The 144,179-nt window shown below is 38.9% G+C and overlaps 3 protein-coding genes across 4 annotated transcripts in view; 1 reads left to right on the plus strand and 2 right to left on the minus strand.

Moving 5' to 3' along the window:
• Positions 1–29,657: 29,657 nt before the first annotated feature.
• PTEN (phosphatase and tensin homolog) lies at positions 29,658–91,270 on the minus strand. Its single transcript, XM_070945299.1, has 9 exons — positions 90,875–91,270; positions 78,672–78,756; positions 73,731–73,775; positions 71,190–71,233; positions 67,384–67,622; positions 43,458–43,599; positions 40,581–40,747; positions 36,274–36,501; positions 29,658–32,972 (listed from the first exon to the last, which is right to left on the minus strand). The coding sequence occupies exons 1-9, from the start codon at positions 90,951–90,953 to the stop codon at positions 32,787–32,789; spliced, it is 1,215 nt and encodes a 404-aa protein (XP_070801400.1). The 5' UTR covers positions 90,954–91,270; the 3' UTR covers positions 29,658–32,786.
• Positions 91,271–101,255: 9,985 nt separating this feature from the next.
• ATAD1 (ATPase family AAA domain containing 1) lies at positions 101,256–125,373 on the plus strand. Its single transcript, XM_070945673.1, has 11 exons — positions 101,256–101,421; positions 103,562–103,656; positions 103,771–103,945; positions 106,836–106,934; positions 108,926–109,046; positions 110,412–110,612; positions 113,214–113,320; positions 115,566–115,655; positions 117,604–117,654; positions 119,033–119,166; positions 121,027–125,373. Exons 3-11 carry the CDS (start codon positions 103,784–103,786, stop codon positions 121,145–121,147), a joined length of 1,086 nt encoding a protein of 361 aa, XP_070801774.1. The 5' UTR covers positions 101,256–101,421; positions 103,562–103,656; positions 103,771–103,783; the 3' UTR covers positions 121,148–125,373.
• Positions 125,374–126,965: 1,592 nt separating this feature from the next.
• Positions 126,966–144,179, minus strand: part of PAPSS2 (3'-phosphoadenosine 5'-phosphosulfate synthase 2) — a 45,317-nt gene continuing 28,103 nt past the window's right edge. The window contains exons 4-13 of one of the 2 annotated variants that reach the window (XM_070944979.1): positions 143,461–143,599; positions 142,936–143,054; positions 142,688–142,801; positions 141,265–141,376; positions 140,215–140,244; positions 135,661–135,866; positions 132,934–133,069; positions 132,571–132,839; positions 131,774–132,003; positions 126,966–130,568 (exon numbers count right to left, since the gene is read on the minus strand). In XM_070944979.1, coding sequence (XP_070801080.1) covers positions 130,427–130,568; positions 131,774–132,003; positions 132,571–132,839; positions 132,934–133,069; positions 135,661–135,866; positions 140,215–140,244; positions 141,265–141,376; positions 142,688–142,801; positions 142,936–143,054; positions 143,461–143,599 — 1,497 coding nt within the window. In that variant the 3' untranslated portion in view covers positions 126,966–130,426. The remainder of the gene's footprint in view (positions 130,569–131,773; positions 132,004–132,570; positions 132,840–132,933; positions 133,070–135,660; positions 135,867–140,214; positions 140,245–141,264; positions 141,377–142,687; positions 142,802–142,935; positions 143,055–143,460; positions 143,600–144,179) is intronic. The other variant, XM_070944980.1, reaches the window with a different exon arrangement.

Raw genomic sequence — 144,179 nt, forward strand, 5'->3', positions numbered from 1 at the left:
AATTTAGCTGCTTTTATATACAAATAAAAATAAATTAAAATAAAATATTATTTGTGCAGCTTTCTGAGATTTAGTGTGTTTCTGTAGTGTTTCACTCTAACTACACAAACACACAAAATCTCACAAAGCTGTATGTGGAATTTTGTGTGTGTAAAGTGTGAAAGTTGGTTTTTTGGGCTTTTTGTGGCTGTGTGAGGTTCCTGCTTGTTGCAGGGGCCATTTTGGATCTAGCACAGCTGCTTTTACATTGTGGGTGAGCCAGTTGTGTTGTGTTGTGTTTTGTTGTGTGTATGTGTAAAGTGTGACAGTTGGTTTTTTGGATTTTTGTGGCTGTGTGAAGTTCCTGCTTGTTGCGGTGCCATTTTGAGTCTAGCACAGCTGCTTTTACATTGTGGATGAGCCAGTTGTGTTGTGTTGTGTTTTGTAGGTTAAAAAAGGGCAAAGAAGTGACATTGACTTGGCCACACCCACCCAATCACCTTACCACCAAGCCCCGCCCACTAATTAAGCCACACTCACAGAACCGGTAGCAAAAAATTTTAAATTTCACCCCTGATTCACACTGCATTTTTGTTACCGTATGTCCTTGAAAATGTTTCTCTTACCGATATCTGTGATCACCCCAAAATTTTTCACTTTTGATGTTGATGCTTTGTTGTATTCAATTTCTATATTAGGAATTTTATTTTATCACTGCTTAGTTGTGATCTAGCTGTTCAGGGTATTTTCAGAGACTAAGAGCCTAAACATGTAATTGCAGCAAAAAATAATTCTACTTTCTTGCATCCATGCAACATCTATTATTGTAAACAATAAATTTAATTCAAACTTGCTGCTTATCTAACACCAAATAAATCCTGCCAAATATCCGACTGTATAAGCAAGTGTATTTTAAAGGGGCTATATTTGATCTTTATTATAATTAAATAGACAGCTCCAAGTGATTACAGCTTGTAGCAACTAATGTCTTGGCATTCAAAGCAAAGTACAATGTGTTTTGCAATGTCAGCTCTTCAACTGGACTAGATTAACCACAATGCAAAATAAAGTCTAACTGAAGGCGCAAATCAAATTCCAATTTTCTGATATAATGCAATTATAGGAGAGTGACCCGGTGGAAAAAGAGTACCCAACCTGATCCACACGCAACAGTTGCTTTTTAAAAAAAATCAGGTCTGGTTCATCATGCAACATAGAAGATGCAGAGCAATAACTTCTTAACCTTCATAGGTTGAACTTGATGAGTTAAACTGCAAGAAAAAAGTTCATAATGTAAAATAACTGTATGAAAGACTCCTGGCTATTATTATACCTCGTATGTAAGGGATATACAACTGGATGCCGCATCCAATCTATCAATGATGTTAGGTTGCAATGTTCGATTGTCATTGTTTGATTATTACCAGTGAATTATTAATCAAAGCACAGTTTCTCCAGGTGCAAAATTTTGTAATATTTATGCATTTCTCCATCAATCGATTCTATGCTGCCTCAATCACAGAGAGATTTTAGGTGGCTTATGTTATAAACAAAGAAAACAAAAATATTGAAAGCGTATGAGGCACACAACAGGTGGACAGCATATTCCCCCATCCAACTACTAGCAGAGTACAAACCAGTGGTGAGTTGCCCCTGGTTCAGACCGGTTCGCAAGAACCGGTAGTAAAACCAGCAGGAGGCCCCGCCCACCGCCCTGGATGTTGTCATCAGCGATCTGCACATGCGTAGAAGCTTCTGCACATGTGCAGAAGCAAGGCGTGTGAGCGAGCGAAGCGAGCGCACGAGCACGATCCCGTTGCAAACCAGTGGTAAAGGTAAGTAGAACCCACCCCTGGTACAAACCATGCCCTCCCATCTTATCACTGTCCTATCTAAGGGCCTGACAAAAAGACCAGATTTTATACAATTGGATTTCTATAAAGGCCCTCCTGGCCATAGCTGCCATTCCTCATTAGACAAAGAATACTGGAGAACCTCCAAATTATGTGAACGATGTCATCTTATCAAGAATGAACAATGGTAAATCACTGTCCAGCAGGTCCTTGAAACCAAAGCCACTTGCTAGGTTGAGCCTAAATTTATTCCTGTCATCCAGATCATTTGATATTCCAGAAATCATAACAGAACTTCCATAAAACTATTGTTCAAGATGTAAAGCTGGGTGTCATCTCCATACTGGTGAGATACTTGACCCTGCGATATCAGATGATCCTGTCCAGCAACCCCATGTAGATGTTGTAAAAAGGGAGAGTGCAGAGTCCTGTGTTACCCCACAAAGTATGGCTCTTGAGTTGGATCTCTTCCCATCTACCAACACTAACTGGAACCACTCCCCAAAAGAGGAATTGAAACATGGCAAAACAGTGCTTTCTTCTCCCAGTCCCTGAGATGGTTCAGAGCAGGGGTCTCCAACCTTGGCAACTTTAAGACTTGTGGACTTCAACTTTCAGCTTTGCTGGGTGAGGAATTCTGGGAGTTGAAGTCCACAAGTCTTAAAGTTGCCAAAGTTGGAGACCCCTGGTCCAGAGGATACCCTGTGGTCTAAGAGATCAAGTAGGATCACGAGAGTCTCACCACCATATCTTAAGTCCCACCAAATTTCATCAGCAAGTGCAACCAATGTCATCTTGGGTGCTATAGCCAGACGTATGGCCTAACTGAAAAAGACTCACATAATTTCTTTCTTCCAGAGGCCTTTGGAGTTGTCATGCCAACACCTTCTCCACAATCGTTCCCAAAAGGGAAGATTGGAAACTGGTTGAAAATTATTTACCATTGCAATGGCAAAGTGAAAAACAGTTAAATCCTCAACTGAAATTAGCTAGCCAGAATTTATCTTACTTTCCTTCCAAATGTCTGTTTCCCTCGTATTAAGTTAGTTCATTTTAATATTGGAGATAATAACACACAGCTTTTACGCTTTACAGAGATTTTTTTTTTGTTAATGGCTTCCCAATATGTTGGCATTGTATTCCCCATAAATTTCCAGTTAGCTCAGCCACTTTCTATTTTATGTTAGTTTTGGTTTGCATCAAGTTATTGCTACACATATTAAAAAAATCATTCAAATCTCATTGCAAACTGAGAACTGCATGACCATATGAAAATGCAGTGGATGCAACTTCTGTTTCTGTCAGCTGCCACCTTATGTTTGCTTGTGTTTAGCTGCCATGCAGTGACAGTCTGCCATGAACCCTGGAATAGGAAGGGTGATGCTTGGGGGAAAACGAAAGGAACTTCTGAATCTCCCTGAGATTCTGCTTCAAGGTCACCCAGCTGGGAGAAGAAGTCAGCTGCATACCAACCTACACTTAAAATGACTGTTCTGAAAACACCTTGCTTGAACCTGATTGGTCATGGAGAGGGTCAGCAATGGGAGGCGGTTAGGGGAAGGAAAAGTTGAATTTAGGGATTTTGGAGCGTGCTTCTCAGTTCTGGCTATGCTTGACTGCAATATACTTGATTTCTAATAAAATTATTCCTTTTCCAACGAATGGAGCCAAGGATCTTTTTACTTAAAGGTTTAACAGTTTCTTTGATGGTGCCTGGATTGCATCATGCATTGTGCGCTCAATTCAGATATTACCTGATGAGTGGCAGAGGGAGAAAATGATGCTCGGACCCTCCTCCAATTAAGACAATCCAGATTAGATCTCAACAGTCAAGATGTTGGCACCCCTTTTGTGTCCATTTTAGATAACTCCAGACCTCCAAATGCATTACATGAAATTCTTTACCATCATTATTTAAGAGAGCATTTAAAAGTGAGAAAAGGACTCAGAAATTATAATGTTCAGCCAAGGTGTGTGGGCAAGGATAATTACAGAGTATTTGTAAAATTTAATGTGTCCTCCAGCTTTAAGAAAAGGAAGGGGGAGCAGGAACAATGGGTGAATTTCTCTACTCCTACTAAAAGTTCCTCGGGCAAAACGACATGGCACCAAAAGGACTACAATGAAATTGCATCCATACACGCCAAGCTAGCATCAGAGCTTCAGTTGCTGGGAAGAACATTCTGCCCTCAATTTTTTCTCACTGGGTTCACTGTAGCATAGGAGCAAGCCACTGAGGCCACAAACAGATGTCAAATTCTGGCACGCAAGTTTTGGAGCACAACATCTGGTTGGCTCCTTCCCAATTATGTGGTTTGGCTCTCCAGCTGGCCATTGAGGTGAGTACATCATGAGGTCTTCAACAGATCATCCAGATGCCAGGTTCTTGTGACTCTAAAAAATGGCTAAGCCTTCCCTTTCCTCTTTATAATTATGTAATTTTCCAGAAGACAACATTTGTGTCTTCTTTGGGATTAACGTGATTTGCCAACGGGATCAAAATTGTATGTTTCTTCCAACACCTGGGTCATGTTCAGTAAGGATACACATCCATTGCTATTGATGTCTTGTAGACTTTGAATTATAGATAGTCCTTGGCTTATGACCACAACTGAGACAAAAATCCTTGCAGCTAAGTGAGACAGTTGTTAAGTGAGTTTTGCCCCATTTTACGACTTTCCTTGCAACAGTTGTTGTGTGAATCACTGCGGTTGTTAAGTCCGTATCGCAGTTGTTAAGTGCATCTGGATTTCCCATTGTCAGACTGGACCAGTTTGTCTGAAGATCTCAAAAAGTGATCACATGACCCTGGACAGGTGTGGTATTCACTCACTTTCGCTACCAGTTCGCAAATATGAGCGCACATGCCACCTCCGCGCATGCGCAGGGCCTTCCTCAGGGCCTTTGATGCGCAAAGCATCAAAAACGGGACGCTACCGGTTAGCTCAAACCAGATAGAACTGTCTGAATACCACCACTGACCCTGGGACACTGCAATCATCATAAATATGACTCAGTTGCCAAGCATCTGAATTTTGATCGTGTGATCGTGGGGATGCTGCAACAATTGTAAGCATCCCCATGATCATCCCCACATAACAGTCACAAGTTACTTTTTTCAGTGCCATAGTAACTTTGAACAGTCACTAAACAAACTGTTGTCAGTCAAGGACTACCTGTAATACAGAAAACTCTCCCATGTTGTAGCAGGCTTCATAGTTTCAGATCCTAAAGGAAGAAAATAAAATCTGAATCGTCTCCTTGCTTTTGAATCTTGATACAACAAGATAGTTTTCTACAGTATTTTTTCCAGAGATATTTTTCTTAAACTGGAAAAAGCCATATGTAGGTCACAGAAGCTGTACCTGTAGCCAAGGTCCCTGTCCTCAACTCTTCCACCCATCTTCCTGGTGCAGCTTCAACCAATAGCTACTGAGGGACTCCACCTACAAGGATCTAGGACCGTGATGGCGAACCTATGGCACGTATGCCACAGGTGGCACGCAGAGCCATGTCAGTGGGCACGCGAGCATTGCCTAGCTCAGCTCCAGTGTGCATGTGTGCACTGGCCAGCTCATTTTTGGGCCTTCTGGACCCGGAAACGGGCCATTTCTGGCCTTTGGAGGGCCTTGGGTGGGTGGGGGAGGCCGTTTTTGCCCTCCCCAGCCTCCAAGAAAGCCTCTCGAGCCTGGGGAGGACGAAAAATGGGCTTACTGGGCCCACCAGTAACCTTTTGCCGTTGCATGACAAAAGTGAGGGGAGCACGGGGGGGGTCATGAGCACATGCATAGGGGGGCATTAAACTATGGGTGTGGGCACACACATGCACGCCCCCCCCTTGTGCTCCCCCCGCTTTTGGCACACAACGGCAAAAAGTTTAGCCATCACTGGTCTAGGACAACTCACCATTTACTAAGCATAGACAATTCACTATGGCCAGCTTACCATGGCCAACCCATCATAGGACAACTCTTGTAGGATAAGAGTTACACTAATATTGAAGAAATGCTGGAATAGAATCATTAAAGAAAGGGTGCAAAATGAAATGTGAATGACAAAAATCAAAATATTTTAAAAATTGTTTTAAATAATTACATTGAATTGTGGAATTGTCTCATGGCAAGTTGGCCAGGGCGAGTTGGGCCATTCCGCCCGACAATGCCATTTGCCTCAAAGAGGCTCAAGACACAAGTTGTTGTCAGAAGCTGACTACCAAGTGACTGCACTGAGGGAAAAATAAAAGTCAAAGAGATAATCAAGTAGATATTTGTGTTTAAAAGAGTGCTCCCTGGGGAAGTTCCAGAAAAAGAGAAAGAATACTGCAGAGGTGAGTAGGCTGTGGGAGTAGCAGCCTAACATCTGCAAGCTATTAAGAGAAGCTGATTTGCTCCCTCAGTGGATGCCCAGTTTTGTCTGACTGTGCTATGGATTTGTGAGGACAACAAGAAGCCAGAGCATAGTTTTGTAAGTGCCTGTGGAAGAGCAGAAAAACCTAAAATCCCACCACTGCCAAAACTGACATTTTAATTGTAGCTAAAAACCCTTCCCATGATCTGTGGTTTCAAGAAATAAAGACTTTGCGGTCTCTCTCCCCCAGATTCTAAAATTTCAGACAGGTTATTCATCAGAAGATTGATAATAGCTAACCTTCTGTTTTTGACAACACTCCTTCTAAACCAATTTAGGTTGAGGCAACATTTCTTAAAGCTTCTTTGCTTTTGGGGATCCTTCCCAGTTTTAAAAATTAAGCAGGACTCCAAAAGAGCTTTTTGTTTCAATGGGTTATATTTATCAATATTTACCATATTAAAAATTTAATTGATGCATTCATAGAATATGTACTGAATCCTGTAAAAATAATAGTGTTCAACCTATTGGACATAAAGAGAAATAAACAATTTTTCATGGAAAAACGCTTTTTTTTTTTAACAAATAAAAAATGGAATGAGAGGAGGTGTCATTCCTTTTAAATTTTTGCAAATAATCTCAATATCTGGCAAATAATTCAAGGACCCCTGGGAGGATCCTTAGAATCTCCAGAGATCCTCGGTACCACATTGTAAGAAACCCTGGGATAAGACAAAGAGAGTCACACAAATTAACTGGTTAAATCTACATCTGGAAGGAACCATAAACTCATCCAAAGAATGAGCCTTTTGATTCCAATGTTTGGAAACTGAGGCTAAAAAAGGCAATCAGAACCAGAGAGAGAACAGCAGAGAAATGGCCACAGAGCTGTTCAAAGAAGATCTCTAAGTGCCTCCAACTTCCTCATCTTTGAATCTGGGAGAAATTCTTTCACATCATCTTTTAAGGCAAAGTCCCGAAGCCGGCTATCCTTTGACATTTTAAAATATAATGATGCAACTTTCCAATCAAAAGCACACATCCATTTTAAGAAAATGTTTACAAAGGGATGTGCATGTATGTGTTAATGATGTGCAAAAATGCTATGCTTCAATCTGTACACAAAACTGCAAGACATAGACAATGTGCACGAAATAGCCTATGCATTTGGCTATACAGTTTTTTTAAAAACCCAATCCATATATACCCATCAGGCTTTTCTCTTTTGGGGGGTGGGGTGAGTCAAAAAAATAGTAGGCAAGAAAAATCAGAGGCATTAGCTAAGGAAAAAGAAAAAAAGATATAATCTAATTTACACCAATACCATTCTTTATAACTTCCTTGCCTTGGAAGGATTTTAAAGCAAGTTTCTGAAAATAATATAGACGTGGAACAAATAAAGTATTAGAAAACATGGACAAATTTTTTTAAAAAAACCAAAATTAGAAGGTTCATTCACCCCAATCTCGCACTGTGTCTGCCACCACTGACAAGCTGTCCATAGGGACAGAAAGTGATCTCAAAAGAGGAAGGGAGAACTAATCCTGCTTTTCTTAAAATCTTCAGAGGCTCCAAACCATTTAAAGCACCTGTAGAGGACATGCAGAATGGTCTTGATGCACAAAAGGAAGAGCTGCTACCAAGACAATGGTCAAATAAGACCATCACCTTGGTATTTTGGTATCTGGAGCCTAGACTAAGAATGAGAATGAGAAAATGTCTCAGACAAAAAGTTTGTCTATGTAAATTCTCAGTCCTTCCATTCTCCACCATTCATTCAGAGCTGAAGAAGCTTCTTGGATAACAAGTGAAAAGTCTCAGCCAAGTTCTAGTTCAGTTGAAGATATAGGTCAGGAGAAGGAAATGCATTCAGATCCTTTTACTATAGCTGTTACAATAAAAGTAGTTCTTACCCTTATGGCATTGGCAACCCATTCTCCAAAGCACCTAAAGGCTAGACAAGAAGCAAGGGATGGAAACGAATCAAGGAAAGAACCAAGCTAGAACTAAGGAGAAATTTCCCAACGTTGAGAACAATTAACTAGTGGAATGACTTGCCTCCAGAAGTTATGGGTGCTCCATCACTGGAGGTTTTTAAGAAGAGATGGACAGGCATTTATCGGAAATGGTATAAGGTCCCCTGTTTGAGCAGAAGATTGGAGTAGAAATCATCCACGGTGCCTTCCTATTGTCTGTAATTCTGGTTTCTAAGTCTGGTCAACCATGTTGGACTGACATCACCTGACTATTATTAGTATCAAATTTATTTGCTGCCCATCTCATGGTTCAAGGTGATTCTGAACGGCTAAAGAGAAACATGTGGGATCCTGGCCTGTGCCAAGTCCTGGTTACAACTCAGTGGCAATATGATGATCAGTCCAGGAAAGGAAAGTGAGGAGTAGATTTGTTGTCTTTTAATGATAGACATGCGCCCCACTATTAGCACAAAAGTAACCTTTTTTTATTGCCAGCAGTAATTCTACCTCCTTTGTTGTAGCTGGTCTATTTATAAGGTGGAAGTTATCTGGAAGTTATGGGCAGGACATGAATTAATAATCATTAAGTAGGGGAGAGGCATAATGGCCTTCACAATCCAATCTCAAAGACCTCGCATATGCATTCCCATAACAGCTTAGTGTTATAAAATGCAGCTTAGTGTTAACCTTGATTAGTTTTATGGCTTAGCATTCAGCTCAGCTCATTTGGTTAGATTAGCGTTCAGTGTAGTATGCAAAATCACAACATCAGTTAATTGAGTAACCTGGTCCAGCATACTGTGCAAAAATAGCCAATTTCTTAAGATGTTGGGATGGTACACTGCATCTCCAAGTACTGATGCATCCCTTTCTAAGCTCCTAGAGGTTAATTCACTAGCATAAAGAGCACTCAGCTGGCTCTGTTCTCTTTGCATCCCCAGGTATAGCATGCATATTGATTTATTGCTTGCTAATAGAAAGGAATGGTAGCCATTCAACTTTTATCATAGCAATTAAGGATGAATTTAAACGAGACACCGAGTGACATGATACCCTTGGGGAATCATCTACTCAAACTTATTTTCATGCATGCAACTAGAAGGAGGACAGCAAGTAATTACCAGCTCAGATACATTTAATACAATTCTGGTCCAGTCATTTCACACCTAACTTAACACATGGATTAACAGAGAGCTGGAAGAGACCTTGTAGGTCATCTAGTCCAACCCCCTGCCCAAGCAGGAGACCCTACACCATTTTTGACAGGTGGCAAGCCAGTCTCTTCTTGAAAGCTTCCAGGGATGAAACTCCCACAACTTCTGAAGGCAACTTCTGTTCCATTGGTTGATTGTTCTCACTGTCAGAAAATTTCTCCTTATTTCCAGGTTGAATCTCTCCTTGTTCAGTTTCCATCCATTATTCCTTGTCTAGCCTTCAGGTGCTTTGGAAAATAGCTTGACCCCCTCTTCTCTGTGCCAGCCCCTCAAATATTGGAACACTGCTATCATGTCTCCCCTAGTGACTTTATTTGATGCCTCCTTAATGGCAGCAGCTAAAACAGAGGCTGGGCAATTTGAGATTCTCCATATTTTAGTGATTTCTAGCTTTAATGATAACAGTTGCTGATAAGCAGCATCTAAAAGGCCAAAAATTACTCAACCTTATGGTGGCCTGTACCTGCAACCAGCTTTTTTCCAGCACTTATAAGCACAATTACAGGTACTCCTCAACTTACAACAGTTCACTTAGTGTTCAAAGTTACAAGAGCATTGAAAAAAGTGACTTATGACCATTTCCCCACACTTATGATGGTTGCAGCATCCTCATTTCATGTGATTTACATTTTGATGCTCGAGAACTGACTCACATTAATTAATGGTTGTAGTGTCCAGAGGTCATGAGATCCCCTTTTGCAACCTTCCGACAAGCAAAGTCAATGGGGAAAACAGATTCACTTAACAACCATGTGACTTATTTAACAACTGCTGTCAGGCCTGGAAGCCATCTTTTGTATTGGGCCTTCAGACTTGCCACATTTGCTACTGTAGGAAACTGGGAAGGGGGATTGTATGGAGTATGGGTGATATGTAGTCATAATAACATTCCTTTCTCAGAGGTTCAAGGACATTTTGCCCTGCACCTGGAAGGCTGGAACTGGGAGGAATCTCCAGTTGGGACGGTGCTTTGATTGGACCATGTGATGGACTTGTGGGTGTTGGGCAGGGACTTGAACTTTCCTTTGGGTGGGGAAATCCTGGAAGCTATCAGATTCGGGTTTTCCTAGATGTGCCAATATGACATCTCTAATAAAACGTAACTTTGAGGATACTCAAGCCTTGGAGTTTTCTTTTGTCGGGGGTGTTACTTGGAACCCTGACCACTGCAGGGATTCACTTAACAAATGTGGCAAGAAAAGTCGTAAAATGGGGCAAATTTAACAAATTTCTCACTTAGCAACATACTTTTTTTTGGCTCAATTGTGGTCGTAAATCGAGGACTACCTGTACCTCTTTATGTGCAATATCTGTGCTACAAGGCCCCAGAAGCATTCAGTTGATTTTTCACCAACAAAGTGTTATTCAAAAGACCATGGCCTGTACTAGCTTCTACTGGGTGGGGAAATCTGTGGTTTCATCCTTCCTTCACAATATCCCAGCACGTTGAATCTAGCCAGCTTAAGCTCATTAGGCATTTATTCAATGGTCCACTTGATTATAAATCCTACAGCTTCCAATCATTCAGGTCTTCTTACATCCTATTAAGGCTTTTGCAAGCAGCCTGGAATCTTTAGTAGCTGGTTATAAAATGCATCTGACAGATCTTAACTAGTGCACATAGGTTGAATTACGTGACTTTGGCACCAATAGGAACTTGAATTACTTGATTTTAGCTGCCAATTTATTTCCACTCGGTTCAGTAATGCCTTCGACCATGAAAGCAAAATGATGGAGAGAGCAAAATTATTTAAGAACTATCAATTTCCCTATGAACCTGCCAGATTTTATGATCAACGTCTTTAGTTCGTCCTTTCAAATATTACCACCAAATATTGGGTGGATGGTTTAAAGAGGCAGGAACTCTCCGGCAGTTGTAGACAGTGGATAAAATGGTTCTTTGTTGGTGCTTTCAGAAGACAACTGAAATTCATTGTGTTCAATAAACATAATGCAACGAGATAGAATCTCCTTTTTTTTCTAAGTAGGCTGTTTTCTATTGCATTATGTTACTTGCAGCTTGTTCTCACGATCGCGAATACTGAACTTGGAAAAAAAAAGTTGTTGCAATTAAATAATAACCCAACCTTGTGCATCTGAGGCATGATTTCACTCCTTCTGCATGCCTCAGACATATTTTAGTCTATTCTGTGACATCAGAGAAGTTGAGCCAATGGCAACGAGACAGGCCGTGAAGCCTCTCTGCTTCCAATAATATAGAACAGGGGTGTCAAACTCCTGTCGTCACGGCGTCATCGCATGATGTATCGTGACTTTTTTTCCCCTTCGCTAAACCGGGCATGGGCATGGCCAGCGCAAGACGCCTCTGGCCAACGAGCTGCGAGTTTGACAACCCTGATCTAGAATGACATTATGTCCAGACAGTCAGTGGAACCTCAATTTTGCAAGGCTAGTCCCTAGGCTACTAAGGGACTAGCCTTGGCTACTAAGTAATAGCAACTGGTTTTTTTTGTTTTTTTTTAATTTGATTTATATGCCGCCCTTCTCCGGAGACTCAGGGTGGCTTACAATGCGCTAAGCAATAGCCTTCATCCTTTTGTATATTTATACAAAGTCAGCTTATTGCCCCCACAAACTGGGTCCTCATTTTACCTACCTTAGAAAGGATGGAAGGCTGAGTCAACCTTGAGCCTGGTAAGATTCGAACCTGCAGAAATTGCAGGCAAATTTCTCACTGTACCACACTGGTGTCTTATTTATTTATTTATTTATTTATTTATTTATTTATTTATTTATTTATTTATTTATTTATTTATTTATAATTTAATTTATATACCACCCCCCTCCCGAAGGACTCGGGGCGGTGTACAGCCAATTAAAAACACAAAACACAACAACAGTTTTAAAATAGTTAAAAGTATTAAATAATTTCGGCCAGAATTTAAAACCCAAAATTTAAAACACCAATTTAAAAATCATTTACATAAATAGCTCTGTCTGGCGGAACAGCAGGGTCTTAAGGGCACAGCGAAACACACGGAGGTCGGAGATCTTGCATATGCCCCTGTTGCTGCATCCTTCATCCCTTCATCAAATACCAGCTCCCAGGTCCATAATAGCTGCTTTTCTCCATCCAAGGAAGAACCAACCCACAAAGTTAGGCTTACACACAGAACCTCTATGCACAAGGATCAGGGGTGAAATTCTGCAGGTTCTGACAGGTTCTGGAGAACCGGTAGCGGAAATTTTGAGTAGTTCAGAGAATCAGCAAATACCACCTCTGGCTGGCCCCAGAGTGGGGTGGGAATGGAGATTTTGCAATATCCTTCCCCCAGGAATTGGGTGGGAATGGAGATTTTGCAGTATCTTTCCCATGCCATGCCCACCAAGCTACGCCCACCAAGCTACGCTCACCAAGCCACACCACGCCCATCAAGCCACACCCACAGAACCGGTAGTAAAAAAAATTGGATTTTACCACTGACAAGGATACATATGCAGGGGCTGGGGGCTATTCTCCAAGTTGGAATTGAGTGAACTCTTAGGCCTGCAAAGAAAACTACTGTTAATGAGTTGCAGGAAAAATCCAGGCTCCAGGCCAGGGTCAGGAAAAATCATTTTTAATGGGCAAAGCAGATGTTTCTCAAACTCATTGCAAAAGTTAGGAAGGCTCCAGGCCAGGAACAGTTGGAAGAGAGAATCCTGCTTTCTCCTCCTCCTAAGAAGAGACATGGATGTCTGTGTTATGAGTGTTTTGGGGTGAGTACAATAAGATTACCTTGCTCTGCCAGCAAAAGCTGGGTTGCAAACAGCTCTGGTGCTACTATTGCTCTGCCAACTAACTGGACTTGAACAGGAAAGACCTCCTCCATAGGAGTGTTTTTCAAACTTGACAGCTTTAAGATATGTGGACTTCAACTCCCAGAATTCCCCATGGCTGACTGAAGAATTCTGGGAGTTGAAGTCTGTGTGTCTTAAAGTTGCCACGCTTGAAAAAAATTTGCTCTATATCACCAGCCAGAAGCTGCTGCTCCCCTCCGGTACAGACTGCACAGTTATTCCTCCATCTCTCTCTCTCTCTCTCTTTTTTTAATCTGTTAGCTGTGATTCTAGGATCTCCTTTGAGGTCATCCCTGTTATCTATATATTTAGTATTACTATATTGAAATTTGGATGTTTAGTAACACTTTGCACTTGTTTATACATTGTGCAATGAGCCCTTGCCAAGCATCTGAAATCACTGCTTGCAAGGGACTTATAAAATTAGTCTGAAAGTCACATTTGACCCTAAGAATACAAGTTGTTCTGCATTCACAGTTATGAGCGGCTTGTTGCCAGAATACATGTGATCTGCAATTTTTGTCAGTCATTTGGAGAGCAAAAGGATGCTCCTTACTGGAACTGGCTTCTTAAAAAGGCATCTTCTCTAAGGACAAATAGTATCCTAGAAAGTTATTTCACCTGCAGAGAAGATTGTAATTCAGTGCTTTTTGAACTTGAGAACTTTTAAGGTACTTGGACTTCCAGAATTCCCCAGTCAGCTGGCTGAGAATTCTGGAATTTGAAGTCTACATATCTATCCATCTATCCCATCTATCTGCTCTTTTGTTCATAGTCAAATGCTCTCCCCGGTGTTCTTACCTACCACAATGAGCAAACAAATGCCAATTTACTCATTTCTGTTGCTCCCACAAAAAAAAATAGATGTCCACCCTATCAGTTTAGTGATGGGAAACTTTGACCAGTAATGGAGAACTGGTAGTTTTCCAGAAGTAGCTGTGTTGAAAGTCTAGCATCCCTCACCATTGGTTGAATGGCAGGTGCAGCGTGATATATTCCAGGATCCCCACCAACTCTCGTAATACACAAGATAACGATATCTTGATATCAGGACTCCCTCTTAATGTGATTCATATATAAAACTGTTTTAGTTACCTTTCATAATATTTATCCTGGTTTACTAGCTATCTTCATTCCAAAACAAAGGCATTCAAATGAACAAATGAAACGCTCTCCCAAGATATTATATTATATTATATTATATTATATTATATTATATTATATTATATTATATTATATTATTATTACATTACATTACATTACATTACATTACATTACATTACATTACATTACATTATATTGACTCTCTGGGACAGATTTTGACAACTTGATGGTGGACTCGACACCTTTGGATGCCAACATGGTGAGGTACTGTGTTAATCTTAGTGGAAGGAATTAGAAGCATTATTCCTAGTCAACAGTAGCTTTGTTCTGGCTAAGATTTACATATTATTCAATGTTAGGAAGAAATTGGTGATGTAAGGGATGATAAGCTCCACCTTACTGGATGTCTGCAGGGTAGACATCTATGGGAGAAAATTTAATTTGGATTCCTGCACTAAGCAAAGATGACTGCAGTGGTCCTTTCCAACTTCACGATTTGGGTCAACTTCAAAAATGCATCCTGATATATCCCTTGGAATACATAACAATAAAAGGAAAGTAACCTTCTGGCACCAAGCCAGCTTCAAAAGACAAGTTTTGATCTAAATAAGAAATACAGATTTATAGTCTACAAATGAAACGAAGGAAAATGCATACACCCCTCTCATTCCCACACCCAGAGTTGATGGTTTATTTATTTACAAGTAACCATACCTTCAAAGAGAGAGTCAGTGTGGACTCATGGCTAAGACCAGGGTGAAATCCTGCAGGTTCTGACAGGTTCTGGAGAACCGGTAGCTGAAATTTTGAGCAGTTCAGAGAACCAGCAAATACCACCTCTGGCTGGCCTCAGAGTGAGGTGGGAATGGAGATTTTGCAATATCCTTCCCCCAGGAGTGGGGAGGGAATGGAGATTTTGCAATATCCTTCCCCCAGGAGTGGGGAGGGAATGGAGATTTTGCAGTATCCTTCCCCTGCCACACCCACCAAGCCACACCCACCAAGCCACAGAACCAATAGTAAAAAAAATTGGATATCACCAATGGTTAAGACACAAGGCTAGAATCCAGGAGACAGTGAATTCTAGTCCTAAACTTGGGCATTAAGCCAGTCGAGTCATCTTGGGCTAGTTCATCTCCTTCAGCCCTAGGAAGCAGGTAAAGGCAAACCACTTCTGAAGAAAAAAAACCTTGCTAAGAAAACTCCAGGGACTAAAGTCTAGGCAATCAATAGGGTTAAAAGCTGACCCAAAGGCACAAACAAATAACTTTTAAAGAGAAAAATCCAGCTGCTTGTTCATTGGATGCTCCTTTGGAAGCATCCTTGGCCAAGCCTAAGACAGAAATGATGACTAGGTGACTTTCCAGATGATACTATCAGATATATATTGATGGTCGTGCTCATTTGGTTCTATGAGGAAGTTATTTGGTCAATACAGCTTCAAAAGGTTGTTTTTATTATTTACAAATATATACATGTATACAATAATGAACAGGGTGTCCTGTTGCATTTTTTACCCTAACTGTATGACTCAGATGTTGAGAGGAGAGAGAAGTTCACGTGTTGTCTTGCTGAGAGATAGATGAGAGAGAGAGAAAAAAAGGGGAAGATATCCAAGTGGTTTCTAGGTAAGAGTCCAATAAGAGAGTTCATTGGCTGATATAGTCACATGTGATGTCTGTAAAGACTTAACCCCTTCTAGTCTCTGGTGCATCATATGCAGGCAATATCTGACAGATACTAAAGTACAAATCTTTATCCAAAGCATAAAAGGCATAGGCTAAAAAACTCATACATCTGCCTATTTAATACTACACAGTTGTGGGTTCTAGGATTGTCAGGAAGATAAATCTGGCGAGGGAAATCACATAGACTCATGGTAGAAAAGAAGATACAAATCTGGTAAATGAAAATAAGTAAGAATTGTGATTGGCCACCTACCCACCCAGCCCGGTGCAGCAGCCTTCAGCTAGATATGAGTTCTCAGCCTTCCACCTGCAACATGAAAATAAACTTTCCTATTACTAAGGACTGCTTTGAACACATAAAGTGTTAACTAATTATGCAATCCTAACAAACTGTGTTCCTACAATCCACAAGGCCTCACCCCAGCATAAGTCATTACTCAGGGGAAAATTTAAAATGCAATCATAACATTACTCTAGCCCATTAAAACAATGAAATGAAGGACGGTGTGTACCAGGGTGGGACGAAAGCGGAGAAAATTGTTGTTTTAAGGCATTTTACATAACGGCTGTATCACTACTGTCCTTTCAAGAGATGGAGGGAAAAAGTACATTTCAAAGCCGTTCGGCCATTAAGATCTGCTGGTGAACTCTTCAGGGTGAATAGCAAAAGTGAGGATCTTTTCATACGACTGGAACCTTATAAATGCTTATTTATTTGAAAGGTTTGCTTCTTGTTGCTTTACATTAAAGAGAAGCCTCAAGGTGGCTTATCGGCTCTACATTACGGGGTGTTTTGGGTTTTTTTCAGGCTTGTATGTTACCACACAAAAAAGGAGGAAGAGGGACGAGGAAAAGAAACAACTCAAGCCAGAGATGGTATTCATCAGGTTCTAACCAGTTCTGGAGAACTGGTAGCAGAAATTATGAGTGGTTCAGAGAACAGGTAAATACACCTCTGACTGGCCCCGCCCCCATCGATTCTCTGCCTCCTGAGTCCCAGCTGATCGGGAGGAAATGGGGATTTTACAGTATCCTTCCCCTGGAGTGGGGTGGGAATGGAGATTTTACAGTATCCTTCCCCTGCCACACCCACCAAGCCATGCCATGTCCACCAAGCCACACCCACAGAACCGGTAGTAAAAATTTTTGAAACCCACCACTGATTCAAGCGCTAGCTTTTGTTGCTAGTTATAGTTCTTACCATATCCATCTGCAATGAAACAGAAAAGCTGTTTAGTCAGGTGAGAGGTGGGGAGAACCTGCTTACAAAATCCTTGCCTGGATGTCTGCTTTTCTGGATTCCTTGGGTGTGACAGACTATCAGGGTGAGCTGCTAAGTTTACAGTAATTTGCTATCAAAAATGAACTAAAATGCGTGGCCATTTTGCACAGTGAAGCAGGCTTGACTGTTTCAGGATTGTAGTTTAAGAAAGGGTGACTTGTGCCCTTGCACAGGCAACAGGCGTGCATGGATGTAATAGATCAGGAGGCCTTGCTCACAAATAGCCAACAGTCTGAGGAGAACGCATTGCACAGGAAAAACAGGAATCTGGCCATTACAGCATATACCTGCTGCCAAATGTAAGATCTATTACATGACCCGTCGGCCGTGTCATTGAACAACACATTTACCATGGTTTATTATTCAGAATACAGAGTTGGGAGGGACCTTGAATTTCTTCTAGTCCAGGAGTGTCAAACTCAAGGCCCTCAGGCTGGATCCGGCCCACGGGGTGCTTAAATCTGGCCGATAGGGCCGGCCTGGAAATAGCAAAGGACCGGCCCACAGTGCTTCTGACAGGCAAAACAGGGGGAGGGGGGGAATGTGCAGCCCACCCCCACACCCTGTTTTGGCCAGCAAAGTGCTGGAGGCCATCCAGGTTGAAAATGGAGCACAGGGGGGGGGACAAGTACATGCCCCACCCCGTTTTGACCAGCAAGGTGCTGCAGGAAACTGTCCACGCTGAAAACGGGGCACGGGGGTCTGTGTGTGGCCCCCATGCCCTGTTTTGGCCGGCACGGTGCTGCAGGAGGCATCCGTCCCGTCTCTCCCTCCCCCCCCCCTCCCACTAGCCGGCCCACGGAGAACTACAATGCTGATCCGGTCCTTTGACATCTAAAGAAATCCAGTTTGAAACTCCTGTTCTAGTCCAAACTCTGCTCAAGCAGGAGACCCTATATCAGTGTTTCTCAACCTTGGAAGCTTGAAGATGGGCGGACTTCAACTCCCAGAATCCCCCAGCCAGCGCTGCTGGCTGGGGGATTCTGGGAGTTGAAGTCCACCCATCTTCAAGCTACCAAGGTTGAGAAAGGCTGCCCTATATCATTCCAGACAAATTGCTGTCCAGTGGAACCCTCAACAATTATCTTCTGAATGGTAATTTACATTATATGCTCATATATAAATCCATGCACAGATAATCTGACCCTTGAATGTTTAACCAAAATGCCATGAGAAATGCATCACCTCTGCATAAATTGACCCTCAATATTTCTGTATGTCTTAATTTTCATAGTTGGCTTATCTGTAAGTGGTGCAGTTTCAGGGCTAACGCTGAAATGTAATTTTATCATATTTTATTTATCCATATATTAAATTATTGTATTTTATTCCAATCTCATTTGAAATTGTATTTTATTCCAATTTCATTTTAATTCTATTTTGTTCCAATTCCGTTTTAAATTGTTTTTATAGGATTTTAATAATAATTGTGTTTGGAACTCTGCACTGTAATATCGCCAATGGGCTAATCAATAAAGTAAACTAACTAACTAAGCTTACCATCATGGCCAGAATAGAAAATATTTCTTTGAAACATAATTGGACAGATTTCACAAGTGTATCTACAAAACTTTTTATTTGCTTGTTTTTGGAAACCTTCATCCACCGAATTTAGTTTGCATTGGAATTTCTGATTTTCATATGTCTATCTTGATGCATTTAAATTGGCACTAATCCATTGTTAATTAAAATCTATGATCTATTTCTATTTTTGGTCTACCCAGGAACCTATTGTGGTCCGCTGGCAGCCTGCGGAGCTGGCAGCAGAGTCGGACAATGAGAAGGTTGGGGAAGAACATGGGCCAGTCCTGGAGTCTGGGGAAGGCTTGGACGCGGGCTCTGCGTCAGAGGCAGAGAAAGGGGTCCAGGGCCATCTGGGAGTTATGTGCTGCCTCTGAAGCCTTCAGAGTCAGACATCAGGGAAGCAGAGGAACAGGGGGAGCCTGTTCCCAGTGTGTGCATGTGCAGAACTGCCAGAAGGCAAGAACAGTTAAAACAAAAGGGACGACTCAGGAGTAGGGCTTGGAGATGATTGCCTCCCCCACATAAGACATAAAGGAGGAGCAAAGACATGTGAGCCTTCGCAGGAAGCAACTTTGTTTGTTCTGGTCGGTTTAACTTCTGAAGCTCCATTTCGATTCTGTGCTCTGTGCGGCCTTGCAAAGCTAAGTGCCAATTAGGCCTTTGGCAGCGTGTCAAGCAGTGGTGGGTTGCCCCCGGTTCGCATCGGTTCTATAGAACCAGTAATAAAACCATTGGGAGGCTCCGCCCACTGACCCTGACATCATCAAAATGCTTCTGCGCATTTTATCCTATCAGGAATCATGGCAGAATTGAAACAAACCATAGATTCATCTATACTGAAAAGTTGTGGAGTGGATTTTTCCTTCTTTTTCACCTTTCTCTCAATTTATTTAATCAAAAGAACAGAAAAAGAAGAAAAAAGAGAAGTGGCTGAGTTTTTTCATGGGGGTGGTGATGAACTGTGTATAATTTTGGAGTACCTCTTTTAACTATGCAAGATTAAAACAAAAAAGGAAAAACCTTAGCAAAAACCCATTTACATTCCAATTACTGAATTAACAGCAAAAACTCCAGGTGGATAAATGTTGAGCCATCAGTTAGTTTTCTCCATTATGGGTTTATTGCATTTGTAAATTGACCGAGCCTTTGATCTACTGTGTCCTATTTGGTTTTGAGGCATTTGTTTTGTTTATTCATTTGTTTTCATCTTCCCTGGTCAAAAAGGCATTTTCCCACATATCCAAAACTCTGCCTCCAAGAAAAATTTATTTGCTGGCATTCATTTCAGGCAATGTTTGCTTGTGCCTCCACCCCGACCCCCCCCCAAACCGGACTGATCCAGCATTAAACCTAATTTACAGTTTGTAACTCTAATAACTTCTCTAGAATAGCCACATACTTTGCTTAGCCTCCTTCTCAAATTACTGCTCTCAGCTTAAAGAAGCCAAACAAAATCTAAACATTTATGGAAAGTTTGCCGTACTTGAATTCCTTTGCTAGACAAGGAAGTTCACACAGCACTGAAGAAATGGAGAAAAATCTCTTCCAAGCAAAAAAGAAATAAACACTGGGGGCTGAATCACAGGATACAAGTCTGCTCCATAAATAGGGAAGATTCCTTCCCCTCTCCTTTCAACATTAAATTGTCCACCCTTTAATTTGGGAAGAGGTACAAATAAGACAAAGGGGAATTTTTGGCAAGATGTGTTGTCAACAATTCCCATCCCCCTTCCACACCATATTTATTTATATGAGCAAAAGAATATTAGAATACAGCTACCGGTAATAAAAAGACTATTTCTGAAAACTTGAGACACAGACACGGTCAGAATGCATCAGCACTTAATTAGTGGGGATACTAGCATGAGCTGGATCAGTTCACCCCTGCCAGCATGTTGCTTACTTCCTAAAGTATCATGAATCCAGGAAAAATGGGGTTTTTAAAAAAGCACTTAGTTTTCAAATCCTTGTTGCTTCCACTGTTGGAGGAAGGCATCAATCCATTGCTTGCTACAAGTGCACTTGGACATTTCTTCAAGGTTGCTTGTACAGTATTGATACCTCTCCTGACCTCTCTAATCTTCAGGAACTGGGCATCATAGCTTGCAAAAACTGGCCTTCACTCCATGAAACTGCTCACTTTGCCACTTTGGGTGTTATACATATGTGAAGCAGCTGATAGCTATTTTAAAGAAATAAATCCCCAACAATGATCTTCTGAATGGTAATTTACAGTATATGCTCATATATAACAAGACCATGGATAATCTGACCCTTGAATGTTTAACCCAAATGCCATGAGAAATGCATCATCTCTGCAAAAATTGACCCTCAACATTTTTGTATGTTTAAATTTTTCATAGTTGGCTTATCTGTAGGTGGTACAGTTTCATATGACATTTGGGTTAAACATTCAAGGGTCTGCTTATCCATGGATGGGCTTATCCACAAGTATATATAAAATATATGGGAATTTTTAAAGCAAGTGTTACTGTAGGTACTTGTGGGTAAGCTCATCCATGGATCCAGTTGTTGGGATGTATTCCGTTGCTGGGATGCATTTTGGCACCTATAATTCTCAGCTTATCTGCAGTTTATCTGTCATGTATGATAGTCCATACTAAAAGTATTAGTTCAATCAGAATAGAGATGGAAGGTACCTTGGAGGTCTTCTAGTCCAATCCTCCGGCTCAAGCAGGGGACCGCCTATACCTGTGATGGCGAACCTATGGCACACGTGCCACAGGTGGCACGCGGAGCCATATTTGTGGGCACGCAAGTGTTGCCCTAGCTCAGCTCCAGCGCATATGCGCGCGCTGGTCAGTTGAATTTCGGGCCTTCTGGGCCCACTGGAAGTCAGGAAACGAGCTATTTCTGGCCTCCAGAAGGCCTCCGGGGGGCGAGGGAGGCCGTTTTCACCCTCCACAGGCTCCTAAAAAGCCTCTGGAGCCTGGGGAGGGCAAAAAAAGGGCCTACCAGGCCCACCAGTAACCTTTTTGCCATTGTGTGCCAAAAGAGGGGGAGTGCGGGAGGGTTGCGTGTGCATGCGCGGGGGGCAGGGCAGGTCATTGAATTATGGGTGTGGGCACTCACGCGCACGACCCCCCTGTGCTCCCCCCACTTTTTGCACGCGACAGCAAAAAGGTTAGCCATCACTGGCCTGTACCATTTCAGACAAATGGCTGTCCAATCTCTTTTTAAAAACCTCCAGTGATGAAGCATCCACAACTTCTGAAGGCAAGCTGTTCCACTGGTTAATTGTTCTGGCTGTTAGGAAGTTTCTCCTTAATTCCAGATTGCTTCTCTCCTTGATTAGTTTCCATCCATTGTTTTTTGTTTTGCCTTCTGGTGCTTTGGAAAATAAGTCGACTCCCTTTTCTTTATGGCAGCACCTCAAATACTGGAATACAACTGTCATGTCACCCCTAGTCCTTCTTTTCTCTAGGCTAGCCATACCCGGTTCCTGTAACTGTTCTTCATATGTTTTAGTCTCCAGGCCTTTAATCATCTTAGTTGTTCTTTTCTGCACTTTTTCCAAAGTTTCAGCATCTTTCTTTGTAATATAGTGACCAAAATTGGATGCAGTATTCCAGGTGTGGCCTTACTAAGGTTTTATAAAGCAGAATTAACACTTCTCATGATTTTGATTCTGTGTCTTCTTTGCCATCTTCTTTCCTTAGTGGAGTAACTGTTTGATCCAGGGGAACAACAGTAAGCCTTGGAGAGGAGTAGAAACCAAATCTGATAGTTCCTTCATCAATATACTGATTTAGATCTATCTTTAACTGTTTGCACAAGAGATTAGTTTGGAGTAAAATAGAGTAAACTAGGCAGAGAATTAGCATTATTGTAAGAACTCAGACATGTTAGTGTGTGTGATCTATGACCTATCAAGACAGAATATTTGTTTCAGAATTACATGTTATATATTATAATCCGCTAGCATGGCTTTAAGGTATTTCGTGAATCGAGTCACTTAGGGCGACAGAAATATAGGGAGTCAAGAGGAAAAGTTATCCTCAGAACAGTTTTGCCAACAAATCAGAGAGGCTTAGAGAGAATGATCTTTGGAGGTAGGGAAGTTTAATTTAGGAGCTGAGAAATTCATACTCTTTGGGCCTGTCGTACAATTGCCCAATTTGGAACAGAAATTCACAGGCTGCCAGCCTAATGTTGTAGAATTTGTTGCTTGTTAATATGTGAAATCAATCAACGTACCAGGAGTTATGAATACTTTACATATGGGACAAATTGTAGAACAGTAAAAGGCTTAATTAACAGTGGATTGTTGTTCTGTCCTCTTTGACTATATATGCATCCACGTTTTCTTGAGTTGGTTTATGACTCTGTATTTCATGTAACTTCATTTTCTTTATTCCCCCACGTCTATTGCTATCTTGCAAATTTTAGATATTGCATCTGAGGATGGAGGAATCCTTCTTATAGTAGAGGGTTTTGTTTTGCTGTAGTTTTCTTAAGTTTAATTAAGGAAAAACAGCCCTGGTCCTTCTTGCAACTCTCTGTCCCTAACATTGCTCAGGAAAACGTTTGTGGTCAACCAGGAAAAGAGGGCAGATGAAATTATTGGCACTATAGAGGACAGGTGAGCAGGCTGTATGGAGGAAGTGTTCAGTGCATGGGCCAGTGGTGGGTTGCTCCCCGTTCGGTCTGGTTCTATAGAACCGGTAGTTAAACTGGCGGGGGGCTCCGCCCTCCCGCCATGACATCATCATGGGTGATCTGTGCATGCGCTCCCATTGCGAACCGGTAGTAAAGGTAAGTAGAACCCACCCTGATCTGTACTGTGGAACCGTGTTTCCTAAAAACCTAATGATTTTTTCCTTGAATTAGTTTCTTTCATTGATAGGAATATGCCAAAATGATATGAAAATCTGAAACAAAAAACTATCTAAAGTTTACTGCAGCCCCTGAATGTGATTGATTAAATATCCAAATACATCTTTTTTCCAGCAACAAATTAATGGGTTATATTAATTGCTGGGGGGGGGGTTGTATTCAAAATGTAAATTAGTTCCTGTAATGTAATAACATGAAGGATAGTGGCTCCCAAATAAATAAAAGACTTTTCAACTCTTTAAAGCAGGGGTGTCAAACTCAAGGCCCGGGGACCAGATCCGGCTCGAGGGGTTCTTAGATTTGGCCCGCGGAGCCACTCTGGAAACAGTGAAGGACTGGCCTGCAGTGCCTCTGCCAGCGAAAATGGAGCTCGGGAAGACTGAGTGCAACCCTCCCAACTCTGTTTTCACTGGCAGAGGGTTGCAGGAGGCCATCACAGCCGAAAATGGAGCTCACAAAGAATGTGGGCAGAATTCTCAACTCCATTTTCGCTGGCAGAGGGTTGCAGGAGGCCGTCGCAGCTGAAAACGTAGCTTGGGAGCCCATTTTCACTGGCAAAGCGCTCGGGCCACCACAGCCCCCCCGACACGAGTGATGTCAATGCCCATGCCCACTCCAGCCTCCCAAGATCAACCACAACCCTGATGAGGCCCTCAATGAAATCCAGTTTGACCTCTGCTTTAAAGGTTGTTTTGAGACACTTACTAGTTTTTATGCATGTGTTTTTCAATTTATAAAACAGCTTGAAGTTAAAAGGTCAAGTGACAATAAATATTGCCTGTTTTTTTAATTTGCCAAAATGTGATTGCTACAAAGTTGGATGCACTTACTGGTTTTCAAGTAAATATGATTTGAAGCACTTTGGTTTTCCTTTATTTGAACATTTTTTTCTTTAGCAGAGGGCCCGATGGGGGAGAGACCAACCTAGAAATTTAAGACTGCAAATAACCCTAGAGCAGGGTCAAACTCGCGACCCGTGGGCCAAGGTGTCATGTGTTGGCCACGACCACACCTGGTTTAGCGAAGGGAGAAAAAGTCCTGATGTCACATGATGCCACCGTGACAATGCAAGTTTGACACCCTGCCCTAGAGGGTTAATTTCCTACTTAGTTTTGAGTGTATAATGAAAAGTCTATGAACTTAGATGGGATTTTTTAAATAAAAACAACTTCCAACCTCCAAGAAATATTACCTCATAACATGAAATTAATGGAGTTCAAAGTTTATCAAAAAATAAACTGGGTAAGCATATATATCAGTAACATCTGTAGTTTATATATTCCCAGTATTGAAGTTTTAATGTTTAGTAATGGTGACTATTCATTTTTATTTGGTTAAAATGACAGGGAACTGACAAAATGTAAAGATGAAAAGAGATTGTAGAGGTGAGAGCAAGAGGGGAGGGAGAGAAATTAAAGAGAGATTAAAACCGTTGATAGAATATGTAAAACGTGGCAAAAAATATCATTTTGGGGAATATACAATGCAGACCCATAGAAATAGTGTAAGAACAACAAAATAAAGATGTAAAGGAAAGGAAACGCAGCTAAACCTAGTTTATACCAATAATATTCACTCTGGCTATTTCTATCCTTGGAAACCATTCTTGCTTCCACATCTGTACAGCTTCATTCGTCGCCTTATCTTTTAAAATAGCAATAGCAGTAAGACTTATATACCGCTTCATAGTGCTTTATGGCCCTCAAAGCAAAGCTGGCTGAGGAATTCTGGGAGTTGAAGTCCACAAGTCTTAAAGTTGCCAAGGTTGGAGATCCCAGCTTAAGAGGACAAACCTTCAGTCGGGTAATGTACTAAGACAGAATGACAGCTCCCTTTTTAAACTGAGACAAAGAATGCTAAGACGTTAATTATTAGCATATGAATAGCAGTGACAAAGAAAATTCAGACCGACGTTAACAGCAGCAGAATAACACTATTTACAGAATCCAGTTGAAAATTTGTGATTTCTCAAATAAAGTTCAGTAAGTAGCTTTGATGGTACATTTAATTCAACTTTGGTTAAATAACTGCATTTATTCAAGAGAGAGGAAATGATTATTTTAGATGTCAGACAAAGATTTGCATATTTTTAAATAATATGATGGAAAACAAAAATAAGGAAGCTCTAAACGTTCCAAATTATCTGATCACAATAAAATGGGGATGTGGAAGATCCTTCCCATTCGTGTACATACTTTCGTGCACTTCCCGTTCGTGCACTTATCTTGACTGGCAAGGAAAATTAACCATTAATAGTTTCAATAGGGAAATGTGGACTTGACAGTGGTTATAGGTACAGCACAGAGGTGGGTTTCAGCTGGTTCTGACCAGTTCTGGAGAACTGGTAGCAGAACTTTTGTGTAGTTCGGACAACCGGTAGTAAAAATTCTGACTGGCCCCGCCTCCATCTATTCTCTGCCTTCCAAGTCCCAGCTGATTGGGAGGAAATGGGGATTTTGCAGTAACCTTCCCCTGGATTGGGGAGGGAATGGAGATTTTACAGTATCCTTCCCCTGCCACACCCACCAAGCCACGCCCACAGAACCGGTAGTAAAAAAAATTGAAACCTACCACTGGTACAGCCTGATGTGGACAGTGGTAAGATTTCAATCAAATTCATCTCTTTTCAAAATCACCTTGACTTCCTGTAATTTTTTTTTTAGTTTCAGTCAAACATTTTTATGTTTGAAGGTTTGCTATATTGCCGCTTTCTAAAATTATCAATCCACTCTTCTTCATCATCCTATTTTCTTTTGAGGTAAGCAATATTATACAATGTGGGGGGGGGGAAGCAAGAAAAAAAGGAAGCCAAAGAAATTATAGTAGGAGAGAAAGGTGAGGCATGGGGGAAATATAGATTTACTGTATGCCCATTAATTATACTTCAATGGAACGATCCCTGCAAACCGTTCTTGCTCCTCCTATAACTATTCACCACTTCATACACTGCTTGTTGTTTCTTAAACCTCTCATACACTTTTGAGGATCTCAGCTAATCCATCCAAAAGCATTTTTCCTCGGTCTTCGCTCATTCGGTCTTTGTATATTTGTAGTACAATCTGAATCCAATTCAAATTTTTTACATGACTGAACCATCTCAGTGTTAATTGGTGAGTTTGACACCCTTGCTATAGAGCAGTGGTCCCCAACCTTTTTATCGCCGCGGACCAATCAGCCTTTGATAATTTTACCGTGGCCCGCTGAGCGCGCGCAGGGGTGGGGGCTTTGGGCCACACGTGCGTACCTGCGCGGGGCTCTCTTCCCTGGAGCCTTTGCGCACGGCCCAGGAGCTTTTGCGCACAGCCCAGGAGCTTTTGCGCACGGCCCAGGAGCCTTTGCGCTGCAGCGTTCATGTCCCCCGGCCGCTGCGCGGCCCGGTGCCAGGTACTCCACGGCCTGGCACCGGTCCGCGGACCGGGGGTTGGGGACCACTGCTATAGAGGGTATGCCTCTATTGACATAGCCAGCTCTCATTTCCACAGAAGGAAGTGCGCAGAATTGTTTCTTTTAATCATCATTCCTCACACACACACAGAATTATAGTACCCATTATCTTCCCACTGACATTTGCATCTGTTAAAATTTCTGCATCCATTTTCTCACCTCTCGTAAGCATTCAAGAGAGCCAGTTGGGGTCTAAGGTACTGGAGTGATAGAAAGTTAAGAGTTCTAGTACTGGCTAGAAGTCAGCTGGGTGTCTTTGGGCCAATCACTTTCTTACAGCCCTAGGAAAAAGAAATGGCAAATATCTATGGAGATTCTCAGTCATCCAGGTCATGATTGTCCCAAAGGTACTTCAAGAGGCAAATGGACTTTCTGGTTTTTCTTTGAAGATGTTTCGTTTCTCATCCAAGAAGCTTCTAATAATCAAGTCAGAATTGAAGAAGCTTCTTGGATGAGCAGGGAAACGTCTTCAAGGAAAAACAAAGTCCAGTCGCCTTTTGAAAAAAGGACCTTTGGGACAAGGAAATTTCTTGTCCATATACTTGCCAGGAATCGCGTCTTAGTAGAAAGCAGGAAAAAAGCATTCAACCAAATTCATTTACATACTCTAGTGGTTTTTTTGGTCACTTTTGTGTATAACTTGCAACTTTTTGTTCCATTTTCCTTGACCAATACTACCTTCATCTTCCAGCTGATTTTCAGATTCACGGCCCATCGAAATCATTTAGGTTCTCAGACCACAAAACTGCAGTGTCAGCATACAAAAGGATGTCCACGTTCATGTGCCCAATAAATCCTTTTAGCATCACCACCATCATTCCTTAACCATTTTTCCAGAATACATAAAACAATTAAAACGTTTTTTTCCCCCTTTTGGTGTTGGAGTAAACTATTAATTCAGTATTTTATTTATTCTGCTTGTTTTGCGAAATTTCATCATAATATTTTTAGCAAGACACCTTCTCTAGCCACAAAATATTTCATAATTCAAGCCTATTGAATTTACCAGGTTTTTTTTTTTTCAAATCAACCAATGTACAATAAGATTTCTTTCTCAGATTCATACTTTTCACTGTAAAAGTAAATATTGGTGACTAGCATGCCTAGGTGCAGTTACTAGCAGAAACCCTAAGTACTAGTAGTCCTCGACTTACAGCAGTGACCGTTCAAAGTTATAACAGCACTGAAAAAAGTGATTATGACCATCTTTCACACTTACAGCTGTTGTGGCATTCCCATGGTCACATGCTCAAAAGTCAGACGTCTGGCAACTGACTCATATTTATGGAAATTAGTGTCCTGGGTCACTAATTATGCGACCCTCTTATAAGCAGAATCAATGGGTAAACCAGATTTACTTAACCGTGTTACTTATTTAAGAACTGCAGTGATTCACTTAGCAATAGAAATTTTGGGCTCCACTGTGGTCGTAAGTTGAGGATTACCTGTACATCTTGGTTGAAATGTGTAAGATTTAAGGAGTGCTTGCATTTCCACTGCTGCTGCTCCAAAATGGGAAGGAAGAACAGTGATGTGACATTTAATATTTGCAAACAAGTACAGCATAAAAGAACATTTTGTGCAGAATTCGGTATATCATTCAAGAATGGTGCTAACAAATCCAGATCACCTCAACATTCAAACTTGCATGTATTTAACATGGCCAAACATATAATAAACCTGAACAATTATTATAGTTTTAAACAAAATTCTTATATTGGCTTCTAGAAAAGCCATGCATATTTATGTTAACCTTGTAAAAGACTTTGGGGCTGTTTCCAAAGATATTAACATTAAAAATGCTTCTATTGTATTTGATTCTTGCATGGAACAAAATTATTCACTAAAATTGCTTATGTCTAGCGGCGATAAAAGATTTGAATGCTGCAGGATTAAACCCATCCAGATCGAATACATTCAAGCTAACATCTCATCATGAAAACAAAACGATAAAGACATTTGATATACATTCAAACTGTAATTATTTAAGTGCTCTAGTTTGGAAGGGAAATAAAACAGCCACTTTACAACCCAATCAGAGTAATGGGTTATTTAGTATCCATCTTCTTTAGCTTTTCTTGACCTCAGGCAGATTTTTCAAACTTGCGACTATGGTTAACTTTGAATTGAAAAAAATACCTATCTTTTTTAAAACATGTTTTCACATGCAACCTTTTAATGTAGGGATATGTGCAACATTCTCCCAAAGGTTTTGGACTTCAGATCCCATCAGCTCCAGCTAGTCCAAAGGCGATAAATGTGAGAACACTGTAGGTGAAAATATATACGGAGGGCATCATGTTACTTGTTCTTGTCTTAATGCAAAGGCTGTAACATAGTGCTATATCCACACTAATGCACTCAAAATCAAGGAGGATCCCCAAACGTGAAAAGTTAACAGTCACATTCATAATGGAAAAACTCTATAAATGTTGCAGGGAAGTGTTATCTTTAAAATCCAGTGAAAAAAAATAGCAAAATCCCACCAATTCAAGGAATTTGAAATTTGGCGTTTTTTTAAAGGTGCTTATTATGACTCACATAACTTTAGAGAAACGTAAGCATTTTATTCAATATACTTCCATATATTTATTTTATTTTTTATTTATATATTTAAACAATTTATATGGCCGCCCATCTCACAAAAGTGACTTAATACACCCAACACAGTGACAAGAATGAAACTTTTAATCAGTTTTAAGTGGAGTTTTAACACTAAGATAAAGGGCTGTTAACACAATAACAAACGGACATCTGATTCATATGAGACATAAACCTGTACATGTCATTTTCTTGTTGTGTGCATAGCATTACACACAGAGCCACTGTTGCACAGCACAATAGTATCTGAAGAGGCTGAATCAGAATAAGGCTGCTTAAATAGATTTCTTTTCTTTAAAGTGTGTGTGTGTGTGTGTGTGTGTGTTCTATATGAAAACAGACTGAGAATTTTGAACTGGCAGAATAAAGAGGCAGCTCTACTCAAGCACTGCAATTAAAGCCTCTGTTCAGTGCGCAGTTCCACCCCTTCCATCTGCATGCATGACACATCTGAACAGTTATTTTAAAAAAAGGTAAACGAGGCACTTTGTGGCAACCACAGGCATCGTTAACATATTGCACGTTGCTAGAATTTAAACATGGAACTGTACACTGGCACCCTAAAACTTACTCCTTTCCTTTCTTCCTTCCCTTAAAGCTGAAAGAAATTGGTGCTGCATATAAACGACCTTTCAGTGCCACAGCAAGAAAAATCCTTGGTGCTAATTTACACAACTGCCCTTTAACGATTGTGACAAAACTATTGGAAGTTTAGACTACAGATGAGGAGGGATGGCACAGGGCCTAACAGTAAGCTCCTGTCAAAATGCCTTCAAGTAATAATTTTAGACATGTAAGCTACTGTACATCCGAGAATTTTAAGCACACAGTCCAGAAACTCAAGAAATTACCAAAGGAGAATGCATTTTCACGCCAATGATGACTACTGTTATAAATAAAAGTTTGAATTAGGACTCAAACCTTTCAGTCAGAGGAATTCTTGCCATGTTCTATGGGATGGTAGCTGAAATTAACTATAGGAGAGTATGCATAATATATGTGTTATACATACATACATATATATATGTATATATAAATAATGACATTTTCCTTTCCAATGACTATACCATAAAAACATAAGCAAGGCTTCTCAGAACTACTGACACATTCAAAATCCAAAACCCTTACTCAGACCTTCACACTCCAAAGGAAAAACAACAGTGCAAAAAGCCATTCAACAATTTCCAATCTGGAGCTCCCTGCCAAATAGCAGAACTGTACAAGACATTGAACACTGTCAACATCCAAAATATTCTTAAAGCGCGACTTTTTTTTTTTTTTTTTAGGTAGCTAATGTTGCCAGCAAAATTGTCGAATGAAAGCCAAGTTCAACGCAGTTCCCTGGACAAAAGCCAGAGGTAATTCTGAAGTTGCCTCTTGCCAATCAAATCTCCATCTTCTGTAGTGCAGAACTGGATCAACTTTTTGGAAGCCTGAACATTAGCGGTGTTTTTTTTTTTAAAAAAAGTTTACATAATGGATGAAAGCTATGATTTTGTGCAGCTACATGCAAGCTCTACTAAAAATCAGTATAAAATTATAGGCACAGAACTACACACAGGATTAGGAAAGATAACAAAATTCACCGATGAATGTTGAAGGAGCACATTTGCTCCTTTGTCCAGTATTCAGCCTGAGTTTTGCCTTGACTAGTTGCCACTACAATCTTGTTATTAATGCTAATGGACTGGCACAATGGGTTTCAAATTTGTTTACTCAAGTGGGATAATTAATAATGAATATGTTAACCAATAAGCAAGCAGGTTTTTACACACACAAAAAATCAAAATGGAAATTCCATGTTTTGAAAGACAAAGGGGAGGTGGAGAGTTTGTTGGGTTTTTTTTTAGACATAATATTGCTCTGACATTTATCATCCAAAGCTTGGAAATGGCAATTATAACACACAAAACAATTTTATAAGCCCATCTCTGCTAGATAACCATCACATTGGTATGATTAAGTTATTATTGTAGCCCTCTGCAGGCAATTAGACTGCAACATGCAAACAGATGCACTCAAATTATCCCAAGGGTGAGGGTGCACAGGTAAGCATCACCCATAACATTCCCATGCCTACATCAGGAAGATTTGCAGGTGGTGTTGGGTTCACCTGGAGACACCTGCAACTCAAGGACTCCAGCCTTATCAAGCTTTCCAAACATTGAACAGTAAACTACATTCTTTGCAGCACTTGCAACTCCCTACGTATCTTAGTGACTACAGGTGTATGTGGAATTCTGCAGAGCAGCTAGGTGTGCAGGGATGTGGGGTGGAGCCTGCATACCCCTTCACCCACTTTAACTGACATGTATGCAAGCTGAAAAACTAGTTTGTTTCATGTAAAACCATTTTTTTTATCCCTTCATTTATAGAGCTTTTACGATGCCATTGAAGGTTCATTCCTGTTCCCCTCCAGCTGCCTTTTCTAGCACCATTATGCTTAAAAAAATAAAATAAAATGCACAAACAAGCAGTGACAGCGGCAATTCCTCAAATGTCCAGGATTTATTACTGTAGCATGCGAAAGAGGTGCATGTAAGCTAGAAATGATACACAGTCCAGGGTCCAGCACAGAACATTCCTTTCTCAGCTTCTCCTTCCACACTCCTATCCATGGTACATGCATTTGAATGTAGTAAAACCCAGTAACTTCTCTGAGCCAACTGCAGACTTATCTGTTGCCACAAAAGTGCAAAGAAAGGGGCAGGATGTGAACCTGTGTATTAGAAAGAGCTTTACAGGAACTTCAGTTGGTGACAGAACACAAAAGGAAGATTCCTACGTATACACATCAGATCTGTCTCCACTTTTATAAAACTGGAATCAAATGGGAAAGTGCCATTTTTTGTGTATTCCTAATTGAAATTTCAATGTCCTCTTGACACCAAAAGGTATATACATAACATAGCTACGTAACCTTTTTTTTTTCTTTTTTTCAATGGGAGAAGTGTCAAGCCAAAGGCTTCATAGGGCAAAATGAGATTGGTCAGGTAAAGAACTGTTCCTACAACAGATAATTCTGACACAATGTCCTATTGCCATTTCAAAAGGTCCATAATTCAGTTTATTCAAGTTTTCTTCTTTGTGGTATTTTTTCCCAAATAAAAAAAAAATCAGACTTTAGTAATCTGCGTATGCTGATCTTCATCAAAAGGTTCATTCTCTGGATCAGAGTCAGTGGTGTCAGAATATCTATAGTGATCAGGTTCATTATCACTAACATCCGGTGTTACTGAAGTTGAGCTGCTAGCTTCTGGGTTTGATGGCTCTTCTACTGTTTTTGTGAAAAATAACTTCACCTAGAAAAAAAGCAGGAGAACAAATTAGTATATATGTGCTTAAAAGAACTACTGTCTGGCCCATAAAAAGCAAATGAAACTTTTGATGCAATACAAATATATATTTAATTAAGTACAAACTAAAATGTTCACTCTAATACTTCACAAAAAGCAATGGAAACTGGGAAAGCAGCATCAATTATGACAAAGACTGTATTGATTTAAATATTCCCATTAATTTCAAGGTGCACATTTATTTTCTGTGCACTTTGTGGCTCAGACGTTTGGCCAGAACAGACCTGCATTTGGCCAACTGAAGCTCCAAACATCTTCCTTGTTCTGGGCTCCAGTCGAGTCAAATCTGGAGACATCTTACAAAGTGTGTACAGTAATACTGATGCACCTTTTCCCCTTTTCCTCTTGATTCTGACAACTATTTGAATCAATGGGCCTAAAGGCTCACTGGGATTTTTTACAGCAAACAAGGGAACAATATAACATTCCTTCATGACACAAATGTGTGCTGGTGAATTCCAAATTAAAATTAAGAAAGCTCATTTTCTTTCCAAAACTTTATTGAGCAAAATTCAATTAAGACTAGGTTATGCCAAAATAAGCAGGATGGATTTTCCAGCATAGATAATATATATTTGTATATTAAGTGTGGGTGACCACACTCAACTATTGGCTCTAGCTAAGTACGAGGGATGATTTTCAGTCCACATGGAAAAGGGCAGTGGCAACTAAAATCTCATCCTTGGGCTTCCCTCCAGATCTACTCAGCATGGGATATGATTAGGCCGAAGCCTTCATTAAACAACAGACATAAAGTACCAACTAGATCTAGCTAGGTCCCCAGCCTTTATGGCCGGTGAATCCAACAGCTACTTTGCCTTCCCTATGGCATGCTTAACTAACCTCAAATTGCCTGACTATCTGATCGCACAATGTCATGACCTCCCCTCAACCTTGAAGGTTGATAGAGAAAGATCTCCTACCCAGAGAGACAATGAATTTGTGACTCTGCCCACACAGAAACAACAGAGCATGGATATCTCCCACTGCCTGCATTATAGAGGCATTTGTATTAGCATCATCTGGCTGTTTTTGTATAAATACCCAGGGCAGACAGAACAATTCTATACCTCTCTGCTGCTCTCAGATACTGCTACAACATATATCAGGTCATAACTTGTGCCATAAACTTAACGAGCATCTAGTTTGTCATTCCAGAATGTTATGTATTGTGATAGACTTAGTTTGCCATATAGTAATCTTTATTCTCCTGTACAACCATCTAATAATTTCATCTCTCCTTTTAGATCTGTTTAATATATAACTTTGTTTTAGATTTTTAGCTTTTCCTTATTATTTCCTAGCCCTTGATGTACTTTCTATGCTTTTTAATTGACATTCTTTTTATGCTAGTCTTTGACCATAATAAAGATTTGATATACTAACATTTAAAAATCCAGCTATTTTAGTGTTAAAAGTAAACCCATTTATTTATTTATTTACATAAAGACATTGTTTATTATTAAAAATGTAGATACTGCAGAATATCTAATGCACCTACTAGTAAACTAATCTGCAGCCCTTCATTTTTATAGTAAATTTAAATTCAAGCAACTAACTACAACATCTAGGTTAACTTGGACTTTTTATTTCTTTGTTTGTTCAATTTTATACCACTTTGACTTTTATAGAATGAAAAACCTGCATACCTCTGCGTTGCATTCTGGTAGATCCTAAGGGACCATCCAACTTTAAATATTAATTAGGTAAATTCATTACTTTTTTTTTTATCCCCAAACATTTGACAGTTAAGGTTATGAATGGGTTGCTTTCCTTTATTTGAGTTATCATTTGTAAAGTCAACGGATGCCTCTATTCTGACATCTTCCAGAATTTACAAAACTATTTCCCCCTCCACCCTCATACCACTGCCTACAACTAGATGCACCTGGCACCTACCAGTTTCTAAAATCCAATCTGAAAGAACACTGGAAACCAAGTAGGGAGGAAAGATAGAATGTTTGATTTCACAGAACCTGAAGAAATCAAGGTCACTTGAAGAAGTGCTGCTACAGGTAAGCAACCAGCCATTCCCCACTGTGACCTGTGATTCACATACATGAGTAAGTAGTAAACAATTTGAAAGGAGAAGATTGGTGACATAAAGCAACAAAAGAAAGGATGGTGCTTCCATCTAGTTCAGCCTAGATGGCCAACTAGCAGAATTCTGCTAGTGGAACTATCTCAGAAGATTGGTGACTCTTGTGGAGTAAACATGAATTAGAAAGGAACATGGTAAAGCTTGTAGCTAAGCTTCATTGTCGCCACTATTCATTTTAAAAACACAATGAACATAGTTCTGCTTGCAATGCAGGATCCCAGGATGAAGTTGGATATCTTCAGGATTGCCAGTCAACACATAACATCCCCTACCAGCAGTGCCAGTGTGTCCACTCAGACACTGAACTTAAAAAGTCACTGGCAGAGTTGTTACCAAATAAAACACATTTTCAACATAGTGTAGCATTGAGTTTGTGACCTTATTTACTATCAAACTTCCATGGAAATGTCCTAACCTTAACCAGGAAATCCTCTTATATAGGCATGCCTTACAAGATTTGGTATGCGTCTCAAACTTTTCAGGTTTTTTTTTTAATGCATCTTGATATTTGCAGTTTGATCCAGAATGTTCAGAACATTTTTGGGGAGGATCCATGCGTGGAAGGAATTGTCTGAAATTATCCATCACTGGATAATTCTTTGATGCAGGGCAGAATAGCTCTAGAATTTGCCAACCTTAAAACCTGATAGACCACAGTTCATGAATGAGAAAAACAATTGTGACAAACCTGTTTAGTGAATGCCTGGCAGTGTCTACTGCACAAGCTTCACCATGACAGAAAAATAGAGTTTATGCCCAATCCAAGAAGGAAAAATCTGTTCCCACAGCATTAGAACTTGGGAAACAGCAGGCATAGAGTGCTGATGCACAACTCAAGATGTCTGCTGAGAAAAATTAGGAAAGGATAAATAATTCTGTCAGGAAGCAAAAAGAATATCAGCTGAATAACAAGTGTACTTATTACTGTAGCAGTTTAAAAGAAGGGGTTCAGTTGAAGTTAAACCTAGCTGCTTGGTATGTGGGGAGATGGAATTCTCACAAAATAATTCTTTAAGCTCTAGAAAGTTCTGAACAGGCCTCTGGACAGGCACATAAGCCATCTGTGTGAATCACAGAGACCACAACATATAACATAAATTGCACACAGTTTATGTTACATTACTTGATTGCTTTGAAAATACTTACTCTAAAGTTTGGAGAAAAATATCGATTTGCTTTGTCCTTATTTGCCTTGTCCAAATCATTTTTTGTTAGTGTAAGGATTAAATATTCCTTGTCATTATCCGAACGCTCTGTACTCAAAATGCCATCAAGTTCCTGATCTCCAAGAAGACTTCCATTTTCTACTTTGTCAGAGTTTTCTTCCAGTCCTGGTATGAAGAATGTATTGACCCAGAAATGAAACATTTTGTCCTAAAGGTAAAAAAAGGAATTTGTTTTAACATAATATAGCATAATAACCACCTATTTACAGTCCTGCGTTTAAGAGTACAAACATAGGCATAACCACAACGTATCCGCAAAGCTTTACAATGAAGAGAGATCTGCTTCCCATTCTGTTTCCATGTTGGCAAACAGTTACTCTCTGCTTATAATCCACCCTGCTCCTATTGGTCTTGAATATTTTGATTTTGTTCCTTCAGTAACTGGGTCATTATCGAATAAAAGGTTTTCCTCTTTCATGATTTGACAGTTTGAAATTGGTTAGGGCTGGATGGAAGGTGCCTTCAAATTGACACCAAACTGAAGTACTTATGCACAGCATTTCCTGAGAAGAGAGAAATTGCTCTGTAATTGGCATTTCAGAATCAGCATGGTGCAAATAGGATCGTAATATCCCCCCAATGCAACCCTGGATTAAAATGTGAATCACAAATTAGAATGAATACATTCACAAACTTCATATCCTGGTCCTGCTAACTTGGGACTAATTGTGTTCATGTGTGACAAGAAACATACTAAGCAAAGACACAGCAAGCTAAGCAAAGTTACGCAAGACAAACGCCCAAATTTGATTTAAAACGGACCTGGACAATGAACTGTTCTCTTACCAAAGAGAGTTTACCAAAACTCCAAGAAGGAAAATGTTTGATTTATGCTAAACCTAATTATACAGTCAAGAATATACTGGGATGCCTTGATTATTACACAATGAGGTTAAATCAATCCTCAATTTCCCATCTAATTTCCTTAATTTTTTCTGATAGAAAGTTATGCCATGAGCAACTATAAACTATGGAACTAATGGTAGATAATACTGACATGGCAGGGGAAGATACATATATTGGATTTGTTTGTGCTCTCTGAACTTGGTTGTTGACTTGCAGATGTTAGTGACCATTTGAAGTGACAACGGAATTGAAAAAAGTGACTTATGTTTTCCACACTTTTGACTTTTGCAGCATCCTCACGGTCACATGGTCAAAATTCAGACACTTGGCAACCAATTTATATTTATGATGTTCACAACATCCCAGAGACATGTGATGATCACCTTTTCCCATCTTCTGTCTGCTGTAGAGGGGAAAGGATTCTGGTAGGCATCACAGCACCCTTGATTGTTAGTTGAGATCTCAGCCTGTCTTCTGGCTCGATCCTCTCTCTCCCCCTATTGCTAGCCACCCTCTGCAAAGAAGGAAGAATTCTGGCAGACCTTACAACACCACTGGTTGCTTGTTGGTTGTGATGCCTACCAGAATCCTTTCCCCTCTACAGCGGACAGATAATAATAGAGAACCTGAGAAGGTTGGGCCTGTGACACGTAGCCAAACAGCCAGGATGAGGAAGCAGGAAGAAAAACTGCTGTCCTCCAAGCACAACACAGAGTTACAGGCTAACCAGCTAAAGAACTGACAGCTGGAACTTCACATTGTTGTGAACAAATAATTAAAAAAAATTAAGAATACCAATGAAGAATAGACAAAAGACATGACAAGGGTAAGTATTAGATAGCCAGTAGATTAAAAATAATAATAATAGCAGGCCAAACAAATAACAAGACTTGGCAATGGCTCAGAGCCGGAAAGCTGAAGAAAAAGACAGAGGGGTTAATTCTGCCTTCACAAGAGCAAATGCATACCAAGCCAGAATTAAGAAGACAGCTATAGCTAGCAAATGCCACCTCTGCAAAAAAGCTGAAGAAACAGCAGGCCCACCTAGTTAGCTGCTGCAAGAAGATGACACAGACTGACTATAAACAATGGCATGGCAATGTAGCATCAATGGTAGGTACATTGGAAGATCTGCAAGAATACCATTTGCTTGCAAGCAACAACTAACTGGAGCCCCAAATAGACAAAGTGATAGAAAATAAAGAAGCTAAACTGCTCTGGGATTTTACAGTTCAAACAGACAAGCACCTGCCACACAACGGCCCAGATTGTCGATAAGAACAAGAACGACTATCCAAGTCTGGATAGTGGATGTGGCAGTAGCCCGAGAAAGAACCGAAGAGAAATAACTGGAGAAAATCACAAAATACAAAGACCTGAAAATAGAAGTAGAATTATTGTGTCAAAAAAAGCAGATAGTACCAACAACAATAGATGACTTGGAGGCAATCACTTGAACACCACTGGCATTGACAAAATCACCACCAGTCATTTACAAAAGGCAGCTTTACTTTCAACCACTTATATCCTGAGACGACACCTTCAACAGCATCAAACAACAGCATCCGTCAATCCCAGGTCTTTGGGAAGGACTCAATAGGTGGATAAAAATGCCAAATCCAATTTAAACCTCTGTCTGTCTGCGCGATGAATCATAATGATTTATTATATATTATAATTATTTATTTATTTATGAGTGCCACACCAAAAAATCTTGTCAGAACTTAATAAATTCTGCCTTACAACATCCTAGGTTCTTGAGAAGAATGTGAACGAAGGTCAACATCAATGAAAGAACTGCCAGCAGTTATTCCATGTTGTTATATATATAATAATTTATTAAATTTATATGCCACCTGACTCCCAGTGAATGAGGATAGTTTACAATTGTTAAAATATTTAAAATAAAGCTGAACCTTTAAATCTTAAAAAAAATTATCTTATTCAAATCAGCAAAACAGCCCAATTATAATCCAATGGCAGAATTTGACTGGCAAATTAGAAGGGAGAGCAAATAAATAAATAAATACAAAGGAGAGCAATGAAACAGAAGATGCTAGAGAAAGGAAATAGAATAGTTCTCTCTATATGCATCTCTATATTTCCTGGTTCAAAATGAAAAGATACTATAAAATGTTCCGAGATGAAAGGGGAGCTACATATAAATATTAATGCAGTCATTTCTACTGGTACAGTTAGCAAAAGCAGTCACTGTTTTACTAGCAATTCTAGCAAACGCAAAGTCTCACCTGTGTAGACACATATTTAAAAGTCCTAAAGCAGCAACTCTTGAAGTAGCTGCTTTGAGGACCAATCCAGATGTCACATTGCAAAGTGGCTTGGTGAATTATTTTCAGTCGTAGTCAGCTTTCTTTATTAGATCACAACAATGCAAACAAAAATTGGATTTATAGATATAGTTGGGCTAATTTCTTATGATTTTAATTACTTTTTAAAAAATCCTTTCCAGAAGGAATCCCAAGCAAGCGAACAAAAGATGCCCACAATCTTCTGAAGATTCACTTTGTGATATCTGATTTTGTTTCCCTCTACATACAAGAAATGGTCAGATAAAGACTTGCATAGAAAGTCTGATCAGATGCCAGAAAGATTTACCTCACATGCTATTTCTCCTTAGTTTGGGATCTAGCTTTCTTGCACAAGCAGAAGGCAATTCTGCCAATCCTCCTGCTGAAATCTCTGAAAGCTTTGAGGAGTATAGGAACCCACAGGGAAGAAATCTATTTGAAATCCCCAAAGTTCTTTTCTACTACTATCTGTAGACTCTGTCATGCAACCGGATTACTGATTACTAAAGTCAACCAATTTTCTTGAGCTCTGCCATTTCCCCCTCAGAATCAGTCTGAAAAAGAAAAATAAGCTTATTCTGGTGAGGACTGGCTGCTATCTCTTCCCTCACTTCAAGTAAGTCCCATTCTACTGACCTCTTTATGCATAAATGGGACTTATGAACAAAAGCTAAGAGTATTTTCTCCCAAATTCATCTAATTATAAAACGGCAATCCTTTTAGATTTTGTAAAAAGCTAAAATGTTGCAGCAGTTGTTTATTCTAAAAGAATGTTGGAAAACGTCACATGCTGCAAATTAAAAGTTGTAAAATGGAAATTTCATGAAATATAAAACAGAAAGAGTCCTTCTTGAGTGGCTTTCCAAAACATTTAAAACAATAGAAAGTGGATAAATATTGCACATATGCTTTTGTTTTTCACCTAAACTCAGCAGCATTGATAGTAAAAGCATGAACCTCTCAGATTTGTTGAAATTCAAGGGAAATGCCTGAAATAAACGAAGAGAAGGTGAATAAATTTAGCACTTAGAATTAAAAACCAAACACGTATCAAGTTTTTTAAAAAACAAACCTTTTTCAACATCTTGTTTTGCTTATGGAAGAATTCCACCTTGATATCACCACAGACTGGCAACGGCTGAGGGAATTCAAAGTACATGTATTTGTCTTCACGTTTTGTAGGTCCTGAAGAAGAGGTGAATATCTTTACCTTGAGCTGGTAGACCACAAAGTGAGGATCTGTGCAATAAAACAGTTTTAAACAATGAGGTTACAGAACCATCTTAGTTGTAAAAGAATTGTAACAGTAAACAAAGCAAAAAAAAAATTTTTTTTTTTAAAAAGACTTTGGACAAGACTGTCTAGTATTGCTTACATTATGCTATAGTTATACCAACCCTATATTAATAACCTGGGAAAACTCCAAACTGTTCCTGTTGCTTCCAAATCAGCTCAGCACAAAACGAAAGTTGTTGTGAGGTTTACCTTCTATAGGAAGATAATATACAGGCAGTCTTACAGCTATAATGCAGCCTGCCCATTAGGGTTGGAAGTCATAGCAAACATTAAATGAACTGTTCATATAACAACCAAATATACCTGCTCTTCAAGTACGGGTCATTAAGTGGAGCTCAGGGGTGGGGGAGTGCACATGCGAGCCTGCCACACAGCTGACTGTCTTGCCAGCATAAAAACAAAACAAAACAATGAGAAAGGAAAATGCTGGGTGTGTTCTGCCGTTGCCCTGCCTCCTGCCAAGATGTCCCTGCCTTTCTGGGACAAAAAAGGACCCATTCCGAAGCTTTGCAGAGCTTTCTGGTCCAATCAGCTGGCTGTCAAGGCCTTCCTGGCTCTTTCTAGGCTCTTTCTAGGCTCTGGGGAAACCAGACTTTGCATGCTAAGGCAGCAGCTTCAAGCGTCTCAAAGCCTTTCTCTGGCTTTAACCTCCTCACGCCCACAGAAAGCCACGTTACTTCAATAAAGAAATGTCATATTTTGAGAACTACCAATATAAAGAACAATCTGCTGTATCAGAGTACGTCAAACCAATGACAGAAAAGCAACACTCAATGACAGATTTAATATAATTTTAGAACTGCAGATAAGCAACCGTTTTATCCTATTTTATAGTTGTCTTATAGTTATCGCTTGTAAATTGACTGTAGCTCCAATTCATTTATACCATCTTATAACATCAAAGGCTTGTGATCAGGGCATATAATTGTGAGAAGTATCATTTTAATGACCTCATCTGATAGAAAGTATCGGAGGTTTTCACCCATGAAACTTGATTGGCAATTTAAGAAGTAAAACTAAATCACATGTACCAGTAAGTCCATTTGAAAGTTAGTTTAGTTTAACTAAATGAAATTTACTCAGGAAAAAAGTACAGGTAGTCCTCGACTTACAGCCACCATTGAGCCCAAAATTTCTACTGCTAAGTGAGACATTTGTTAAGTGAGTTTTGCCCCATTTTACAATATTTTTTTTTGCCACAGTTGTTAAACGAATCACTGCAGTAGTTAAGTTAGTAACACGGTTGTTAAGTGAATCTGGCTTCCCCATTTTTTTTTTAATTTGATTTATATGCCGCCCTTCTCCGGAGACTCAGGGCAGCTTACAATGCGTTAAGCAATAGCCTTCATACTTTTGTATATTTATACAAAGTCAGCTTATTGCCCCCACAAACTGGGTCCTCAATTTAACTACCTTAGAAAGGATGGAAGGCTGTGTCAACCTTGAGCCTGGTGAGATTCGAACTTACAGTAATTGCAGACAGCTGGTGTTAATCACAATGCTATTAGTCTGCTGAGCCACCATTGACTGCTTGTCAGAAGGTCACAAAAGCACATAACCCAGGACACTGCAACCGTCATAAATATGAGTCAGTTGCCAAACATTAGATTTTTGATTCATGTGACCATAGTACTATAACGATCGTAAGTGTGAAAAATGGACATAAGTCACTTTTTTCAGTGCTGTTGCAACTTTGAACGGTCACTAAATAAACTGTTGTGAGTCGAGGACTACCTGTACAAAGCAATTTAACTATTGATTTTTGTTTTAAAAAAGTTTATTACATGAATTATCTGTTCCAGTAGATATACTAAAATCAAGGGCAAGCTATAATTAAGTGAAATCTATAAAGCATTTAGGAAAGCCTGTGGCTTAAGAAACAACCTTTATATAAATATTACATGTTATGTTATGTTATGTTATGTTATGTTATGTTATGTTATGTTATGTTATGTTATGTTATGTTATGTTATGTTATGTTATGTTATGTTATGTTGTTATGTTATGTCATATCATGTCTTGTATTGTATTATTATACTACACTATATTTAAATAAATAAGGACTGTAGACAGAGTTATCTTGCCATACTAAGATGAGTACATTCAACCAGGAGAAGCATTACAAATTTCTATCACTAGTGCTGCTGTGCATCTGCAGTGAACAACCCAAGACAGGCTGGCTGAATTCCAAATATTCTTTTAGACAACCTTATGATATATTACTAGGATGTTGGGATCACATTCATGATACACCCTGATTCAATTGTGTAGGATATTTTGCAGGGCAAACCAAAATGCTAGGGCAAAAGTTACAGAAGAATCAAATTGAACTGTGGAATCTCATGTACTGGAAAATATGGAAAAATCAAAGTAAGGAGATGTTATCTATATTGTCATGGCCACTCAAAATGAATTAGGTGAAGGGGAAAGAGGGTAAAGGAAAAAAGCTGAGCTGGAAAAAAAGTGAGGGATGAAAAGTCTAAGAAATACATATTCCAAGAATGTGGAAGGTTATTTAAATCAAACTAGTGACTTTTTAATATTCTACTTGAGAAGGTGGAATTATTTTATAGTACTTTATACATATTTCAATTTTAGTAAGCAATATACAAACATTGCATATAATTATATCACTGCTTAAAATGTTACTTACTGCAAGTGCCGCCACTGAACATTGGAATTGTTTCAAACATCATTTTATGAAACAGCAGTGCTACTGGTCTGTAATCCAGATGATTCTTTAACAGGTAGCTATAATAATATACATAGCGCCTCTGACTGGGAATAGTTACTCCCTTAATAAAGAGGGGAAAAAAACATTTATCATATATTATCACAATTCGTTAGCTGAACTGACTTTCATAAAGTAGATTCTAAAAAAGGAATTAAAATGGTTACATGCAGCCAAATCTATCAATAAAAAGATTATTTATTGCTCAGGGTTGAACTGTGGGGTCTGGGCTTGGTTGTTTTCTTTGCAGACTTTTCATTATCAAACTAGATAACATCATCAGTGGTAGAAGGGAGTTGGGGGTGCTCTCTGTTTATATACCGTATTTTTCGGTCTATAAGACACATTTCCCCTCCCAAAAGTGGGTGGAAATGTCTGTGAGTTTTATAGAGTGAATGTTGCCGAAGCCTCCCCACCTGCCGGCTGTTTTCAGTCCCCGTGCGCCCCGTTTTCGTCCCGTTCCAGACGGCGGCGACTCCTGCAGCCTGGTATTCCGGGAGGCAGATCCAACTGCCAATCAGCTGCTCGTGCTAAATCAGGCTGCGATAACGTGCTGAATCTGACCAGGCTGTTTGCTGAAAGGACGCTAGCCAGATGAATACCGATGGATGTTGGGAGGCAGAGGCAGATTTCCCCCCCTTGTTATCCTCCCCAAAAGCTAGGTGCGTCTTATGGTCCGGAGTGTCTTACAGTCCAAAAAATACAGTATTAGTGGCTCATCCTGTCAGTTTTGGTGGGACAACCATGCTCAGAGAGCACCTAGCACCTCACAAATATAGCAATCTCATACGTATTTTATAATAGTTTTGAATGGCTAGTGTAACTCTTCTACAATGCATTAAAAAAAGCCCAGATCTATTTTTCCACGAGGATCTACAACATCTGCCTTCAGCATACACTTTCTATACACCAAATTGCAAATAAAATTTAATCAATCCAAGTGGGCAGTCAATTCACACTGGTCGGACGCTTTTACAAGACATGCAGAGGAGTAAAGAATATTGAAATATTGTTGCTTCTGTCTGGGTTACACTGTGCACAGTTAAGGAAGTAGCACAAATTGTTTGGAAAACGTGATTTGTAATCTAATCTACAAAATCTATTACCGTGATTCTTATCCTAAGCTTGTAAATTGTTATAAAAACCACATTCAGCATTTTTGCACCACAATAAAATACTACAATATTCCCATCACCACCACCATATACTAGTTTTATGTTTCGTTGAGTTTTCCAAATCCTTATGTTTGGCCACAACATTGCTAACTGCAATGAGTACATTAAAAATGGTATAAGCATAATGGGAAGATATGCGGCTCCTCCTCAGTAAATTATCTGTGAATCGAATCCTCTTATTACTTATTCATTGTTTAAAGCAAAAGCATGAGATGAAGTACAAATAACTACACTCACATCATCACTGAAGTATGAGTGACATATCCTTCCTGAAGATAGAGCCTACCCACCCTATGGATTTTAATCTATTTTGTAACCTATTTTGTTTCTCATTCTTCTCTCCCTTTTCTTGGCCTGATAATATGCATATTATACCGATCCTGCTTTTTTTTTTTACTTCCCAATAAAATTATCCCTTTCCTTTAAACCATTTATTTCTACCTTTTTTGCTTTTTGATCGAAGAATGGTTTGTGCACTGTAGTCTTTTCTGTGTCCCTGATAGAATGGTTTGTGTTGAGATATCTGTCTGTCTGTCTGTCTGTCTGTCTGTCTGTCTGTCTGTCTGTCTATCTATCTATCTATCTATCTATCTATCTATCTATCTATCTATCTATCTGCATATGCATATATATGAGAAAAAACAATGTTAAAATGAGGTGCTTTATATTATAGCTAATTAATTTTAATCAGTGGTTATTAATTCAGCTTTAGGTTCTTTTTGACATATGGCATTTGATAGATACCCATAAACACACTTTTGCATCATCATAAAGAGTGTGATGTATATCAACATCAATTACGGGGAGGAGAAAAATCTCCAGAATCAGTTTCTGACAAACATCGATCAAGTGGAGAATGTGGGAATTGCATAGCATTGGTTTTTTTCCATGTCTAGAGTACTTTGGAATGTGGTTATCTTAAATCCAGGGTCGTATTCTTTTTAATTGGATATATAGAAACTCTATTAGAAGAAGGAAAAAAAATGCATAGGGAAAAACCAGATGACAGGCCAATTACTTCAGAATTTTAATCTGCAATATAAGGGTTTTTTAATGAAAAAAACCCTTATAGATTAAATAGAATAGTAATTTTTTGATCTAAGAAATGCTATTTTTGTCTCTTGAATACAAATGCTAATAAAAGAAATTTGATCTAAAGGCCAATCATATTCAAAATAGACTCGATACAATTGAGAGCTGAAAGGTTTTGCTACATTCGATAATCTCTTATTTAGGATTATCCTAATTAAAGTATAGTGTAAAAATCAACCACATAGATTGGTGTGGGTGAATACTAAAAAAGGCAAATTCTCTGCCTGAGTTCTTCGTATCTACTGGTAAATGCATGGATGGCAAAGTGGCAGGCAAAGAATGTTTTAGTAGAGAAGTTTTGCTGTAGTATTATTTATTAAATTGATATGTTGTCCATTTCACTTGCAAAGTGACTATAGGTAGTCCTTGACTTACAACCATTTGTTTAGTGACTATTCAAAACTACAACAACTCTGAAGAAATTGACTTCTGATCATTTACGACCTTTGCAGCATCTCTATGGTCATATGATCAAAATTCAGCCACTTGGCAACTGGCATGTATTTTTGACGGTTGCAGTGTCCTGGGGTCATGTGATCACCTTTTGCGACCTTCTGTCAAACAAAGTCAATAGGGAAACCAAATTCCCTTAACAACCGTGTTAATAGCAACTGCAGAGAATCACTTAACAACATGGCAAGAAAGGTTATAAAATGGGGCAAAACTCACTTAAGAACTGTCTTGCTTAGCAATGGAAATTTTGGGGTCAATTGTGGCTATAAGTCAATGACTACCTGTACTAATTTCACCACTCTTCTCTTCATAGATCTACTGCTTTCTGCTGTGTAAATACAAGTTTTGAAAAAATGTTCAGCGATGGCAAGGTAAGTCAATACTCATCCTCTACAATATAAACTTAGTTATGATATTCTGAAAACAGATAAGTTATGTTCAATACTATCTGAATTTACATATGGTAAACAGAACAAGTTTTGTTTTTTGAAGGAGGCAATGGTACTTTATTAGCATGAAGTGGTCTAAAAATATATCCTAATTTTTTAAGAAAAGTATGTAACGTCAATAAGAAAATTCTTTCAAAGTCATTTCTGCAAAACCATATCCAGATAGCACAAATCAAAGCAATTTAATTTCACAGATTGTAAAATAACATATTCCATGCAAAGTATTTTCTACCCGATTATGAATCCGCAAGAAATTTGTTTGCTTTTCCTACATTCTTTACATGCAGCTCAGTTTTTCCACACCACCTATGTATAACTGCAATTTTGTACAAAAAAATTTTGGAATCAAAAATCAACTTCAATAGTACTGACTTAAGATAGCCAGTTCTGGAGGTGCATATCCATCCAAACCCTACAATATCTACCTCCTTCTAAAAGCCAAATAATGACAAGACTTTATATGAAAGGCTCAGGAATTGTACTCAACGGCTCATCAGGAACATAAGACTGATGGACAAAGAATGAGGACACAAAATTTCACATTGAACTGACCAGTGACACCTGCTTAGCATCTTGGATTTCTTCCAGCCTCTAAATATTCTCTCAATCTTTCTTCTCATCCCAGTTGAACATGATTGTTATTTCTGGCTTGTACTTCAACTTAGCTATCATCATTCTCTAAGTGCTGTCTTTTTCTAGTTTAGCTCTTGTTCAAACATCAAGTATTGCTTTTCAAAAAAGACATTCCATGTAACTTTTTGCCCCAAGTGGATTACTATTCATTAATATTTCCTGAGAATTGAGCATGCATGCAGGAATTGCTTAGACAAGTGGGAATAAAAAATGTCATGGTATAGTTGTGCAAATAAAAACAGGCAAGAAATTTATTAGAAATAGGCATTTGGGGGGGGGATTTTCATCTTGCAGAGTATGAGGTGCCTATCCAGTGCTAGTTGAGTGTTCTCGTTTGCTAACTTTGAAGGAGCTAGAAAGAAATCTGCTTAATTTCCCCCGTTTTTAAAGAGAGCAGATAAAACAAGAACATCTCGTGCTGCTTAAGTATAAATATGATTTGCCTATATGGAACTTGCAGAAACAATGGGAGAAGAGAATCTCTAGGTCCATAAAAACATCTAAGAGCTAGAATAAAAGACTGACATGAACAAAACCACTTAACCAATCAAAAGTATAATCAGACTTTGCATAAAATGGGTGGATACTGAGAGGTAACAAAAAGAATCAAATGGGCAAAAATAGTATATATTACTAAGGCTTAATGACCAATTGGGTTTTGAGATGGACAAGACTACTCTTGTCTGGTGGCTGGAATGAAAACAAAATTTAACTGGGTATATCTAATGATTAGTGTTTCTTTCAGTGCTATTTAAATTCTGAAACATCAAATTCACTTTTTATTTTAGGTGAGATTTTGTCTATTGCAAACATATTATTTATAGGTCATCTTGAACTATTTGGCAACCCTAATAGATTTAAGTATACCAAGATCCAATTTCCTAAAAATAATTATAGAAACATTATCTTTAAAAATTAAAACACTCACTGCCACAAATTTTGAATGCATAATCATCACTTTTCAAGAAAAGATCTCTACCCAAATTTATTCATGTTTAATTGAGAATGCAGTGAACCTAACTCAAAGTACTAACAAGGTTATTTACAACTGTATAACACAGATGAAGTTAAATTCTTATGGAATCATCAGTTACTGAAGGGAGGGCTTCTGTGAAGAATAGCAGCTAGAGAATTATACTGAGTCTTCACCTTGGCATCTAACGACCACTAATGTCCAAAATAATATCTCCCTTGATATATATTGACCTCTTTAATCAGTTTGCCTTCTGGTAAATGGCCTTTTACTATTTTGTGGCAATCATTTTGGATAATGTCCATAAAATGCTTTCAAAATTCTAAATGCAACCACTATAAAGGCTAGGAATGCTCGATTACCATCTTCAAATTCTGAAATATATTGCTTTGAGTAAGGCAGTATTCTTTACATAATATGAGAAGAAAACATTAAGTAACTCTTGGATTATTCACTCCTTGAAGCATGCAAGTTCTTAAAAGCACAGCAAAATACAGCTACTTTGATTGTACTGAATCATTCTCAATACCAAATGGCCATTTTAAGTGTTCAGAACAAAACATCCAGTGTTTGTCCCAAGATCAGGACACAGTGATGTATTTACTGTATGTCATTTCAAGTGTCCTAGTACTCATCTATGCATTCTTCTAAGCCATGGAAATTTATAAAATGCACTAAAACGTGCCATCTATGCTCCCACTGATTGTAACTAGCTGAAGGCAGGAAAGGAATATATTAATAATCAGTGAAACATATATTTAGCTTTTTGCCCAACAGCTAAGTTTATTGCTTTAAAAAATTCTTTGCTACGGGGAGTTTTAGTTCCAGTTATCATGCAGTAATATGGTCCCTCTGTGTTGTGTGTGTACAGAGCTTTCTTTGTCAAGGCACATTGCCAAATACAAAAATATGCTACCAGTACTTTTTTTTATTCTATTGAACTTTCAGGTGCTAAGTACAAATCTCACACTCCTTTGTTTGTCAAGATTGGTAATTAGCTTACTTAAGAAAAGGTATTGCTCATGTCTATTAGAAAAACTTGATTTTTTTGGGTAGTGCAGTTAGCTATTCATGGGTTGGTTTGAAGAAAATATCTTGCTATTGATTCTTTACTGGGCTAGGTTCTGTGGTTTCTGCCTGAGCAAGCAATATCACAAGGGTTGGCGGGGGGGGGGGGAATTGTGGGGAGCGAGCACTATGTACGCTACCTTGAGCTCCTACAAAAATAGTTCCTGACGTATCCCACTTCAAAACAGTAAAAACTGGATTGGAATTCAGCAAAATATGCTGACATGACTTTTTTTAATGTGGAATTTGGGAGTGTTTTTATATCTATGTTCAGTATTAGAACATTTAAATACAGGGCAGGTGCCATTTTTAAAATTATTACTAGGGAGAAGGAACAGCGAAGGACCATCTTTCAACAATCTCCTGGCACAGCCATGATAAGAATTTCTCAAATGCTAGGCTTTACTGGGGGTTGTGCTACTTTTCAGGTATGTCAAGTCTACACAAAAGCTTACACATGATTTTTTAAATTGTTTCTGCTAAAATAAGGTAGAAAATAACAGTTTTTGATGATGTAATTGAAGGCAGAAGAGATATGAGCCTCAAACAGCTGCCTGTTTATAATTAAGGTAATGTATTTGATTAAAAAAAACCCAGAACTATAGTACTGTGTAAAAGTTCTAGGAGTTGTGCAAGTAGCTGTAGATTAAGAATACTTTCAAAAATATATATTTTTAATTATTTTTATCAATTTACAAAAGGCAAAGCAAGCAAACAGAAGAAAAATCTAAATCAAATCAATATTTGGTGGGACTACCCCTTGGCTTTAAAAACAGCATCAATTCTTACATTTGAGCACTTGCACAAAGTCAGGAATTTTGTTGGATTAGAGGCAGGTATATGATTAACCAATTATACCAAGTAGGTGCCAATGATCCATCGATATCATATGTAGGTTGAAACATGGCCATTACCTAAAACAGAAATAGCTCCTAGGAAGCTTAAAACAGAGTGAGGAACAGCCAAACCCTGCTACTAAGGTGAGGTTGTAGAAGTCAGTTTCACTTGGACACAGGAACAAGACACAAGGTAGTTTTACAGAAGCAGCAAGGTCACTCCCAGGCAAAGATTTCAAAGCAGACTGAGGTTTCAAGATATGCTGTTCAAGCTCTTTTGAAGAAGCACAAAGAAACAGGCAACCTTGAGGACTGTAGATGCAGTAATCAGCCAAGGAAACTTTATGCAGCAGATGAAAGACACATCATGTTTACTTTCCTTCAACACTGGAAGATGCCCAGCAATGCCATCAGCACAGAACTGGCAGAAGCCAGTGAGACTCTGGTACATCCATCTGTCCCGAGAAGTATGGCCAGAAGTGGTCTTCATGGAAGAATTGTGACCAAAAAGCCATAACTCTGACCTGGAAAGAAGGCTAAGCAACTCAACTATTGCATGAAAACACAGGAATTGTGCAACAAATGCTCTGCACTGATGAGTCAAAATTTCAAATATTTGGCTGTAGCTCTCCAGTTTGTTTGCTGAAGGGCTGGAAAGTGGTTTAATAATGGGTGTCTGCAGGGAACAGTGAAGCAAGGTGGAGGTTCCTTGCAAGTTTGGGGCTGCATTTTTGCAAATGGAGTTGGAGATTTGGTCAGGAGTATGATTGGCCCCAAATTTATTCTGCAGCAGGACAATGAAACATACAGCCCAAGTCATCAAGAACTATCTTTAGTGTAAAGAAGTAGTAGTCCCGGAAGTGATAGTTTGGCCCCCACAGAGCCCTAATCTCAACATCATTGATTCTGTTTTGGATTACATGAAGAGACAGAAGGATTTGAGACAGTCTACATCCACAGAAAATCTGTGGTTAGTTCACCAAGATGTTTAGAACAATCAACCTGCCAAGTTCCTTCAAAAACTGTGTGCAAGTATACCTAAAATTGAAGTTGTTTTAAAGGCTAAAGGTGGTCACATCAAACATTGCGGATTTCTCTTCTGTTCATTTACTTTCCATTTTGTTAATTGATCAAATGAACTATTAACATTTTTATTTCTGAAAACATTCTTAACTTACAGCATTTTTGCATAACTGCCTAAAACTTCTGCACAGTACTGTTTGTCTGTTTGGACTTGGATTATTGCTTTTTTATGTTCTCAGAAACTCAATAAACATACCAACTGCTTGTAGAATAAAGTACAGCGACTTCTATACCAATCCTTACCTTTGTACCCCAGAAAATTTTAACATGGAAATATATTAATCTGTTAATATGAGTGAAACGTTCCTGAAATTGTGCAACAAGCAATCATATTTTAATTGAATAAAGCAAGATATAATTTGATTCTTAGAACCAATCAAACTGAAAAATAGCAAGGAGCAATGAGTTATTTTGGATGCAGAAAAAGTGAACTCAAGATGGAGAAGCATATGGTGGCATTCCAGCTTCCAAGTCTGTATAATCCACCTAATAAATACAGAAGCAATATTCTGTCATAGGCAACAGTGTGAAATTGAAGAAAATAATGTGGTTGCTTCAATACAGAAAGAGAAAATGAGAGAAAATTTGTGGACGCTTTAGAACTATCCAAATATGCAACCCACAGGGTGCAAATAGAGCTTCCTCTAACTCTAGTTAATAGAATCTTATTAGGCAAACACACCCAAAACAGGATACTGTGTTGTGTCTTTACTGAATATATTAAGACATTTATTGTCTTTCCTGGGAACAGAATGAAAAGCCCTATGAAAATCAGTTCTCTTACAGGGGTGTAAACTAAACTAGATGTTCCAATCAATAAGATGACAATTGAGGATGAGTTAGAGAAGCCTCACCTATAATATACTAACACATTAGTTCAATTCACAGTAAAAGGACAAAGCACACCACCATTATTACTATTCCTAGGGGTTGTCATCCAACAAAATTTATCAGAAGAGCCAAGTATAAAATATGAAGGTCACAAAGAACCCCAGGATAATGACAATTGATTTGTAAACTATTTCTGCATCATCTCATCTCAAGTGTTCGTAAGTCTACCATAACGACAGCACTGAATAAAAGTGGTATGCATGGAACCCTACCATGGAAATCTACTGCATACAGGAAATATAATGCTCTAGTTGGCCATAGACCACTTAGATGATCCATCAAGCAATGAAAACATTTTGTAGATAGATGAAAGAGGTCAGAACCTGCTGAATACCACCTCTGCTATCCATGAGCTGAATGTTAAAATGATCCAAACACTGAATTTAAACTACAACAGAAGGACTGAAGCAAAAGAAATTTTACATTTGCAATGATTTGAGTTGAGCACTGACCTTAAACCAATCGAAGTGGCTGCAGCTTGACCTGAACTGAGCTTTACATGCAAAACAATCTAAAAATGTCAATGATTTGAAGTAATTTTATAAAGAGGGTAGGCCAAAATATTTTCAAACCAGTAAATTCTTTCCAACAATGGTAGTGAAATGTTGGCATAATGAAGACAAGATACAGTACATTGTTTTGTATGGTGCCTGTTAAGGAGAAATATATTAATATATTCACAGAACTTTGATACATCTCAGATCAGAATTATACTATTGCAGGATTATGGATACCTCTAAAGAGTTCACAATTGTTCGCTCACTGTTATGACTTTTTACAATGTCTATAAGATACTCTTTCCCATATATTTTTGAAAGGAAAATTAATAATACTGAGAAATCATCTTTGTAAATCACAAATATGAAGAGTTCTTATGCAGATTGGCAATTAATGCATATAACTGAATGAAGTGAAGACAACTAGAAGTGCCAATATTTTAGTATAGCTTGTATAATGTGTGGATGACTTGCATTACATTTTTGCTTTCAACCACAATGTAATTCAGACATAAATTCCAGCTGGAATATTCTGGGCTGTTAATTATTAAGATAGCACAATGCCTGCTACGCTGCAAATTTTATGGGCAAACCAAGTTAATGCATTTCTTAAAGGATAAGTGTCATATGCTATCGAGATGTTCAGTGAAATGTCTCCTCATCAAGAAATCCTGGCAGAAATCATTGTCCCTTAGAAATTCAAAATTTATGGTGAGAAAGCATAAAGGATATCTACAACACTCCTTATTAGCCAAGGAAGACAGAAATAAACTGAAATATGTTGACAGTGACATCTCCCTACTAAACACAATGAGATGACGTGACAATAAATATCTTTCTCGAGAATCAGAAAGACAAAGTACAAGCACTTTTCTTAAAAGAACAGATGTCTTCATTGCCAGCAAGCAAAACGTCTAATAACATGTTTGTTGAGATGTATGCTTTTCTCTCTGCCATTATAAATTACTGAAAACTCTTGGACAAACTTTCTAAGGATAAGCTTTATCCCTCCTCATATTATAATCAATAATTCTCTGACCAAGAAAGGACAAGAGGACAGTCAAAATCTGCACAGTAATCCAAAGGAATGAATATTAGCAACATAGAATAGGGCATCATGTATGGGGATTGAATAAAAAGTAATGTTTCCAAGTTGCTAACAAATGGCAATTTGAAGAAGCACTAATGAGGTCTTTAGCGTGTTCGTTCATTTCACAGGAAATTGGTATAAGAAAATATTGTGCTGCTGTTGTTCATGAAATGGGACCCTATAGTTTAATACTCATCAGCACACTTTAAGCAATGCACCATGACAGAATCTGCCAAAGGAATCCCTCCAATTGTAATTCACTGCCAAATCAGGTTGTTCATAGATAGCTGTGTTGGTGTGAGTACTGTGCATCACTAGCCAAAAAAATATAAAAAGACAGTAAACTATGAAAAGTTGTTCTGGGTGATCAACAACAAAGAGGATAGCCTGTGATAGCCTTCGATGAGTTTCACGAGAAAGGGTTGATGAATTAATTAAGGTCAGTCAGCACTGGGAAATTCCTGCCAAATCTTGGCATTTCACAAGAATATGTGGGTCATAGCGATGTTCTTGAATTCTATCAGGTTTGTGCAAGATGAGTTGCCTCTATGCTGATAGCAGAAATCAAAAGTATCAAAGGCTGAAATTTGCTAGCAACTGTTGTCATGCTACAAGAATGAGGGTTATAAATTTCTTCATAGCATTATGACAGGTAAAGAAGCATAGGTACAGACCTATGGCCTGGAGACAAAGCATCAGTCCATGGAATATCATTACAAAACTTCACTTGCAAAAAAATAAAAATAGCAACTGAGAATCAAGACTTCAGCAGGAAAACTTGCCACTGTGTGCTTTTGATGCAGATGGTATTATTTGCTTGGATTTCTTTGAACTGGCCACTATTATCACATTCAAAATTTTGAAACAATGACTAGACCATTTTTATGAGCCACCCTAGAGACCTGCGAAAGCTGGATCTCACTGCCTTTCTTCAACTGAAATATAGCCCATGCTCAGGACCATATGACTTTCACCTTTGGTCAAACTTGAAGAAATCTGTTTGATTCAAGTAAAGAACTGGAAAGGACTGTTGAGATTGGTTGAAGAGATAATGTACTGGGTACTTTTGTGACAGCTTTAAGAATGTGTCCAAAAGTGGTAGTAATTATGGTATAATAGAGGTAACAAAAAAAATCTCATTTAAAAGATTATTTTCCTGTTTCATTTATTAAAATATCTCTATTTAAACTTAACTTACCAGTATTTTCATTCAACTCTTGTATAGCTTAACCTTTCACTGAGAAAATCTCTGGATATGGATATAAGGCAGCGGTCACCAATTGGTGGTCCGTGAGAAAATTTTGGTGGTCCACAGAAAAATTATTTGCATTTTTTATATTGCACTAAATCAGGGGTCATCAAACTACAGCCCCTGGGACAGATACGTGCAATGAATGTTTGTGTTGCTGCAGAGAGACTCTCCCTTCAGGATCTTTTTGTGCAGGTTGGAGGGGGGCAGAAATTCCGACTTGGGGTCTGCTTCAGCCTCCTGATACGGGGCTTTCAATGAAGAATGGAGGGAAGTGCCGTTGGTGGCGAAGAGCCAAAGGGCCTCGTTCCATTGGGACTGCATCATGGCCTGGAACTGGCTGACCATTTCAGCCTGCTGAGTTTCCAGGCGCCAGTACCTGGCCTTGCACTCCCTCAGGTCCTCCCTCAGCCTGGAAAGCCTATGCTTGTAATCCTCAGTGAGGTGATTCTGCTGAGCCTCCTTCTCGGTCAGATCCAATTTGAACTGAGCCAGCTGTTTTGCCAACTTGTGGTGGCTGCTTAGCTCCAACAACTGTTTCCTGTTGGGGCCCTGAGGAGCCTGGACCAGCAGGTGAGGAGTGGCTGGGAAGGGAGTAGCGAGTAGAAGCCAGCGAGGCGCCCCTCGACGTGAGTGACATTGAGTTGGCCACGTCCACTCAGTCACATGACCACCTTGTCACCCTCCTACCCAGCCAGTCATTAGGCAGATCATATTAGTGGTCCACGGGATTTAAAATTACGAATTTAGTGGTCCCTGAGGTCCGAAAGGTTGGTGACCCCTGATATAAGGGACAGATATATTTAATTGAATCTAACTGATAACTCAGGTTATCAGTTAACTTTTTTAAAGCCATGAAATATAATTTTAAGAAAGGTACACCTGGATGGACTGCATACTTGGATGGGCTGCAAGTGACTGTTTCAGAAAAATGCCTATAGCAACTACAGAAAGTTAGAAAATCACTATATTGATAAGAACACTCATAATCATAATCCATTTTATTTTTTATATTCACGTTCTTGAACAGTAATTTAATTTTCGCTAATTATAAATAAAATTGACATAGACTATCACGTCATGACATTTAAAATAACAAATACAAAATTAATAACTGGGATTACTTCAAAATAAATTACACACTCTGAAGTCTAATTGGTAAGGTCCAATTTTGACTGTTTTTTGTAGGAAAAGGGCATGTTTCACCTTGGTGGTGAGTTTCTATAGCAAAGGGGCTGTCCCTAAAAAGGCCTGTTTCTTGGCTCCCTCTCCTTGATTTCTCATGGTAGAGGAATTCTCAACCTGACCCCTTGGCCTGCATGGAATGAATTCGTTCCAGTGGTCATAGGGGCTTAATAGGTAATAATCAGCATTTAGAATTGGCCCCAAAAGTATATGGTAATAAAGGATGCTCCCACAAAAGGGATGTTGGTCCTACCTGAACGCCTTTTCTTGGGAACGTGGGACCAATAGCCAGCCATATCATTAGCTCCATCTGATATCCAATAGGACCGAGTCTGCAAACTGTTAAGCACCTCCTCTTCCTCTTGCTTCCCAGCTTTCTGACGAGGATGATGCAGCAGACCAATGTGCTGAGCTGCAAAGACAAGGTTATGCCCCATCCCAGGAAAAGGAAAGTCGGCCGCTCTCACTGCCCGCCACCGGACCTGGGAGGCCCTAGGATGGGGCTGGCTGCTGGTCCCACATTCCCAAGGGCGTTCAGGTAGGACCAACACCCCTTCTCCATGAAAATGGGACCAGCAGCCAGGCATAGGTTATACCAAAGCCAATGTCCCAATGGGTGGAATCTGACCAGTCCAGTGTCTCCTGGTCAGTATGGACCCGTTGGAGCACCCTGTGGTTGAAGGCCGCCTCTGCCAAGGCGTATATATCCAATTTATAGAGGCAGATAAATGGCGAGGGGGACGCCCAAGTGGCCGCTCTACAAATCTCCTCCAAGAAGGCCTGTGTGGTCCATGCTGCCGAGGTGGCCGTGCTCCTGGTTGAGTGAGCGGTGAATGTCTGGCCTCTCATATATCGGGGGTGGCAAATGTGTAGGCGGACTGGCTCAGCAGAGTTCAGTCAACCACGGGGAGTGGCGCCTACACCCAGACCTGTTCAGGGCCTTGACAGACCATTTCGGCATCCCTGTTGAACGGCTTCCTGCATGAGGTGCCAGGAATGGGTCCCTCTGAGGCGGTTTATGTGGGCCTTTGCGGCCACATTGTCTGTCAAAATCAAAATGTCCCGATCCACGACCGTGACCTGAAATGTCACGGTCTAAGTGAACTGCCTAAGAGCTCCAACCAATTGATGTTGTGGGTCAGGTCCTCTGGAGTCCAGACCCTGGGCCATGTGCGAGTCAAGGTGAGCTCCCCAACCATGAAGGCTGGCATCCATTGTCAGGACTAAGCGGTGAGGTTCCCTGAATTCTCGACTCCTCGTTATGGCGGGGGAGACCCACCATCTGAGGGAGAGTAGAATATCTGGGAAAATCTGGACTGTGAAGGAAGAAGTGCTGTGGTGGGTCCTCTGATACAGGAGAAGAAACCACTGAGGCGTGCCCAGAGCACAATACCTATACAGGACACCATCTTTCCCAGGAGCTGGGAAAGCCAGAGCAGAGGTACAGGCCGCCTCGCTCTGACTTTCCCCACGAGGTTGTGCAGGCTGGAAAGACACTCCTGGAAGAGATATACCCTGCTCTCGACCATATCAATGATCGCCTCCAAATGTTGGATGCGAATAGTAGGAATAAGTTGACTTTTGGCCCTGTTGATGGAAAAGTTGTGGTCTCATAAAACCTGGAGGGTGGTATCCAGGTCTGTCCTCGCCAGAGACTCCGAGCAAGACTGGATAAGGAGATAGTCTAAATAGAATTGGATCTTATCGGCATTGTCCGGAGGTGGCCCACCAGGGCGGCCATCAGTTTGATAAATACTCTGGGGAGGGAGGAGAGACCGAACAGCAGGGCAGAATATTGATAATGGTTCCCCGCATGGCAGAAGCAGAGGAACTTCCTGTGGGCCGGGTGGATGGGAACATGGAGGTATGCCTCCGGCAGGTCCACTGATGTGAGGAAGTCACTCTCCTTGACGCTCTCCAAGATGGCCTGGAGAGACTGCATCTTGAACCACCTGTAAATAATGCGGTGGTTCAAGGACTTAACATCGAGAATTGCCCTCCAACCCCCCCCCCCCCGAGGATTTCTGAATCACGAACAAGTGGGAGCAAAACCCCTGTCCGTGTTGCTCCCACGGAATCAGCTGTACGACCTGAATGTGAGAAGATATTTTATGGCCAATTCCAAAGGAGCCGCTTCGTCCAGTCCCTTGATAGGAGACAATGGACGAACAGGCTCGGAAGGGTGGAGAGGCCCGACTTGACAGTCTCCCTGACCCAAGTGTCCATGGTGGTAACCTCCCATTGGCTGGCAAAGAGCACCAGTTTTCCCCCAATGGGAGGGTTGGACGTGCAGTCAGCAGGAGCATCGAAAGGGGCAACCCCTCCCGCGTCGAAAGGGCCGCTTGAGAGGACTGCTCTGTCCCGGGCCACCCTGTCTGTCCTGACGTCTACCCTGCCTAGGGGGAAAGGACTGTTGTGATCTCTGTAGCATGAAGCCGGTGTCTGAGCCCTGAAAGGGATGAAAATAGGGGGCCGGCCTGCAATCTGATCTGCAGGATACGTTTGGTAAGATTTTGTGCTTATTCCTGGATTCCACCAAAAGGGGTTCCAGGGAATCACCGAAAAGTGATACGGGGAAAAAGAATACGGGGAAAAAGAATACGGGGCTGAGGCCAGCCACCATTTGTTCTTGGCTTCTGCATGCCAATGGTGGCGCCAGAGTAAGCAGATGGACGATATTGTGGAACCGATGGATTTGGCCGCAAACTTGGAGGCATTCAGGGTGATGTCTGCCGAGAACTCAAGGGCAGCAACTATTTTGTTTAAGACCTGTTGCAACCTGGTGTCAGTAGGAGGAAAGCGGTCCTGTAACTCCTTCAACCATAACAGGGATGCCCTGTTAAAAAATGAAACAGCGGAGGACACCCTGATGGCCCAAGCTGCCAACTGGTGAGCCTTAACCAGCAATTGCTCCACCCTTTTGTCCTCTGGGCGGAGAATTTCTTCAGGGGGACCTGTTAAAACGGGAGGAACAGACAGGGCCACCACCGGAGAATCCACGGTGGGTACCTGCAAGAGCTTGGTGAAATCAGCGCCCAAATTGTAAAGGCGGCGGTCCAGAGTATTAGGGTTGGGACCTGAGATAGGTGCAGACCATTGTCTGTGCACCACATCCATAAACAACTTAGGGGTTAGTACCACTTCAACGGTAGGCTCTGAAAAGAGGGGAACTGAAGGATCAACCTCACCAGTGGAGAGGTCAGAGACGGAACGGGCCACTCCCAGCCAGGTAGTGGCCTTGGCCTTATGTAGCAAGGACCTGAACAGCTGGGGTCGGAAGAGACCCACAAAGGATGGTTGGTCTGGGACCAGGTCCTCATCATCTGACAAATCTGGATCCTTCAGTACATCTCTCCTGCCAAGGAATCCCAACTAGGGGAAACAGCGGAATAATCAAGATCCTGGGAAGGGGCCCACTCCCCCAATAGCTGAGGGCCGTGGTGGCTTACTTGGGATCTGGGGTAATCAGAGACCCATGATTGGGTCCTCTGTTGCATACTCACTGCTATGCTGTGCTGAATGGCTTCAGAGATTAAGGCTGCAATACCTGCAGGTAACTGAAAATTGTCCTGCTGGTCATGCCTGAGGCCAGTGGCCGTGGGTATAAATGTGGCCTCAACTGAAGAAGCCCTGTGCCTCTCAGGTTGTGCCCAGTGAGTGTCCATGGGGCCTGTGCCTGAGAGAGGTCCAAACAGGAGATCACTAGTGCCATGAAAGTGCTGGACTGGCTCCCTCACCTCATCTGGGGACCAGGTTGCAGTGGCACACTGTTGCAGAGGGGCCGGCCATGCTATCTGGTCTGAAGAAGCTGGTTGAGCAGGATAGTCCACTGCCTGGCGGTCCCGACTCTTCTTGTCAGCCTCCTTGATGGCTCATTCTATGGCCTTCTCAATCACCTTGTGGCATTTTCTGTCCTCCTTCTCCAAGGCCTTAGAGGCCTGTCCGGGAGGTTGGCCAATGGAGGGTGGACTGCCCTGCCCCAATTGGGGGATCTGGAGCTTGAGGGGCCTGCCTCTGCCTGGGAACTAAGCCAGTCTGCGGCAACTGCCTGAAGGGCCAATTTGCTAGGCCGCTTGGATGGAGCGGTGGCCATCTTGATCAGCAGCAGAAGCCTGGATGACTAGGCCTCTAAGCCACACGCGGCAGGAGAAGTTTTGTGGCAAAAGGATACTGGCCTGAGACCAAGGCAGAAGAGCCTCTGAAGCACTATGCAATGGGGTGGATACCCCGTCCGCAGCCTTCCTGATCAAATCGAGGAAGGAAGGCCCGTGTTGGCAGGCCCAACCATGTGGCCATTAGATCGTGGGACCATTGGTGTAGGTTATAGCACTGGAGCAGTTTTACCAGGCACCTGCAGCATCTCCGTGATGCTGGGAAGCTGTCTTAGGGCTGATCACCGCTAAGATCGTCCGTGGGTGCAGCCGCCACACGCTCCTGCGCCCGCGGTCCAATGGGGCTCCAAGGCTTGGCAATTGGGACACAACCCAGGAGTGCCGGTCAGACACCCAGCCGCTTGTAGTGGCATCGCCATGGAGCGGCCTTCAGCAGACTCTGGCTGAGCGCTGTTCACACTGGGAGGGCAGAGGGAACGATCCAAGGAAAGAATCCCTCTCGATCCTCACGCCACAAAGACAGCCTTCAGCGGGGTCAAGCTGGATCGCCCTTCACGCTGGAAAGAGGCCAGCTCGACCAGCAAACTGGGAGCCTAGCCTAATGAAAAGTAGGATTAGCAGTTAGGAATAGAGCAGCTCAGAAAGGCACATCTGTCCCAATCAGACCAATTCTGAAAGCTGGGAAGCAACAGGAAGAGGAGGTGCTTAACAGTTTGCAGACTCAGTCCTACTGGATGTCAGACGGAGCTAACCCATGCCTGGCTGCTGGTTCCGCTTCCATGGAGAATTGATGGTATTTTGGTATACCAGTATTAGCTACTCCATAAACAAGGGAAGTGAATTCTGGACCAGAGCAAGTTTCAAACTGCCTTCAAAGGCAGCTCCAACCTGTAAACCAAATTGCAATTATCTACAAAGTAACAAGGACAAAAATTACCATTATCAGAGTCTTCAGATCTAGAAACTGCATCATGGTCAGCAGCTGAAGCTCAGTAAAAGTCCTGCTGTTTAGTGTCCACTTGCTACATCAATAGGAGCTGTGAGTCCAGGACTCTCAAGTTGTTCTTTTTTTTTTCTTTCTTTCAAAAGTAATGTCATTCCATTTAGAGCTAAAAATAATGGAGTTCTGGAACATAAATGCTTCTGAATGCTTCTGAATAAACAGTACCTCATACCGCACTTCTCAGTCATCAAATCAAGACTTCTATCATATCACCAAGGCAAGACGGAATTGATATACAAAGTTGGGCATAATATTGGTAATTACCTAAACTGAACCAACAGATAACTTTCCTAAATGCTTCATATATATTTGAAACAACTTGAGCACTAAGGCATTCTCACATTGATTGGTCCAGCGTCTCCACTGACCTGACTGGAATAGGAAGGGAGAATATTCACTTAATACCCAGACTATTTACAAGCTGGAATTACATCCAGACATCCATTACTGTAAAGTTGAGAGATCATCAGGAAAGACCATTCTTCTGATGCCAGTCTGAAAGCTGCTACAATCCACACCCATTCTTATTTTGTATCTCCTCTTCCAAACTTATGGTAGCCAAAATATCACTTCTGTCTCTCCTTTTCTGTAATGTAATCACTTTCTATTTCTTCATCTATACCAATTCCTGAATCCACAGTGATAACAACCAAAGGACAAATGTGTTGCACACATTGTCATAACCACTGTTATACAATTTAACAATCCTGTTTTCACTATTCTTGCTAAACCCAGCACCATCCAGACCTCTTCCCCAATGCTTTATCTAATGTTCCACAACTTCTTGCTGTCTTCGCAACCAATGATTCCCTTTTCTTCACTCAAACTCTGCTTTTCCAAGTTTCTATTGTTAGCTCTTTCCAGTTTGACATGATCATTCCTTATGAGAATCCTCCAATCTCCACAGTCTCCAATATGATTTTTTGCTCAATGCTCAATTTCAGTGTAACTGACTCCTACATCCAATGTCACACAATTGCTTCCCTAACCATAGGCAATCCAGAGATTGCCATAGAGCATCTAAGTAACAAAAACGGCAAATCACCACCAAAACAGGAAAGGGACAGTATTTTTTAAACAACATTCCAGACCACTATAATGACAAAAAAATGGGAAACAATAAAGCTACTCTTTTGCTCTGTCAAGCAGATCTAGGGTCAACAGCATGGAATCTATAGTTACTATTATACCAATTATACTATACAAACAGGCATCCATCAGACCATTTTATTTGCTAGTGAATGAAATGGCACTTTCATTTACATATGGGGAGGCTGATTTCTTGCCAGAAATTGACTGGAGAAGAAATAGAAGCCATCTATTGCAATTATCCTAGGCAGAGAGTGAACTTCTCTCTTGTCAAATTCCAGCAAAATATATTCTCCCATCTCCCACAGCAGGGCAACTGATCTTATCTCCAATGATATGCATTGAAAAAAAACCTTTACAATTGTACATTTTATTTTAAAAATGAATAGCTGCATTCATTTTTCAAACAACCAAACCACAGACTGGTAAGCCATTAAGTTGCAGGACTTAACATTATAGCTAACCATGGCCCCCTCTAAATGATAATAGTAGCTGGAGAATATTCAACACAAACTACCACATATCTACTTGTGTTCATCTTGTGTTTAGTTATTTAAGTGTTTGAAGTTCTGAATGCATCTTTCAAGCCTCAGGCAACTTTATGATTTGCCCTCTATACATATAAGCATCATTTCTTGAAAAGAGAAAGGATACTACTCTGGGATAATTCTGAAGTAGTTTAAGAAGGATCTTGTGATGCAACAAAGTGCAAACGTATTGCAGCTGAGAACCACATATTACTCTATATTGGGTATGGCTGGTATCACAGGACACAGTCAAAATATTTGAATGGGGAAAATTAGGAGATTAAGGGCAAAACTATGCTTCTGCTATTAGGTCTAGATTCTTCTTATAGTCACTCATGCCTTTAATCACCTAATGTTCAGACTATATACAATACAGAACTGCCCTTGAACACAGTTAGTCCTCAACTTACAATCACAAGTGGGACTGGACTTTCCATTACAAAGCAATACAGCCATAAAACCAGACATCACATGGCTGCATTGCTTAACATTAGAAATCCTGACAGTCCTGGTTGTTATCGCAAACCAAGAATTGCAAGATGTGAAGCAGTACACAAGCCAAGCCAAGCCATTCTGGCTTGGTCCTTCTCAGCCCCTAGCCTCAGTAAGGTAAGGGATTGCTTCCAACTCTCTTCACCCTATCTCCATTTCTGCCCTCTTGGTCACTCTGCACCTTGCTTTGAGGGGCAACAGGCCCCAAAATATGCAATGGGCTATCCCACTCACCCTTATCACCCCGTACTCCCAAGATTCCTGCCATGCCAATGGCAGAGCAGAGTGTTTAGACCTGAAACCAGAGCAACGGGTTTAAACCACGGGTGAAATTTACTTACATTTGCTATCGGTTCGGAAATGTGAACATGTGTGCCTCCTCCATGAGAAAATAAGGCTCTGTGCATACAGAGGGTCAAAAACGGGATGTGATTACATCCGTGTGTGTGTGTGTGTGTGTGTGTGTGTGTGTGTGTAGCCTCCTGCCACCAGAGCTACCAGTTCACCCGAGCCAGATAGAACCAGGTGGATTTCAGCACTGTTTAAACACTCAACTCACTAACTCTCTCTCCCTCCCTCTCTCTCATACAATTGATAAATAAAAATGTATAGAAATTACCATTAAAATTAAATTAAGATTTAAAAAATTTAAATTGTAGAATGATGACAATTAAATATCAAAAGCAGAAAAAAATCCTATGATGGCCATTTAACATTGGAGTATTACAGGGGAATTCTCAGTGGACTAGCCAACCTCAGTTGCATGGTCCTCTGTGCCCCCCCCTCAAAGGACACAGTTTTTTACCTCTTTGAGGAAGGCTGTGAGCAGGATGTTCCACAAAGTAAGGGCAGCCATAGAGAAGGCTCTCTTACTAGACCCAATATACCACATCACTAAGCTTAGAAATATTACAGTCACCCCAAAAGTGCCTTCTATGTAACCTTTATAGAGTTGTCGGTAATCTTTGATTTCATTTCATGAGAATGACTCAGGAAGAAATTACCCACTAAATGATTAAAACAATAGACTGCCTTCTTCTTAGATTAATAATGCTATTTGTCAGGTGCAAAACCAGAAACAACACCCCCAAATCCAATTCAGTCCTCCTTGTACTGTCCCTAGATATTTCTTTTAACATCTCACATGTTCCATATAGGACATTACATACTTTGGTGGAAACTGCATTACCTATTAAAGCAACAACTGGTTGATATATAAAGCTCCTATATGTAAGCTAAACTTGCTTCTGTTCAGACCAGGAGGTGGACTCTGTCTCACACGTCTTACTAAAATGTTCATTATACACCAACTGACAATCAAGTTTAATACTTCCAATTGTTTATAGCTCCAATTGCAATTGCAACCAAGAGTTCATTGCCTTCTCCTAGATGACTACTCTTCAGAAGCCTCTATGATGTTACAAAATTCTGATCAATAGCTATAGCTAGTAGTAGCTATGAGTTCCTCCTTTATGTTATTGTGAGTGTTAATTGCTTTAGGACTTTCACACTATTTTAAAACTTCATTTTTATTGCTATTATACTTTATTACTGTTCTTTTTCTTAGACTGTAAATAAATTTTGATTGGTCAAAAAACAAAAAAGTTTCTGAAAACTAAACATTTTCACAATTTGTAATTTCTGGTTACTTCAAAAGGTCTTCAATTCAAACTCACAAACTATTGTGATTATAGTATAATTGCCATTCATTTTTACACATAAGAGAATCAAGTTCTTACATTGCATAAGTGGTAAGAAAATAAATTCCACAAATTTCATTTTATTATTCAAGGCCAGGTTTTTCAAAACATGTTTTATATACCAAGGCTTTTGTACACTGCATACTTTCAATTATTGCTGGTTAGACACATAACATTAGTCTCAGAATTTGTGAATATCCTAGTCTGTTACAGGATGAGAAAAAAGGTTTGGTATATGGAATCACTTTGTTAGAAATATCACTTTTTCCCATGAGTTCAAATATGTTACAATTTAATCCAAATAGGAAACATCCTACAAAACGAACTACATTATTTATTCCCTTAGTAACTTGAGCATCTTAAGCAGGATGTACAAACCATTTAGGCTGAGACCAATACTTGGTCTTCAAGTGGCATACTAGGTAACTTTATTTCAAAAGGCGGTAGCATCAAGTAAATAAATTTATAATAATCCGTTAAAATTATTATATTCTTATATACACCCTCTCTCACGCTAAAATTACAATTTGATGCTAACTTTGGGGAAGTTACGTCATTACAAACTAATTGCAAAACTCTATAAAGAAACTGTGCTTCCTGAATTTAAGGATCCAATAATTTTTAATTCAATACAAAATATATTTAACTTAGGTTTAGCTAGTATCTCTAACTTAAGAACTATTTGATATATTTTTAAATTATCTGGTGTTTTATAATGTACATTTTATATTTAGGAGTTAAATACCACGAATAAGAATTCTTTTCACCAGGACACTGATCTGTGAGCATATTTTTTCTATAATCATTTTTTAATAGAAATAGGAAGATCGGTTAAGTAGTTACAACTTAATAAACCACCTAATTGGACAACTATATTGTCAGCTGAAAATATACTTTTTTCTGACTATGTATATAAAATTTAACTCTACTATAATCCCCTTCATCCAATAAATATAATTTATAAACTAGGAAAATGCAATTTGCAACATTGACTAAGAGTACTATGTCAATTGTACACATTTTGAAAAAGCAGATTTTGGAAATGATGGTTACAAACTTTTTTAATTTTAAAATTGAAACTTTCAATTTCAACCCTAAAAGTTGAATTTTTCAGCTTTTAATCCATTAAAATCCTTTTGCTTTAGTAAAAAGAATGTTCAATTAAACTAACCAACAGATTTTTTTGAAGGTGTGCACTTTCTAAAGTATTTGGAAAGCAGATGCTTGTCCTCATTATTATGAACTAATGTATCTTCTAAAATATCCGCATGATTCGTCTAAAACTGGTAGCCTTTTTCAAATTTTTTTTTTACTTACATGCAGGGTTAAATAGATCAATTAACTGAAATACATACAAAGAATCAACTAAGCAACTGATGCTCTATTAACATATAAGCAGGAAGCAGACACATTAATACAGCTTCCTTCCCAAATGAAACATAGCTGTGCTCTTAACAGCTGCATCAGTAAGATAATCCTATGTGAGGCTTTCATTATGTGTATTTCCTCTTTTAATAAATATATTTCTGACATGGATCAAAGGGAAATATGTAATTTTCTTAATAAGGTAAGGGTCCCGCAGATTGACCTAGCATTCTAATGACTATGCTGATATTATAATAATCTTTTCTTGGCAATAAATCAAGTCATTTGCTATTGCCTTCTTCCAGGATGTTTCTTTCATTCTTTTTTTCCCCCAATTTCCCAGCCTAGTCTGCGGGTTTGGGATTTTCTGGCAGTTTCCCATCCAAGTCTTAACAGATCTGATTTGTTGAACTGTTTTAGATCAGCTAAATTTAGCAAAGTGCCTCTAGTTACTGTATATCTAGTAAAAAAATTAATGATACTATACTTATATGAAACTAGACAGTGGAAACAGGAAATAAATCTATTTCTCAAATATTACCATAATCATATATAGATGTTCTAAAAAAAATATTCACTAAATGACTGAATGCTTATTATAACCAGATTTCAAATCCAAAAAAGTGGAGCAAAGTACACTATGGAGAATCTCAAATCCTAAATGAATTTTACTTTTGCATTGCAAAGAAACACAAATACATTTTTATGCCTAAAGGCAGATGTTTTTGATCATGTAAGTCAAAGGAAATTAAATAACATTGCAATATTATTAATTGTACGTTCACCGTCCATAATATGGTAAGGAAACACCCCCCCCCCAATGAAATCTAAGAATCAAGACTCAGCAAAGAAAAGAACATTGACATGGAAAAAGCAAGTTTCTTACCTTTTTATCTCTGGTCCTTACTTCCCCATAAAAATCTAGAGCTTCTTGTGCTTTCTGAAACCTTCCTCGATGTAACAAATAAGCACAAATCATTACACCAGTTCGTCCCTTTCCAGCTTTACAATGGATTGCTGCAACATGATTGCCATCTTCACTAAGCCATCGATCAAGATCTTCACAAAAAGGTTTTATGAGCTCTAGCTGTGGTGGGTTGTGGTCTTCAAAAGGGTACTGTGCAACTAAAAACCAAAAAATTGTATTATTAAATTGAACGCTAATTTTCAAAGATATTTGTAGTATTCCTTGCTAAAAAAAATCTCTCGCATAATTTCTTGAATAAAAAAATCTAGATGTTTCTAAATCTAACTCTATTACAGATTGCCATGTACAGATTATTTTAATAACACTGGCTTCACAACTCAAAATCTTCATCACTCCCCATTTCCTCCAGAAAACTCTGATGGAAAAAAAATCTAGAAATACTGAAAACTGTCTGACCATTTAAGGTTTTGGGTTTTTTTTAAAGTTAAGAGATATATCTATGGTTTTGGTTTTACATATGCACAGAAACAATTGCGACTAGATATAAAATATGATTGGGTTTCATATGAAACATCTTTAAACTCATTGATTCCCTGTGTCAACATTTGCATTTAGCACCAGCAAGATAAATGGAAGTGTCTGTTTTTATTCTTTGTTTCAATCAACTATATGTGAAATTAATCAGTGGCCAAGATTCAAATGCAACTGAATTTAACAGAAAATGAAAGAAATTTTCTACTACCTCTCAGCCAGGGAATGTGTGGGGAAGTATGAACTACATAGCATTAAAAAATTGTTTATGAATCATATTAAATCAAGTTCGTGGGTGGTAAAATAAATGTAATAGAACTGAAGTAAGACAATTACCTTATTTCCTTAGTACAAAATTTAGTTGCAAGGTGTGAAATCAATGAGATATATTCAGACAAACCAAAAGCTACCAAGCTGGTCAGCAACAAAAAATATTTCACCACCAAATGTAAGAAAATAGTCTTCTGAGTAGATTCAGCCTGCATATCACTGAGTATCAAAAGTTGCTTAAATCACTAAAAGTACCAGAAGACGACTGCTGAACATTCTACAAAGCTATATCCATTCTTGCAGATTGGCAATTCATATAGAGTAGATTCTTCTCACCCTGACAATTTATCTGCACTGCAATGCTAACAGCCCCTTAATTCCTTCTGGATAATGGTTGGGAAAGGGTTATATAGTTACATTTCTCAGTGACTGAGGCAATCTAGGGGGGAAAAAACTCCTTTTGATGAGATCACTATTGAGAAGTTGTGGTACAATGGATACTTTTAAACAGAGGCTGTAAGCCTTCATGATATCTATCTAGATCATGAAAAAATGGGGACCTTATTCAGGCACATGATCAAACACGTGAAGGGCTCAATCTGGGTAGAGAAAGGGCTGCACACACAGGTCTCTCATACTTGCTCTAACCTCCACGCCTTCAGCTGGAAATTTTTGAGAAGGGCAGCTGCTCTTAAATTCTGTTGAATTAACCACTAAGCACAACATGCAAAACAATATTCTTTATGGTTGATATATGAACTGCTTGCTTTCTTTAAATTGTGATTTCCAGTTCAAAAGTATACATATTTTATCTGTTTTTACAAGAAGCCTATTTGCTGCTGCTCCTCAGCAATAGCCCTTTACTGTTAAATATACATCCATTCCCAATAAGGCCCAGAATTAAGGGCCCCTATCTTTTACGGTCTTTAAAATTTTGAGAAATGTTATAACCACTTTCATAAAATAGCTACTACAATGGGTGTAGACAAAGCAGAGCAACTATTTACAAAAAAGATACTCCCCTCATCATTATTTTACACCTTGCTCTCTGTAACATCAGTTTGTCATGTATTTTACTAAATCAGTGGGCACAATTCTTAGGAGAGAGGCCCCTAAAATGTTTATTTTCAATATACCACAGGGACTACCCTAAATATCAGAGAGGTCCTACTTTGTCACAAACCCTTCTGCAGGCTATAAATATAGTGTTTCCCCTTTTTAAAAATTAAAATAATCCAAAAATAATAAAATCCTATAGGCTATGGAGCCCAACAAGTAGCATATTGATGATTTTTTTAATCATAAGATGGAAATTTTACTATATGAAATAGAAGTACATGATCACACAGCTACAAAAGTTGATGCATTAACAAAATAAATTCCTTGTTTATTGTATGCTGGATTACACAATTTATAATCCATGAATTAACTCCTGTGACCTTTAGAGGTGGTTAGATGGCTAACCTTTTTTTCCCTCGGGTGCCAATAGCATGCATGTGCGCGCGATAGCGCACGTGCTCACATTCATAATACAATGCCCCACGCACACGCCCTGCCCCCTGCACATGTGCGCGCCATCCCCCGCGCTGCCCTGTCCCCCCTGCACAGGCGCGTGCAAGCACCCGTGGCTCTCCCACCCACCCCTGTGCATGCGTGCACAACCCCCCCCCCCTTTTAGTACTAGCAGGCCTCCCTGAAGCCTCCAAAGTCTGGAAACGGCCGTTTCTGGACTTCCAGTAGGCCCGTTTTTCACCTTCTGGAAACTCTGGAGACTTTCCTGAAGCCTCGAGGAAGGCAAAAACAGCCTCCCCCGGCCCTCCAGATGCCAGAAACAGCCTGTTTCCGGACTTTCTGTAGGCCCGTTTTTTGCCCTCCCAGAGCCTCCACGCGAGCCCTGTACTTACCTGGCATCCAAAATGGGCCGTGTGGAGACTCCTGGAAGGGGAGGCATGGGCATACATACACGTCTCCCGCTTGCGCAGCAGACCCGAAAATCAGCTTGCCAGTGGGAGGCGCGCACGCATGTGCAGCTGAGCTGACCTAGGGCAACGGTTCGCATGCCGCCACCTGTGGCACACGTGCCATAGGTTCACCATCACGGCCTTAGAGTATCCCCGACTACATATTGAAATTATTTAATTATTTTATGTGCCTTAAACTATGAGTGATGAAATCTGACCAGAGAGTCGGTATTTAGGGGAGGGGGTTGGGTAGGGATTTCTCCTTCAAAAACAAACTTCTTAGAGATCTAAGATACCTGCCTTCTCTCCAATGAGATGAATTTTATTATTGTTTTGAAGAAATCGCTTCAATTCCTCTCTTACCAAAAAGCTGATAGGGTACACTCTGGAGATATCATCACTTCCTTAGCTGAACTTCTTGCTGCCCTCAGAGATCAAATTAAAATAAAGTGCAAATTCTGACTATAAATAAAATATTAGTCTTAATTTACTAAAATTTACAAAGAGCCACAAATCTATATCTCGTATAACATTCCTCTCTTTCAAAACATTGATTCTCAAAATATGAACAAATATATATTTACTCATAGACAGTTGAGCTGCTGGATAACTATCAGGCTACGTAAGTGCGTAATAATCTTTTAATAATAAGCAATTTCTGAGGAGTTGGGGAATACAACTCAGCATCCCAAACTTCTGAAGGGCTGTTGAAAGAGCAGGACTAATTCTCAGTCTTTCTAAATATGAAATTCTTGAGACTGAACTCTTGCATGAAATTCTAGGAGATATCTGGTATGCTTGGAGGTCACTAGGTCATGAAATGTTTGTGAAGAGGTCACCCTTTCAAAATTAACCCCCCCCTCCCAAATAATAAAGGGGAAGAAACTAAAAGGAAAACTCAGGTTACTAATATTAACACATAACACTTCAGAAATGGAATTATTATTGAAGGGTATGCTTACTCTGGTTTCTTAAATTATGAAAAACACAAAACAAACATACCTCTGCAGTTAAATTTGGCGGTGTCATAATGTCTTTCAGCACATCTGAAAGAAAAAAGTTAAAATTGCATGAAGCATTATCATTTAGTAGGGAGACAAACCTATTATATACAGTACAAATTCCTTTCTACAATCTAATACTACAATCATAAAGAAAAGAGTGAAGCATTACTGTTTGGGTGTTCTTCATGCCATATAGATAAATAGAGCAATGGTGAAATGTAAAATTTGTTATTACCGGTCTGTGGGCGTGGCTTGGGGGGGTAATGTAACTGGGTGGGTGTGGCCAACTTTTTTTTTTTTACTTTTAAAAGCATTTTTTGTACAACCTCTTCAGCTGAAGAGGTTGTAAAAAAATGCTTTTAAAAGGCTCTGACGATCCCAGATGAGCCACGCGATCATCAGAAGCTTTTTTTTTTAACTTTTAAAAGCATTTGTAGAAAAAATGCTTTTAAAAGTAAAAAAAAAAAGCCTCTGATGATCGCACGGCTCAGCTGGGCATGGGGGGGGGGAGCAGGGATTTCTGCTACCGGTTCTCCGAACCACCCACCGCCATCGCTACTGGATCGGGCGATCCGGTCTGAACCGGAAGCATTTCACCCCTGAAAGAGGTACAAATTAGTCCTCGCCAATGGCTCTTTCAGCAAGCCATTCAAAATTGCAACAGGGTTGAAAAAACAGATTTATGATCCCTCCTCAATCTTGTAGCCATTGCAGTATTCTTGCAGTCAAGTGACTGCAATTCAAGCGCTTGGCAACTGATCCACATTTACAAGGATCGCAACATCCCACAGTCACATGATCATCATCTACAACCTTCACAGTCAGTTTCTGACAAGCAGTCATTGGGGAATCTGACAGGAAGCCATAAATCACGGTCACCTGATGTCGTGCTGAGAACTGTAGGCGATTCGTTTAATCCCAATTACAGGTAGTCCTCGATTTACGACCACAATGGAGCTCAGAATTTATGTTGCTATTTGAGAAATTTGTTACCGTATTTTTCAGAGTATAAGACACACCTTTATACCCCAAAAAAGGTGAAAATCTGGGTGTGTCTTATACTCCGAATGTAGCCCGGCCCAGTCTCTCAAACGGAGGTTTCAGTCTGAAATGCCTCTGAAAAAAAGCTTCAGAAAAAAAGCTTCTGAAACGGAGTATTCCGGGGGTATTCTGGGAGGCCGATCCAGCCGCCAATCAGATTTTTTCTTATTTTCCTCCCCAAAAACTAAGGTGCGTCTTATACTCCGGCGCGCCTTATAGTCTGAAAAATACGGTGAGTTTTGCCTCATTTTATGACTTTGCTTGACACATTTGTTAAGCGAATCGCTGCAGTTGTTCAAATAGCTTCCACATTGACTTTGCTTGTCAGGTCGCAAAAGGGGCTCACATGACCCCCAGGACACTGCAAATGTCATAAATATTAACCAGTTGTCAAGCATCTGAATGTAAATGATGTGACCATGGGGCTGCTGCAATGGTCATAAGTGTGAAAAATGGTCATAAACCAATTTTTTCAGTGCTGTTGTAACTTTGAATGGTCATTAAATGAAGTGTTGTAAGTCAAGGAGTACCAGTAAATGCAGCTGGAACTGACACCATTAAGTAAGATGTAGTCGCTTGAAGTTTCACTTAATGACCACATGACCACATTGCTTAGCCATGGATTTGTTAGTCTCAATTACAGTCGGTAAAAGAGGAATACCTGTACATTTGGAAATATAACAGCTATGTACAGAACTCTTTCTTTTATTTGTGGCATTAATGTGACTATCACTGTACACCTAACTCCCTTTATTTATAAATTTCTACCCAAAGTAATAAAACTATAGTGCACATAAATCTGAAAATAGAAAAAAATGTGATTATAGGAAAGAAGATTAACTCAAATAAAATGTGAGTTCATATCACTGTTCAGGTATAATGTTCCTAGGCAAATTTGGCACTCTGATTACTACATATATTCCTTCCCTAATAACGCTCTTCTACAAACAAATAAAAGCAATTCCTACTAAATAATACTGAACTGAGTAGGGAAGCAGGTAATATAATAATGACCCTTATTCCTATTAAACCTCAAACCTAGATTTTAATATGAAAATATTGAATCTTTTTTAAAAAAATACACTAAGAAAATCAGTATTAAAATATTTTTATACCTGTTTTTCCTAATAAGGATCATTAGGAACTAAACTGCAAATTCTCAATTACTTTACAGAATAAAGTATCATCTCAATTTATGAGTAATTAATGTTTCAATTCTCTTTTTACTCATTATGAAGTCATTCACTTGCTAAAACTAAAACAAGTTAGGTGACATATCATTGTTTCATAGGTTTCCTATTAAAGAACCAGGCTGCACAAGTGAGTAGGAATGTGCAAGTGATCAGGCAGTGCATGAAACCATTCCCCCAGCCCATGGAAAAACTGTCCTCCACGGAACTGGTCCCTGGCATCCAAACGGTTGGAGGCCACTACTCTAATGCATTTTAATATATTTAAGGCCAGTATCTATAGAAGCTACATAAAAAAGCATACTTACAGATTGTATATCTTGTAATGGTTTTTATGTTTTGAATCCAGAAACCTTGAAAGAAAAGTGATACATTAAACTCATTTGGATGCTTTAAAAAAAAAAAAAAGATTGAATAAAATATGTTTGAGAGCAATTTTGAACAAATAATATTTTATGGATATAACATATCAACTGCTGCTTTTCACTATAATCTTTCCCTTAGTTATAAATCTTAGGAGATGTTAAATTTTACTTATATATTACTGTTACTGAACTAAAGAAAGTTGAATTTCTAGGCACCATCTACATTGAAATTTAATTTTAACTTTCATACAATCTGTCTGAAATAAAAATAAACGCAACTCTACTTCACAACAGAAAACAAGCAGAATCAGCTTCAAATTTGTCCGATATCAGTAGAATAAACCCCTATGTCAAGCAATCAGGTTTTTAAGCAAAAATGTGGTTCTATGCATTTTAATTACATCCACAATACAGACTGTACAGTACTAAATTTTTTTCACTATTCTAGGAAATCCCAATATTCAACAATTATAGTTAAAATTTGACTCATGTGCTGTGTGGTTACTGGTATTTTAACAATTTAAATAGTTCCTTCAAAATGCTGGAGCACTGCATCATTTATCAAAAACCACTCATAAAATTTATCACACATTTTTAGACAAATGTGATTATTTCTTGCATAATCATAAACTAACTTCATGAATCAATATTTCTCAAACTGAAAAAAGTTTAACAGAACCAATTCTTAATACATCAAACCTCAATGAGATTTAATAGAGGTTGAGAGTTTAAATGGGGATCCAAGCTTCTTAGGGCAAAGATGTCAGTTATCTAAATAACCAATAGCTTCAAAACTGAAAAGTCCAAGGCAACAATCCATAAACTATGAGAAAGGCAGGAAAAAGAAGCACCAGATTTTAAGCTGTAGATAGGATAAGAAAAGACTATATGCTAATGGCGGTAGAGAAAATCAACTGTTTATATTGGCTTCATCTTGGTATGCAATAAAGATTCCTATCTAGTCTTGTTGAGTAGACTGTCTGGGAAGCTTATGCTGAGTTCTAGCTTGGACACCTGACAAAATCTGTATGCTATGGTAAATCATCATTTCAGGATTTCAAATTTATTTATGAATTCTTGTTTACTTAGAAGTAATTCAATCTACATTGTTAGTATTAAGGTAGCTGTTTAATTGTGGCTTCCATGGTATTTAACTACTTGGATGAACTGATTAAGCTCTATGCATGAGTACATTACTACTGCACACTTGAGACAGAATTAATGTTTTAGTGTTATTGCAAAAATGGACAGAGGTATTTGTTATACATGCCAGCTCATAAATTATCATGATTATTTCACCCATAAATCCCAGGGAAAAATATATAAAAATGTATTCTTATAGCAACGTACTGAAATATACCCAAATCCTGCGTCCTATTATCAAGCTTCAATTTTAGAGTCATAAATAGTGTTAGTACATAAATAATGCAGTTTTTATACAGAATTGCACCATTATTTTACTCATTTTATCTTGGGAAAAAGAATCAGAATGCCATTCCTCAAATTCTAGATTCTAGAAATTCTAGAGCTCATGTCATACTTATGCCATACTATTAGTACATGATAATTAATATTTTCAAGTACTTTTTTCTGAATAATTTGCTATCATAACAAATTAACCATGATTCTTTTAAATGCATATTTTTTAACAAATATATTGTAGTAAAAGCAAGCTAAATTATAAAAGATTTTAGATTTGTATTTAGTTAATGTATTTATTGTCAAACAGATTACTTTTAAAGTCTAACTTAGTTAAAAATTGCATCAAAGTGTAATAAAGTTTTATTCCCTTTGGGTATCTACAAATTAAACTAATCAGTATGTATAATTGAGAAGTAATAATATATATTGAAGCTTCTTTTTTCAAGTATTCATTATTTGCTGAAATGCAGTTCATGTAACTGAAATACGTCCAGATTTGACCTATCCATGAAATGTATTTGCACAGAACAATTCTCAAATCATAACTGATTCTTGTTCTTTTGCCAATTTACTATCCTCTTCATAGTCTATTAAGTTTGATTGTCAAGTTTCTGGATGAGAAAATGAATCAACAGAAAGCCAGTAAATCAAAACCACAAATGTAACCACTGTTTTAACAGCTCCAATATTAGAGTACTTATTTCAAGATAAGTACTTTATCTTGAAACAAAGTACTTGTTTGCTCTATCTAATACCTATTTTTAAAGTATTTCAATTAATCAGATGAATTAGGTCTTTGGAAGAAAGGCACCCTATTCTTCAGTTTTGCTTTTTAAATAATTGTTTTATCTTTTTTTAAATCTCTGGATGCAACTGGATGCAACTGAATACTAAAATTCTTGCAATTTCTGTAACATTCCTACTAGAAATAGTATTGATTAATTCTGCACATGCAGGAGTAGATTGAGTTTCTTTGAACAAAAACACATTATATCATTACTATTTTAATGATACCATTAATATTGAGTGAAACTACTGGTAGTCACAGTGAAACTTTTACCCTCAAATTTAAATCAATTATAAAGTGTTAGACCTCCAAAAATCAAGTATCAAAGATTTCAAGGCTTCGTGTTTCAAAATATGCATCCAAAGTATGATATATGCATATTATATAGGGTATAAGGAATGTTGTTATACATATAATATGAATGCAATTTGTCTTGTAATTATAATATTTTTATTTTTTTCTTTTGAAATTTTTAGGTTTTCTCTTTTTTTAAAGTTTTACTAAATATTGATTAATGATTACGTGCTATTAAGTCTCTGTCAACTCTTAGTGAACACATGGAAATTTTGCTAGGATTTAATAAAGAAAGCAAAAACTTCTGATCTCAACAGAAAGATAATCACTTTATCACAGCTTCTTCTTGAAGATAGTTAAAATAAGACAAACTGGAATGGCACTGGATACTAGTTTTACTACAAAAGTAACCAGTATGAACACTAGGCAGGGTAAACATGATAGAAGATTGATCTGTGTAATATTTAAAAAGCCATCTGAATTGAGAATTTTATTCTCCAGGTTAGAATTGATAATATTTGAGTTTAGGAATCCTTGTAGACACATCTACCATAAAAACAGCTGCTTTTACAGCTATCCCAGGCTGAGTACATATTTAGGCATGACCCATAGTTTGAGGGGAAAGGCACCTGGAAAAGCTACAAAGCAACTGTGCTGTGCTTTCCAGAGGACATGACAGCCTTAATACTATGAGAGGGTTTTCACTTCACCTCTCTGAAAGCTTTAAATTAAATATGTGGTTCAAGGATGTCATCCTCCAAATTATAACTGTGACATAAAGAACTGTGTTTATATAAATGTATTCAGGCCTATAAATCATATGCAGTAAAGAAGATGCTACATCTGAGGGAACATTATTATTTTATTATTTTAACATTATTTTATTGTTTTAGCAGTTTTAACTCAAAGTACTATTTCTTTAATGCCATTATCAATGGCATTTTTTTCTCTTTTAAAACAATCCTATTTTTACAACCCTGCACCATACATATGTACTTCAATTGAAGTGGAATGATAAAACTTGTATAATAAAATTAGATAACACTTATGGTATTATAAAACATTTTTAAACACCAAATTGTTTTATGTTAGTTTCTGTTCTCACATTCTAATGAAAGTTTTCTAAGCTCTGTTTAAAAATAATTTATTTTTAATACTTAATTTTTTTTAAAAAAATAATCAAACAAAGGAAGCAGCAACAATAAAGGGCAAGTTTAAAAAAAGAAAATATATTTGCTATATCTGTGGCCTGGCATTGGAGGAATATGTTCACAGATAGTGACAAATTAAAATGGGATTGTTACAGTTAACATCCAGATAGTAAGAGATATATTATTTGAAGCAACCAAATTCGTTCACCACCTTTGTGCGGTTATTGTGCTTTTATGGAAACTTTTGTCAAACTTTTTTCAAGGTAGTAAGTTAATTTCAGGGCAATTCTCACAGGTGGGATGATAATACTTTTTGCAACAATGATCTGCCTTCCACATATAATCATCTCCCCAGTGATCTACCAGTTTTTCCACAGCTTCCTCTGCTTCAATAATATCCCAAGGGAAGACATTATGAAATGGCCTTTTCAGATTTTGAACCTCGGGCAGCTAAGGAGGCTTAAGAATTTGAGGCTTAACAAATATGCACAACATTTTTTTTGGGGGGGGGGGGAGACCAATAGCATTCAGTACAATATAGCCAATGCCAAAGTAAAAGAGGGGAAACTATCTTTCAGCAAAAAGAATTGAAATTTGATACAGTTTTTATTTTATTATTCAATAAGCAATACTTGGAATATTTAATTCCTCTATTATAAATTTCATAGGCAAACTTTTTCAGACTAAACAGTGAGGCTAACAAACAAGTCCAGCCTACTGAAAGATCAATACCATATAGTTCTACAAAATCATCATGTGAAAGAGCAATTCTACTGTTGATGTTTGAAAAGTATGTTTATTAAAGCTCTTTTTTTTTTTCAGATGACAGGGCAAGAATAAGTTAACTTTTTGACAGCTGAAAGGGCATTCCCACAAGGATTAAGGACTTCAATGGATGAGGTAATAATGCAATTACTGAGAGGGGATGATTTTTTTGGGGGAGGGGGGAAATATTTTTATATAAATTAAAATTTTATATATTAAATTTTACGTATATTAAATTCAAAGCTTAGTACTTGCACAGAATGCTTTTGCAGAATAGAATCCAAATTTTCAAAATATTTTTATTCTATAATCAATTCTTATATACTGCAGCATTAGTTCGTTTCATTCATTCATTCATTCATTCATTCATTCATTCAATCAATCAATCCAGAATGGTAAACATTTTGACAAATCACAAAATATTAAGCTTGTCAATGAGATAAGGCATTGAGAATACATTCTTACCTTACAACATCGTCAATATTGTTTCTGTACACTCCTTCAAGTCGTTCTGCCGGAAAACCCATTGCAATGATATTTGGATAAATATCTGAATATTCGTGTTAAAGGAAAGTTTTACAAATTTTTACAAAATTGCAGAATAATTGTAGTAAATACTTCAAATATTTAATTATATAATTTAAATTTTAAAAAATTGCAGTGCTTCCATGGCTTATCATTTAATTAGTTGTCCAACTTAAAAGCAACACCACCTAAAGGGACTATTACAGCGAAACCTTGCTAAACAACCACAATTGAGCCCAGAATTTTAGTCACAACTAATCATGGAACAAACCATAGTTGTGAAGCAAGCCACATGATCACTAAGCAAATTCATTCTCATAAACGGGCATTTTTTGCCAGAAACCACTTAATACTACAAGGGGTCCAAGCCAGCTACCAAGCACCTGAAATGTGATCATATAACCACAGGGATGGAGTGGGTGCATGACAGTCATAACTTTTGGGGGACCCTTCATAATTTCATACCCTTCATAATTTCATAAGTGATTAAGCAAGTAGTACATTTAAGAAAAATTGTCTTCCCACATCACTGTTTCAGCAATATGATATAGAATTATAAAAAATCTTTTCCAAAGAATCTAATAAAACCATTGCCTTCATTATGTATATTAGTGCTTACTTTTAATATATGTACTTAAGGTCAAACAGTATTTTTGCATCATGACTGCATCATGAATACACAAGTTCATAACCATATACAACACCAAAGATAACAATACCTATGCCCAACTAACCATTGAATAGCCAGCTACTTCCACAAACCACAACTTAGTAGTACTGGAAGACTACTATAACAAAACAGCCTTTCAGAATGTAACCTGTTTGTAAGTAGAGGAATGTCTGTATTACAATATGCTATATTTGACAGGTAGCAACAGGCATAATAAGACGCCGCCATGATTATTGTAAAGGTAGGATAACAGGCAGGAGAATAGAACAGAACAGCTTTATCGTCACTTTGAATGTACACTAATCGGCATACATTAAAATGAAATTTCGTTGCATACAGCTCTCAAAGGGTCACCACCTCCAATATACACTACATAAACATGACTAAATAAATAAATAAATACAAAATTATGTATATACCCAAATATAATTTATAATATAAATTTACAAGGATTTATAATATAAATCCTTGTAAGGATTTCAAGGAACAAGTATTCTCCATATAATCATTTTATTCATTTAGCTAATCACCACTGACTCCCAGTGAAACAAAAGAAACACATCATGGATATAAGAATGAATATTTTTTCTTGATAGGTTTTTTTCTCACTAAAGTTTTTTAACTTGCTAGATTTGTGTAGTTTAAATGTAAGCAGAAAAGCACAGATTTTCTCTACCATGGTTGTTCTGCTTCTGCCTCCTTTCTGAAAGGAGGAAATAGCCCTATTAGACCATGTTGCTATCATGTCATTAAATAAGGAAAGCCACAATTTTATTAATGAAAAAGGCAATCATTTAATCCTCCAACATTGTGGCTGAAAAAGCATGGAAACTGGAAAAAGAACGAGGAATAAGGGTTTTTTTTCTTAAATTATTTTGTATTATTAATAAAAACAAAAATTATAGAAGGCTTGCTCTAACACAGAATTGTAATATCCATCCTTATCTTTAAATTTTAGGTACAAACAGAAAGAAATAGATAAATTTAATTATAAATACATAGAGTTCTCTTATTTGCCCAATGCTACTTTCTTGCAAGTGGAAAGTAAATAGCCAAAGGAAAAAGTGCTACAAAAAGTGCTACAAAAAGTCTAATAATAGATGAAAAAAACAATCAACTATCCAAAATCTAGCTAGGTACGCTTGCATTGATTAACCAAGAACATTAAAAATTATAAATGGATTTTTAAACAATTAAAAAATCTAATGATAAGAGTGAGAAAGCATCATAAGTCATGGTAACCAATGGCCAAGGTAAAAACAAAAGAAGTTAGATTCCATCAAGGTTAGCTGGGTTCTTAGAACCATTAGCACTCATATATGACAACTGATGCAAAATTGAAAATCCTAAAATATTCAAACACAGAATGGAAAAAGAGAAAGGGAAATAAGCAAAAAAAAAAAAAGCTAAAATACTTTTGAACTGTTTACTATTAGCATTTATTGGATTATTTATTGGATTTGTATGGCTGTCTAATTCGAAGACTAACTAAAAACCATGATTATTTGATCTAAAATGATATAGTTAGTCCTCAATTTTTGACCATAATTGGAGCCAGAATGTCTGCTGCTAAGTTAAGAGCCATACCTGAATTTGACCTTTTGGCCGTGGTCATTGAGCAAATCATGTGGTCATTAAGCAAATCTGTCTTTTCTTACTAACTTTGCTTATTGGAAGCCCCCGGGAAAGTTGAAATAGTGATCTTTTGACCCTCAGTCTCTGCAACCATCGTAAATACACGTTGGTTGCCAAGTGCCTGAAGGTTTATCACATGACCGTGGGGATATTGCAATAGTTGTAAGCGCAAGAGCGAGTTATATCATCTTTTCAGCACTACTGTAACTTCACACAGTAATTAAATGATGGGTGTAAGTCAATGACCACCAATCTATAGTTTCTAATACATTGTGGCAACGTGTTTTGCCTTTTCAGTATAATGACTCAGTAAGGAAGATGTCCTATTTTTTACATAGAGTAATTCCACAAAATCTTCTAACGAAAGTCTTCAGCATGATACCGTAAGACTCAACTGCAAGGTTTTTTTTTTTAAGAAAATGTATCAATGTTAATCCAAAAGGGATATTTAGCAATGCATTACAAATCCTTAAAAACAGTTAGCTATGACTTGGCTGTAGAATATCACAATACAATAAAACAAATGCAAAAATGATCCAAAATGAAGAATATGCAAATTGTATTTAAGTGGACAGTCAGGTATTTCTCAGAAGAAAAAGTATATGTCTATGTGTATGTGATTTGTCTGTATGTACAGATTCACATGGACATTTACATGTATATACATAGTTCCAATGAAGAGAAGGAAATGTAACCAGCTGCACTTCTATGGAAAATGTAGAAATAACAGTAAATTAAATAAAAGTTAAATTATGTAAAGATCATGCTGGCACAAAGGACCAATGCCCTCAGAAACTAGGCTAAGTGGAGCACTGTTCAAAATACTCAGTCCTGTCTGAAAAGATTTACAAAACCATTTTGTACCTTTGCATTCAATATTGATAAAAATCTATTTTTTTGTTCCCAAATATAAGAATTTAGATAAAAAAAACAGAGTCACAACATAGAAGCAGCTCAGTTACATGAGAACAAAGGGTCATCTAGTTCAGCACCTTGTTTCTAACATGGCCAAACAGATGCTTCCAGAAACCTTCATGCCCTGCTTGCAGGCTAACAGCCTTTTTCCTGCTTACCAGCTGTTAGCAATCATAGAAGTTCCATTTAGTAATCATAGTTATTCAGTGCTGACAAATCTCGTCTTCTTAAATTTGTCTTATCTAAGTCAGAGGACACTCATCGAAAAGGAAGTTTGAAATTTTATCACAACGAAATATTTTATGAGCCAAATATATTCAGCATATTCAGAATGATAACAATTGGAAACAATACTTTCAACAAAGGAAAACAGATTAGAAAATAAAAAAACTTGCTAGATTTAGGAAGACTGAAAATTTATGGATGTAACATTATACATCCCCACATTAACAATATTTTCAGTATAAGACGAAGCAAGGAAACTGGACAAATATTGCTGATTTAGAAATCAGGAATATTTTGGAACTACAATTTCAGCAAAATCCTTTCTATGTTCACTTCCATCAAAGTTGGCAGGAAATTGAAATCTGATTACAGGTAGTCCTCGAATTACAACCACAACTGAGATCAAAATTTATGTTGCTAAGTGAAAAATTTGTAAAATGAGTTTTGCCTTATTTTACGACTTTTCTTGCCAGGTTAGTTAAGTGAATCACTGCATTTGTTAGGTTAGTAACACGATTGTTAAGTGAATCTGGTTTCTCCATTGACTTTGCTTATCAGAAGGGTGCAAAAGGGGATCACATGATTCTGGAAGACTGCAACCGTCATTAATGCGTTGTCAAGATTCCGAATGTAAGTCACATGACCATGGGGATGCTGCAACAGTTGTGTGAAAAATGGACTTAAAGTCACTTTTTTCAGTGCTGTTGTAACTTTGTTCACTAAATGAACTGTTATAAGTGGAGGACTATCTGTATTATTATTCTATTGAGAGTTCCTTGAGATGTAAGAAGATAAGCCAGGTCACATTTTAGTTCTATATTTATTTATTGATTTAATTTCTATAACTGCTCATCTCAATCAGACTCTGGGTGGCTTACAATTCATAAAAATATTGTTGCTGTTTTATTATGGTCATTTCTGATGGCATCCAGACTTGCATTGTTCAAGCTGAGCAGCTCTATAAATATTTTAAATAAATATATTACCAGACCATTCAGTAAGATTTAAAACACAGTGGGCAAACCTAGATGCCCATTTACAAGTAAAATGGAAGAAATTCTGGAAATATGTCTATGAAGATTCTCAGCATTCCAAGGTCATAGTTGTCTCAAAGGTGCAATTTCAAAAAAGCAACTGGACTGTTTTTTCCTTGAGGAAGAAGATGTTTTGCTTCTTATCCAAGAAGGTTCATCAGTTGTCTTTCATCCCTTCCCCATCACAACTGATGAAGCTTCTTGGATGAGAAGCAAAACATCTTCTTCCTCAAGGAAAACAGTCCAGTTGTCTTTTTGAAAAAGCACCTTTTGTGTAATCATTCAATTGCACTCCTCAGCATACATACAAAAGCACACATGCAAGCAAAATGCATCTCATCATCTAAAGTTCTCAATCCCTGATATAATTTTTATATTATTACAAGTTTAGTCAGTTTGGACTGGTGGTTAAGGCACCAGGCTAGAAAGCAAGAGACTTTCTGAGTTCAAATCCCACTTTAGTCATGAAAGAGAGCTGGTTGATTTTGGGTCAGTCACTCCATCTCAGTCCAACCCACCTCACAGGGTTGCTGTGGGGGGGAAATAGGAGGAGGAAGATGTGTTGGGTTTGTGTGTTTTGGATATGTTTGCAGGCTTGAGTTTTTTCTAAAAATAATAAAGGTGGGATGCAATCGAAGAAATAAAAGTTGAATTACATGCACAAGACTCTCTCATTTTAATTTCAAAACTGTAATCATGTGCCAAGAATAGCAACTAGCCTAAAGTAACCCAACAAGTTCCGTGGTTGAATGGAAACTGGAATCTGCATCTCCACAGCCCCAGTCTGAATTCATAGCTTTGAAAACCAAGAACATTCTGGAGACAAGCGTGCTCTCGCTTGATGCAAAGACAGTTTTTGGAAAAACATAGAAATCCAATCTAGCATGGAAATAACATAGATATATTCTTTTTTCAACAGAATGTAATGAAATATACATATAAGACAGAGTTTGTGAGCAAATGAAGCATGTTATGCTGCATAAAAATTGTATTGGGTTTTCAGGCAAATACTCTTTAAAAGCTTTTAAATATATATATATTTAACTTCTGTTGTTTGGACAGTATGCACTAAAATTTGTAGCAATAGTAGCTTCTATGCTAATATTCTAAATTTCACACGGATTGAAATATTTTTGAACGAACGGATGGCTTGTTTATAAGGAATGCAATTCATTTCTGAAGATACTACTAAAGTTGATTTCCTCAAGAACTGTAGTGAACATGTAAGGCATAAACTTCCTTTTTTCTCCAATATCTTTTCTTCTTATATCTCTTGTTGTGAAAACAATCGAAAGGGTTCATGAAGTTTCTGAATTAAAAGTCACAGCATAAAGTTGATATCCCGTGATAAAACCCACCAGGATAAAAATGTGATAAGACACAAGCATATAGAATAAATGCCTTTTAAAAAGTATTTAAAATCTCCTAACCCTTAAAATTTATAGTCTTCCGAATTAAAATTCTGTAATCAAAACTGCTTGATTTCTAAAACACTCCGATATAACAGCACACCTTTCTTTCACTGAAATCCAGCACTCTCATCTTTGATCACAAAAGAGTTTTACATAAATGGAGAAAAAGAAATTCTGCTACAGCTGCTTTTCACATTCTGCAGAAGCCAGTTAAAAGGTACTTAATCCTAAAGTCCAGAATTATCCACAGCTAAACTCAGGCATATCTCCAGAATAGTGAACATCTCACTGAAATTATCCCATTCTCCTAATTCCACCGATTTGAGTCAAATCAGATGTACATTTCTAGAAATTAGCTATCAACTTTTTATTCCAAGATTAAATAAATTAAAGTTCTTAACAAACTAATATAAGCTTGCAAAGGTGCTGACACATCAACATGCATTTTCAGCATCAGATGAAAAGAAAATACAGAAATGAAGAAATGTTTACAGACTAATATAGTGTGTTTTCCCCACAAATCCAGGAATGTAATTGGGCGGAGGGGGGGGAAGGGGGCGGAGGGAGACGAGACAAGGAAGAGTTTTTATAGAAATATATGTGACCTGAGATTACATACTGATTCATTCATAGTCAAATGGTTATAAAGTAGTTATTAAAACCCAATGATTTATATGAACAAATCACAATGAAATATGATGGCCTTTACAGAATGGTGGAATGAAGATGACGGGAACTCTTCTTTGCATCTGGGTGCTTGTGGCTGTTCCTTGGGGTACTATTTGTTTTGCTGTTGTTTATTATAGTTTTATTGTTATTGTGTTTGATTGACTGGCAAGCCATGTCTAGCTCTATTGGAATGAACAGCAAATTAACTAGTAAATAAATCAAATATTGCAATGGCATAATACAAAGCTATGGTATTCCTCTGCTGAAACTTTGCTAATGAAGATTAAACTTTCAAAGAAACTTATGACCAGTGTTGCTGACCATATTGATTTTACAAGAGAATTAAGAAGCTTCCAGCTGGAAAATTATATAGTTAAAATGGAACTGTATCTCTTACTTTAAAAGGGGAAGCAAATTTGGTAGCAGAGCAAGAGAAAGCAAATAAATGAATAGCCTCTCATTAGCATCTTTGCTGAAGGAACATGTGAAGTAGAAGGTACAGCAATCGTTTAGTATTCCATAGTCAGCAGGAACAAAGTCCAAGAATGCTTATATTTGTTGAATATGTTATAAGTTAAATTAGATTATAATTTATGCCCTTCTACATATTTGTTTTATAAAATACAGATAACAATGGGTTTGGCTTGAGACTATAGATGTGGAAATCTGCTTGTGTAATGTAATTTCCCTTTCCTCCCATTGTACCCCCAAAATGTGCTGAAGAGAACACAGTTCTGCCAAATTTGTCTCCTTACATGGACAGATATAAATTGTACCCCTGCAAACAGGAAAGTTTCATTATTTGAGTGAATTGGGATTTAGCAGAGACTTCTTGTTAAAAGAAGGGGTGGTAGTGATTTCCTTATCCAGCAGTTGACAGGGCAACCATGTGGAAGATTCCCAAGGCCTCCAGAAAGCTGGGACAAAGCTCGAAAACAAGCACTGCCATATTTCTAACTCTCTTCACCACAATCCTGAAATCAATGCATCGTTGAACAATATTTATCTTATTGCAACCAATCCAGGTAGATGGAATAAGCAACTAAAATCTTGAATGTCTAGATACTCTAGAACTACTTCCAAATCATTAATTTTTTGAAATTATATCAACTCAAGTATCACCCATATGTAATATTTTACTTTTAGCATACTTTATTTGTTATTTACAGACAATTTATTTTATTTCAGATACTATGGAGAAAGCTAGTTTAAATATTTAGACACCACAGAAACTTGTACGGAATAGAAAACTAGCATATTTACTGATAGAATACACACATACGCAAATATACACTAATGAATAGTTATTTTTCCACACAGAACTGAAGACTGGCAGTGACTTTTCATTTCTAGTGAAAAGTCTATTTGTATCTTGGAATGTTTCTGAACTACAACGCCCACAATTAACAACCAAGATATCAATGCATAGAAACATGAGCTGTCACATACATCAAGCAGCAGATACCAAGCACTCCCTATTCATGCATCAAATTTCAACATACGATTGTCAAAAATTGTGATATTTTCTTGCCATGCTGAGGGCTGAAAACACATGAACTATAAGCACAATTCTTCCCTAGTGTTTGTTATACTGTTGCTTTGCTCACCGAAGCCTCAACCAACGCATAACCCAAACATGATAGCATTGCCCACCAGAATTACACATTTACTTTTTTGAAAATATATTGCATTGTAGATTATAAAACAATGACAAATCATGTTCATGTTGTTGTAAAGAATACTATATGGATGTGTCCTTAGATCCCTAGGAGCTGAACTTAATTTAAAGGAGACTTTACTTTTCATTCTAAACTAAATTAACCCTACTTATCTGTATTTTATCTATACACCATATAGAAGCAAACTCATTTATACTTATAAAAATAAATATATAAGCAATCAGGATACACACCCACACTTCTACAAATATAAGCACTCATATTTCCAGTTAGAAAAAGAAGACTTGACTCTGCTCACGATTTTAAGGAGCCCCTGGCACCAAGGTGTACAATATAAAGCCATATAGACTTTAGGGAACACTATGATAGGGATAAATGGGTCATTCCATGCTTCACAACCAACACTTTATATACACATTCATAATTATCTGAGGGAAGAGGCCAATTTCATCTTCTCTTCTATATTGCAATTAATTCATATCTTACTCTTAATAAACACAACATCTGGCTACTTGCTTATACTGCAACTTTTACTGTTCAAATTGGACAAAGCTATAATTTAACTGTGGACTGTGTACATAAGCAAGTGTGTTAATTTTTAACTTCATGTTTAGTTTCCCCAACTTTATTGTGCACGTTCCAATTGCAATTTTTAAATACAAAGCCATTTTTTTTACCTTAATAAGATACTGTTTTACAGCATTTCGAAAACTTAAGAATCCAATTATTTCATAAATGGTAAGGTTAATCTACCACCAGAATGCATGCTAAATTGCATGGTATCCCACAGAAAGTATGAATTAACAAAATATTACTACTAAAATATAAACCTATATATAATTTCCTTGAAAGTTACATGTTAAAAACATTCAAGATATCTTATACGAAGATGTGTACTTTCACTTTTATTCACACATCATGGTTTATATCAGTCAGATGGCCTAATGGGGTTTTTAATTAAAATTTTAAGCTTATTCAACATGACTAATCAAGGAGGTTTGTAGGAGCTGCAGTAAAAAATGAACTGAAAAATACTTCTCACTTCTCAGAACTAATATTCATTGAGTTAGAAATCTTTTTCGGTTTAATCTATTTGGTTTAACTACAATCACAAACACACTATAAATATTATTACACAGAAGTACTGTTCTTACAATAAAACATCAATTTCCCTATCAGTAATATATGGGTCATTTAAAAATATATTATTTTAAAATTTTAATCTCTTGTTTATATGGACATGTACATATCAATGTACATACACATAAATCACTGCTAACTGTGATAACTTAAATCTATAAAAACTTCTCAACCATTCAGGACAATTTCATTATACTGGAAACAAATAAAGATCTAAATTAGATACAACTAAATTCTACTAAAATGGAGGTTTTCAGTTAAATTCTTAGGCGTGTTTACTTTCAGATGAGTTTCTCCAAATTTTACAGGACTTGCTCTCTAATTACTAACTGATATGGTACTGCAGTTAACATGGAATGTGATTTGATTTTAACTCTTTATCTTAATATTAATATATCATTTATTGTTTCATCCGATAAGAAAGAAACCATTTCAAGAGAAACTCAACCCTAATTCCAGAATGTCTATAGCCAAAACACAATTTTTTAAAAATCTATCAAGTATTTTGCACATGACCCATAATAGAATCCATAATTCTATTGTTGAACGACTATGTGGAAGACTTTTTGCTAGTCTAACATAGTTTGCAGTGATCTAATGCAGAAAATAAAAACAAGCTTAATGGGAAATACAGCACATTTATGTATCAATTAATGTTATTAGCAAGTTATTTTTTTAAATCAGATTTACAAAAAGAATTCTTTTTTTTCCAGCAGAAATCTGTGCATACTTATTTGAACATACCTTAGTGACAGCACACTATGGATGCAGTGTGCTGTAACTTCAGTCCCTAGTATCTTCAGCTATGTCAGTGAAAACCTCTACCTAAATCTCAGGAGTGATGCTGCCAACTAATGTTAATTGGTATCTATCAATTGGCTGAGCTAGTTCAATCAATGTAATGACTAAATGTAAGGCTGTGCTTTTTAAATTCTAAATACAGCAACTTCAAACAAATGAACTTATTTCTCAATAGAGATGAATAGGATTATGTTGACTATATACAGTCAATCTGCATATATTTTAAATTGTATGAATTTTGCTTTCTTAAATAAATGCATGATTTTATGTATATGTATTTTAACTGTAGTACCCCTAACTTACAAAGAAAAGCAAACAATGAGTTAAACAAATTAGGATAAAATTTGGGCCTACAATTTGAACACTCAGTAACTACTGACATCTCAAAAAACCTCACTGAAACTGAGGGAAATTCCTATAATTCTACAATTGCAATCAAATAATGGATGGCAACATAAATATATGCGCACTCATATACGTAACTATAACCATGTAGCTCAACAGTGTTCTAGCTGAAGTTGCATTAATGAAACATTGCTAAATCAAAAAGGAGCCTTACCTTCCAATTAAGATAGTACTGTATTTCCAAAGTTTTCTATGCTATTATACAAGATACCACCAACTAGTACTCCTACTAAAGCTATTTCTGCAGAAAGACAAACAGAATCATCACTATGCTTTAAAAGAACCATCTCTATGCTTTAACATTTACAGTCATAACTCAAATTATTGGATGGAGTATGCAAATGACCAACTTCCTAATTCTAATAGCTGTACTTTCTACTACTGTTAAAAATGCAAATACTTAATAATGGTCTCTTCATAATTAAAACAATATTGTGAGATGACACCAAGAATCAAGATCCATAGCACATTGGCCACACCTCCCAGAACCCATAAGTGAAAAGTAATTTCTGCTAGTCATCAAAATTGTACATTAGAAAATTCAAAGACTATAATATATATATGTATATGTATAATTCTAAATGTCTTTGAATGCACAAATATTGTAGTCCACAGTATATATTTAGAAGCACTTTTTTAAGCAAAACCACCTTTGTAGATAGGTTTACTTAGGTAAAACAGCAATTTTTCAAAATCTTATCTGGAGAACATCAGCTACCTAAATTTGTGAGTACTTAATCCAGTTATGTCAAAATCAAGCACACAATCGTATAAAATGTGAATACTAACTTTAATATTTACAAGAATCTTTTGTTGCATATTTACCACCATTTATAATCCACTATTGAGCCTGCTTTTTAACCAAACATAATTACACTGACTCACTCTGCCTTCCATCCTTCCAAGGTCAGGAAAACCAGATTGTTGGGGGGTAATATGCTGACTCTGTAAACCGCTTAGAGAGGGCTATAAAGCACTGTGAAGCGGTATATAAGTACAATTGCTACACCAAAACACCATTTAAACAGATTTTTCACCCACAGCCAACTTTCCCAATCCACTAAACTGTGATGTGATAGATAGAAGACTTTCTACATTAACTTTTTCCAGAAGACAAATGCAATGGAACTACTCAGCTCTTTGTCACTGTTAACTGAGCAACTTTAATACAAGTAACTGCCATAATCCACATAACTATTCCAGATCACAAGACCTAGGACTGCAAGGAACACACCGAATATCACCTTCGAGTTTCTGATGCAACAGCTGTATGGGCACGACTCATTTCCATTTCATCTCTCTCTACCTTGTAACGCCGGGCTTAGGCCCATGTCTGCCAGATTCTTGCTTCTGCACATAAGAAGAAAGGGACGGAGAAGCCAGAAATCACAGCCATTTTTCTAAAAAAAAAAAAAAATATGGCACCTAATGGGGAAAGGGGCGGGAAACACAAGAAACAGCGACACTAGGCCACCTGGGGGAATCGGGGTGCAGTAGCGAGAAAGGGGGACCCCTCTTAACAGGAACGGTCCCCGGCCTCCAAAAACGGTTGGGATACAAGTCAGATCTAAATCGAAGCCATCCTCCTGGTATCGCCTTTTGTTCCTGCTGACGATTTCTTTGATGATGGCGGTCATGTCTGGGAGCCGGGAGCCGCTCAGGAACAGCGCGGAGAGGCACGGCGGCGGCTGCAGGGCGCAGATGGCTCGAAGCCTCGGCGGGGGAGGCTGCTCCCCGAACAGTCCCCGCCGCCGGTACGACCGACGGCTGCTAACCAAGCGGCTGACGGGCAAGGACGGCGCGGGGAGGCCGGCACCGTGGACAGGGCCTGCCCCCGATCGATCCAGCGGCGACTCCCGGGAAGGCCCCGCAGCAGCGGCCCCGACGGAAAGCGGGAGCGAGGAAGGTCCTCCTGCAGGCTCCGCCACCGGCGCGGCTCCCAGCGGCAAGCAAGATCCCGAGAGCGGCGGAGGCGGCGGCGGCGGCGGCGGCGAGGAAGAAACGCGGCCCCGACTCCCTATCGCGCTCCTGCGGCTTTGGGACGAGAAAGAGGAAGCGCCGCCGCCGCCGCCGCCGCCGCCGCCGGGCCGTTCCTTTCCCCCCTCAGTCAGGCAGCGGCGCTCCAGCTGCAGCGGTGACAGCAGTTCCGCGACGGGCAGCCCCCCTCCCCCGGCCCGCTCCGCACCCCGCGCGAATTGGGGGTGCGGGCGGGCGGGCTCCCTCGGATTCAAGGGGAGGCGGCCGGCTCGGGGCTGGGACTCTATGGCTCGACGCGACGGGCCGGCGGGCTCCCCTCGGAGAAAGCGCGGGGAAGGCGGCTGGGCCTCAGGTGGCGGCGGTGGCGCTGCTGCTGCTGCTGGTGGTGGTGGTAGCGGCGCGGCGGCCGCGCAGGACCAAGGCCGCCGCCGCCGCCGAACTCAGGTCCTGAGGAGGGCTCGAGGCTGGCGGCAGCCGCCTCGGGTCATGTTGCTCCGTCCGCCGGTTCGGCTTTCCGCGATCCGCTGGTGGTGGGGAGGGCGCCTCGCCGGTCTGTCGGTCGGCCGTCTGCCTTGGCAGAGCCCTCTTCACCCGCGCTGGCTCCCCGTTGAGGCTGCGGCTCCGAGTCTCCCAGCGCCAACCGCCTGAGGAGCTTCAAACTACCATCATGGCTGCAGCTTCCGAAGCGAGAAGGGAAGCAGGAGGAAGAGGGAGGGAGGGAGGAGAGGGAGCCCAGCACCGAAAGGAGGGGAGAGACAGACAGACAGACAGACGGCCCAGGCGGAGGAGGAGGAGGGGGTGTCCAACCACTCCGCCCTCTCTAGCTCCTTCCGCCGCCGCCGCTGACGAAAAAAGTAGTCCCGCACCGCCACATCACCGCCTCTTCGGCCGCCGTACCGACCGATTCGCTGCTTTTCCCGGACGGTTCCCTTTCTCCCTTCTGTCCCTCCTTCTTTGCCCTGCAAAAACCCTACACGGGAAGCGCCCGGCTCGTTCTTCGGGGAAAAGGCCGAGGCCCGAATTGGGATCAAAGAGAAGCGGAGGTGGAAGGAGGGGGGAGGGGCGAAGGAAAGGGAAGGGAGGAGCGTGCGCACGTTCTGAGTGGCGGAGGGATACGGCGAGCGATTGCCTCATCGCCATGACGGGCTAATTCCCTGTGGGGTCACGTGACGCGCGCTGGGCTAAAGCTTGTGGGGGGGGGGGAAGAGAAGAAATTGCTTCCCGCTTCCCCCGACTCCCCCTTCCCGTTTTCCGAGCGGCCTTTAGGCCCCTTTCTCCCGCTTTGCGCTCTCTTCCTCCCCGGCTCTTTTTGGGGAGAGAGAGAGAATGAGTGAGCTGAGAGGGGTGACGAGGCTTTTTTTTTTTTTTTTTTGGACGCCGAGATTGAATTTGCGTCCAGCGCTGCATCCCTTTGATGGATGTTTGCCTCATGAAACTGTAGGCCTTGCAGTTAAAGAGTCTGGACCCTCTTTTTTTTTTTTTTTTTGCAAACATGGTTGCCGGATAACTCAAAAAAAAAAAAAAAAGCAAAATGTCTGATCAGCTTTTTAACCTTTTGTGGAGAGAGAGAGTGAGAAAAGCGGCGAGATTTTGTAGAAGCCAGCAGGTGCAACCTTGCAAACGATACCGAGCAAAACGAGTTTTTTTTTTTTAAACATCCGCAGAGGGTGACCGCAAGCGTCATTCCTGCGGGCGTGCTGGGTGTGTGTGTGTGAGGGGGGTGGGGGAGGCCACTCTATAACGGATGACGAGACCTGGGTGGCTGCAAAGCCGCCTCATGAGGGAGCCTTTTTTGAAGGGGGGGGGAAGGGCGGGAGAGACAGTGACCCCCTGAATGAAAAGTGGGGGGAAGGGGGGGCTTCGCTCTCTGCAGCGGCGCCGGATTGCACCCAGCCTGCAAAGTTCCGTGAGGGGAAGAAAGGCGCCCAAAAGCGGCTGCTGCTGCCTCGGTAGCTTTTGTGTGTGTGTGTTTGCTCGGATGCGCTGATGTCACCCGGTGCTGAAGACCCTCCCAGAGTTGCCGTTGGGCAAGTGCCATCCTCCCCCACCCCCCCACACACACACAGCTCGGAACTGAATCTCGGCGGGAACGGTCGTCACCCGGCTCCGGCACGCGAGGCGAATGAGAAGCGGAGGCCGCGCTCCGGGCTGCCTGCTTCTTCCACCGCCGTTCAAGCCCTTCTTAATAAAGAGCCGCCGAAGGTTGCGGGGGGGGGGGGGTTAGGGGGAAGCCGAGCGGCCCGATTGCGCCCCCTATTGGCTCGCCAGAGAAAAGCCGCGCTTCCCGCGGGCCGGTCAAATCACAGTACGGGTGATCCAGGGGTGAAATCCAGCAGGTTCTGGAGAACCGGTAGCGGAGATTTTGAGCAGTTTGAAGAACCAGCAAATACCACCTCTGGCTGGCCCCAGAGTGGGGTGGGAATGGAGATTTTGCAATATCCTTCCCCCAGGAGTGGGGAGGGAATGGGGATTTTGCAGTATCCTTCCCCTGGAGTGGGGAGGGAATGGAGATTTTGCAGTACCCTTTCCCTGCCATGCCAACCAAGACACACCCGCAGAACCAGTAGTAAAAAAAAAAAAATGGATTTCATCACTGGGGTGATCATCGAGTTACGACCTCAATGGAGCGTGCCGCCACCCCCCCCTCCACCCAACGTTTCTGGATGCTAAACGAGACACTTGTTATAACTGAACTTAGCCCCGTTGGGGCTTTTCTTGCCACAGCTGTTAAGTGAATCCCAGCGGTTAGTAAATTAAGGAATAGGTGAAGTGTTAATTGTGAAGTGAAACTGGCTTTCCCTTTGACTTTGCTTGTCGGAAATTCGTGAAATGGGATCCCATGACCCCCATGGACACTGCAACCGTAATAAATGAGAGTCAGTTGCCAAGCAGCTGAATTTTGATCATGTGACCATGGGGATGCTGCAATGGTGGTGTGAAAAACGGTCATAAATCACTTTTTTCAGTGATGTAACTTGGATCACCAAATGATCTGTTTTAAGTCAAGGACTACCTATATTTCTCGAGGCCTCCCGCCTGGGTACTCAAACCACCTTTCGTTGGCCTCCAGAGCTATCTTCCACGAGCTGGGTTTGACCAACCTGCAGCTGGTTAGTTCATTATTCTTTTGGTATCATTCTCCAAAAAGGCCTGGCAAATAATTTTGAGTTCTTCAAGTTTCCATGATTTGTATCAGATTTTAAGTTGCCAGTATGCAGGGACAGGGTGGTTGAATCATTAACATAATAGGGAAAAAGCAGGATAGCCCAACTTTTTTTCCTTTTTCAGCAAATGGTAATCTGTTGCAGAGAGGTTGTTTTTTTTTTTTCAGTTGATGTAGAATGAAAAGTGACAAAAAGGAATTCACTAACTTCTTGCAATTCTCTCATACCATAGTCCACTGAAGATAATCTAGGGGCTTTGCAACAATATATCAAAATGTATTGTTGCAAAGCCTCTTTACACTATGTATAATTACTTGGGTGAGTTTCATTTAGCTTCACTTCCTACACTACACTTCTCCGTTTTACTTTCAGGGGAAAAAGAGTTTTGGAGCAAGGAGCATTGAAATGCCAGAGAAAATGTACTGTTTTTCATTCCCCTTCCTAATTGTAACAGATTGAGTTCACACAGTGCTAAACTATGGTTTCACTAAACTCAATGTTTAGTAAATTGCAATATCTACATTTGCATCAGGGGGTGGGTTCTACTTACCTTTACTACCGGTTCGCAACGGGAATGGGAATTTAGAAACCCCAGGGCAGAAGACTGCTTAAAGAAATATCAATCCCTTAAAGGAAAATTAAGGAAACCTCAGTCTGACATCACATGTCTGGAACCATACAGACATTGATTACAATTTGGATCTCCACATGGCATCCCAGGGTGGTTGTATGCTTGGCAACAGCTCCTAGTATCCATCTGATTTTATTTAATTAAGGAAAGACAGTTCATCCCTTGTAGTTTAGGATTGAACTGTGGAGTCCTTGGTGCTCTCTGAGATTTATTCATGTAAATGTATTTTAATTTAGTTGAAAGCTAGCACACTCTAAAACAAAGCACAAACCTCATCCTTTCTAGGCTCAAAAAGCATTCTTAAAAAATAATTGAGAATTAAAGTACATGTAGAGAAAATAAAAACAATAAAAGTGGGAAGCCTTGATATAATTATGCTGTTAGAATAATTGCTACATTTTGCAGCTAGCTTGCTCATCTTAAATCACTTTCAGTAAAGTTACAATTCTGCTGATGAGTTGTTTTTCACTAATTTTGCCTTATATTTTGGGCCAACATGGCTTAGCGTGATTTGTAGACTTAGCCAAGTATGACTTATTCCACAAAACACAGTTAAAAATATATACAACCTATCAGCCTGTGGACTCCAGAAAAAATTAGCATCAGAAATTTTCCTATAAGAATTTATTAAAATGAGTAGAATGAGTCTATTTACTAGAGGCCCCAAACAGGTTTTATTTTCAATAGATAGTTAGCCTCACCTAGCATTCATTTTTCAAACAGTAATGACAAATATAAAGAGATTTACTGATACAATAATAGGCTGCCCACCCTCCACCTCAAGATTAACTGATATTTTGTGGAAGAATTTTCATTGGCATTGTGGTAGGATACAATAATTAAGAAAACAGTGATTATGTAATATGGTGTCAGTCTGGCCAATGAAACACCAGCTTTTTTTTTTTTTTTCAGTCTATCTGATGTGAGTGTATAATATACCAACAATATGCTCTGGCAATGTATCCTTATTCTAAACCTAAGGCAACTAGTCTGTATTATTACATTAAAATCCAAATCAAGTTAAAGTTGACACAAATACCATAGGCATAAATTGCTTCTGCAACAATATTAGATTTGTCTCTTCGGCTGACTTCAAGGGCTTGCAAATAAAAATCCAGAGCTATTTTTAGAAGAAGCCCGTGATCTTAAGTTCCAGCAAGTTGTATTAAATGTATGTATGTATGTATGTATGTATGTATGTATGTATGTATGTATGTATCAAAAGAGAGACCATGTGGGGTAGTGGCTCTGGTATTGGATCTGCCCTTGGGAGATTCAGATTCAAATCTATCCTTCAAGTCCATTGAAGTCCAGTGGATGTCTTTGGCCCATTTGCTATCAGCAAAACCTACTTCACAGGAAGGAAGATATGAAGAAAAATTAGAGACAATGCTATGTCTGCTGTCTTGAGCCCTTGAAGGAAAAGTAAAATATAAATCTTACAAATAAATGTACATCATGCAAAAGGAAAAAGAAATTCAGTCCCTATTGCTATATCCCTGAGCACATTACATGAAATTGCCATATCACCTATATTGATGGCGAAGGCTTACTCTCCTTGCTTTTTAGAAACCATTTTATGCCCACGTACTTGTGGTTTTTATAAGGCAATTTAGTTGTCTCTAGGGATGGATTGGTATGGTTTCGGTTCCATTGTTTTCCAACATTCTCTTTATCTTCAAAAATTTCTCGTGAGAATTGTACAATTGTTGGTTTATTGAGCTCATTTGTACCTGCTTTTAATTTAAAATGCTTTTGCATTTTCAAGGTTATTTCTTGTCAAGGAGACTCTAGAGACACATGAACTGCATACTGTGAATTGAGCAAGAGTGGGAGGTATTGAAAAAGGGAGAAAAGTGCTACATTTTGTTATCTAAGAAGGGTTTACCTTTATATACATGCACACTGTTTGTTTTTGCAAACACTTTAAACTAGAAGGAATAGATAAAGGTGCAGGCTAACAATATATTTAACAATATATGCTCATATATTTATGTCCATAAACATTTACTAAATAGGAAAAATGGTTTAACACAGCAAAACATTCTTTTCAGCAATACTCCATGTTGATATGAGAGAAACCAGAGAAGGCAAGTGGATACATTATCTACACATTAAATGTTATTGATTTCAGTCATAGGAAGGTTGTATTTTCAGTTCCTACACCAAATTTCAAAGTACTTGGTGTCTCTCCAGTGATTGGTCCTTATGCTTTCTGATGCTTGTACAGCAGGGCAACTTTTTTCATTTCCTATCAAAATCACGTATGAAGTGAACAAATCTCCCAGTTATTTTACATTTCAGATCAATCTTCTGGGAATGTCCATCAGCACACACAAAGGGAATCGACAGTCTTTAAAAAATTATTAGCAAGAAAGTAATATATTCCAGTCTTATGACAAGCCATGTAGTTTTTCATTTGCTATTGGAAACATTCCTCAATTCTTTCATCAAAAACCAACTACATTGTTAGCATTCTAAATCAGGGGTGTCAAACTCACGTTGCCATGACGTCTTTTTTCCCCCTTTGCTAAACCTGGCGTGGGCATGGTCCAGTGTGTGACGCATCTGGCCTGCAGGCCGCTAGTTTGACAGCCCTGTTCTAAATCCTCTTATTTCAATTTAAATGAAAAAGTATCCAGAAGCTCAACCTATACTGAATGTTATCTGCAAACAATGAAGCAAATATACCAGATGTAGCATAACAATTATGACTAACAGTGCTAGGGGCAATTAATTTTCCCAAGGGGCCACATGAGAAACTGGGACTTATCAATAGGGCTGTGGAGGGCGCGTAGGCACAAATTTGTATGCACAAAAACAAACTGGGGGGAAAATAACATCAGTCTCCTTCAAAATAAAAGCAAAGCGGTTGTACTGCATGCATGGCATACAGTATACTTATTTACATTTACAGTTGTAATTTCCAACTGACCTCACATAGGCCAGACAGGGACAATCAAAGGGCCAGATGTGGCCTGAGACCCATAACATGTCCAGGTCTGGTCTAAAAGCTATCAGTCCAGGATTCTTTACTTAGGTTAACTTTTGCAACTTTTTACTATTTATATAGTAAGTTCTTGGGGTGAAGAACAAAATTTAATCTATATTTGCAATATCCCATGTAAATTTAAAATCCTGTTGAAGTGGAATGTTTAGGTTTTATATATAAGTTTTATAGTGCAGTGTGCCTCTCAAATTAGACGAAATACAGTCCTGCTGTAGGCCTGTTTGATTTGGTAACTGTTTTCTTTCCCCTATTATTTTTCAGAATGTGACAAGATAAATCACACAGACCTGCTTTGTCTGATACATCTTCATGGATAGTACCACTGTTACTTTGTTCACAAAATCTCAAGTACTTATAGCTTAGAAATAATGTAGCATCTCAAACACGGAATTCTCTTCTGTACCGAGTCTGTAAGTATTTCCAGCCATCTTTGTAAAGATTATCGCCTTGATTTGACATATTTTTCAACTTTTTAACAATAATGTGAATCAGCAACATGCTGCTTTCCAAATGCTTTCAAGGACATTCTGCTAAAAGCAGGGAAATCAAAATGCAGGTGGCCTACTTACAATATTACAGCTTCAGGTGACAGAGATAAGAGAAAGCAAGCACAGCTGAACAGTTAGGAAATATAGCACCTGGACCATTTTATGCCTCATCTATCAATCTGCTTTATGGGACTAGAGAATTAACATTTCAAACCACACAACATTGCTTTATAACCGATAAATCCCAAAATTGTGGTCGTTACTTCACCCCAAAGCATTTCAGATGGACATCTGCAGAGGTCACATTGAATAATCACTTTCCAATGTCTTTAAATTAAAAGTTGTAATAAAATTTACTATGTAATGAAATTAGCAAAAACTGTAAGTGCTACTCCAGTATAAGCATCTATTATCAGACTTTTGAAGTCAGGTCAATGAGATAATAATGTGAAATATGTAAGATAAATGCAGGAGGTTAGTTGCTTTTGTTAGAACATTTATATAAATCAACAATAGTGTTTTTCTTTTGTACCTTTTCAGTTAAAAAAAAAAATCAAAATTGCTAATGAAGTATCCTGTAAATTCTTACCTTGTGGTCCTGCTGTTAACAGTTGAAAATTATGTGTGCCTTTGTCTAGACCATGGGTGTCAAACTTGCTGCACCACGTTGCCATCACATGATGTTTCACAACATTTTTCCCTGGGGTGGGCGTGGCCTGAGCGTGACACATCCGGCCCACAGGCCGCCCGTTTGACACCCCTGGACTAGGCACAGTGCTCCAGCCAATAGACAGTATCTTCACTGCTATTTAATGAGCATTTTACAATAGGTGTAGGCATCTAAATTTAATAAATAAATGCATTCTAGCAAACTTCCTATTTCTTTGGCACAGTATTCGGCTATTCAAGCTTTAAAGAAGCTATATGTGCAAGTATAAGCATAAGTATATATGCTGATGGCTATATGCTGCTCCTATGTCCACCATACATTATGTATGCTGTCATCACAAAGACATTGTATTACCTATGTACAAATCATACAACCCTTGTCCTGTATGGTTTCACAGATGTTTTTAAATGTCACATTATGTAATTTATACCCTAAATTTAATTGTAGTACACAATGACTGTATATAAGAAGTTCAATTTCCACATTAAAAATGGAATGGAATGAGGGTTAAAAAATGAAGAATAAAATTATAAGGAGGGATTCACTAGTTTTCAGCATTAGACTCTATTAGAAGTATTATGCCATGTAAAAGTATAGATAGTTTCAATAAGGTAAGAAATATATTAAGTCTATTATATACCAGTATGAGCACCAATACATTTTTCAATTTTGGAAAATGTGCACAAATGAGACATGTAAATGTATCCACATCCAATTTATTGACAATCTGAAAGGAAATTATTTCTGCAACTAATGACAACAAAGATAGGCATAAAAAGACAACCTAAATTCCTGATTAAGATTAGACGTATGGAGTTCTAAATAAAGAATTAGGCATCATTAAATTTTAAATTAAATTACTTAAATTCAAATCTTGGTGGCAGCATAATCCAATGTTCACTATTTCCCTGTATATGTAGTAATCAGTGCTAAGGCCATTATTATCATATTATTTAGTCCCTCTACTATATCTGTGGCCTCTCTCTTCCTCTACTTCCATTAACATTGCCAAAGATAACATGTTTTCAAGTCTATCATTCTGGGTGCAGAGGCATAATTCATATCTTTTTTCTTTTTAAAAAAAAATTGATTTATATGCCGCCCTTCTCCGGAGACTCAGGGTGGCTTACAATGCGTTAAGCAATAGCCTTCATACTTTTGTATATTCATACAAAGTCAGCTTATTGCCCCCACAAACTGGGTCCTCAATTTACCTCCCTTAGAAAGGATGGAAGGCTGAGTCAACCCTGAGCCTGGTGAGATTCGAACTTACAGTAATTGCAGATAGCTGGATGTTAATTACAATGCATTAGTCTGCTGAGCTATCCATATCTCCTTTGTCTCCTAGCATTTGGATTTTAGACTGAACCCAACAAGAAAGATTGTTACTTATTCACGGTTTTTGTTACCCACCCACATCCATAGATTCCATGAAACAGAACAACAGTAACACAAAATATAGAAAAAAGCTCGATGGTGTTCTTAAATTGAGGGCTATCTGTACTGAATTTCAGGTTTCCTAGAGCTGGTCCAAAAGGAAGGCAGGATAGTTCATGGTTAGCTAGAACCAGATGGGGGAAATCCCCCATCTAGCCCTATTGTGTGCGAGCTAAATCGGAGCCGTCCTCAGCTCCCTCTCTAATCCTCAGAGGGCAAACTTTTTGAGGCCCGCCAAGACCGTCTCGCTCGCCTTCCCGCAAGACGAAGAAAGCGAGCTCAGCTCTCCATGCGAGATTCCTCCTCCGTGCGTTACAGGGAAAACTTTCCCCCTCTTCCACTTTAAAAGCGGAACCTTAAGAGAGAGGCGCGGCGTCCGAGGGGGAAGGTATTGAGCGTCGGCCCAAAACACCCGAGCGACGCCTGCCGGGAACGGCCGTTTCCTCCACACTTCTCGAGGAATTTCGCGCGCTGCTTTTTTTCCCCCCTCCCCCCTCCGGCGCACGCCTTTTACGCGCCGCGGTCCTTTCCGTCGCCCCGGTGCGGAGGAGGCAGCGGCGTCCGAAGGATTCCCGCGGAAGGTCACCTCGAAGGCTCCCTTTCGCTTTCAATTTCGGCGGCGGGGCTTTCGCTCAGAAACCGGTGGGAGCGTTTCGGCCGGCGAGTTGGGAAGAGGGTGCCCGGGCTTTCCTTCTCAGTGCCCGCCTGAAAGCTTTGGGAGAAAGAAGGTGACTGCTCCATTTCCCCTCTCGGGTTTTTGTGTGTGTGAAATAACGACTCTCTTCTTCTTCCCCCGCCGCCTCTCCACGTGCCCGGCTTGGTCTTGTGTTATTAAATAGGGTTGTGCGGAGTCCCAGTTATATTCAAATTCAAATCCAAACCTTTATTATCGGAGTACAACACGTGTACTATGAGATTGGGGCTGAGCCTCCCCTCGTGCACCCGGGGTTGGACTAGATGACCTCCAGGGTCCCTTCCAACTCTGTTACTGTTACGCCCTCCCCCCCAACACAATACTGCAATACTAACGGAGGCCCTTGCTTTATAGTCCGCTGGTCATATTTGATAAGCTGCTTCCTTAAATGTAGTTTTGAAACTCTTTTGAGGGGGGGAAAAAAGAAGTCAGGAAACTAGCATTATAAGAAAGGGCACATTTTAGGGTGCAGGTGGAAAGAAAAGCTATGCTTCTAATTGAAAACGCAACACACTGGACTTTTCTGCCCTGTTTATTTTGCACTGGCTGTAGTTTGGCAGAAATAAAGCTAAAACGTTTTACTTGTTTTGGGTTTGGTTGAAACTTGTTCCACGCTGCTGCTGGAGCGATTTTATGGTGCAAAGAGTGAGCCTAGTGTGCATCATACACAGCCAGATACCCATCTGTGCTAGTCTACTATTGGTATGCCCCAAGCTTAGTTTTAATTTACTTAATTTTAGTACCGTGTTTCCCCAAAAATAAGACCCTAATTTTTTTGCCACAAAAAAGGCACCAGGTCTTATTTACAGGGGGGATATTGTTCACTGACTCCCCTCACCTGTGCATGTTGCCCCCGGCTGCCTTTTTGATGTCAGAGGCCTTCAGGAACTACTTCTGCGGCAGCCTGCAAGGTTTTCCTGAAGGCTTCTGAAGCAGAGCTGCAGAGGCCCTTAGGAAAGCCATGCCATCCTTGCCAGCTGCAGAAGAAATGGGCCTGCAGACAGGTGTCAGGGTGTGCGAAGCCTGGCTGCAACTGTCTGAAGGTAAGTAGTAGGGCAGCTTCACCCTCCCATCCCCACCGTAGCTTAATTTTTACCCGTGTACCCTGGAGTGGGCGGGGTCTTAATCAGGGCTTATTTTGGCGGTAGGGCTAATATTGGGCGCACATGTAAAAATCAAGCTAGGACTTACTTTTGGCGTAGGTCGTATTTGTGTATCATGTTAAAGAAATACTAGGTGGTTCGCAATAGTAAGCATAAAATGCAATAAAAGTCAATGAATACAGACTAAAAAAAGAACTCGTTCCAATCATTAACCTGCTCCAGAAACCTTGTAAAACTTCCCATGTCTTGCTTTAGATCCCCCCCAAACATGTTTTTTCTCATGCATAATAATGAAGCCAAGTATCTATCAATCTTTTTCTCTGGGCCAACTTGTCAAATCAGCTAATAGCAATCTAATAGCATCTTCCTTGCTTCCCCCTGCCCGCCCCCCCCCCAAAAAAAATTCTCTTTCCTGCTTCTCCTCAGCTGCCAGGACTAGTAAATTGGCCTGTGTGCCTATTCCTTAATGCAACTGTATCCGCAATAAGGAATAGAATTCCAGAGTGGCCAGTCCCACTAGCTGCTGTATTGGCCAGTCTCCCAACAATCTTCTTTTTCTTTCCCTTAGTGCACCATATCTTCCCAGTGTTTTTTTTTCTTTGTTTCCTTCTTCCTTCCTCACAGCTTGTCCACATATGCCATCACCCAGGAAACCCTTTCAGTCTAGTTTTCTTTCAGTGTCTCTTCCCCCATCCCCAAACTACATTTCAGTCTGTACTAGAATCAGCCTTATTGCATTACGCATATGGATAAAACATCTGAAAAACCATATTTTGGCTTGGGCAGAAACCATTGAAAACCAGCTGTGCTGTATATGGAACATTCTGCACCTTCATAATATGTTTAAATCCAGTATTTTAAGTCAATTTGTAAAGCTGAGTCTTACTGATTTTGACTACTATCAATTATAGTAGTCAATGAGTTGCTAATAACAAAACATGTATGACACTTTCTCTGAATATTATTGTTTTCCAATTAATATATTCCATTTTTTAAAAATACTTTCCCTTTTTGATGTAATCATTGACAAACATTGAGTGATAACTAATTATCCCTTTCTTTATCTATAAGGAACAACCACACGCATCTTGTGTACAAAATCTCTTATATGTGAAACTCCTCATATGAAAAAAATCTCAACCATCTTGTGTATGAATTAACAGCAGGTTAGTAATGTATCAAGTATAGTAATGTATACCATGTACCAAAAATTAATACTCAAAGCTTCCTAATTTTATAAGAATGCACATTGACTTTCTTTCCTCCATTATTTGGTATAGGGAAACACCCACAATGGTACACGCTGAAACATTTTCTCGTCCTCTAACTCGGAATGAAGTTGTTGGTTTAATTTTCCGCTTAACAATATTTGGCGCTGTGACCTATTTTACAATTAAATGGATGGTAGATGCAATTGATCCAACAAGGAAGCAAAAAGTAGAAGCCCAAAAACAGGTAATAAATAAAATATTTTAAATAGAAATGTTATATAAATAAGGAACAGAAAGCTAACATTATTTTTGAGCTGCTGAGTTCAGAGTGAGAAACCAACTGATTGAGTTTGCCTATTCATTTATTTACTTTCTAGCTTGCTAACCTTGCTCAACATCTTGATCTTCTGACTCTGGGTGTTGTGCAACTGAATAAAAACAAATTTCACAAGGTATTAAAAATAACCAAATACAGGTAGTCCCCTGGTTACGAGTGTTCCATTAGCGAATGTTCGAAGTTACATAAGTGCTCCCTAGCATTTGCGAACAAGGCCCAAAACAAATCTTGCAGCACCACGGCAGTTATTCATCCTTACAAACAACTGCAGAGGTTCTGCAACATTCGTCCTGAATGTTGCTGGCCAAAATTGAGCTTCTGAGGGGTGGTTCCAGCCCTCCAAGACTCCATTTGGCCCTCCGTGGGCCAGTGAAGTGAGACCTGTGGAGGCCTGAACGGAACTGGAGAGGAGCGCACGTGGCTGAGAGGCTGTAGAGGAGATTTCTTACTAGATCTTCACAAGGTAAGTGACCCAGTGCGGTGGGTTGGACGGTGAGGGGAATGCAATTGTGTGGAGCATGAGGTATTTTAGTGGGTCAGGGAACCCTTGGGTGATCTTAAGCAGGTGGCCTGTTCCATCAGTAGGTCCCCCATGGTCTTTCCCACCCTGAAATACGTAATGTGTACCTAACGAGCCTCACATTCGATTTGTGAATGCGTGGGCGAAAGGAGGGAGTGATCCTATTCAAGGTACGAGATTCATTCCCACGAATCCTTGGGTTACGAATGGAATGAGCAGGCTCCATTGCATTCGTAACTCGACTACTTTTAATCAATTATGCAGACAAATATATACAAGCATAGAGGAAATTCAGTTCACGCAGTTTTAAAAAATTTGGGGCTAGTACAGTCCCTGTTACATGTTAGCAATATTCAATAGACACTTGCCAAACAACATACCATATTTTTCAGAGTATAAGATGCACCGGAGTATAAGACGCACCTTAGTTTTTGGGGAGGAAAATAAGAAAAAAGCTGATTGGCGGGTGGATCGGCCTTCCGGAATACCCCCAATAAGCTGTTCCCAGAGGTGAATTTTAGCAACAGGTTTGTTGGTTGTGATCTCTGTGCCTTGCTTTTTTTTCAGCCTCTGAAACATCTGAAACTTCATTTCAGAAAAAAACTTTTTTTTCTGCTTCTGAAAGCCTCCAAAACAGCTTCAGAAAAAAAGCCTCTGAAACTTCATTTTTTTTTTTTCTGAAGCTTCGTTTCTGAGGCTTTGTTCAGCCTCTGAAACCTCCGTTTGAGAGGCTGGGCAGGGCTACATTCAGAGTATAAAATGCACCCAGATTTTCACCCTCTTTTTTGGGGGGAAAAGGTGCATCTTATACTCCAAAAAATATGGTAGATCAATTTCCAAGTCATGACTGATATAGAAAATTTGGGCACTCAAAAACGCTTCTTAAATCTCAACCCAGAAAATAGACACAATCACATGCTTTTCTTTCAGAGAAGTCAGTTAAATTACTGGGTTGCTGCTCTGTCTACAATAGTTCTCAAGCTACTGCAGAGGAAGAGAATTAAATTATTTTGCAATTCATGAAATAGAGAAACGTTATTGAATTCAGTGATACTGACTTCTGAGTAGACCTGTGTAAAATTATGCTTTAAAGCTGACACAATCCTTTGTTCATAATTATGGTAATGTTCTAAAATAATGGAGTCAGGCTGTTGTTTTTAACAGCATGTGTGCGCTACATTAATATGAAAATTCAAAGACCTTCTTGTATCCTTTGCATGGAAATAATCTGTTATATTGAGATCTCCCTGCATTATCTTTTTTTTAGATATATTAAAATTAAGGGCAGCTCATTAGGAGCTATTGTTTTACAAAGCCCACTTATAGAATGTTGCCTGTGTGGAAATGTTCTTTGTTTTTTCATCACAGATCTTTATAGCTAGAGAATAATTTTCTCTTCCCCGGTAATGAATATAGCATTCTGAAAGTTGTCTGCATATTTTGAAAGAGTTTCTAAAATGCTGTTTAAAAGGCATACAAGTGTGTCACTTAGCAATGACAGTCCAAATTTACATCGTAACGCGAAGAGTTTACATTACAGTGCTTGCTGGTTTCCCTATTGGCTTTGCTTGTAGAAAGACATGCAGGGAACATATGAAATCACAATTATGTGACTGCAGCTTGCTGCAATGTCCAGAACTTAGAGGACCAGTCGTAAGTGCCCCTCATTCAGCACCGTCATACCTTTGAACAGTCGCTGAACGAATGAATGGACGTAATCTAAGGACTACCTGTAATGTTTATGACTGCAAGAGCAGTGAGGGCACAATGGTTAGAGTGCAGTATTGCATGTTAATACTGCCAACTGCCAGCAGTTTGATTCTTACCAGCTCAAGGTTGACTCGGCTTTCCTCGGTGGTTAGTAAAATGAGGAGCCAGATTGTTGGGGGCAATATGCTGACTCTGTAGACGGCTTAGAGAGGGCTATAAAGTACTTTGAAGCGGTATATAAGTCTGCTATTACTATGCTCAAATGGAACATTGCTTTATTATTGAAAGGGCATTGAGTATTAAGACAAAGATTAAAATATCTTCGAATAATCTTTAATTATCCTGGATAGACACCTCGAAGTATTGTTACTAACAAGCTGGCTTTATTTTGCAGCGAAGAGATGGTACATTCAAACCAATGAAAACGGGGCATTATTTTTTTTTTCAAGTTCCTAATTCACAATTAACGGAATATTCACATTCCTTAATAGCACCCCTGCCTTTTCTGACATTATCTGAAAAGATCAAATGAGGTCATACTGCTGAACTCTGGCTTTTCTATAACAGGCAGAAAAGTTGATGAAGCAAATAGGTGTGAAAAATGTGAAGCTTTCTGAATATGAGATGAGCATTGCTGCACATCTGGTGGATCCTCTTAGTATGCACGTAAGTTTTTTGTCTTATTCATATGTAAAAATGTTATGTCTCGGGGCAAAATGTTAACATGGAAGCACACATGTTCATAGTGGAACTGTATTTTAATTGAATTTTCTTAATTTTGGGAGCAGATGGACCTTGTGGGACAGACATGTGTGTCGGCTTTTGATTCCCAGTAGTACAATTATCATAGAGGCCCAAACTTCCGGGATGCATATCTTTTTTCCCATTTTCTCAATATAAACAGTGTCTTTATAAGTTAGTAATAATACAAGCAATCACACACATAATTCAAAACCCTGAAATATTATTTGATAGAACTAGTGCATAGTGACTATTTTCAGATATTGAAGCATAAAATGCTGTGCATGTGCAGCTAATTGAAGCAACATTGTTTTTGGGGGGACAGTATGAAATAGGGAACAAAATGCAGCAATAACTATTGTTAGCGTTTATTAAATATCAGAACTGATCATTGACTAATATGCATGTTCATGGACTTTTTTGTGTACTAACTTATTTTAACGTTGCATCAGGAATTTTACTTTCCTTCAGTGAATATATGCAGTTTTACATGAAGCTAAAAAAACCATGCTTCAAAATAGTATTTAGAGTTCTCTTCGTATGCTTAAAGACTGAATTACAGTAATTTAATCTTGTTTGTAGATTAATTCATTGTATGCTGTATCTATAGCATGCTCAAATAAGATTATTTCAAGAATTCGGTATAAGCATCAAGTATTAGGGTACCTAAAAATTAGCACACTGAAAATATCAGTATGGGGTTTCCTTGGAAAAAATAGTTATATTGTTGCAAATAGCTATGTCAAAGATTGAAATCCCATAGGCCACATTGGAAAACAGTTATTTATTTAACATCTATTCAGTTTAACCCCAAGAATTCCTGGAGTCAGGAATGGTCCAAGGTACCTTCTTATGGCCTGTCCATTAGTGATTCCTCTACCAAACCATCTGATTTTGACCCTGCCTCGCTTTGTCTGGTCAAAATTGAATAGAATTAGTTGTGATACTGGAAGACGTGCCCTCTGCCCTGTATCAGTGGAGGTGGAAAGATTCCCCTTGTTGCAATTGTGGTGCTGATATGCAGACTATAAAACATATGGTATAAGTTTGCCCACGATGTACATTCTCTGCTTCCCTAAAAGATCTGCATGAAACAAAGCCAGAGGCGATCATTGCCTGGGTAGTTGAATTGGACATCCAGTTATGAGGCCACTGCCATACCCCCCATAGTAGTTTTACTTTTAATTATATGGACTGTGTGCGTATGTGTGTACGTACACGTGTGTACATACCATGTTTCCCTGAAAATACGACCACCTCAGAAAGTAAATCCTAGCTTGATTTTTACACTTGCGCCCAATATAAGCCCTACCCCACAAAATAAGCCCTAATTAAGACCCTGCCCAGTCCAGGGTGCACGGGTAAAAATTAAGCTAGGATGGAGATAAGGGTGGTAGAACTGCCCTACTACTTACCTTCGGATAGTTGCAGCCAGGCCTCGCACACCTTGGCCCATTTCTTTTGCTGCAGCTAGCAAGGCTTTCCTGAAGGCATCTGTAGCTGAAAACTACTGATAAATTTATTAATAGTAAATTTATACTAGTAAGAAGACTTATTGGCAGGAGACTTATGCTCTCCTGCCATACTGCTTAAGGCCAACATCTCTATTTCTTAGATCAAGGATCAAAATATTTTTCTTCAGAATCAGTAAGAAAGTAAAAATAATTACATGGTATATTATAAAAATACATTCAAATCCTCCCAGCACTAATCTATTTTAACTAGCATCAAGAGAGTAAAGTCGCAACCTCTGGGATATATTTTATTTTATTTTTCTTGTTCGGTGAGATACATGCTTAATATACAAATGGCTTTAAGATTCAATGTAACTTTCATCTTTATCCCTAATTTGAGAATTTAGCTGTTTAACTGATGCCAGCTCAGTGATTTTTTAAAATCTTATATTTGTGCCTTAGGTAACATGGAATGATATTGCAGGCTTAGATGAAGTTATTACAGATCTGAAGGACACAGTCATTTTGCCAATCAGAAAAAAACATCTGTTTCAAAACTCGAGACTTCTACAACCACCAAAAGGTAATGTGAAGAAGTACAAATTAATGCTTTTAGAAAACCTGGCCATAATAGAATTCCTCAGACTTCTGAACACAACATAACACCACAATTAGGTTTAATATGATAGACTTGCAGGGCCAGCACAACGTGCAACATGTTCATACCGATGTAATATAATATAATGTTACATACACATAGGTAGGTATATGGGAATGTGTGTTAGTTATTACTTATTCGGGTTTAGGGATTCTATTTCTTTCATTTATTTATGGGGACAGCCCGTAATTGTTTGTGCTGTGCTCATCACCCTCTGTAAGGCCTTTCTGTCTGTGCCTGTCAAGCCAGCATACCATACCATACCATACCATACCATACAATATGTAAGGACGCTTTCTATTGTAGACCGGTAAAAGGAAGTCATCAGTCGTTGTTCCACCTGATTTTTTCCGCAAGACCCATAAAATGTGCCATAAAATCCTGACATTTATCTGCCCATTTATTACAACGAGCACAAACTCAGAAGGCCAGAAACAAGCTATACAGGCAGAAAAATATACTCATGTGGTGAAAATATGATTCTGAATTTTAAACTAGGCAGAACTTAGTAGAATTTTCACCTATATATTAAGAGATACACAAGATACAGACCTTATTTACCCAAATTAAATATTTTATTCATGTTGAAATTATTTTAAAGTTCTGCACTGTCATTTGCTACTTATTTTATATTGCTGTCCTTTAAGCCATCTTATGAATTGTATTCTAAATTGAAGAGTGAGGTACTAAGCAATATTGCAAAGCTACATAAATGTATATATTTAACTGGAATGACATGATTTGGAAGAAAATCTCTACTTTTTCCACATCTAAATTAATCTTCCACAAAAAACAGTTTATTATAAATCAGGACAAGTTAAGTGATCTTTCTAAGTTTATTTTAAAATAAACTTAGAAAGATCACTTGATTTTTTATACAACTTGAGCTTTTGTCCTTGAGGACCTGCTGCCTCACAGAGTGAGGAAAATCCTCAGGGATGATTCACACCCTGGTCAGCACTTCTTTACTCTCTTACCATCAGGCAGGAGATATAGAAGCATAGCCAGCCGAACGAACAGGCTTAAAAATAGCTTTTATCCATGGGCCGTGTTTCGGAGGGGGGGGGGCTGCACCAAGGGAGGCTCATTCAATTTCATTGTACACATTTTGTGCATTGACAATAATGGTTTGGTTTGATTTGATTTGATTTGATAGAGCAGCTTGTAAACAACAGTGCTGATGTGGGGACTTTTGCAAAGTTTTATTAACCGTAGCGTGTATAAAATGCAGATACTATGTTTTCCTATGTAGAATGGCGATAAATTTATTAACTGTGTTTTGGTTTTCAGGAGTGCTGCTATACGGCCCTCCAGGTTGTGGTAAAACCTTGATTGCTAAAGCTACAGCAAAGGAAGCTGGTTGCCGCTTTATTAATCTTCAGCCCTCAACGTTGACAGACAAGTGGTATGGCGAATCCCAGAAACTGGCAGCGGCTGTTTTTTCTCTTGCTATAAAGCTCCAACCCTCTATCATCTTTATTGATGAAATAGGTAAAGTGGAATTTTCTACAGATTTGAAAATATTATGTTCACATTTTTAAAAAACTTCATAGTCTTCTTCATTAGTTTGGTCACATGAGATCAAAAATATTTAGTATTATCAGTACCAGAACAAGAGTTATCTTTATAGAGTTTTTTTGTTTTGTTTTTTTAAAGGAGGCTGCTGTTTAATTTGAAACAGCAGTGTTATATTGCTATAATTTTATATGTATATTTAATATTTAAAGAAAAATAAAGGTCTTTCCATGGTCTATTTGGATTAATGTAATGGATAGAGCAGATCATTTTTTCATCCCTTCAGCATTAGCAGTATTAGCATCCAGTATGAAATTCAAAATCTTTGTTAGATATTATATGGATTTTTTTAAAAAAAGATAACATTTATTTTATCCCATCTTTTATTATTTTTATAAATACCTCAGGGCAGTGAACATACATAGTATTTACTCCCCCTATTTTCCCTCAACAGCTGTGTGAGGTGGGTTGAGCTGAGATAGTCTGGCCTAAAGTCGCCCTGTCAGTTTTCACGCCTAAGATGGGGCTAGAATTCACAGTCTCCTGGTTTCTAGGCGAGCACTTTAACTACTACATCACACTGATTCTACATTTAGCATGGGCACATTTAGTTCCTAATTCATATATATGTAAAATTAGATATGACGCTTATTGCTTAAATCCCTGTAATATAATACTTAGCTGGATGACATATCACTGGAAAAAGCCAAATTCTATAACAAAAAATAGTTTCTTTCTCATTACAGTTAGTATAAAACAGCGGTCCCCAACCTTTGCAGTTTGGCAGCCCAGCTGGGGGAGGGGAAGAGGGGAACTGGATTGCGCAAGTGGCGGGCTGGCACACATGCCTACAACTTGACTTGTGCCAGCAGAGGGCTGGCGGGCATGCGCATGGTTGTCCACCAGCCCGTCACTTGCTCAAATTGAGCTGCTCTGGCTAGCCACTCACGGAGCCCAATAGGCCATGGCATGATAATGGGCTGCGGCCCAGGGGTTGGGGACCCCTGATATAAAAAGTCTCCCCTTCCATGTTGTCCTTTAATTTTCCTCTTAAGTGTAAATTAACAACCAATTTCTATTCCTAGCTGGTTTCTTTGGCTAAGTGATGGGATCAGATATATCCCAGCTAGAATACATACATACATATCTTCAGATTGTACATATTGCTCCAGTAAGACTGATTCTAAGTAGCTTACACAGTCTTCAGTATACTGTTTGGATTAAAATATGATAAAACATCAAAAGTTTTAAACTTTTTAAACTTAAAAAAAATCCAGCTACTATGGCCACCAGTTTCACAGGGAAACGTTCCTCCTATTTTCCCATTCCTCCAAGGGTTTCTGAAAGAGCTGCATCTTCCTAGTCTTCATGAACACTAACAGGGATGGGGCCAGCCCTTACATCAGGCTGAGGAGGTTTGTGAGGAAGGAGACAAGAACTGAGAAAGCTCATCCCTGGAATTCTAGAAGAAAACAGCGCCTAAGGGTTGGGACCCACACCAAGCCCTACCTTTTAGTTTTCACCAGATGAGCAAGTTCCACTTTGTGTGGGCACTCCTGCAAATACCCAAGTCCTGTGAAATAATACTGGATAGTGGTTTCAAAACAAGCCAGCCATGAAGTTACATTTTAAGGTTGACTTCCAGATGCTATGAACCCATCCCTCAACTCCTGCATGCTATACCAATTTTACGCCACTTTTATTTTATACATTTTCATACTTTCTCTGGACAATTGAAGGACTGTTATTGATTTTTTTTCAATAAAGAGATGGGTTATATAAGGATATTATAATTTGAGGGGGGAAAGTAGATGTCACGCTCCTCAGTAGGCATATGACATTTATTACTTTAAATTGATGAGACTTTTATTTTAAGGAAGATCCAAAGCTAAAAATATCGTTTTAAATCTTTAAAAAAAACAGTAACAGCAATGTTCAGTGGAAATATTTTTATGGTTTTGAATATTTGTATTGGCCAATAATAGTATTTAGTTATGTTACTATATACAAGGACTGCAGCATGCCCAATCATATTTTAGACTTCTTGTGTATTACATTTAAATGCTATCTATTAACAGATACAACAAAAATGTTTTTACTATAATGTCCCTAGTTGATATGTGCCTTTTCAAATATATAAAACAGAGGGAATATTAACCAATCCAGTTAAGGTATTACTAATTTATGTCTAAGGATCTTGAACTGTACTGTTGTTTAAGAACTGAAATTACTTTATCAAAACCAGGTCTCCCAGTTCAGCATTTTTTTTGTAAGACTCCTAGAAACTGAAGACAATAAATAATCAACTGAAAAAAGGCGCATGGGGCATCCACCCTTCTTGGTTGCATCATAATCTGATTCTGGAAATTTCTTCCATTTGCTAGAAGAGCCAAGAACTGTTTCAGAAACACTGTCCAGTAGTCCTCTTAATCACATAGGATGCTATTCTGTGTATCTTCTTGTTTGTCCCATATGTTCTCAGTTAATGCATGTGCCTCAATTAATTCATTATGCAACACATATAGCTTCATACTCCAGAAATACAAGTTTTGTTTTGTTTTGTTTTGTTAAATTCAGATTCTTTCCTACGAAGCCGTTCAAGTTCTGATCATGAGGCCACAGCTATGATGAAAGCCCAATTCATGAGTCTCTGGGATGGTCTAGACACTGATTTTAATTGCCAAGTAAGTAGCAAATTACTGTTTTTATTGATACAGTCATGCAATGCTTATAAAAATGTACTTTTCATTGCTTAGATGCTCATTTATAGGCATTTATGAGCAAGCACTGTGGCGTATAAAAATTGTCAGCTTGAGAAATGGAAGCACAAAAAGGTGGCTTATTCATTTATTATTTTTCTTTCCTTCGGGAGATGTACTTTACATAGTATTTCTTCCTTTCATTTTTTCTCACAAGAACAACCCTATGAGGTTATGCTGAGAAAACATATTGTCCAAAGTCACCCGTGGCTAAGTAATAGAACCTGGTTTCCCAGGTGCCAGTCCCAAATTATTAGCCTACACCAGTGATGGCAAAACTTTTCGGCACTGAGTGCCCAAACCGGAACACGTGTGCATGCACATGCGCGCACCGGAAACCCGAAGACGAGCTGGCCAGTGCGCATGTGCATGCCGGCCAGCTGGCCTTCACCCAAAGACCAACTGGCCGGCGCATGCATTCCTGTTTTTTGGCCGTTTGCAGGCTGTTTTCTGGGTCATTTTCAGGCCATTTTTCAGGCTGTTTTTGGTCTGAAGAACAACCTGAAAAACAGCCAAAAAACAGGCATACATGCGCCGGCCAGTTGGTCTTTGGATTTCCAGGACTCCAGGCTGTTTTTGGCCATTTTTCGGGCCATTTTCCAGCTGTTTTCCTGCAAAGACCAGCTGACCGGAGAGCATGTGCCCGCTGGAAATCAGAAGAGCAGTTGGCGACGGCACGTGTGCCCACAGAGAGGGCTCTGCGTGCCACCTCTGGCACTCATGCCATAGGTTCACCATCACGGGCCTACACTATACTGTGTAGCAGGAATTTGCAACTTTTTCCAGGCTAAGAGTGCATCCCCTGTCATACTTGATATTTTTAGTTTTGTATTCTTGCTTGGTTTAGTTGTGCCCAGAAGAAAGTCTTGTCTCATTCTGGTAAAACCTACCTGATTCAGTTGAGATTAATATCTGTAGCTTCTCCAGTTAAGCAACTTGGCATGGTTATTTTCTAACCACAAAACGGTTTGATTGGCTGAAAGTCACAGTGAAATGGGGAAAGAGACATCCAGCCAGCTTTTCAAAGAGAAGACAGTTGAATTGCAAACTACTTTTTAAAAACTTTTTCCACCCAATCTAATCTAGTGATGGGAAGCCTAAAATGTCAGTACCTGGGTCAAAGTGAATTCATACATCTAAGAACCTTGTTTTCTTTACTTCTAATCATTTCATGAGAAATGGAAGTGCGCTAAAAAATAATTTAGCTACTTTCCTTTTTCATTTGGGGAGTTTCTCCTTCTCTAGGTGATGCCACCGTATGTGCATACTCTTAAATAGCATGTAGAACAATATTATTAAATAACCTTTCTGAACTACTTTAAACATGATACATTTTATTCTGTGGTCCAAATATTTGTCCTATTTATTTTGTACATTGTCTTGTTACATACTGTAACAAAACAATGTTTTTGTACAGCATACAAAAAAAAGATGCTTTAAATGATGGTAAAAAACTGTTGAAAAATCTTTTTAAAAATATAATAAGAATATTCTCTTTGTCATGAATTTTTTCATGGTTAACCTACATTTCAGTACTGTGCATGTGATTTTGAATTCTCTTGGTTTGAGAAATGGTATCTCAAAGTAGGATAATTTAAAAATAATAGTGACATTTTGAATATTAATATTAAGCAAAAGGTGGTCTTTATTTTCATTTGGAACTGCTTTTGTATGTCTAAAACTCTTTAAATCTAATAATTGATTCTAAATGTTTGTTTGATGTTGATCAAACAAGCTTTAGTCAAATTCAGGATGGATAAAAGTTCCATTTCTGTCACTATCAAATTAATTTGGAGGTAAAAATCTAGAGCTGTGTACAATTGATCAACAATTTCTTAAATCAGTTTTGTTTCCATATGCAGATAGTAGCAACATTACTACTACTACAACATTTTCAACTCTGACATATTTTAGATGCAGTTGTAATCATGTACTTTGGAATCAGTATTTATAAACACCATTTTGTAATGCCTCTCAATTAAACGTAGGATTTTCTAGATAAATTTAAGCATCTAGAGATTTATTCAGATTCAGATAAATTATGTCGTGATGATATTAATGGGAAAAAACATTCTTTAAAAAAACAGGCCCAATTGTTTGTGAGACATGATATGTCAATATTCATGTATTTCATCAAGAATAACTGTTCCTTGTCATACATTACATTTAGGTGATAGTGATGGGAGCTACCAATCGCCCTCAGGATCTTGACACTGCCATTATGAGAAGAATGCCTACAAGGTTTCATATCAATCAACCTGTAAGTTGATTAAAATGGTTTGCCACAGCCTTTTTCCTAAGGCTCAGAAAAAATGACTGGCCCAAGATCACCCAACTTGCTTGGTACCTAAGGCAGAACTAGAACTCATGGTCTCCTGGTGTCTAGCCTAGTATCTTAACACTACCTCATACTAGATTTCCAAGGTAGTTAATCACAAAGAAAAAATAAAATAACAAGCCAAATACACAAACACAAGCTACTTACGATGAAATGAAAGAACAAACAGGATTCCTTGATGACGACATCCCAAAATTTGGGCAATCTGCTTAGAATGTTCCCTTCCTATTTCTATGCCATCCAATATTTCCCTAAGGTGATATGAAGTATTGTAGGCTGTTCCTTGAAAATTTCACAGGGAAGAGAGTAATTACCTCTTTGAGCTATATAGGGCTTTAAAACTAGGACAACAAATTATATTTTCCTCAGAAACCATGTATTATGCAGTGAAGATTGGATCTAATAACTTATGTTTGAGATAGGCTTTCCTGTCACACCCATGGAGTTTTGCTTGAGTTATAAATTCCATGTACTTTTCAAAAAACTTTTAGAGCAGCATCCCTGAACTTTCTGGCTCCATGGACTGGCAGTGGTGGTGGAAGGGGGCAGCGATGGTTACACATGTGCAACCTAGATTCCACATTGGCACAAATGAGGTTTTGCATGCTTGCCTGCTGATTCCCCAGCCCAGTTCTCAACAGGCCGCAGACTGGTAGTGGCCCACAGACTGCGAGTTGGGGGACTCCTATTTTAGAGGATGTGACCAAGAGAAATCAGAAAGTTTGCCTTACCTGTTTTCTCTAGGAAGCAGGAAGTGTGGGGGAAAAAACTTCTACCCTGGATACGTAGAAAGGAAAATTTTATAAAGCTTCCATTTTAATTTAGCAGGGGAAACGTACCATTATTTAAGAGCAGCTACTGTATTTACCTCTTGACTTAATCAGTTTCTTGCTCATCTGAAATCCATCAGCCTTGTTTGGGATAAGTTTCAGCTTTTATTCAGTTTTCTGTCCTTTATAATCTGTATTAAAACTGTTTGGTGGTATCTTGCTGTTTATTGTGCCTTTTTTATTTGTATTTGATTTGCCTTTTGTATCTGTGTTTAAGGAAGTTCTGGAAAGACTATGTGTGCTGAGGAATTAGCTGTGTTTGGATATGTTTTTCTTGCTGCTCCAGACTCAATTTCTGACTGACCTCTCCCAAATGGGTCTATGACAACTCGCCACGGTCAATTCACCATGGCTAATTTGCCACAGCCAACTTGCCACGGCTAACTCGTTGCAGGACAACTTGCCACGGCCATCTCGCCACAGGACAACTCGCTGCAGGACAAGAGTTACACTAATATCAAAGAAATGGTGGAATAGACTCACTAAAGAAAGGATGCAAAAGGAGGGACAGAATGAAATGTGAATGGCAAAAATTAAAATAACTTTTATTTATTTTAAATATTTAAATAGAATTGTTAAATTGTCCCACAACGAGTTCTCCCACAATGAGTTAGCCATGACGAGTTGTCCTATAGCAAGTTGGTATTGATGAGTTGGCCATGGTGAGTTGGCTGCATCAAGTCGACTATGGCAAGTTTTCCCATTCCCTCCTAAATAACTTCCAACTATCTTCCATGAATTCCTCTTATCAAAGGATTTATTCTCTCGTGAGTGCTTCTTCCAGAAGCAAGGAGAAGAAAATAAAGAACCTGGGTGCTGTTGAGGTAGGAGAATGATGACATTTACTTGAGAAGCATTTGGCATTTGATGATGGAAACTACCTTCCATCATCAGTGCCTTCTCTGGGAGATCCAATGGTACAACAAGGAATCTATAGCAGAATAGTTTTTTCAAGGCATCATTAATGTTGTAAGATAAGGTTGGAGTTTAAAAATTCCTGTTTTGTATTAATAACACGTTTTCTTTCTTTTAATTTAAAGTCACTAAAACAGAGGGAAGCAATCCTGAAACTTATTTTGAAAAATGAAAATGTAAGTTGGTCATTTTTTGTACTATAAAGTAAATTATTTTGTATTCCTACAACAGTGTCTCATGGTTGAAGACAAATAGTTTCTGCAAGTTCTTACATCATGGAGGTTTTAGTCCTCTGTAAATGACTCTGTTAAAAAATAAAATTCTGGCTCGTAGACTTTCCCCAAACATGGATTATAACAAAAATTTTCCAAATAGTCATATATCTTTAGAAATCTTATTGCCAATTGGGAAAATGTTAAACTGTTCCAATTTATTGTGCGTCCAAAATATTTACCATGTTGTTGGTCCCTGTATCGGTAGAGACTTTTCATATTATCTGCATATGTAGCAAATTTGCTTCAGTTTCTGCCATCTGGTTACCATGAATTTATGTGTGTATTTACTCATTTTATATAGTTGTCCACTCAAAAGAGTAGCTAATGACATGAAAAACAATTCAGCTGGTTCCCAACTTACGACTGTTTATTTAATGATGGTTCAAAGTTACAACAGCTTTGGAAAAAGAAACTTGAGACTTGCATTCACTATGATCAGTGGTGGGTTGCTCCCAGTTCTCTCTGGTTCTTGTGAACCAGTAGTAAAAGCGGAGGGAGGCTGCGCCCACTCGCCTGAATGTCATAATTGATGATCTGCGCATGTGCAGAAGCTTCTGCGCGCACGCTCCCATTGCAAACCAATAGTAAAGGTAAGTACAACCCACCCCTGACTATGATGGCCATTGTACCAACCCCCCCCCGTCTCAATATGAGTTCTTGGCAGTTACTAGGCCTTATAACCAGTTGCAGTGTCCTGCAGACCACATGATCACAAATGCTCATGTGCTCAACAATTGTAAAGGTGAGCTGGTTGCCAAGTGCCCAAAACATGGTCATGTGACTGGAGAAGTCATACAGCCATTGGAACTCTGGAACTGGGTTCTAAATAGCTTTTGGAGAGGACTCCATCGTATCTTCAAACAATTGCTAAGCAGTCAAATCGTTAAGCAAGGACTGCATGTATAATCTCTTGTAAATGAAAATGACTTCCAGAACAATTACGTAAAATATCCAGTTTATCTCCAGTTAGGATATAACAATTTATCAGAGCCATTTGACTATTGCTATTAATAATTGCCAAAATCATAAGGTGCCCATCAATAACCAAAACATCATGTTCAGGTATAATATATGGAGATTTCCTAATTAATATAGCCATTCTGGTCATTTTTTAATTTCCATAAATAAGAATTTGATAAACCAAAATCCTTAAGTAATTTGTTTTTAACAAAATCAAGCATGACCAATTATTTGTTTCTATTTCAGTCTGAACTATTCCTTATTGTTTATAAGTTAATTCTGTGGCCCTTGTATGTGCTGTTTTTTTCTTTGCTGACAGGTGGACAGGCATGTGGATCTCTTTGAAGTCGCCAAAGAAACGGATGGGTTTTCAGGAAGTGACTTGAAAGAAATGTGCCGCGATGCTGCACTCCTGTGTGTCAGGGAATATGTAAATACTTCATATGAAGACAGGTACTTCTATTTAATGCCCCAGAAGGCTTGATATCTAGGAGCCAATTTTGCTGGTTTTTTAAAAAAACAGAAATGGATTCTCATAGCCTAAAGATTGGGTGAAGTGTTAACAAGAATTAGGAGGGGATTCCTTCCTGTTTCCTTACTTTATGTAGCAAGATGGATGTGCTCTTAATACATGACTTCTTGCATCTGGAGAAGTGAGAATTACATTAATGCCACATAAGATGGCAGAGAATTTCAAATGTGCGTGTCAGCCTTGAAGCCATTTTGGGAGCATCTTCAGGGCTGCCACAACAAGGCCGGTTGGAGCTGTGGGAACGTGAGGGGGGAGATAGAGATAGCTGGCAGGATGTGTAGCCAAAATAACATTCTTTCCTGTGGGAGCCAAGGACACTCTACCAGGTGCTGGAGGGGCATAGACAAGAGCCAGCTGGAGCTGAGTGATCTGTCCCCGTCCACACACACACACACAAACACAGCCAGCCGAGGGTTAAGGAAGCATTTGGCACACACCCAGGTCTTTATCTCCAACTTGGCAGCGATATACACACCGTCTGCCAAGTGCTTTTATTTCCACAGAAAACAGAAAGATAATATACTCAGCATACAAGAGTCCAACAAAAATAAATATTCCTCTCAGCAGTTTCGGACGATGCTCTAGTGACTATCCAAGGTTTATTTTTGTTCGTCACAGGGATCACTGGCCACCACCCTCTATTATATAGTCTCTGGGGTGTGGTCCAGTGACTCAGTTCTAATCCCTAGCACGCCTCCTGAGCTGCTGCAATCGTTTATCACGCCTTCGGAGGCGTGCGTCCAGGAATGATGTCTCTCCTTCACTCTCATCCGAGACACCTGTCTCCCTGCTAATCTCCTCTCCCTCGGCCGGCACCTGAGACAGTGCCAGAGGGGAGGGGCCTGGAGAGGGAGGCCTGGCTGACTCCTCTTCCTCATGCTCGGAGCTTTCTTCCTCCGATGGGATAGGCTCAGAGGGCGGGGCCACAACACTGAGACTGTGGCCTGATTGGGCCATGTGATGGACGTGTGACCTGGGGGCAAGAACTTGGGGTTTTGATTTGGGTGGGGGAAACCTCGTGTCCTTCAGAGTCAGGTTTTCACCAACTGTGCCAATATGACATTCCTAATAAATTCATACTTTGGGAAACTCTAGGCCTCAGGGTTTTGATTGCTTTGGGTCTGTTACTTGGAACCCTGACAGTATGAGTATCCGGTTTAAATTATTGTGAAACACCTCAGAACAATTCTGAAGTGGTCAAAATGCTTCCAAAGATTATTGTTTTGAACGCAAGAACAATGTTTCAGACTCAACATTTGGAATGGTTTGGTTGGAATTTGAAGCAGGTTTCATACATCTAGATCAGGGGTGTCAAACTTGATTTAATTGAGGGCTGCATCAGAGTTGTGTTTGACCTCAGGAGACTAGGGTGGGCATGGTCAAGGTGAGCCTGGCCAGCTCGACCTCACTCATGTCGGGGGCACTTGTGTTGGCTTGAGCACTCTGCCAGCAAAAACAGGGTCCTGAACTCTGTTTTCGGCTGCGACAGCCTCCTGCAAACCTCTGCCAGCAAAAATGGAGCTTGGGAGGACCGCACATGGCCATCCCAAGCTCCGTTTTTGCTGGCAGAGGCACCGCAGACCAATCCCAAGCTCCGTTTCCAGGGTGGCCCGGCGGGCCAAATCTGCTCCACGGGCCTTGAGTTTAACACCCTTGCTCTAGATTATTCCCAAATAGTGCATGATACATAGTATGCTCTGTCTCTTTTATTTTATAAATTGCACTTTTTATACTTTCTCCTGTTTTGTTTTGTTTTGTTTTGTTTTGTTTTCTTCTTCCAGCAACGACGAAGATGAAATTCGCCCAGTGCAACAAAGGGATTTGCATCGAGCCATCGAGAAGATGAGGAAATCAAAGGATGCAACGAATCAAAGTGTTCTGATGCATGTTAGTTTAGATTAAGGTTATCCATCGCTTCTTTTGGTGACTGGTAATTTAAATAGTAGACGTCAATTGAAAACAAAACAAAAATCCCCATCCTTTTAACAACTGTTTCTGGAATTGTTTTTATATGCTGATACCTAAGTTATTGAAACCTAATAATTTTGCAGAATTGGATTGGGTCCGTGTGACAGATCATGACAAGGAGGGATATAGTCTTGCTTCAACCAACATCCTTGTTGCAGCCTTAAAAATGTGTTGGTAGGTTTTCGCATGGCACATGGTTGCTCTGAGGGGGAGAGCAGAGCCTGTGTATATATGTATGAGACAATGCGTATGTATATATGATATGTATGTGTATCTGCAAGTTTTTATAGAGAGACATAATATGTAGAAACTTGAATATGAAATCCATTCATTCTTTTTCTTTTTACTTACTATCTGGATCGAGTTAGATCACAGGGTTAAAATAGTAATTGCACAGTTCCCTAATGCACAGTCAGAAATTCTGCTTTTTTGGGGAGTCGGGGTGGTGATGGTGTGTGTGTCTGTAATGTAGGGAAATTCTCATTTCTCCTTTGCATCATAAGTGACAGTATGCGCAGGTGCCAATGATCTAAGCTAGGTGTCTCCAACCTTGGCAACTTTAAGACTTGTGGACTTTAACTCCCAGCCAGCTTTGCTGGCTGAGGAACCCTGGGAGTTCAAGTCCACAAGTCTTAAAGTTGCCAAGATTGAAGACCCCTGATCTAAATATAAAATGTGTGCAACGTCTCATGAATGTTTTCATCTTGTATGATCCTACAAATTGTATTCTTTTTAATACCTTTTTATATAATTGACACTTTCCATTGTAGGCAGAACACTGGAAGCTACAGGTTGTTAATGTTTTCTTTTATTTCTGAATTGTGAATAATGTCCTTTATATAATTACCGGACATAAATGCTGCCATTGCTAAATTTCCTTCTTTGCTGCTCTAAACCTTCTAACCGCTCTAAGTGGAAATGAGAAAAATTATAACATCAAGGACAGTGGTTTTCAATTTTAGTTACATTTCTTTCTATAAGACAGGGATCTTGCAGAGTTGGAAATAATCATATTTCGTATTCATTATGAAATAATAATAGGAAAGATTGGAATAATGAGATTTATTTTCTTAAATTCATTTACTGTTGTGTCTCCCCACAAATTCATATCTGTGCGCTAATTCTAGGTATACTTGTAAGCTTCTTTTCTTTGGGTATAGAACCAAAATGTCTTTTACAGATCATATCCTATCGAGAATGATTTACTTCTTTTTTTATGTGTCCATTTCAAAATGGAAAATTTGTAGCCAAGGAAAACACAATTCAGTTACTGTTAAATAAAGCAGATTTTGTCAAATGAAATAATTCTTTTAAAAATCAATCCAAGTCAGGCCGTCTTAGAATTTTAGTCCCATTTAAGTGGCTACTTAAAATATTTGAGGTTAAGAACTGAGTGGGTAAATATATATGTGATGATCAAATGCTTTTGCATTATGGATGATATTAAATCAAAATGGGGGTGGGGTGTCATTCCCCCATTTAATTTTCCTTTTATTGCTAAATCAATCCTATCCAATCCCCTTGTACATATCAGAGGTATGTACATATCTGAGGTATGTATCTGAAAAGAAAAATACTTGAAAAATATCTATGCTTCTGGACACGCTTCTCTGATTTTCAGCCATACATACAAATACAGCTTGTGATATCAGTAAATTGACCTTTTAAAGTCATTTACACAAATCTCTTTTGCAATATTAAAGCTTAGGACAAATTCCTTAGGTAGATTGTGGTAAAGTACTTGATTTAATTCTTCAATTAAGCCTTTCATTTTAATGGGTTTTATTGTATTCTGATTCTTTATTCATGTCTCAAATTTTATTCTACTTAATTTCAGCCATACCTCAAAGTAAAAAAAAAAAAAGTATAACTTTATCTAACCATTTCATTAAACTGCTGTATCTTTCCAGTGTTTTCTATGGCCTATAAATAAATGTCACACAGTTGTACCTCATGTTCTAAACATTTATGAATGTCGATGAATAATCCTTTGCCACAACAGCAAAGCTAGATATTAGTTCTTGTGACCAAATATATTCATTTTAAGATGTATCATTTCACTTCATAATTTTCATAAGCTCAGAATAGTCCCATTTAAGTTTATTGTAGCATAAATCATACTTTGTTTCTCTCTCACTGAGTGAAACAGATTTATCTTTTTCTCTATTCCTTTAAGTGTTTTGGTTTATTTGCAAGAGGGGAAATTAAATGTCACTGATTCCAGGTTTGTTTTAAGGACAATGCTTAGGATCCAAAGATCAGCTCAGGAAATTTCAGCAGATGCTCTTTATGCATGAGGTCTCTCAAGACTTTTTAAAACCTTGGTCAATACTTCTGATGTCCTTTGTCACTGTATTTAAAAGATGACTTAAAATCTCAAGCCTGTTTGCCTTCTGACCCCATCATTCCAGCCATAAATATTAATTTAGTAGGCATAATTTAAACATACGAAGTAAGAAGCACCTGAAAACGTTGAATGAATTTCCCTTCAACTTGTTTAAGAGGTAATAAATGTGAACAATCTGTTTAATTTCTAGAATATTCTTTAGATATTTATTCCACCAGATGTATTGCTATATAGTAGTAAGATATAGATTTTTATCACCCTCCTTGGTCACTAAACTCCATTAGCTATCCCTGGGACATAGCTGTATAGTTTTATAATAAAATATTTATCTGCATTTATAGACTAAAGAGCCGTATTTCTAATATTCAGAGGTACTAATGGTCAAGAATGGAAATTATCTTTCCATTCTTGATAGTTCCGATTGTGGTGATAGAAACTTCCAATTGAAAGTTCATGGAACTTCCTTCAAAGGAACAATTTTATTTATGATTTCCAGACGAATAACTTAGTTAGTCTGCAGCACCAAAAATAGCAGTCTTTTGGCATCTTCATAGTTCCATGGCATAAATTTGCATATTCAACAGCCCAATGTTTGCCTTATAAAATTATTTGACTTCCAGATAAAAGTATTAGTATATTATTTTTTGTGGGGGGAAAATAGGGACTTGTTTATAAGATCAGCTGACTTAAGAAAATTTATGGCAAGTTTCTTGTTGTCTCTTCCTCCTGCCCCTACAAAACTTCTCCAAGGGTTGAGGGATGTTTCTCAAGTAAGATAGAATGGATGCAGAAGGTTTTTGGAAGAATTGTACCAAACAAAACAGAAGCTTCCCAGTGTTGACTACTACTTCCTTGTTTTAAGAGCCATGATTTCAGCAGAGCGCCTTACTTTATAATGGAGCCATGTTAATACCATTGTGGTACTTTGTAATTATTGTACTTTTAGCTCTTCCGACATTCAGATAAGCACTTACTGAATGTTGACTCTTTGCGCAATCAAGATGGTTCTTGAATAGTTACAAACAATTCATAATGTATTTACAGTTGAGATTGTTGTTCTTCTTGTGCACTATTCTAAAATTAAATTCCAGCCCCATCATTGGCTTGACTAGCACTCGTTTTCACACTTCTTGTGAAAGAAGTGCCTACCTTTTTCCTCCTTCCATCTTGCAGTTGACATGGTATGTTAGAGCTCCAGGTGAAGGCCCAATGCCTGCAACTAGTTTGAAAGGTGGAGATAACATATCTGCTAATATTAAGCATACGTGTTCTCTCTATGGGGGCTCCCATTTCTTGTTACAGTGTGTGATTTTGGAGTGGGAGTGGGCTGTTCACTGTTCCGTCACGGACATCATGTCTGTAGTTGTGGTCTGTACAGCGCTATGGTTGTGTCAGGTTTATGTGTCATCCTATTTTACTCATGAGAGTAAAATAGTCCACCAAGAGTTTTGAGACTCCGAAATCCAAGCCACAAGCTTTGTCGTTAGGTACGTTTGTGCTTTATTATTGTCATTACCAGCATATGGGGCCTCCACTGACATAAAAAAGCACAATTACTCTGTAAAATAATAATGGGCATAGGAATATTTAAGGGTTCCTTTCTTAAACCTGAAAACCCATTGACAAAGCTGAGCTTGATTAACTAGAGAATGAAGCAATAAATGTGACATGATCATGGCAAACCATTTAAAATTGTGTGTTTTTTAAAATATATGTTTTTCCACATGGTTTTAAGGATCAAGTATATACATGTATTCTCACTGCAGTGGCTAAATGTAAATGAATAAAAAAAGATTAGCCAGCCTATTTATGATTCAGTTTCGGTGTTCATTTATTTTCTGAGGAGACGCTTTGCTGGAGGCAGTACAGGGAGTCCTCAATTTACAACCACAATTGATCCCAAAATTTCTGTTGCTAAGTGAGATGTTTGTTCAGTGAGTTTTGTCCCACTTTTATCATCCTTCTTGTCACAGTTGTGAAATGGGACATTTGTTAAGTGAATTTTGCCACATTTTATGACATTTCTTGCCACAGTTATTCAGTGATTCAAGCGCAGTTGGTAAGTTAATAACCCGGTTGTTATGTGAATCCAGTTTCCCACGTTGACTCTGCTTGTCAGAAGGTCACGAAAGGGGATCATATGACCCTGGGATGCTGCAACGGTTATAAGTATGACCCAGTTGACAAGCATCTGAATTTTGAACATGTGATCATGGGGATGCCACAACATGAGAAAAATGGACACAAATCCTACTTTTCAGTGCCATTGTAACTTTGAACACTCACTAAATGAAGTGTTGTAAGTCAAGGACCTGTACAAGGTGGGTTTTTTCTTTCTTTCTATCTAGCAGAGAAATAGAGTCTGCAGCAGGCTTTCAGGTGCCAGATTGCAACTCCAGTCATCTCTCACTTTAGCCATGCTGGCTAAGACTAGAATTAGTTTAATTCAAGATTATGAGAGCTAAATTGTTCCAAGACATCTTTCCCTAACCTGGTATCTTCTAGACTTCAACACCCACAATAACTAGTATTATTACAGACGTACACTCCATCCCTCTCCTAATAACTACTTGGACAACCCCCTGCAGTTTTGGAAGTGGTTTGCCCTTGCAAAACTAGGGCTGTGAGTGGCTGGTCCAAGGTTCCCCACCCCCACCCCCAGGTGGCCTTGTCCCTCAGGTAGGTTGAGTGTTATGATCTCCTGGTTTCTAGCTCAATGCCTTTAACCACTAAATAAAACTGGCTCTCAAGGACAGATAGTCCTCGACTTACAACCACAATTGAGCCCAAGATTTATGTTGCTAAGCGAGACGCTTGTTAAGTGAGTTTTGCCCTATTTTACAAACTTTCTTGTCACAGCTCTTAAGCAAATCATTTCAGTGGTTAAATTAGCAATAGGGTTGTTAAGTGAATCTGGCTTTGCTTGTCCGAATGGTCGCAAAAGCAGATGCAGTGACTCTGGGACACTGCAACGGTCATAAATATGAGCCCATTGCCAAGCATCCGAATTTAGATCACATTACCATTGTGGATGCCGCAACGGTTGTAAGTGTGAAAAATGGTCATAAGTTACTTTTTTCAGAGCTGTTATAACTCTGAATGGTCACTAAATGAACTGTTGCAAGTCGAGGACTACTTGTACATATTAACTCAATTGTAAAGAATCACTTATTTCCTCCTTTTCCACCAAGAGCATCTGAGACTTTTGCTCTTTACACGAAGTGACTATTCATTTTCCTGATAGACAATACTGACTTTTTTTTTTTATAAAACGACTAAATGTATGTAGAACTATTGCAGACTTTCTGTAGCATCGTGGTTCTTGAAGCAATTTGAGGACATTAAGATGAATGAGCAGATGCCAGTTTTGGATGTTTTACCACATGCAGACAAGTGAAAGGCAGAAACATTCAAACGGTGAAATATTTATTGTCACCAAAATGAATTTTAGTAATAGAAGGCCAGAAGATATTTTTGTCAAGAGATGCAACAGTTAAGGCATACATATTGGTTTCAGGTCTGTAATAAATATGCTATAAAATATTATAGGATGTGTTTTTGTAGAAAGAGGTAAAGGCACATTACAACATATTTATTTGGACTCTAGTTCTATTAGGTTAAAAACCTGGAAAAATATTGGCACTATAAACATTTAGATTACAATGGCAAGAAGACATTATCTTCAAGCTCCCTTCCAAAGCTCTTGGTTATAAAAGGCCTTATGGCTAATATAGATTAGCCAGCAATGCTGGAACCTTCTACTAATTATACTGGCTATCTTGTCTTCTGGTCAATGCAATTTGCAAGATAGCTACTGCTTACCTACTGCATTCAACTGACAAAAAAAGGAAACCCGTTTTATTCTCTTGGTCCCAAAAATTCAAAAAGAATTAAATGCTATAGCAATGTTTTAAAAAGCATTTTCAAATATTTGTATTTAGACTACAAAAATGACTATTGCATAATTGCTACATGAAAATGAGTAAAGCAACTTGCCTATTTTTGGACAAGAATAGTGAAAAATCAAAATCATAAAAGAAAAAAGAAACTTAGCATACCTGTAGTTAATATAAATGCCCAAATTATGACCACAATCCATTTTAGGCTCTATAATCCATGATCTGAATCAGTTTTTCGCCTATTGGGAGTCACAATAGGAAGAAGTTCTAACAGTTTTGAATACTTATACCCGATGGATGGATGGACAGGCAGATAAAAGTTTCAGAGTGTTTGTGGATTTCCAATTAACATATTTTTAATTCCATCATTTTTATTCTTTCCAGTTCTGCAGTTAATGTTTGGCCTGATGTACTGATTCCAAATTTTATAGTGCCTTGAATTGTGTTTTCAAATAAAGTTGTACTTTATAAAACTTACAAAAATAAATAATATACTGAAGATATTTAATGCAACAATTCCCCATTTGTGAAAATACAGGTAGCAGCTGGACTTGCCTGATGTATCATACAGAGCAGAGGGCAGCTGTTTTATTCTAAGTTTTCAATAACCCTGGATTTTGGACGTGGATTTCAGAGCCAAAATTCTGTTTAATCATAGCAGCAGCTGTGTGTCCAGTGGTAGAACAGCACCAAGCGTTATTCTCAAAAGCAGGGCTATCTCAGACTAGGGTGATGGGGAAAATAATTATGTAAAGTTGAGAAAGATCGTACCTTCTCAGTGATTTTCATGATGTGGCTATTCTGATTTGTACAGTGTTTCACTCTCCTTGCCATGAACAGCACACTAAGTACAAAACACAATAGCAAAAGGAGCTGATTTTTTTTTTAAAAAAAGCAATAAAATATCAGAAGGGTATAATGTAATGTAATTAAACTATTTTGCATTCATGTCGGAAGTATTAAGATGCAAAAGGAATGTATAAGTTAATTCTGACAACCAATTATATACGGAAAAAACTACAACTAAAACATGTTTTCTACCCCTATGAGCAGATTCTGGAACAGAGCCCCATAATTTGGGATTCATCAACCGTGATAATATGTTTGTGCTTATTTACTCCTTACCAAGAAGAAAAGAATTAAAAACACAGGAATTGTCATGATTCAATATATAAAATGCAAAAAGTTTTCCTATGGGAAAAGGGGTTGTGTCCTGCACATGCATTCACCTTTCCCTTAAGTATTTACTCCAAATTCAAGTTGCCTTAGGGTGCCCCTGAATCCCCCCCCCAGTTTTAAACGCCTCTTTTAGATGATAGGACTGGCTGTTACAAAAAATACTAAGCTATCAGCCATTGTGTACATGAATCAGTCCTTTAAACCAGTTGTTAACAATTTCTTTTTCTTTAAAACACCTTCATTGGATCTGGTCATCGAAGAGAATTCAGAGTTTATCACTGGATAAATCAAGTCAGTAAAAAAGGGGGTAGGACAGCATTGTAGCTGTCATGACTTTTTTGATACCCTTTTCTACATCAACCTAAAACACGGGTGTCAAACTCGATTGCGTTATGTGACGTCATGTGACGTATCATGACTTTTGCCTTTGCGGGAGTGGGCGTAGCCTGCACGTGATGCATCCGGTCCATGGGCCGCCAGTTTGACACCCCTGCCCTAGAAGATGGTTAGGAATGAATCTATGTCTCAGAAAAACTTCCCCCGTCAAATTGGCCCTTGCATTGGATAAGCTAAAGCAGAGGTGTCAAACTCACATCATCACATTGTTGTCACGTGACATATCACAACTTTCTCCCCCCCTTTGCTAAAATGGGGTGGGCTTGGCCAGCACGTGACGCATCCAGCCCACAGAGCTGCGAATTTGACACCCCTGAGCTAAGGCGATCATGATGAATGCTGACTTGGGCAACTAGTGGGGAAAGGAAATGGCCTTGGGGGAGAGATGGCAGAGCAACTATCAAGACAATAGTCAAATAAGGGGGCAGAAATGTATCTTGAAAAAAGTTTCAGGCAAGACCCTCTCTAGTTCTCCCAAGGATAAAGAGAGAGAGGGAGGAAACGTATTCAGACTCATAAGATTCTATTACTATATCTTTACAATAAAAGCAGTATTGGCCTACATGACTTTGGTTTCCTAGTCTGGTCTATACATTGAAGAGGTGAGGGGAGCTGTGAAAGGGAAGTCATATAGACTGTAATGATGTTATTAGCACCCAGTAGAGAGGGAAATGCTTGTGGATGTCCTTCATGAAAGAATTTGGCCAAGGCTATAAAGAAACTCAATGTCAAGGGTGAGAAAGGTGCATTTCTTGGTCCAAGTTGACCAAAACGCTATTTGTAAAGAATTTTTCAGAATAAGCACAGCTTTGTGACTGTTTGCAAGAGAAAACTGCCATAGAATTCTCTTGTTGGGAAATGCTGAGTATACCAACTCCATTTCATCTTCATTATTATCATCATCATCTAAAAAAATGACATACTATGAAATCCTCCCTCTTCACCCCAACTACATGAAAGGTTTTGGTGGAGGCCAAAAAAAAACCCCAAAACACCAAACCACAATGGGAAAGTACTAAGTTTATCCCCTATTTCTTTCTAGGAGTTCAATTTATAGCATTAATGTAATAATTTGCATAGTTGCATAGTTTCAATAACATTTTTTGGCAAAGGCTGTGAGAGCTGGATCCCTATGGCTTTGAACTCATCATTTTGATCTTATTTTTTTTGATGCGTACAGTAAAACCTTGTTTTATGGCATTCCTTTGAAATTAAGAAGAAATCGCTTATTTAAGGTCTAAAAATGGAAAAGTTGATCCAGAACCATTGTATGGCCCAGAAAGAAAATGCCCAGCAACCAAAAGATTCCAAACCAGATGAAACATCGTAGCATATTCATCAATCAGCAGAGCTCATATTTAAAATAAAGGCACTTTGATAGAGACAGCATAATTAATTATTTTTTCCCATCGATGTGTAGTATTCTGTCAACACCTTCCATGCTTTCGGCGCCATGAACCCATCAGGGGGATTGTCACCTTCACGAGCCAACTTTCTCATCCGTGTGCCAGAAATGAAATCAAATTCAGTGTGCCTGGTGAAGAACAAATGGGAAACATGAAGAGAGGGCAAGCATATTGCATTAACAAAAACAGTACCCAAAAGGTTGTACTTTCCCAATCTTTGTTCACTTTCTGTACATTCAAACTGATCTGACATGGATGCTATTTTTTTACATATTACTGAAGAGTAATCATTCACACATACAAATAGTAATTCAGGTTGCTATATTGCCTGAACAACTCAATAGTTCATTTCTCTGTGATGATCATCCCAGAATTCAAATTTTTAAAGACTATTCAGAAGCAAATGTCTATGGAGGTTCTCAACCATCCAGGTTATGGCTGTCTAAAATGTGTTTTCCCCCCAAAAAGCAACTAGACTTTCTTGGTGTATTCTTGGAAAATGTTTCACTTCTCATCCAAAAAGTTTCTTTAGTTCTACAGCTTCTTGAACAAGAAGCGAAATGTTTTCAAAGAAAACACCAAAATAAAGTCTAATTGCTTTTTGGAAAAAGAATACATTTGGGATATTCAGAAGTAAAAAAAAAAAAAGAACAACAATCCAAAACCACATCCCAAGTTAGTGTATTGTATTTACCACACTTTTCTCTGTAACAGAAGTGGGATACTTATACTTCACATATTGCAAAAGACAATCTCTGGTTCCCGTGCTTATCTAGTAGCATTTAACACATATCATCACACATCTCTTTCTTTTTTAAAAAACATCTCTTTTTCTATTTTTCCAAACTAAATCCTGAACAAAGTGTTGAATATGTATACTGTGAACCATAGTTCAAATTAGGATTAGGTCAAAATAGGGAAGCAATTTTTATCATTTTTGTCATGTCTTAAGATGACAGTCAAAATTCTCAAAATTCCCTTTTTATTTTCTCTCATTTGATCAAAAGAAAAAAAAACCTGGAAGCTTTATTTAAACCTGATTTAGTGTGTCCTATATTAGGAACACACACCAATTGATGCAAGCTTTGGTCAGTTTTGATGATGTTATCAGTTCAACCGAGACCAACTCTTGGCGATAAATAAAATAATAACAAAATAAAATAAAATAAAAAATAAAATAAATAATAAATAATATAAAATATAAAATGATAAAATAAATGTAATAAAATAAAATAATAAAATAAAGGATGTAATGGCAGCTTGGTTCCAATGAGGACACAGCTAATGTGAGAAAGTGCTAATTATTGAGTTGTAATTGACTGTTATTACTTACCTCTCTGGATCATAGAAAAGCATCGCTTTTTGTACTTTGTTGTATGCAGCTACTCGGAAGGGAATTATTTCCACCGAGGTTAGTCCTGGAGCCATACTAAGCACCTTTCCACCTTGTGTGGGTTCATACAGATCTTTCTTGGTTTCTGGATGAGGCATACCTGCCGGATCTCGACCCACAATGTAGAAATTGGCACCAGCAATCATTCGAGACCTACAATGCCACTGGACCTGCCATAAAAATGTCAGAATGCTATCAAAAGAGTGGGTGGGTGGGTACTTCAAGGTATTTTAGGCTACAATCTTATACCCACTTACTCAGAGGCCTCAACAAGTGGAATGAGATTTACTCTCAGACTCATTCACATTCATACTATTTCATGTATTTAAAACATTTCAATACAGTAATGAGAGAGAGAGAGAGAGAGATCTGATATCAGAAATCCCCCCTTTTTATATCTTTGGAAACTTCATGTCATCAAAATTCAAATATTAGAAAGGAATGTATCAAAATTGGATGCCACAGTCCTGGCTCTCTGTTATTTCCCCGACCATGTCTGTTCTGAAATTGTCCTAGATTAATTGCTGCTGATGGATAGTCTTAAATTAGAGAAAATTCCTATAAATACATTTTAAAACATTAACTGGGAAAGAGAATAAAATACAGTTGTGGTCTCTCCCTTATTTCCTTCCCATTTTGGTGGCTCTTTTCCTTCTTCTCCTACTTCTGAAAAAAAAAAAAAAAGATCCCAGAACAATATTGAACGAAAATAATGTTCAGGGAGATAAACTTCATACCTCTGTTGGGCCAGCGTACAACATGGGAGAAGGGAAAATTGCAACAACGGTGGATTTGGGATCCAAGACATGTTCTTCTAGCACTGCAGCATGCTGCTTCATACGCCAGTCCAAGGGCACATCATCATCCTTGGTCCATCCACCAAGAGGATGAAGGAGCAAGACTGGATGCTTATAGCCCCTTTCCAGCAGTCGGCGTTTAGTATCCTGCATTAGCAGAGCATGTCCGTTGTGCACCGGATTACGTAGTTGGAAAGCAAAAACTGCATCTGAAATATAAGGAACATGGCATTGGGAGAATCAGGAACACACTAACTGGAAAGGGCCACGTCAAATCAAACTTGACTTATGCAAAGCAGCTACCTGCGTTCATCTCTCTAAACTTCTCCCTCAGCTCCAACGGAGTCAAGCGGTATTGGTCCAGTCCATCGTTCCATTTTATTCTCTCCAGTACAAGGAGTTCGCCCCCAGCAAGCCACTCTCCACTCTCCATCACCATCTATCAAAAGATATTACCAGGAATTAGAAAGAACTTATATTCAACTATAATAATTCAGCCTCTGTGTAAAAGGTATTAATATTCCAGCGACTACAGGAACTTCAATTCTCATCATTATATCTCAGACTATGTTAATTGGAACTAGACGTTAGGATCAAACAATATCTGGATGCCCTAGGTTCCTCTACCTCAGATATAAAGTAAGGAGGAGTAACTAATTTGTGGATATTACTATTTAAAGCAGGGATGTCAAACTGAATTGTTTGGAGGGCTGGATAAGCATTGTAGTTGTCCTCTGCAGGCTGACGGGAGAAGCGGGAGGAGGAGGAGACCACCGGCCGACACGTCGTCCGCCTGCAGCACCCTGCCGGCCAAAACAGGGCACTGAGGGGGGGGGGCTGCAGGCAGCTTCCCGCGCCCTGTTCTTGGCCTGGATGGCCTCCTGCAGCACCCACCCTGCCGGTCAAAATGGGGCATAGGGGGCCTGCGCTGTTTTCACTAGCAGAGGCACCGCAGTCCGGTACCTTTGCCGTTTCCAGGCCAGCCCTGCAGGCCAGATCTAAGCACCCTGCAGGTCAGATGCAGCCCACAGGCCTTGAGTTTGACAGCCCTGATTTAAAGTGTCTAAATAAAGAAAAGACATCTTTTCTTTAAAACCAGGATTAAGATTCCACATGCTGCTAATGTAGAGAAAGTATGTGAATTGACAGACCACTTTCATCCATATAGACATAGCTGATTTCATAGACATAGCACACAAAACACACTGTTGTGACTCTGGCTCCCGAGCCTGTCCTCACGGAGGAAGATGACTCTGAAAATGATGGGGAGGAACTGACAAGGCCTCCCTCTCCAGGACCCTCCTTTCTGGCAACGCCTCAGGTTCCAGCTGAAGGCCAGGAGGAAGGCATGTTGGAGCACCCACTAATAGGGAGTGATGAAGATCAATCTTGGATTGATCCCAGGCAACATCGGAGGGAGAAGCGTGCGCAGCAAAGGAAGAGGTGTGGAAGGGCCAGAGATTGCTGAGTCACTGAGCCATGCCCTACAGGAGATAAAAGTGGGTGGGGTTGCTCTGCAGGCTCTGTGACGGACAAAAACTGCATATCGTGAGCTTCGGATGGGATATCTTTCGGAATTAAGGCTTGGACTTTGTGAATGACTTCTGACTACTCTTTTATGCCTTGTGAACTCTTGGTTGCCCCAGCAACGGATTAGAGATACGCTGACTCCTGTTTCTAAAGGTGATAAGAAACTTGGCAGGCATTCGGAAAGTAGCTGCCAGAACTTTTATCTGCCAAAGGATTCAGGTCAGCTTGTAAAAATAAATTACTGGTGGACGTCTTTTGCTCGTGTGTCTGCCTATGTGAGGTGAGGGGACAGAACAAACACACTCTGCTAGAGAGAAGTTCCCTGAAAGATGGGCTCCAGCGTAACTCTGAAAGCTCAGAAGACTAAACTTGGTGACCGACCCAGATGGATCCTGCAATAGACACATAGCTGATTTCTCAGACCATCAAAAAAGGGTGCTGGTGTGTGTCCCAAACGCTGAAGGGTACTATTTTGGGATTGCATACAGTTAGTCCTTTTCCATGGTGGAGTTTATTGGAGAAATGCTCCCCTCCTTAAATTTGTGAGGTGCCTATTATGACAACTTTTAGTATCAGTTGAAAATCCAAGCATTCCTTGTAGAAATACTGAATGAATGGATCTATGGTATTCGCTTTCTCCCACACATCTTTTAAACGAATATCCCTTTATATGGTTGTGATATATTGTTTAAATTATTGCACACTGCTTTTTGTAAATGAATAGATGAAGCTCTGAACAAGCTAGTCAGGTTAGATAGTGACATTCTGTCTAAAAGCAGAAAAAATATATATGAGGGGACAGTACATTCCATGGTTTGGACTGCATTCCTGTAGCCAAGAATTCTTACGATTCCAAACTTTTCCCAGTGAGGACTTAAATCTTCATTCATATTGACTACTGTCAGTAACAATGGAACGTAGTGAAAAGTATCACAGTGCACCAAGGGCATCAAGAGCCCGAGATATCGTCAAAAAGTTAGGATGGCTGCTGTAACCTGTCAATGAAGAATCCATCATCCAGGCCAAAAGTCAAGATGGCAGCCACAACCACCTGATTAAAGTCCCATCTCTTTTCACATGCAAGGGAAGGCTTTGACTGTGCCATTATAGCAGCCTATCTAAAAGGTTAAATCATGGCAATGGGACCAAAATTGGTTAATCTGAGACGTTTTGTTGCTCATCCAAGCAACTTCAGCAGAGAAAATAAAAAATTAGGTAGTCAAGAGAATAGTTGGAATGTACCAACTCTTGTCATGCCAACTTCAGCGGTTTCTCTCTCTTTTTTAAAAAAATTTTGACTAATGAAATTTTGGTCCTGTGGCCATGATTTAACCTTTTAGTTAGGCTGCTATAGTGGCGCAGTCAAAGCCTTCCTTGCATGTGAAGAGACGGGACTTCAATCAAGTGGTTGTGGCTGCCATCTTAATCCAGTCCATCAGATGCCTCTGAATGAGATTATTTATATTTCTGGAGGCAAAAATAGAACTGATTTGTGCTTACTTTTACATGTGGATGCTTTGCGCAGGTGGTTCCCCAAACACGAGCACAACGCTCTTCCTTCCTGTGTTCAAAAAATTCTGGATTTTTAAGGATTGCAACCCTCCGTCCATTGTACTGCAGGGTGAATGCGCTGCATCCTTCCAGACGTTTTTTGTCTTCAGTAGAGATGGGAAGTACAATCGGTATGCTCAGGTTAATAACACCATCTGTGCGAAAGAAACATTAAATTCAATCAATTAATTTAAATTTAATTTTAAAAATGGGGGGAACTTGGCTGTGTTTGATTTGAAATCCCTAGAAAAGAAGGAGATTCTCAATAGTAGGCTTTCTGAACAGCTAAACACTTGATTTTTGTGCTTATCTCCTTATTTTCTAACACAACAGTTACAAGCTGCCTATAATATTCTTACAGTTTAGTAGCATAGTTCAGCATTCAGACTGAAGAGCAATCACATCATTTAGATTTGGTTTTAATAGTTGGCCTCTCGCATTTAATTTTATATGTTATATTTGTGTTCTTTCTGACCTGCTTTAATACTGACTCTGTTTTTAATACTAGGAATTGCTCTTTCTTCTCCTTTTTGAACAGACTTCTGTTGAATCATTTCCCCAATTTTAGTTGGCTGTAAAGGTCAGTTCTCAATATAGTATTTTTTCCCCCTAAATCACTGTCTGAATCAAACAATTAACGTCCTACAGTCCAATTCATGAACTTCCCTAGGGTAGCCTACAATATAAAATCTAACAAAATGGACAAAACCAAAAATGTACAGGAATGCTCACTCAGTTCTAAAGAGAAGGCAAAAAGCATTTCCACAGTTCCTATTTAGAGCTCTAAGATGACACTCATTTTGATATCAGAGTCCTAGTGTTCATTGCTACTTTCTCCACCGTTTCCATGCTTCTCATTTAATACTATATGGCACAAAACCTTTTTAGGCTTAGGGTTTCCCAAGCCCATTTCTTCCAGAACACAACAGATTACTCCTCATCAGACATAAATTACTAACACAGCTGTGCAATAATAGCTGTGCAATAGTGTCTTGACATCACTTCTTGTCCTTTGTGGCTTGTCCTGTCTTTTTGTTTGCATCAGAACCTCAGCAATGGCTTTTCCCCCTTTTTGTTTGGTTCTTCAAATGTTCTTCTTTACTTTAAGTCATTCACTTCAGCCCCTTGCTTGGTGTAGGAATCCAGATAAAAGCATCCCGGCCAGAGACTTATCTAGCCTTTGCCTGGATGCATGCAATGAAGGGAATCTCGCTTTTTCATTGAGTAACTGATTCTACCATCAAATGCTCTTAACAATTAGAAACTTCCCAACATTTAGTTAGAGATTGCCTCCCCATAATTTAAATCCCATTTTTGACTCCAGAGCTCCAGAAGAACAGAGAATGGTGCTGACCTTTTTCTTTCGTAAATATTTATAGGGAGCACTTACTTCTTAAGCTAAAACTTTCTCATGCACTTCAATCTATCTTTACAGAATTTGCTTTCCAGTTCCCAGATTAACAGAATAACGGAGATGGAAGGGACCTTGGAGGTCTTCTAGTCCAACCCCCTGCTCAAACAGGAAACCCTATAACATTTCGTACAAATGGTTTGTCCAACCTATTTTTAAAAACCTCCCTTTGGGTCACCCGCAACGTCTTTGTTGTCCTTCTTTGAACTTTTACAATTTGTATGAATCCTTTTAAAACTGTCCAGAGGTAAAGAAAGAATTACTGCCATTGCAGTATTGCTGTTTTTCATTTATTTTTTTTAGTCTTAATAACAATTAATATTATTAATAATATATTTATCAATGATAAATGGAAATTTTTGTAAGCTGCTCAGAGTCTATAAGTAAAAGCAGCAAAGGAGGCTGAGAAAAAATAAAATAAAATAATCTTACTAGACACATTACTCAATGGCCAATAAATAATAAATGAAGTCGCACTTATGCTGTAAATTGCCCAGGGTTGCTAGATGAGCAGCAAATGAATTTCATAAATAAATAAATAAATAAAATAAACTGCATCTTAAAACCACATATACCTTTTTTGCAGCCTCAATACACTATTGACTAATCATCATCTTCTGTTTGACAAAGAGTCATCGATGAGGGCTTTTGAATCCATTTAATTGTTATGTCAACCAGCCCGTGCTTAAGTAACTGGCTAATTATACACTTTTCAAATGCTTTGTTGAAATTATATATAGGGCATCCCCGCATCTGGGTCTGTTGAAATACCCTTTTTTGAAGTCCAAATAACATGTTCAGCTTCAGTTTTGCTTATAATCAAGAACTTTGCCATTACATGAATGCTATTTAAAGGAGGTAGGGGTAGGGGGAAAGGCCCTCTGAATTACAAATATAATACATTGCATTTCAAGTTCTCAGTTCATGAAATAGAATCACTTAACGAATTAGAAATGAAGTTTGTTTAGCCATTGAGTTTGATTTCAAAGTTATTGGATGCTGTGACCATTCTCACTATTCTAACTTTCTGTGAAATAATTCTGATTATTCTGAGCATGGGTTGGATCCAAAGATATGCACGTGAATTCCTTTTACCTTGTCATGTTGTCCTCCCAAGCTTAGGGTTACATGTTACATGTGACAAAGCAAGCATTGAAGATTAAAGCTGCATCGTTGTGGGCAAAATAATTTTTCATTTATGTCATGCCTGTGGGGGGCATATACATTTCCATATGGAAAAAAACATGCTCCAAAATAACTGGAATGGGAAAAAAATACAGGTAGTCCCTGACTCCCTGTATTCACTTAGTGACCGTTCAAAGTTACAACAACACTGAAAAAAGTGACGTGATTGTTTTTCACCCTTATGATTGCTGTTATCTTGGTCACCTGATCAAAATTCAGATGTTTTGACAACTGACTCATCTTTAGGACGGTTGCAGTGTCCCGGAGTCACGTGATCTCATTTTGCGACCTTCTGACAAGCAAAGTCAAGCCAGATTCATTTAACAACCGTGTTACTAATTTAACGACTGCAGTGATTCATGTAACAACTGTGGCAAGAAAAGTCATAAAATGGGGCAAAATTCACTTAAGAAATGTCTCGCTTAGCAAGACATTTGGGCTCCATTGTTGAGGACATTCAAACCTTCCTTGCAGCTTTTCAATCTCAGCTTCAGACAGGAGCTGGCAATGTGAAACCAGAGCTCTCTGATGCCACTAGATGGCATCCATAGAGCACTATCCACCAATTCAATTTTTTAAAAAGACCACTTCCGTAGGATCATGTGAGACAGGCCTTCTCTCATGATGTCTTGAAGTATCATGATCTTTCTACATGTGGGATGTTTTTAAAATAGGGAAGACCTCCACACTATTACAATGGGTCATTCAAATGTGCATAGTGACTGAAAATATTGCTCTATACAGTGCAAAAGAAAAAAAAAATATTGTTGTGAGCTTTGAAATGTAAATTGGGGCTTCTGAAAGTAGTTAGCTGCAAGCATTTACTGCCAGGAACCTTTACATTCTAATAGAATGCAAATGTTAATTTAGATACAGCTTGAATGTTTTGTAAAATGGGCTTGCTCTGCACATGTGCAAGGGATATTAAAATAATTTCACCCAGAACAAAGAACCATAAATGGAAAAAAATGTCCCTGGATGATGGTTTACTTTTTGTTTGTTTGTTTCTAAAGTCTAATGGAAAAATTCCATGAAGAGAAGCGACTTTCTGGCTTCATGATGGACACCTTTGAATCCAAGCCACAACAGAGACTCTGTGATCCTTGGGTTAAATTTCATATCTACCCAATCTACAGATCATACTGTATCCATGCACGATTAGAAACTTTTCAGAAGTGGTTATATTTATACTATGATTCAACCAGATGTACTTTTCTTTGTTTAACTCTTCCAACGGCATACTCTTATAAATGTTTCTTTTTTTTTTACAAACAAATTTTGGAGAGAAATTCACAAAGACTGTGTTGTCGTGTATTCATTTCCATAAAATCGGGTTGGAAAAGATGATTAATATATTTGTAATTGCTAATTTACTAAGTCATCTTACTAATGTCAGATGTGACATACAGAAAGTCTTCCACATGTGTAACCCTCAAGCCTATTACATCCTTCCGAGTCAGCTATGGAAACTTTTTGAGACTTCCCATTCTTGCAATCTCTCTATAAACCCTCTCCTAACAACTAAATTTCTGCTCCCCTAGAATATCACAATGGGGAACAGTGTGTTAGGATGTAAAATTCTAGAAAGAAAATGGTGATGATTACAAGATAATAGACTTCAGGCTATGACTGGTAAACTGCCTTGGGTCAGTGGTTGGTAAGTTGTGTGTAACCTATCTATCGAAGAAGAAGGCAAGAAGCAGGAGAAGAAAGAGAAAGAGAATGCAAATTAAGAGTTGCCCTTTCCAAGTCAATTAAAATGTTGGAAAAGCACAATGTAACTGGTTGGATCATGAATATACTTATTATGATTCTGGACTTCTATTTCAAAATTTCATTCCAACAAATCTGTCAATTAACTTTTTCGAATTATTTTCATAACATAGCAAAAACAACTGAATACATACCAAGCTTGAATATATCAATTTTACCCATTCCTGGCAAAATATAAAGATAATTAACAACCATATTTTAATTGCTTTCCTTCTCAATTGGTATCCAAAATACCAAGATGACACTTAAACTCTAAACATGGTTTTCATGATTGTATGATGAGGACCAGTCTACAAATATGGATCCACGGGTAGATGGGTCCATGTGTAGATGCAAGTAGCCAACATATCAATGTGGTATCATGCATGTGACCAATTGAAGCAGTCCTTTGATGAAGATGAGAATATGGACTGCAAGGAGCTACATTTGAGTGAAGACTCTGGGATTTTCCATTTGATTTCCATAAAGACCATTGTAAAAAGTAAAGTTGAAACAGTGTGCATCTTCCCAGCTTAGTAAAACTGGATCTTACCTACATCCTAGCAAACTAGAATGTAGTCAAGAACTTTAAGATCTTACTTAAAGTAGATGCCAATACCACCAGAATTAAAGGTGGTATAAATAAGAAGTGTCTGGTCCTTATATGGTATTTGCATATCATTCCATTTTCACTTATGCTAGGCAGGAGAAACATGATAGTGGGAAACAAAGCTCCAGCAATGTGCTTGTTCAGTGAAATATTTCACATATCTATTAAACTGTTTTCAGTGCTGTCTTTAAAACTATTTTTATTGCTTTATTAGTTTCTGACAGCTGTTGCTTATGCACACTAAGCCGTCCAAGATAATTCAAGGGGATTCACGAAAAAGGAGCAATTTGAATCTAGACAGCCCTGAAGCCAATAAAATTACTCTGTGGCCTTTAGGACCAGAGTGAATCCAAGATTTATTGACTTGGGCGTGCACACGATCTAGGATTTGACTTGATCTGGTCTGGCAATTTACCTGTCTATGATCAGCATATTTTTCTAGTTTATTATAATTACTGGCCTCAAAAGGAAAAAAAAAGGTATTAATTTCATTACACACTAATCAAAGAATATTCTTAATGAGAATTTGGTTCTTTCAAATAATTTTTCCAAAAAGAATGCCTAAGGATAATGCATACGAATTAGGATATCATACCATCAAGCAAAGTGCCAAAATGGATAACTTGCAAATATTCTTTCTCCCGCATAAACCCTTTGAGTGGTGTGGCCCAACCTTCACTTAGGACTTGAACCCACTGTAGATCCAACTGGAAAATAAAGACAGTAGAGCATATGACGTATGCACATGAAAATAAGGAGTTAACAGAATAACAGCGTTGGAAGGGGCCTTGGAGGTCCTCTAGTCCAACCCCCTGCTCAGGCAGGGAACCCTATCCCATTCTGGACAAATGGCTGTCCAATCTCTTCTTGAAACTCCCCAGTGATGGAGCACCCACAACAGCTTGTGATGGACAAGCCGTTCCACTAGTTTATTGTTCTTGTCAGGAGTGCCGTTTTCAACATTTCAATACCACACTTTGAAAATAATTTTCTCATTAGCTATCAGAGTGATCCCAATTAGGATGACTTAGGTAAAATAAAAACATATTTTTTTCCAATGGATATAATATACCTACCACTTCTGAAAATTATTCCTTATTTATAAGAAAATATTTGAAGACTCAGTCCTAATGTATCGGGGCACTATTAGTTCAGTTGCTGAAATCCTTATTAGGGGCTGATCTAGAAACTAGGAAACTGTGAGTTCTATTCCTGTCTTAGTCATGAAAGCTACCTGAGTAACCTCGGATCACTCTCTCTCTCTCAGCCCAATCCACCTCACAGCGTTGCTGTTGTGAGGAAAAGAGGCGGAAGAAGCCTTATATATGTTTGCCACCTCCAGTAATTTATAAACATAATAAAGACGGGATATAAATAAATAAATATTCTTCTCCTTTTTATCTCACTGAACACAGTGAGCATCTTGTTAAGAAGATTTCATTCTTTTTGTTTGAGGCAGCTTTCAAGGGCCTGACAAAGAATATAACAGAATTCTGCAAAACCTTGGCATTTTATTTCCAGGAGATCCATAGTGACTTGAAGGCCAGCAGAACCAAAGAATAGCATTCTCTTAAATATACTGTATATATGTAAATGTATGTTTCTCTTAAAACACACACACACATTTTTCACTCTTAAGATGTGCAAAGGGAAAGAAACCTTGTATGTTTTTCTTCTTCTAAAAATGCCTGGTACGCTCATATTACATTGCTTTGACACCAAAAAAACCAGCCTTTAGCTCTTCCTTCCATCATTCATCCCTTTTTAACTGGATTTTTAAAATGAAAAAAGGTTTTTTAAAAAATGAAATTTGAAGCAGAAATCTGCTTCCCACTAGAAAAGGCCAATAAAAAATTATATTTCCCTTACTCTGCTCATCCTTAGTACTTTGAAGATGGCAAATATGGGAAATTAGTTTGCTTAAATCTAAGAACACACAGGACAAGGGGTTTTTTTATTGCTGTTCAGATAGTTAAGCGGAGGGTTTTCCTATATCAGAATCACATCATATTTCTTACCTTGGTAATGTTTATAGATGGCAGAGTACCAGCTTTAGCCCAAGTTTGTTCCACTTTATTTTCAGGCACAAACAGCTCAAGCACATCTTTAATTGCAGTGGAAGGAACGAGGTTCTAGTAGAGGAAGAAACAGATAAGCGATAAAGTCCCCTTGTGAAACATGGATTGGTTAAGCACAGACCTGGAAAAAGTGAAAATGCTAATTTTTTTTGTAGATTAGGGTTTGCTATTGCAAACCAGCACGATACCTGCTCTTGCAGGAGCTCCACAATAGTCTGGATGCATTCAGTCACTGAAAAAATGTTGGTTTTCAGCACAAGTTCGGGTATTTCTGGTTTCTCATACTCCGAATCGATTCCAGTGAATCCTAGAAAAGAGTTGGATATTCACTGGTGTAAGACAATAAGGTTATGTTCGAACCTCAAATCAAAGATCAAACATGACACCCATAAGAACAATGGCTTTTCTGTCTTCTGCATCAACAGCTTTCAAAATCTCATCAGATACTTCCTAATAACATTTTTTCTCTAGCTAATATGGATTTACAGCTACCTGTTGGAGCCTCCCTTCTCACCTGAACCACCAACTTGTTCAGTTACACAGCCATTACCCAATTCTGCCCTTCAAGTCAAATGACATGACCAATACAAGAGTTCACAGGGTTTTGATGCACTAGAACATTTGCAGATAAAGCTTGTATTTAGGAGCAGGGGTGTAAAAGAAGGGTGATTACACAGATAGTACATATTGCAGCCGGGATGAGATGATCAAACCTTTGATTTCTCCAGCTCTTGCTTTTTTGTATAGGCCTTTCACGTCCCTACTTTCACAGATATTGAGAGGTGCATCCACAAAAACTTCGAAGAAAGGCAGCCCAGCTGTCTCATGAATCTTCCGTGCGTTCTCACGGTCCTGTAAAAGGAACAAAGTAACAATCAGTAATGTAGGTTTCTTACTATTCTTCATCATCATCTTTTAACAAATCCCTTGCAGGGTGGAGTCTGGGTAACTGAATAGAGCTAGCAGAGTGTTTAATGGCCAGATGCCCTTCCTGTCGCCAATGCAGAGTTTTGTTCAGCAGGTATGTTCTCAATGTGCCGAGAGAGAGAAATATCTGCCTCTACCTAGGATCGAACGCACAGCCTCTTGAGGCTACTGCATCACTCAGGCATCTTACTATTCTTCTTCTTCTTAAATCTATTGTGTAAATATGAAAATATCTACACAAATACAGAAGTATGTAACAGGATGATCAAAGTGTTCTTTTTTTTTCTGTTTCTGTCTTTGTCTCTCGAACATATACCGAGTTTTACCCATATCTATTGGCCAAATATATAAAGGGTTGGGTTACAAGGCCTAGAGTCTTCTTTTCACACACACATTCCAATTCTACTGATGCTTTTTAAAAATGAGCCAGGGAGAAAGAAAGACTGAAATGGCATCAAATTCCCACAAGTAAAATTTTGATTGATTGACTAATGTCAAGCTAAAT

This window comes from Pituophis catenifer, unplaced genomic scaffold (assembly GCF_029215685.1).
Source record: "Pituophis catenifer annectens isolate HBS135680 unplaced genomic scaffold, rPitCat1.0.hap2 SCAF_6, whole genome shotgun sequence".
Taxonomy (NCBI): domain Eukaryota; kingdom Metazoa; phylum Chordata; class Lepidosauria; order Squamata; family Colubridae; genus Pituophis; species Pituophis catenifer.

Bases quoted from the DNA above. Each gene is read 5' to 3' on its own strand.
- PTEN (XM_070945299.1), bottom strand. From the start codon at position 90,953: ATGACCGCCATCATCAAAGAAATCGTCAGCAGGAACAAAAGGCGATAC. The intron at 73,776-78,671 runs GTAAGAATGTAT...TTTTCTTTCAAG, and splicing joins AATATTGACGATGTTGTAAG to GTTTCTGGATTCAAAACATA. The intron at 36,502-40,580 runs GTTTGTTTTTTA...TTTTACCTTTAG, and splicing joins AAAACAAGATGTTGAAAAAG to GACAAAATGTTTCATTTCTG.
- ATAD1 (XM_070945673.1), top strand. From the start codon at position 103,784: ATGGTACACGCTGAAACATTTTCTCGTCCTCTAACTCGGAATGAAGTT. The intron at 103,946-106,835 runs GTAATAAATAAA...TTTCTATAACAG, and splicing joins AAGTAGAAGCCCAAAAACAG to GCAGAAAAGTTGATGAAGCA. The intron at 113,321-115,565 runs GTAAGTAGCAAA...CATTACATTTAG, and splicing joins ACACTGATTTTAATTGCCAA to GTGATAGTGATGGGAGCTAC.